The sequence below is a fragment of the Rana temporaria genome, chromosome 4, assembly GCF_905171775.1.
Source record: "Rana temporaria chromosome 4, aRanTem1.1, whole genome shotgun sequence".
NCBI classification, from domain to species: Eukaryota; Metazoa; Chordata; class Amphibia; order Anura; family Ranidae; genus Rana; species Rana temporaria.
In genome coordinates this window covers 148,700,139-148,844,317 of record NC_053492.1, presented here as the reverse complement: position 1 = coordinate 148,844,317, position 144,179 = coordinate 148,700,139, and the positions used below count along the sequence as shown (strand labels likewise).

General features: G+C 41.8%; 1 protein-coding gene across 1 annotated transcript; it reads left to right on the top strand.

Annotated features, from left to right (window-relative positions):
* The first annotated feature begins 55,923 nt into the window (after nt 1-55,923).
* IGSF10 (immunoglobulin superfamily member 10) lies at nt 55,924-120,831 on the top strand. The gene is made up of 7 exons (XM_040349185.1): nt 55,924-56,358; nt 81,710-81,936; nt 92,428-92,557; nt 95,947-96,337; nt 97,146-102,341; nt 105,200-106,100; nt 118,691-120,831. Exons 2-7 carry the CDS (start codon nt 81,737-81,739, stop codon nt 120,597-120,599), a joined length of 8,727 nt encoding a protein of 2,908 aa, XP_040205119.1. The 5' UTR covers nt 55,924-56,358; nt 81,710-81,736; the 3' UTR covers nt 120,600-120,831.
* The last annotated feature ends 23,348 nt before the right edge of the window (nt 120,832-144,179 follow it).

The window sequence follows — 144,179 nt, the reverse complement described above, 5'->3', positions numbered from 1 at the left end:
CAGAGGTGACCAAAGGGAAGCTCAATTTGTGGGAAAAAAGTACAAAAATATTTTATTTGGGTGCAGCGTTGCATGACCGTGCAATTGTCAGTTAAATTATGCAGGGCCGTATCCCCAAAAAATACCTGGTCAAGAAGAGGGTAAATCTTCTGGAGCTGAAGTGGTTAATGTACAATGGTTCCCTTTGAAAAAATATTATCCTCCTATTTGCAGCATAATGCAGTCCAATTTTCTTTTGACTATGCAACCACAAAAACAAATTAGATCTATATCAATATTTCAGACTTTAGCCATGCACTATTAAGAATTAATAAACAACAACAGAAAAGTTACATCTGTCAGTGCTAAGAAACAGTGCTACTTAGCGTCAGCAAGCAGCGCATTGAATGTAAGTAGTTTGATAAAATAGGAAATATTTTTATTGGCTATAAATTAGTGCCAAGTCACACTGTGTGCTTCTTGGCTAGGAGATATAACACCACTTAAGCTTACATTGTAAAATTGCCAGCCTCTGTGTGTTGGGATTCCGGCCAGTTGAGTTTAGTCATTTTTGCAGATCTCCTGGCTGTATATTACCAAAGCTGCTTTTGTCATATCCATGGGGAGAAATTTGCTGGACTGGCAAAAGCAGAAAGGGATATATAAAATAATACATCTGGCTATTTCACTGTATGTTTTCATGTGTATACTTCTGAATATATAACTCATTCATAAAGTGCACAAAGAATGATATGTAATATTTAAACTGTGGCTTACAGCATATCATCAGATTTGTTCTGCCACTGGACTTTTTTCTTGTAATTTCTTTTAGGACCTCTTTACACTTGTCTGCTTTGGTACATACAGTATGTTAAAGCATATATTTTAACATTTAGATTTTCGAATGTGCCTTTATTTTAACATTTAGATTTTCGAATGTTCAGCAGAACATGTCTGCTGAAACTGGTCCGCGGACCAGTTTCAGCAGACATGTTCGGTCGTGTGTAGGCCCGAGCGGACAGGATTCCAGCATACATTTGCCCGCCGGGCCTTTTCCCAGCGGGCAAATATTTCCGGACTTGTTTTAAAACAGCCCGCTGAAATCCTGCCCGCTCGGACATGTTCGGTCGTCTGTACAGACCTACCATACATTTCCGAGCGCCCGCCATCCCTCGCATGCGTCAAATGACTTTGATGCATGCATGGAAGCATTGAACTGGCAGGGCCGCCCACGTCGCCGCGTCATCGTCGCGACGACGCGGCCACGGCCCGCGTATTGTTTACGCGCGGATTTCTGTATGATGGTGGGTACAGCCACCATACAGAAATCCCCGGCCAGACATGTACGGTGAAAACGGTCCGGCGGACCGGTTTCATCGTACATGTATGCTCGTCTGTACGCAGCTTTAGAGGTAAATGGAGGGTCCAATTCGCTAGGACTGACCGTGTGAAAGGGGCCCGTGGCTGATTTCACACTGATGCGCTGAGGTTTACCCACACCGTGGGTGCTACACAATGTACCTTTGGCTTTTCTGCACTTTGCAATAGACTTCTATTATATTCCGCAAGTTGGTGCACTTTCAGAAAGCTCACTAAACTCGCAAGTAATAACAGACGTCTATGGCTCAGTGCAGGTAACCCGCAGGTGCACTGCCCTGCATCTGTGGATTAGTTTGAAAACAGCCCAGTAACCACTGCAGAACAGATATGCCCATATATACAGTATATAGTAATAAACTGACCTTTAATAACAGTATTCTATTCCATTACAGAGCAGGAGGTCGCGGGCCACATCAGAGGGCTCTGCGGGCCACATGTGGCCCCCGGGCCACTGGTTGGGCACCCCTGCTATACATGAACTATATATATATTTTTTTTTCTGAGTTTATTTTCACTATATTCACCGAAGGTTGATGGTTTTTCTCTTATAATATATATATATATATATATATATATATATATATATATATATATATATATATATATATTTATTCTGCAATTATGCTTTTAAAATTAGGTCATTACAAAACATTGACAAGAATTGCAAGAAGACAAAAAGTAAGGCCTCGTACAGACGAGCGGACCTGTCCGATGAAAACGGTCCGCGGACCATTTTCATCGGACATGTCTGCTAGCAGATTTTGGTCTGATGGTTGTACACACCATCAAACCAAAATCCCCGCTGACAGAATACGCGGTGACGTGGTGGCGACGATGACGCTGCGACGTGCGCGAACCCGGAAGTTCAATGCTTCCACGCATGCGTCAAATCACTTTGACGTCATGCGCGGGTTCTCGGGCCAGCAGACATGTCCGATGAGTCGTACTGATCATCGGACATGTCCGGCGGACAGGCTTCCAGCGGACATGTTTCTTAGCATGCTAAGAAACATTTGTCCTCTGGAAACCTGTCCGGTCGGCCGGAAAATTGTCTGGTCGGCCCTACACACGGCCAAACATGTCTGCTGAAACTGGTCTGCGGGGCCTAAGGCTCCATGCACACTGGGCTTAAAAAAAAACGTATGTTCTTATTGGAGTAATACACATCCATATAGAGCATTTTTTTGTACGAAGTTTAGACAAGTTTAGGAGAGTTTTAATTTTTTTCTGCCAGTGAGCTCCAATCAGGAACGTGAATGAGAAGGTTTTTTTTCCTGCCTCTAAACGTTGTTCTCAAAAATATGCCTGTAAACATCCTAATGAGTATGGACACATAGGATAACATTGAGTTGCTTCTACAGGCAAAACACAAAACTCCTGTAGAAGCAACATTTTTTAATGCCAGTGTGCATGGAGCCTAAAAGCATGGTAACAAATGTTTTTTTTAAGGATATTTAATTAGGTAACAATTTTTGGAGTATGGTGTGGATGAAGTGATAATATAACTGACGAGATTGATGAAAAATAAAGTGAGAAAATAAAAAGGGAATAGTAAATAAATGGTTGAGAAGATGATGGGATATGATAGGAAAAGCAACTGTAGAGAGGGGGGGGGCAAAATAGTAGAAATGTTTTAGATGACTGAAAGATGATGCAAGAAAGTGAAGGGCAGCATTTAATGATAGAAATAAATGGGAGCAAGGCACACACACAAAAATAAAATCTGACAGCAATAAAAAAATAAAATATATCAGATATAAGAAAACGATTACTGGGGATTTCAAACATTCAAACATTTATGTTGTTTCATTGAGTCCATCTGGCTGGAGTGTAAATGATAAATTCAATCTCTCTTTGGGAAAACATTTTATATCTATTGTGATGTATGTCTTTTGGCATCTATTCAATGAATTTCACAGATTTTGGCTAATACAGACTGGGAGTATAGCTGGAGAGGATACGCAAGCTTCAACCAAGTTGGCAGTAAAAAATAAACTAAAAATCTTGCAAGCTATCAAAGAGATGACCGAACCACAATAACAACTAGACCCATGTAATGTGGTAAATAAAAGTAAAGATAATAAATATTTACAGCCACTAGCATTGATCACACTCCCATAATTTGTGCTACAAAATTAATAAAGCAAAAAAATGCAGCACTGTGTGAATGCATCCTCAATATCATATATATGATGACCAGGGCTCAAGTCCTGCGGGAACGCGTGGGAACGGAGTTCCTGCACTTTTTTCACAGCAGGAACGCAGTTCCCTTTGCCGGACGAGAGCAGCCGAGCCGCCCGAGCCAATCCTTCACTAAGCCGCGATGCCCAGCTCGAGTCACTGTCAGGGACAGGTGAACCTTAGTAATCCTTTATGTTACTGGCCGCTTCCTGTATATGGATTCATCGGGTAGTGTGCGGGTATTTCGTCACTTCATCGATGCCGCAATGTCTCCTGGGAGCAAGTTCTTTCTAAATCCAGCGATAACTCGCGGCAGACCTCCGCAATGTCTCCTGGGAACAATGACAAAAGCTCCCAGGAGACATTGCGGCATTGAGGAAGTGACGGAATACCCGCACACTACCCGATTAATCCATATACAGGAAGCGGCCAGTAACATAAAGGATTACTAAGGTACAGTGGATCGAAAAACAAAAAACAAATGCGGTTTAGTAATTATGCATACAAGCGTATCATTTTTTTTTCTTTTTTGGTGGGGAAGTGGATCTTGGGTGGGAGTTCCCACACTTTTTTCCCCAGGACTTGACCCCTGATGATGACCAATACAATGGTAAATAACATAAAGTGCTAATGTGCCACAAATAAATCAATATAGATGAGCGATCGAAAATGTAATCAATAGTAATCAATAATTAAACAGTAATCAATAATAAAAAATGGAATAACTTGAAAAAAGAAAATTCTAGACATAAGTGACAAAATGATGCATACCATTTGTTTAATTATACCAGAAAAAAAGAACAAACCCAACAATCACCATGGTGAAAATCTCAATTGTATTCACATTTTCTTTCATTTTTTTTTTTAAACATCTAACATCTAAGGGCCAGATTCACGTAGCCCGGGCGCAGCGTAACGTAACTGATTTAGGTTACACCGCCGCAAATTTTCTGGCTAAGTACCTGATCCACAAAGCACTTACCTGGAAATTTGCGACGTTGTATCCTAAATCCGTCCGGCGCAAGGTGGGCCAATTCAAATGGGGCGGGTACCATTTAAATTAGGCGCGCTCCCGCGCCGGATGTACTGCGCATGCTCCCGACGCAAATTTCCCGACGTGCTTTGCGCGAAATTACGACGCGCCGACATTTTGTGAATCGCGACGTGAAAAAAAGACTTGCGCCGAAAAAAAAAAAAATGAAAAAAAAAATTCAAAAGCGACGCGGAAAAGACGGGTATATTTTTACATGGTGTACTAATTTTACACTTTGTAAAAGGTGCCCTATCTTTGCGACGGCAAACTCACACACTTGCGGTGACGTAACGATGGGAAAAAGTTTCGTGGATCGCTGTAACTGCTAATTTGCATACCCGATGCTGGTTTACGACGCAAACTCCCCCCAGCGGCGGCCGCGGTACTGCATCCTAAGATCCGACAGTGTAAAACTATTACACCTGTCGGATCTTAGGGATATCTATGCGTAACTGATTCTATGAATCAGTCGCATAGATAGAAACAGGGATACAACGGCGTATCAGGAGAAACGCCATCGTATCCCTTTTGTGAATCTGGCCCTAAATATCTAACCAAACTTCAAACGTGTGGATTCCTTCACAGTGCCTAGTTTCCAGCCCCTCTTATTTTTTGCTGGCTGTTAGAGGAAGCCCACTTAAGTCCAGGCATACCTTGACATCCCAAAATGTTATTTATTTTTGTTTCAGGTCTTTTCATCCTCCTTTTTGTGTGTAACATTGTAGCCCGTCAATTGAGTTCTTTAATAAAAATAGTTTTTATGAAAATAATATTTTTTTAATATAATAGTTTTCAGGCTACCAGAGAAGGACTGTCTGTGTTACTTTTTTTATTTGTACTAAAAGTTAAATTTTCAGGGTGTATTATTTTCTTATAAAGTTCAAGCAGTACTAATACACAAAGCATTATCAAAATGTTAAGAAAAGCAATCTCTGGAAAGAAAAAACACAACACATTAATTAAAGAAGGAACCCTAGTCAGACAGTCACAGAGGTGGGAATGGCCATAAAACCATCCCACCATGGTTGGTAGTGATTTAACCCAATCGCTACCATGGACATAAGTACTATGCCCTGTAAACGGACACCTGGTGCTGCATCTCCGCTAAACCCCCCCCCCCTCCCCAGCTGTATATCCTGGGCTCTCTGCTGACTCTAGGTGCCGGGATGGCCATGGCAGGTGTCAGTGGGGAGATCAGAGGATAATCGGCTAACATCCATTATCATTGAATGATTCTGCACTGAATGAAGCTGGAATTGAAAAGTTCTAGTTTCAACTTCTCTCACTCGTTTCAACTTCTCTCACTCTAGTTTCAAAGCTGCCATTCACCAGCAGCTGTAGCCAGAGAGAAAGATAATGAGCTTCAGTGAAGTCCAAAGTGTTGCAGTGCAATACAGTTGGAAGAGGAAACAGAAGAAGAGGAGGAGAGAAGTAAGAGCAGATATTTGGTGCACCCAGTGACTGCCAATAGGGAACAGAGAGGAGAATTCTGGGTTATATACAATGATCTTCAAGTACACAAGGAAACGTTATTCAAGTACACCCAGATGTCGGTAAAAAGGTGAGAACATGACACCTTCTCAATTTCTTACAAAAATTGCTGTTTAGCTACTTGCCTAGGTCACATTGCACGTAATCACTACCCTAACATTTTTTTTATTTCTTCACACGGTTTTGATGAATTGTTGGCTTTACTCAGCAGCAAGCTGGGGCGACAGAACACGTTCTTCAGGAACTGTCTATACCAGTTGAAAGGCTAATTATCACACTGAGGTAAGTGTGTTTCATTTTTTTGATAAGCCGTTCCCACCCTCAACCATATCGGAAATAATCAAGGACACGGGTAAGTTTTTAAACGTTTTTTATTTTCCCAGAAGGAGTTTGTTTTTATGAACTTAATAAAGATAAAAAATAGAGCCGGCGTAGCGTAAAAGAGATACGCTACGCCGGCATAAATATGCGCCGATGTATGTGAATCCAGGCCTAGGACTTTTTTTAAACATGGTTTTAAAAGTTTACCAAACAATTTATTTTTTTTTAAAATCCCATACAATAACTTTTAGAATTCCTCTTGGAGGGACCCCTGTTGATTTGCACTTCCATGTGCACAGAAAAGATGTCATGACATGGGGGATGTGGTGGAGGATGTTGTGCACAAGCTGGGCCTCTAGTTGGTCCCTCTGTTATGGCATACAGAAATCCAGGAGGGCCAAAAGTAAAAGGAATGGGAGGTGGGATGGGTTTCAGTTGGGGGGTTCTGTAGGGGTATTGCTTACTTTGCTGATTGTAGTTGGGTCAGTTTGGGGGTTCGTATTTAGTGAAAGGGGGAGGGTAAAGGGCATACGGTCCCATTGTTGCTGCTTGTTGAGGGGTTGTGGGTGGTTGGGCAGGGGGGATAAATACTTCAAACATTGCATCAAAGCAATGTGCATGTCAGCTTGAAGCTCTGGAGGCACCCGGTCCATGAATGGGACTAAAGTGTTTGCAAATTGTTGCATATAGGTTATGTTTTTTTTTTTTTTCATTTTCATTAATGTCAGTCAATCAGATTAGCATACTTCCCCATCTCAATTTTTTCATTCTTAAGGTGCTTATTGTAGCTATGCTTTGTGCTTCACCACTTCGTCTGAAAATGTTTCACTGCAAAACATAAATGTAAATCTTTTTTTTTTCAGGTGCCTTGCAACAGGACATGTCTCTGTAAAGTCTTAATTTTGAGTTTATGGTGGGCAAATTTATTGCAAGCTATATTGTTTGGGACACCTGTTCAGTCATTTGGGAAGTGCTGAAGAATGCGGTCTTCAAGAAACTGACAGCGGAAGAATGGTCCAAGATTGCTGCTGTGTTCCATGAGTGTCATAGTTTCCCCAAATGTGTGGGATCGATAGATGGGAAACATACAGTATACATGTAATTAAGCTAGTAGCAGCAGTTTTTACAATTATGAATTTTTTCTCTTTTGTGCTGTTTGCCGTGGCAGCAAAACAGTCCAACAACAGCAAGTTGGACTCTAGTATACTGTATGTGCACACTCATCTTTTTGACAGCTGCTGCAAGAAAATAGAATGGCCCAACCAAACAACAGTCTGTTCCCAGGAACAAGTGGTCCTGCTTTGCTGTATGTCTTTGTCGGGAATGAAGCATTCACTCTAGGTGAGCACTTTCTAAGGCCCTTTTCCAGCCGCTCATTAAAGGGGTTGTAAAGGTTAGTCTTTTAATTTCTAAATAGGTTCCTTCAGGCTAGTGCATTGTTGGTTCACTTACCTTTTTCTTCGATTTCCCTTCTAAATGTTTTTTTTCTTTGTTTGAATTTCTCACTTCCTGTTTCGCCTCAGTAAGCTTTCCACCATCATCCGAGCGGTGGAAAGTAATTTAGAACAGCTTACTGAACACCTTACTGAGGAGAAACAGGAAGTGAGAAATTTAGACAAAGAAAACAAAGAAAAAAAACATTTAGAAGGGAAATTGAAGAAAAAGGCAAGTGAACCAACAATGCACTAGCTTATAGTAACCTATTTAGAAAATAAAAAACGAACCTTTACAACCCCTTTAACCACTGAAATAATTGTATTTAATTATTGCCTCACTAGGGCCAGGAGAGTTGTCAAGTGTGCTAGGACCAGGAGAGTGGTCAAGATATGTATGTAAAAAAAAGCATTAAAAACGCATTTTTGACGTGGTTCCATTGATATCTATTGAACGAAAGTCGCAATCTGCTGCGTGTAAAAAAGTCCCTGACCCTCTGCAAAAACTGCACAGGCTCAAAATGCATAGATGTGAATGAAAGTCATAGGAAATCGTGTTAAATCAGCTGTAGTGCATTTTTGCGAACCTGGAAATGCTCTGAAATCCAAATTCAGTCCATTGTCTTTTGTGTCTATCAGAATTATTATTTGTAGGTTAAAGGGTTTTCTTTTCTGGGTATTTTAAAATTCAATTTAAGGACCAAATTATTCATGTCTTCCACAGAATTGTCTGGGTGTAAGAACTGATGTTCCACAGGGGTGCAGTAATCCTCCTCCTTATGATGTAAATAATAAGTCATAAAGCAGGTATGATGACAGCATTATACTGAGCAAGGCATAGCTGCAGTACCTATCTTAAAGCAGTGTTTCACCCTAAAAAACAACTTTCTAGCATTTCATTCAGCATAGTAGCGTGAGCTACAGTATGCCTTTATAATTTTTTTTGCCGCTGTACTCACTGTTTAATCGTATAGTAAAGTTTCAGACTCCCCGCGGGGAATGGGCATTCCTATGCAGAGGGCTCGTGATTGACGGCCGGCTATGGCGCGTCACGCTTCACGAAAATAGCCGGAGTAGGTCTCAGGTCTTCACGGCGCTATACGGCGCCTGCGCACAGAGCATCGGAGCTGACTGCGCAGGTGCCGTGAAGAGCAAACTCCTATTTCGGCTATTTCCGTCAAGCGTGACGCGCCATAGCCGGCCGTCAATCACGAGCCCTCTGCATAGGAATGCCCATTCCCCGCGGGGAGTCTGAAACTTTACTATACGATTAAACAGTGAGTACGGCGGCAAAAAAAATTAATCACGAGCCCTCTGCATAGGAACGCCCATTCCCCTGAAACTTTACTACGCGATTAAACAGTGAGTACGGCACCAAAAAAATATATAAAGGCATACTGTAGCTCACGCTACTATGCTGAATGACATGCTAGAAAAAAAAAATAGTAAAAGTAATATGAAGAAACGAAAACAGTACATACAGAAGATGCAAACAATATTCTGCTTTAGACAATGATTTTGGAAGCTTCTGTGACCCACAACACAGCCTATAGAAACATATTTTTTTTGTTTCCTGGAAAACTAAAAACACATTTAATTATTTACCGTAAAATGACCTATCGTGTCTGGTTTTCATTTAGTAATTGTGGCATAACTATATCCATCAAACAGTTTACAGTTTTGCACAGAGCAAAAATAACAGGCTACTCTATATGTCATCTAGATATGTTTTTATTTCACTTCAAAATGTAATTATCAAATCTACTTATGCAGGTGGTATTTCCCAGATATACATTACTGTTTACAACTGAAATACTATAGATTCATACACGAATGCTCACTTTATTCAGAGATATAACACATCAGGAAGGACATGACATTACATAAGGTGACATATATTAAAATCTGCTTGTCAAAATAGTTGACCATTATTGTTATTGTATTCCATCCTTTTATAAGACTCCTAAAGAGTTTGTATTGTTTATTTTATAACAAAAATAATACATAAAGAACACAAGAGGGAAGAAAATTTGATTTTAATGTATTTTCATGAATAGAGATGAAACATTGGACAACTGTTTTTCAGTAGGAATGGAACTTAGCATAGGTAGCCAAATCTGAGCATTACCCCCTACTGAAGCAATATCCTATCCAACTGCACAGAATTCCCTCAGAACCTGACATGCTCTAAAAAAAAAGATACTTTCTCTGTATCTGCTAAAATATATAAAACCTTTAAAACATATAAATGTGGTACTTACATTTTAAAGTGTCAGTAAACTCTGGTTTAACCACTTGCCGACAGCCGCATACCGATGTACATTGGCAGAATGGCACGGGTGGGAAAATGGGGGTACCCGTATGTCCCTCCTTCAGAGAAGCCTAGCGGGTGTGCGCACGCCACCAGTGTTGCGTGATGAGGGAGCGTGCTCACGGGTCCCACAGACTCAATGTCCACCGGTGGCCCGCAATCGTGGCAAGGAGAGGCAGAATGGGGAAATGCCTATGCCAAGGCATTTCCCTGTTCTTCTGTTCCCTGTCATCGGGAACAGTGATCTTTGTCAGGTCCTAGTGAGCCCATCCCCCTACATAGTTACATAGTTACATAGTTAGTCAGGTTGAAAAAAGACACAAGTCCATCCAGTTCAACCACAAAAAAATAAACAAACAAAATAAAAAACACAATACAATCCCATACACCCAACTCCATACCCACAGTTGATCCAGAGGAAGGCAAAAAACCCCAGCAGAGCATGATCCAATTTGCTACAGCAGGGGAAAAAATTCCCTCCTGATCCCCCGAGAGGCAATCGGATTTACCCTGGATCAACTTTACCTACAAATCTTAGTACTCAGTTATTTTATGTACATTTAGAAAATAATCCAGGCCTTTCTTAAAGCAATCTACTGAGCTGGCCAGAACCACCTCTGGAGGGAGTCTGTTCCACATTTTCACAGCTCTTACTGTGAAAAAACCTTTCCGTATTTGGAGGTGACATCTCTTTTCCTCTAGACGTAAAGAGTGCCCCCTTGTCCTCAGTGTTGACTGTAAAGTGAATAACTCAACACCAAGTACACTGTATGGACCTCTTATATATTTGTACATGTTGATCATATCCCCCCTAATTCTCCTCTTCTCAAGAGTGAATAGATTTAGTTCTTCTAATCTTTCCTCATAGCTGAGCTCCTCCATGCCTCTTATCAGTTTGGTTGCTCTTCTCTGCACTTTCTCCAGTTCTCCGATATCCTTTTTGAGAACTGGTGCCCAAAACTGAACTGCATATTCCAGATGAGGTCTTACTAATGATTTGTACAGGGGCAAAATTATATCTCTGTCTCTGGAGTCCACACCTCTCTTAATACAAGATTAGAACACACTGAGGGAACACACAGTGGGAAAACACATTTAACCCCTTGATCACCCCATAGTGTTAACCCCTTCCCTGACAGTAACATTTACACAGTAATTAGGGCTATTTTTAGCACTGATCATTGTATAAATGTCAGTGATCCCAAAATAGTGTCAAAAGTGTCTGATGTGTCCGCCACAATGTCACAGTTCTGATACAAATCGCAGATCCACACCATTACTAGTAAAAAAAGATTATAATATAAAAATGCCATAAATCAATCCCCTATTTTGTAGACGCTATCAATATACACTTATTGCAATTTCTTACCATAAATATGTAGAATAATATATATTGGCCTAAACTGAGGAAGAAATATTTTTTTTATATATTTTTGGGGATAATTATTATAACAAAAAGTAAAAAATATAGCTTTTTTTAATATATTTTTTTTGTTTATAGTGCAAAAAATAAAAACTGCTGAGGTCATTAAATACCACCAAAAGAAAGCTCTATTTGTGGGGGGAAAAGGACGTCAATTTTGTTAGTGTACCATGTCACACGACTGCGCAATTGTCAGTTAAAACGACTCAGTGCCGAATCCCAAAAAAAGCTCTGGTCATTTAGGGGGCAAATTCTTCCAGTGCTGAAGTGGTTAAAAAGAAAAAAATATATATATTCAAGTATGCATTTTTAACTTAAAGTGTTACTCAGCCCAGGACCCTGCGTTCACTATATCTGAAACAGAACATGGAAATGCAATTATTGTAGTAAATATTAACTGCTAAATACATTTTCTCATTTACAGTTAGAGCCGTCTTGTGACTTCTATCATGTCTGGTTAAAGCTTTTAGGAGGAGTTTTCATTCTCCCCTGATTGTCCTATGAGGATGCAGGACCCATGACCCTCTGTCTGGACAGTGCTGATTGGCCTTGTGCTAATCACATGCATCGTCCCAAGAAAAAAAAAACATTGAATGGTGTTGGGCTTTTTTTTTTGTAAAAATATAGAAAGCAGTGCAGCGCTGTTATTAGTGTTAAGTAGCTTAAATACAATTAAGTAAAAACAGTGTAAGCAAAAAAAGCTCTTTGATATGAAAAAGAGTCCAAATGAATTAAATGAATAAGTGATAGAAGAAACAGCAAAGTCCGTTTAAAAACCCAAAATTAAAAAGTGTCTCAATCCGGTGTGATTTCATCTATAAAAAAATTCCTTAATTAACAAGATGTGATGAGATCTTGATTGCTGTGAAATGGTGTTCACCCATGCAATTCGTGAGGATAGGATTAACTGCTTACCAGAGGTAAAGACTGTTTTCCACCAGTCTTATAGAGCCTATGGGAAGTCTGGTCTCCCAATACCTTTTCAGCAATAATATAACTCAGCATTCGATCCGGGTGTCATAAGTTGGAACAAAAGAAACTTTTCATAGTGCATACCGTTTAAACCAAAGGTTAAATTTAATATAAGTAATGCACTTACAGTTATGTTGCCAAAAACTACATCAAAGTGGACAAGGATAAAAAAGAGAGCGCTTCAGCTGTAGTGTTCCGATGCTCCTCGCTACTCAGTCTGCAACCACGGCCAGCGTTCAGGACGGAACGCAATGACGTCACGGCACCCAACAATTGCCGGCTATTCCCCCGTAGAAGTCCCTTCGTGACGAAACAATTGTTGGGTGCCGTGACGTCATTGCGTTCCGTCCTGAACGCTGGCCGTGGTTGCAGACTGAGTAGCGAGGAGCATCGGAACACTACAGCTGAAGCGCTCTCTTTTTTATCCTTGTCCACTTTGATGCAGTTTTTGGCAACATAACTGTAAGTGCATTACTTATATTAAATTTAACCTTTGGTTTAAACGGTATGCACTATGAAAAGTTTCTTTTGTTCCAACTTATGACACCCGGATCGAATGCTGAGTTATATTATTGCTGAAAAGGTATTGGGAGACCAGACTTCCCATAGGCTCTATAAGACTGGTGGAAAACAGTCTTTACCTCTGGTAAGCAGTTAATCCTATCCTCACGAATTGCATGGGTGAACACCATTTCACAGCAATCAAGATCTCATCACATCTTGTTAATTAAGGAATTTTTTTATAGATGAAATCACACCGGATTGAGACACTTTTTAATTTTGGGTTTTTAAACGGACTTTGCTGTTTCTTCTATCACTTATTCATTTAATTCATTTGGACTCTTTTTCATATCAAAGAGCTTTTTTTGCTTACACTGTTTTTACTTAATTGTATTTAAGCTACTTAACACTAATAACAGCGCTGCACTGCTTTCTATATTTATGCTTGTTAATTTGTTGTACACATTTTAGTGCTAGCTGCTACTTATCTTTCTTTTTGTTTGTTCATAACATCACTCATCACTTTTCTATCACTAATTTTTTAGCGCAGCGCCAACCTTTGGGTTTTTTTTTTTTGTAAAGTGCACTTATCCTGCCTGCATAGATCTCCTAATGAAAAGTATCCAAACCCTTTTCAGCCCCAGATGCATACCTATCTGGAGTGTGACAGCGACCATTGAAGGTTTACATTCAGAGAGATCCCAGTCATCTCCAGGCTCATGGGGGTTAGACAGGCAAGATAGGATAAATGATTAAATTCAGACCTGCAGCTAAATTTTAACGCAACACACTATAAAATGCTTTGATAGGCTCTCCTCCTCTTGGAACTTTTTTTGCTATTTATTGAAATACACGTGGCTTAATTTGCTTTAGAGTATCAAATCCAGGAAATCACTTAACATACAGTATTTGTAAAGCACATTTCTTTGCTTTATAAATGTGATTTTTTTTATATGACCATAGTAAGGCCACCTCATAGTGAAGGTGTTCAGTCGTTTGGATAGTGGTATAAATGTAATTTATTAATGGTGTTTCCTAAATAGAAGTATAACAGCAGACAAAAGGCCAAGTAGTTTATCGCTTAATACAGTTGTAGGAAAGAATAGACAGAAGTAACAACATGGGCATTCCTTCCACAAATAACTAGCCATATGTACGTGTGTAATGTTTGTTTGTCTTTTTCATGCTTGGAATGCTCACAGGTCTGATGGAGTGACATATGGATGAGCACTCAGTTTATGTGAATGGAAATAGAGCTAAATTTGGCTTGAGTCATTGAAAGGGAAATTGTAATCATTGTTTAGGGTTTGCTTATGTTTCTATTTTTATGCTTTCGCGAGGCGGACTCCGTCGCTACGGAGTCCGCCTGATCCTGCCAGCTCAGCGGGAGATCAGTCCGCAGATCTCCGCTGAGCTGACAGATGACAAGCTCTTCTCTGCTCACTGAGCGGGGAGGGGCTTGTGCAGCGCCGCTGATTCCTATGGAGCAATCTGATGAAAACGGACAGTATGTCCGTTTTCATCAGATCTCACCCGATCCGATCCACCATGGATGGATCGGGGGAGATCTGGCGGATCGGATCGGGTCGGATGTCAGCGGACATGTCTCCGCTGACATCCGACGCTCCATAGGACTGCATGGAGCGGCCGTTCAGGTCCGCCGTCAAAACTGAACGGTCCGTCCGTGTGAATGGGGCCTAAAGGTGAATTCACAATATACAATGTTTGTTGTTCAAATTCCTTTAAATTTACCTTCAACTATGTAGTGCAAGGGCCTACCTGATTGCATACAAATTGAAAGTGTTTAGGTTTGACCTCATATTATATGGTTTTGGTAAATCTAATGGATAAAATCTAAAGAAAATTGTATAGTGTGTAGCCAGCTTAAAAAAAGAAAATGATCTTGGTATTCAGAGACCTGGATAAGATTTGAGGATGATAATTACTTTCAGTCCAGGCCTTTGCTGGTACTTTTTGTTCACATGTATCATGAATCCTGAGGGTTTGAGGTTCATGGATCCGGAGAAATAATGTGGGAATTCACTGTAGAAACTATAAAGCTCTGCCTTGCTTTTAAACATAGGTCAACTGGCTAAGAAGGACCAATAAAAGAGCTTACGGGCCACCCCCCCAACTATAAAAGTCAACATCATAGCAGACATATTGACAATGTGCTTCAGCTGTGAGGTGATTTTAGCCATATTAGTGCACTTGCCATAGACACAATTGAGAACTGTCCGTGATACTTTTTTTATTTGCACTAACATACAGTTTTTCAGGACAAGCTTCCGGGGTATATCCGCTTCTTCAAGGTCCCAGGTTGGTGGTTCGGCAGAATGTGAGGCCTTTGGAGAGGACTATTATGCCCCGTACACACCATCACTTTATGTGATGAAAAAAAATGACGTTTTTAAAAACGTCACTTTAATTGACCGTGTGTGGGGGAAAACGTCGTTTTATGTCTTTTAAAAAACGACCAAAAAAAATTGAAGCATGCTTCAATTTTATGTGTCGTTTTTCAAAACGTCAACTTTTACTTCACAGAAATTGACCGTGTGTAGCAAAAACGTCGTTTAAAACGACATTTTTTCACCCACGCATGCCCAGAAGCTACTTATGAAGCAAGCTTCAATGGAAAAACGTGGTGAACGTAACCTCACTTTGCAAGAACATTGTGAGAAAAACGATGGTGTGTAGGCAACTTCGTCTTTGAAAATTGAAGTTTCAAAAACGTAATTTTTTACTTCACAGAAAATGTCGTTTTTTTTCATCACATAAAGTGATGGTGTGTACGCGGCATTATTTTTGGTTTGGAAAGTTTATGATTTGACAAATTGCAAGTTCCTCTGTTATAGCCACATTTTTCAGTCAGGTCAGCAATTACGCAAGGGATACCTTCTGGATTGTATTCCAGGTCACTAATAGCAGGAGGAATAGATGTTGTATTCATTTTATGTTGTTTAGGTTGTATCCAAATGGTCTGCTCTTGGTGTAGCTTCTGGGGGTTTGTTTGCTTCCTATTCATGGCAAGTTTTTTAATTTGTCTAAATAAGGCTTCCATTTCATTCTTAATTTGGTTAATGCTTGTAGGATCCAAGCATGTTAGGGTTTTAAACACAAACTGCTTTTGTTTCCTGATTTATTACCCTTTACTAGCTTGCGAATGATGTGGTTCCATACTATTTTTGCTGGTACATCTGCAAAGTCCTTCTGCATAAGCAGAGTTCACTGTATTTGCACGAAGATTTTTAATACAGAGACCTTGTGGTATGAGATTCCTTTTTTTGCATCTTGAGAGAAAGAACATGTTCCTGATGATCTGTGTTTCCTTTGTGATTAGGTTGAGTAACTGCTTCTTCGTGTGGCTATATGCAGTATCTTCTATCTTGCTTCAGGTGATTGTAGCCCTATTAGTGCACTTGCGACAAACACAAATAAGTACTGGGCAGCTGGAAATCACTGCAATAGTCACCGCTATTATGACGCTATTATGACGACCACTGCAGGCATTCAGGTTCTATGCCAAGTGGCTGCATTGATGCTTAGTGAATAGAGATGGGCCAAACATCTGTTCTGTTTGCAGCAGAACTTCTGAACTTCTGAACAATTTTAAACGAGGAGCGTTACCGTACTTGCCTCAAAACCCAGGGGTTGTCTTATATGCCGGTAATTGTCTCGGGGATCCATTATTCAAAAGGAGCACAGGAAGAGGGAAGATTAACTATTCTGCCTAGCAACAACACTTTGAAGGCATCTAAAAAAAAAAAAAATTCTTAAAAGACTAATGACATTTTTTTAAAACTACTGATGTAATGTTATATTTATGTTATATCCACTTTAATAAAAAAAAATGTACCAGTGAAAATAGTAAAAAAAAAAAAAAAAATGGCGTGGGGGCCTATTAAGAGGTAAAAAAAACGATGTCGATGTAGATCCATCGTAAATCACGCCGCCGCCGATGCACTGCCAACCCAAAAATGGAAAAAAAAACGCTCTGCCCTCATAAGGACAAACCGCTGAATGGCTGGCTTACCATTTGACAGTTCTTATATAGGTGGCACCCCCCTCTGTAAAGTCACCAACCGGCGGTGCCTCCTGGTGATGTTTCCAGGTGGCACCGCCCCTACCTATAAAAGAACTGTCAAACGGCAAGCCAGCCATTTGCCTTCAGGGAGGGTGGAGCATTTTTTTTATTTTTTGGGTCGGTGGTGCAGCGGGCATCGTAATTGACAATGGATTTACATGGGGGGGGGGGGGCATTTTTCATTTTTTAGTAAAGGAATTGTTAAAAACTGTCTTTCTTGGTGAATGGGTAGGGGTTTTACATGCACCCTCCCCATGTTGAGGGCATGTGGCCTGATATGGTTCAGGTGGGGGGGCGCTCTCTCGCCCCCTTTTTCTACGGCTTGTCAGGTTGCATGCTTGGATAAGTCTGGTATGGATTTTGGCACGGGGTTCCCCTTAAAATCCATACCAGACCTAAAGGGCTCCCCTTAAACACTTCAATACACTGTGTTATATAAACTACACTGCCTGCATTGACTAAATATAGAGTCTACACTAAATATATAGTCTACACTGAATGCCGGGGGGCGGGGCCAAGTCCTGCAATTGACGGCTATGGACATCGAATGCAAGACTCTGGAGTACATCCGCAATTTAACCCCCTTGGGAGAGCGCTTCCCAGAGTGAGTTATCTGAAGCGGGATGAGCCGAGAGCCGCCGAGGGACCCAAGAACAGGAGGATCGGGGCCACTGTGCAAAACAAACTGCACAGTGGAGGTAAGTGTTATTTTTTTTAAATAAAAATCAAACCTTTACAACCACTTTAATTTGTGTTTATGTAGTATGTGGTGTATGCTGTGAAAACTAGCGGCAGGGCCTGTACAAGGGGCGGGCAGGAGGGAAACTGCCCTGGGCGGTGACTTAATCGGGGATGAGGGGGGCCGCACTAGGAGGTTCTGTCGCTGCTCCAGCCTCACTGACAGGAGTGACTGTGTATTCACCGCATATCTACAGATTCCCTAACTCCTCCGGTCACCCTTTTTTCTGCTATTTACTGCAACTAACAATCACTCTCTCCTCTAGCAAGCTACACTCCCACCCTCAACTTGCTCTCCTTTCGGGACACTTCACCTTCTTCCTTGTTACTTTCAATATGGTCCGGCTCATCTCCGCTCTGCCTTGTCTACAACTCTCTCTCTACCTTTCCTGCACGATCATCATAGTAAGTCAGCACCAATCCTCCTTGCTCCTCTGTCTTGTTCAATTTTTCCCTTCTTCTTTTTTCTGCTGTCCCCTCCATAAATCTTGACTACACATATTCTGCAGCCTCTGATCTCAGCTCAGCATTCCACAAACAGATCTTACACCCTTTCAATCCCAGTTTGCTTTTAGCTCTTGTAATTGCCCTGTCCCCACCATGTAGCCTAGCACATTCTCTGCACTCCATTACTTCGCTCTTCATTAGCACATACTTTTATTACCCCAACCTCCTCACCAATTCACTTTTTTCTCATCTTCTAGCCCCCAGACCCCCCCCCCCCCCACATTCACATTGAAGTGATTTGTCATGCGATTTGACAAGTCAGATCCTATTACCAGCAATAGCAGTGTTCAAATTGAGTTTGCAGTGCCACATCAATTTGAAAAAGTAGTACATGCACCACTTTTGTGATTTTGGGTGCAATTACAATAGACATCCATGCATGAAGCCACGTGTTCAAAGTAACACCCGAAGTCACACTGAGATGCGGCTTTAAAATCATGCAATTTCAGGTAAAGTAAAGGCAAAGGTATTGAAAAAATGCACCTGCATATGCAAACTACAACCTGCACAAGTGTGAATCAGGTCATACAATCGCACTGTGGTCAAACCACAGCGCATCAGTGTGAACCCGCTATAGACCTAGGTTCACACGCTTGCATGTCAGGATCATGCATAAAATTGTGGTTTTCCTGACAAACACAGAAGTGCACTGTCCTTCGGAAGGCGCGCAGCAGTTCCATTGATAGTTAAAGACACCCCCACACATCTGCTGACGCACACATTTCCACACACACCAAACCACATGGTGCCGCTGAACGATTTATCGGTCATTACATGATGGCACTAACGTTTGCGCTCACAGCCGAACGTTCGTTTTTTGAAAATGGGTTCGGACGATTTTTTTCGTATAGTTTATGGCCAGCATAACACTAAAATAACACTAAAACTAACTACGTTGAAAGGGGTTGTAAAGGTTTGTTTTTTTGTTTCCAACTAGGTTCCTTTAAGCTAGTGCATTGTTGGTTCACTAACTTTTTCCTTTGATTTCCCTTCTAAATGTTTTTTTTCTTTGCCTGAATTTCTCACTTCCTTGTTCAGAAACTTCTGCCAATAGATGATACTGCAACAATCTGGGAAGGTCTTCACAGGTATTGAGCTCACAGAGCGCTTACCTCCAAACAGTAGAAAATGCGCCTCAACAAATTCCTTGGGCCACTGGAATGGGATTTGTAGCGTCCTCTGTAAATGGAAGCAGTCCCGGTCCTCAAAACGATAAGGTCAGCTCACCACGACAACCATGAGTGAATCATAGATGGAGTGAAGAAATACAAACTCTCATCGTGAAACATGTAAAGTTCAAAATGGTTTAATGAAGCTAAAAACTTGCTTACATGAAAAACGGTTTAAAAAACGGTTTAAAAAATAGAGAGAGCTCCTGATCTTCCTTACAGACGATGGCAGAGTGTGTCAGACTGAATACACTGAGGTGCACACACTCTGCCATCGTCTGTAAGGAAGATCAGGAGCTCTCTCTATCAGTGATTAGACACCAGGACATAGCAGGATACAAAGGATTTATATAGCACCAACAGTTTGTGCAACATTTAACAACTTGAGGGCAGACAGTACAATTACATTGAAATTCAAAAAAAGAGGACCCTACTCACTAAAGCTTACAATTCAAAAGGAAGACATGAGTTCCTTTATTTTCTCATGTGAACACTGAGTGATCAGAGTGGTGTATTGGGAATAAGTGGAGACACCTGCTGAAAGATCGTCCTGTAACAATTACATGCCATCAGTTTAAAGCTCTGGGGTCAAGACAGAACAGGAAAACCCAATCTATCGAGCGGCTCATGTGAAGTATCGTTCAGCCACTCAGTAACCTCTGATGAAGTCATGTGACGTGACGCAACGCGTAAGGTTTTAGACGTGACCGGAAGTGACGTGTTACCCCGACCGTCCCACCGGAAGTGCCTATGTTTGGCGTTTTTTAAACCGTTTTTCATGTAAGCAAGTTTTTAGCTTCATTAAACCATTTTGAGCTTTACATGTTTCACGATGAGAGTTTGTATTTCTTCACTCAATCTATGATTCATTCATGGTTGTCGTGGTGAGCTGACCTTATCGTTTTGAGGACCGGGACTGCTTCCATTTACAGAGGACGCTCCAAATCCCATTCCAGTGGCCCAAGGAATTCGTTGAGGCGCATTTTCTACTGTTTGGAGGTAAGCGCTCTGTGAGCTCAATACCTGTGAAGACCTTCCCAGATTGTTGCAGTATCATCTATTGGCAGAAGTTTCTGATTCAGTTGTTATACTAATTTGTGAACTCACCCAATTTTGGACTTTTTTCCTTAATTTTTGTTTTTTTTATTGAAAGGACTATTTTCACCATTTGTTTCTTATGGTTATTTGTGATATTTATCACATATATGACCTCTTATTATAGATTGTGATCACTGTAATATTGCTACATTGTTTTCTTTCACTATTTCAGTTTGTGCTCATCACCCAATTTTTATAACACTGTACACCACTATTAGTCCAATCGCGCGCGCGGGGCAGGCGGGGGTCGCAGTTTGTCATATTTGCCCTGGGCACTGGATGACCTTGTCCCAGAACTGACTGGCACCATTTATTATAATATATTGTTTATGTAGCATGATTTAAGATGCATACTGCTTATTACATGGTGCTCTAATGTGTATAATTTTTCATTTTATTTTAGAGCTGAAGAATTTAATAAAGATATGTTTTGTTTTATTTTTGCAGCAATGTGATATACAGTATTCATTTAATTTCCTGCTTCCCTGAGTGCCATACGTTTTGTTTGTTGTAGTTCTAAATGAAAGAAGCCAGGTTGATTGTGCTTTCGTTATTTTACATGCTTGCTAAACGCTGTATTCAGTATTACATAAACATGCTACAGTATAACGGTAATACAAAGTGTTCAGAATTTCAAAGCCATGAAGTCATCAGAAAGAGTTTTATAGATGGCAGACTGAGATATTGAGGGCATGACCCACAGACTGCACTAAACTAGCTGTTTCATGTTATTGATAAATTACCTTATAATTATAAGGAGAGTAGCTTAGAAAAGAGCCATAAAAAGTGTAAGTCTGTCTTATTCTTTTTCCATACAAACTTACTGGACTTCACTTAGAAAGTTAAAAACTTTTCAATCTGTACCGGGCCAAATGACAACACAATTACATCAGAGAATAAAATTGTACAAGGGGTTGTAACTATGTTCTATGTAAAAGGCCTAAATATGAAATGATCTGCATTATGGAACTTTAGTAAGCTGAATTAAATATAATAACATACCAAATGCAAACGATTGTATATAAAATCTCAGATACTGGACCAGGAGAACACTTGTAGGAGGTCAAGCTGGGAGTTCTCAAACAAATCTCTTTTCATGTTTGATTTTTATCGCAAGATTTCAACTGGCTTACACTGCCAAAACATAAGTCTGCTGCGAGTCTCATTTTGTAAAATGCTAAATAATTTTCGGAGACTTGAACATCCGGAATTCATTCTTTGTCTGCGACCTTTTATGACTTACACGCCAATGTTATATGGGGCAGTAAAGACACCTAAACATAGCTAGACATTGCTATGATCAAACCCACATGGGGAATGTTATTAGACATCTGGGTTTTTTATTTCTGCTTAAGGCCCCCCTATTTACAATACATTGGGTGCACAATATACTAATATTTTTCTTTGTACCGGAGTGCTTTTTCAGTCTGGAAGAAAACCAGAAATGTTTTTCTAAAACATATTATATTCTGACTCAAAAAGGTGGTTTATAGCCAATTTTCAACTTTAGCTTTTAACCACTTCAGCCCCGGAAGATTTGGCTGCTCAATGACCAGGCCATTTTTTGCGATACGGCACTGCGTCGCTATAACTGACAATTGCGCGGTTGTGCAACAATGTACCCAAACAAGATTGACGTCCTTTTTTCCAACAAATAGAGCTTTGTTTTGGTGGTATTTGATCACCTCTAAAAAAACAATATAGGTGTAACAGCACTGTAAAAGTGAAATAAACAATTATGGTGATAAACACTGATATTGCAATAATATGAAAAAAGTCCAAAAACATAAAATGAATGAATCCACTTTGTGCAAAAACAAAACAAAAACACGCTTGTGTGATGTCTTCAGACAACCTCCATGAACAGAGTGCTCCCACCACCTCATGCAATGCTTGCTCACCTACTTTAAATGACCCTGCAAGAGGTCAAACACGCCTTGCACCCTGTGCAAACATTCCCTCCAAGGGATCGTCAGAGAATCTTGGTGGCTCAAAGGATGAAAGTATTCAAAAGCAGGTAGGTACTCTTTCCACTGTGCTGCGTCAAACTTTAAATCCACAATGACTACCGGTAAGTTCAGCAACACATGAAAAGAAACGAGAGAACATACCTCCTGTAGTGCAATATCCGAGGGGTTAAAAACGAACCCACTCCACCCCGGCTAGCATGCATTGAACTCACATTTAATGAAATTTTAAAAGCATTGAAAATGACATGACAGTCTCACTCAGTAGTAGTAGTCCACCGCCAGACTCCACCTCTACTAGTTTCACCACCTCCCACGTGGCTTTATCTGGAGTAAAACTGCAGCAAACCCCTGAGGGAGCTGCTTTTGTTTGTTCAGTCCGTTACTCTGCCTTTCAACCCCAATGAACTGTCCCAGCCCCTCTGGCACACCTAGCAATGTGATTAATGGAATAACTCAGCAGGAATACACAACACAGTTCTGTTTGTAGTTTACTTGAAGAAAAGTAAAATTCAGGTTAACATTAGTCAGCCAGGACCTGAGTAAGTACCCAGGACTTGGTTGAAACAGTTTAAAGAAAACAGTCAGGAACACTATGTAAACAACGAAAGCAATTGGTAACATACCATTGCTTCAGTTTGCTACAGTGCGCATGTGCCGATGACATCGGCACATGCAAATACAGAGGATATCTCCTAAACCGTTCAGGTTTAGGAGATATCCAGGGTATCTACAGGAAAGCTTTATTATAGGCGTACCTGTAGCAAAAAGTGTGTTGTATGGGTTTACAACCACTTTAAAACACACAACTTGATGGGCCCAAAGCAACATGGCTTTACTGGGCCTACTTAACAGATCACAACCCCGGACCAACGTGATCCAAAGCCAGGATTACAGGAACACGCAGCCCCAGCCAGGAGGGCCACACATGGGGTGGTGGGACGACAGACCCAGGATTGACGACCCTCATCCAATGATGTCTGTCCCTTAAGTACCCCTCCCCAGTATGCACAGCAGGGCGACCAACCCCTACTAATTGGCTGCCGAGGGGGAACACCCAAACCACCTTGACCTAGCTGATGCCCCCCCTGGCCTGGAGTAGGAATGACACCCCAGGCGAAAAATAATGGTCACTCACAGCACAGCCATGGCTGGAACAGAGGCCAAATTTACTCAAAATTACACATGTCTGAGTCAACCAACACTCAGACTTTCCCCTAAATTTAAGGCAGCGCCAACCCAACAGGAGCAGGCCGCTATATATATATACTGTATGTACCTTTGGGTTTAATTGGATAACAAATAGCAGTAGTAATAGTGTGAAATACTCAGGGATTCTCAGCCATGCAGGGTGAGGGGTTCTGGGGTGATCCGTCAGAGTGGAAAAACTGATTTACACCGTTCTCAGGATTGTCAGGTCCTGATATGAATCCCAGAATTCACAACATTGGAGAGATTTTGGGTGGAAAAAAGCCTCCAATGTTGATTATGGGTATCTTGGTCTTGTACAGATTAACATATGAGAGAGGGCTGAAATGGGCAGGAAGCAAAAAGAAAATGGAAAATGAGCTTTGAGGGTTGCAGTGCTGAGTGCAGTTTGATCGCGTGGAAGGGGAGACCTAGGAAAAGCCTGCAGCATACTGATGACATAATCCCAGGGCCAGATTTAGCACAATCACTTGCCCGGAGCTGAAGGTTTATGTTTTAATACCAAAAGATACTGTTTTTTAAAGCATATCTAAACCCAAAAAATAAAAATATAATAATATTATAGAAAATACAGAACATTTTGATTTTGCCAGGAATGCAGTGTTTTTGTCACTTCTTTCTGCTGATTCCATCAACTCCAATGAGATGGGTTTGAACACAGACATATGTTTAAGAAATAGCCAGAGCTCCTTTATAATAATATCAAATGGATCTGATTCAGGTTATTATAAAATGGTAGGTTTTCTAGATTTAAATGACAGTGAAAGTATAACAGCTGTGGTGCTAAAGGTCTCCTATGTGTATTGTTCAGTGTCCAATGAGGAAGGGACTGGGTGACAAAGAAGCCTTTTTGGTGAATGTTGCATATATAACACTGTGGGGAACAAACAAGGCTTACTTCCATGATGAAAATAACTTGGCATGCAAGGGAGGAAAAGCCATATGTGGAACCATAAAAAAGCTTTTTGAAACCACATCAAACACAAGGCCGGACTTTATAACATTGTAACTGTCACTCGTGTAAACATATTCAAAGCTAGGTCTCCTTTAATGCAGGATGAAAGTTTAGGGCTCATCCAATATTTTCTCTTCTTAAAAATTTACAGTTTCTACTGAAATGTGCCCGTAAACCCAAGGCATGTCTAGATGAATGTCTTATATGTATATTTAGCATGTGCAGTCACAGTTTCGGCCCAAGACATTGTGCTGCCTGGTACCAAGAATAAAATGCTGCCCCCCCCCCACAGAAAAACAAATCACGCCCACCAAAATGCCCCCACATCCTTTATTTGATATCATTATAATTAAAGAGGACCTGTCATGGCTCTTTACATGTATAGGAGTATAAAGAGGACCTGTCATGGCATTATACGTGTATATAGAAGTATAATGAGGACCTGTCATGGCTCCATACATGTATGTAGGAGCATAAAGAGGACTTGTCATGGCTCTATCCTAGTGATTAGGAACAGAGATCTCTCATCTCCTCCAGTCAGTCCCACCCCCCCAGTTAGAAACACCTCCCAGGGAACACATTTAACCTCTTCCCTGACAGTGACATTTACACATTAATCAGTGCATTTTAATAGCACAGATGGCTGTATAAATGTGAATGGTCCCAAAAATGTGTCAAAAGTGTCTGACCTGTCCACCGCAATGTGGCAGTCTCGAACAAAAAAAAAAAAACAGATCACTGCCATTACTAGTGAAAAAAAATAATAATAAAAATGCTTGAAGTGCATAATTTCTATTAATACATTGTTATATAAAATAGTTCAACTCACCATATTGCAGAATCAGTAAGAGCCCCGAGCGTGTCACTTGCCAACGTCACCTGCCTTCAGATGCGGATTGTCACTTGTTGCGTCACCAGATGCAGGTTGTCACCTGCCACACCTTACAGATTGTTACTTGCCACGATGTCACACATTGAGGATTGTCACTTGCCACCTGCCACACAATGCAGATTGTCACTTGCCACCTGCCACACAATGCAGATTGTCACTTGCCACAACGTCACCTGCCACACGTTGCAGATTGTCACTTGCTGCGCCACCTGCTACACGTAGCAGATTGTCACTTGCCACATCACCTGCCACACATTGCGGATTGCCACTTGCTGTGTCCCAGAGTAAAGGCAGGCATACTGCCTTTAATGTAATGTAATCTCTCTGCTGCCCGCACAGTGGGGGCGGAACTGCAATGATGCAGATGATGTCATCTCTCTGCTCCCTAGCCCGCTGATTGGCCAGCAAGCCCGCTCACCTGCTGACTGTCCCGCCTGCTGACTGTTCCCCTGTTCTACCAGAAACGCTCAGGTGAATGGAGCATGCTGGCAGAACAGGTGGAGCGGGCTGGCTGGCGGGTGGGTGGACGTCAATTTGCCTCACAGTGGAGCGCAGATCGGGCAGAACGGGTTGGCAACAATTTCTCTCACAGTGCAGCGGGGAGTGGAGCTGGCTGGCGGGCGGAAATTTGCCCATCAGTGCAAGCAGGGTCGGTGCTAGGCAATTTGGCACCCTAGGTAAGACCAGCTAAGTGCGTCCCCCCCCAAAAAAAAATGTCCCTGCGTCCATCATATGTGATGTGCACCAGTAAATTTAAGGGGGTGGGGTGGTAGGAAGATGACAGGGGTGGGTGGTAGAAAGCTGACAGGGGTGGGTGGTAGGAAGCTTACAAGGGTGGGTGGTAGGAAGCTGACAAGGGTGGGTGGTAGAAAGCTGACAGGGAGGATGGAGATGACAGGGGTGGGTGGTAGGAAGATGACAGGGGTGGGTGGTAGGAAGCTGACAGGGTAGGGTGGTAGGAAGATGACAGGGGTGGGTGGCAGGAGGCTGACAGGGAGGATGGAGATGACAGGGGTGAGTGGTAGGAAGCTGACAGGGAGGATGGAGATGACAGGGGTGGGTGGTAGAAAGCTGACAGGGAGGATGGAGATGACAGGGGTGGGTGGTAGGAAGCTGACAGGGAGGATGGAGATGACAGGGGGTGATAAAATGTATGACAGGCCTCAGAGGTAGGGTGGAGGGATCATCATGCTCCTCGTCATCTCCCTGTTCCTGGCATGCCACTGGGATGCAAGGAACAGGGGGATGACGAGGAGCATGGTGATGACAGGAGACTGTAGGTGACATCACAGCATTAGGGCTGTGTGTGAGGTCATCACAAGAAGCTGGTAGCAGGGATGTTCGGGCGCCCTTGTGCAGGGAGTGAAATCGGATGCTGTCAGTGTCAGGCAGCGGACCATCATGCACAGTACCTCGCCGATGATCATGCTGCTCTGGCAGGTCTTCTACACTATGGCCGGCGCCCATCCTGGATTCCTGGATGAGGTCAAGGAGCTGCTCAGCATTATCCGCACTCTGCACATGGTACAGTTGGTAGGAGATTCACAGAGCGCGGGAGAAGGGGAGGAGCCAGGGGAGCACACCACCTACTGACCAAACAATTGGATGATCAAGGTTGCGACAACCTCCCAGCGCCGCCTCCTCTTCCTCCACAGGACTGCGCGGTGGCAAGGATTACAATTATGTCACACATTAAATGCAGGGGGAGTGAAGCGGGTGGAACGGCATGGCGGGCGGCAACTTGCCGCTCCCCTGAAAGTGCCGCCTGGTACCCATGGTACCACTCGGTCCCATTATTGGGCCGGCTCTGTGCAGTCACATTATAATTCACATCCCAAAAAAGTGTAAAAGCTACGCAAAGATAAAATGTGATTTATGAATTACCACAACTCAGAAGCCAACCATGAGATTTCATTTTACAGAAATCACAAGATTCATTCTAATTGGTTTGTGATATTGTGCTATTTGCCTCATTGAATATACCTATTTGCAGCGACATTTATGCCCCTTGGCTCCAGTGTCCCTGGATTTGATTGGGATAGCGGGTGACAGCGGATGAATATCCGTTGACACCCGATCTCATCAGTGTCCGCTATGCTCCGATTCTGCAGACGGAAGAAAATCGTATTTTTCCATCCGTCTGCGGATCGGATGAACACGGACAGACGGTCCGTGTTCATCCGATTCCCCCATAGAGGAGAGCAGAGATCTGACAGGGTGGTCCCTGCACAGTGTGCGGGGACCGCTCTGTCATTTGCCGGCTCAGCGGGGATCAACGGAGCGATCCCAGCTGAGCAAGAGGATGAGAAAGGTACGGATCCTCACGGGATCCGTACGTGTGAAAGGGCCCTTAGGTGAAAAACTGTAAGGGGTTTACAACCCCTTTAATTTCTACAGTGTTTACTTAATAGAAATAATGATAACCTGAAAGTAATTTTGTTTAAGTGTAGTCTTTTAAAAAAAAAAAAAATGTTTTTTGTTTTTTTTGCAAAACATGTTCAAATGTCTTGATTTTAATAATTGTATCCATATCTTTTAATATTTATTAAAATCTTGTTCCCACTTTCATGTCAAGAGTGCAGAGTGCCATGTTAAAGTAGTTCTAAAACCTGGACATTTTCTAGATTCCCTGAAATGTTTGCATAAAGGTAAAACATGTCCCAGTGTTTGTATCGCCCCCTCACCCCCTTCATACTTACTCTACCTGAGTCCTATCTTGATCCAAGTACTGTGCCCATTTGCAGCAGCGCTCTCCTCTTTCTCTGCTCACAGAGGCAGCAGTGGGAGTCATTGGTTGATTGACTGCTGCTGTCAATCAAACCTTGTGAGCAGAGAGAAAAAAGCAGAGCTTAGCCACGCTGTGTGAGTCAATGAAGACACACAGATTGGGTCAGGATCAATCCCTCAAGTGTGCCATCATAAGAAACGACTTCCTATTGTGGCACATGCAGAAGAGGAACAGCCAAGAACCAGGGTGACCACGTGTCCTGGATTGCACGGGACAGTCCCGCATTTTGCAGGTATGTCCCGGGCACATTCATTCCAGGACAATACAGTGTCCCGGAATGAAACCGACACAGCCAGCCCCAGCCCCCCCCCCCCCCCAGGCCAATCTGATGAGCCAAAAAAAGGGTGCCACATCACCGCTTTACTCACTGACAGTACTTGTCCTGGTCGGGAATGCCTGGAGGAGCACAATCCCCCGCCCCCTGCTTGTGATTGGAGAAATCATGAATCCCGCCTCTTGTGTCCAATCACTGTGCTGTGATTCGTTACAGCACAAGCTGATTTTTGGGAAGGGAGGGTGTCCCTGAATGGAAGTTTGAAAACGTGGTCACCCTACCAAGAACGCTGGCACGGAACCTGGAAGAAGAGGATTGGAGCCAATCTGCAAAACCATCACACAGAGCAGGTAAGTACTGTATAACTGTTTTCTGAGTTCTAAGTACTGTATAACATGCTTGCTAATTTAATTAAACAAATTACCTTTACCAACTCTTTAAATACTAACTTTCCACAAACTTCCAGTGATCTCAAGTGTGCAGCCCAGCCAATGGTGCACAGCATTTCTCCTGAAAAGTCCCTGTTGGCTCACATGTGTGTCACAGTCCATTTATTGCTTTGGGTGAGCCATATTCTACAGAACAGTTACAGCTCACCAGTAGAAATGAATAGGGTCAGTGGGGGATGTTTTGGGGAGAAAGACTGTGTAGTGCTGGGCCGCACAGTAATGCCGCGTACACACCATCACTTTATGTGATGAAAAAAAATGACGTTTTTAAAAACGTCACTTTAATTGACTGTGTGTGGGGGAAAACGTCGTTTTATGTCTTGTAAAAAACGACCAAAAAAAATTGAAGCATGCTTCAATTTTATGTGTCGTTTTTCAAAAGTGCACTTTTTACTTCACAGAAATTGACCGTGTGTAGCAAAAAACTTCATTTTCTAAGACGTTTTTTCATCCACGCATGCCCAGAAGCTACTTATGAAGCAAGCTTTAATGGTAAAACGTGGTGGAACGTAACCTCACTTTGCAAGAACATTGTGAGAAAACGATGGTGTGTAGGCAACTTCGTCTTTGAAAATTGAAGTTTCAAAAACGTCATTTTTTACTTCACAGAAAGTGTCGTTTTTTTTCATCACATAAAGTGATGGTGTGTATGCGGCATAAAGAATGCTGGAACAGCAAGGAAGGTCAGTTATATAAAATGGCCCTTTCCATTTAAAGTGGTTGTAAACCCAATTACCCAATAAAGCGACTGGCCTCAGGTGATACACAGAGATTAAAAAAATCCTCCTACATAAGTTGTATCTGTCTATCTGCAGTCTTTGCTTCTCTACATCTGTTCAAAGTGCTGAATATTTAAAGCTTGCCTGAGAGTTAAAGGGGTTGGAAAGGTTAGTTTTTTTATTTTCTAAATAGGTTCCTTCAAGCTAGTGCATTGTTGGTTCACTTACCTTTTCCTTTGATTTCCCTTCTAAATGTTTTTTTCTTTGTCTGAATTTCTCACTTCCTGTTTCTCCTCAGTAAGCTTGCCCCCATCATCCGAGCCGTTCTGGCTGGGGGTTAGTCAGCCAGACCAGCTTACTGAGGAGGAACAGGAAGTGAGAAATTCAGACAAAGAAAACAAAGAAAAAAAACATTTAGGGCCAGTTCACACCAGACGCAGTTCTGTTCAGTTCTGTGTGCTTTTTTTTCTGCACAAAATGCATGCACAGTGTTTTCCATGTATTCCAATGGCTCTAGTTGGCTCTAGTTCACACCATGCAGTCAGTTTCCGGTCAGTTTCTACACCAGAAACTGACCAGAAACTGACTGCATGGTGTGAACTAGAGCCAACTAGAGCCATTGAAATACATGGAAAACACTGTGCATGCATTTTTAACCACTTCAATACTGGGCATTTATACACCTTCCTGCCCAGACCAATTTTCAGCTTTCAGCGCTGTTGCACTTTGAATGACAATCAGCGGCCATGCTACACTGTACCCAAACTAATTTTGTATAATTTTGTTCCCACAAATAGAGCTTTCTTTTGGTGGTATTTGATCACCTCTGGGATTTTTTTTTTCTGCAAAAAATAAAAGACTGAAAATTTTGAAAAACAAATGTTTTTTTTTTGTTTCAATAAGTACGTTTTCTCCTTCACTGATGGGCACTAATGGGGCTGCACTGACGGCAACTGATAAGGCGGCACTGATGGGCACCGATGAGGTGGCACTGATGAGGTGGCCAAGATGGGCACTGATGATGGGCACTAATATGCAGCACTGATGGGGCACTGATCGGAGGCACTGATGGACACTGATAGGTGGCACTGATATGAAGCACGGATGGGCACTGATAGGCATCACAGATGGGCACAGATAGGCGGCATGGATAGGCACGGATAGGCCACATGGATGGGCACAGAAAGGCGACGTGGATGGGCACTGATAAGCGGCATGGATCGGCACGGATGGGCACTGATAGGTGGCACAGATGTACTGTAATAAACTGTACTGATGAATGCCAATCAGTGCCAAACAATAATGCCTGCCAATCAGTGATGCCCATTGTGGGCACTGATTGGCATCCATTGTGGGCACTGATTGGCATCCCTGGTGGTCTGGGGTGGCATACCTGGTGGTGGGCATCCCTGGTGGTTTGGTGGCATCCCTGGTGGTCTAGTGTGGGCATCCTCGGGGGGGGGGCTGCGCTGATAATCGATCAGCACAAACCCCCCTGTCAGAGGAGCAGCCGATCGGCTCTCCTCTACTCACGTCTGACAGACGCGAGTGAGGAAAATCCGATCACCGGCTCTTCTTGATTGGACACGGCTGATCACGTGGTAAAGAGTCTCCGTCAGAGACTCTTTACCTAGATTGGTGTTGTGGGGTGTCACCCCGCAACAACGATCGCTGCGATGCGTGCCCCCTGGGGCGCGCAGCAGCTCAATATCCTGAAGACGTCATATGACGTCGGGTCAGGATATTGAAACCACTTTGCATTTTGTAATAGGGCGGGCGGCAAGTGGTTAATGCAGAAAGAATGCACACAAAACTGTACGGAACTGCGTCTGGTGTGAACTGGCCCTTAGAAGGGAAATCGAAGGAAAAGGTTAGTGAACCAACAATGCACTAGCTTAAAGGAACCTATTTAGAAAATAAAAAACAAACCTTTACAACCCCTTTAACAAAATGGGGTCGGAGACCTGAAGTCACATTCTGTAAAGCTCAATGAGGAGAGCTCTGAGAGCTGATTGGAGGGAAGGGATTTCAGTATGGGGAAACATGTGGCTCCACTTAGTGCATTAACCTGGGCTTCAGAGTATGACCCTCAAGAATTTGCTACATATGTCTAGGGTGTTTTAAATGGCTTCAAGCCCTAAACTTCTGCTTTTTAATTGGCTTAGCCATTACTATGTCTAAGAAAATGTTAATAATTTCACATAATGTAAGAGGGATACATGAACCTGCCTAATGGAATTCCATGTTTAATGCACAATCAAAACATCATCTTTCACCAACGCATCATTCAATCACAGAGTTGGCTTGTACTTCTCAATAAATTTCCACGGCTCTGTTGAGTACTCTGGTAACTCATTGATTCTTCCTGTCGGTATGAAACTGCCTGCGCCTACAATGTACGGGCAGACAGCTTACACTTACAGCCTGCATGGCACCAAAGATCTGCTAATCACTGGTCCAATGCTTTCCAGGCTCCTTTTTTTACCTGCATAAAAAGTGAATTTGTATTATAATTTTTTTAAAGGTGAACTTATCCTTTAATTTCACTTTTTAAGCAAGATCTAAATGAAAGGGAAAGTAGAAGATACATTGGAGCCATACTGATCGTACAGTTGGTGCCAACAGAACGCAGGTCTTCATCAGAAGCATTCAGGAAAAATAATGGCTACAGTATATGTCAGCAAAATGTTTGACATTTTCATGAAGACCTTCAAAGCAATTGCAGTATTGCAATATCAAGAGTTATATAGAAGACATGGGGCCAGATTCTCAAAAGAGTTACGCCGGTGTATCTACAGATACACCGGCGTAATTCGAAATTCCCGCCGGCGTATCATTGTTTTGTATTCGCAAAACAAGATACGCCGGAATTAGGCTAGGATCCGACTGGTGTAAGTCACTTACACCGTTGGATCCTAAATGCAATACAACGCTGACCGCTAGGTGGCGTTTACGTTCAGGTCTCTTTTGACTATGCAAATGAGCCTGATACGCCGATTCCCGAACGAATTTGCGTCGCGTAGTCGTCGTGTATGTCGTTTCCATAAGCGTAAGGTTACCCCTGCTATATGAGGGGTAACCTTACGCCAGTCCGCCGTATGCCATGTTAAGCATGGCGTCGGGTCCGCGTCGGCTTTTTCCGTTGGTTACGTCGTTTTACTAAGTCGTTCTTGAATACGACTTTAAGTCAATGACGCTCACGTCGGCGTCATTGGCGTTTTCCGTCGTGAGCTGGAGCATGCGCACTGCGCTATTTTTCAGCCCGGCGCATGCGCAGTTCAATCAGCACGGGGGCGCGCTTAATTTGAATACAAGCCGCCCCCTTTGAATTACGCGGCATTACGCCAGGCCATTTACACTACGCCGCCGCAAATTACGGAACAAGTGCTTGGAGAATACGGCACTTGCTCCAGTAAGTTGCGGTGGCGTAGTGTAAATGGCTTACACTACGCCAACGCGGGATCTTGGAGAATCTGGCCCATTGATCTTTAAATGCTCTGCTGGTGAAATGAGCCTCTGGTCCTTACAGATTTCGTCATACATTTTGAATACGTTTGGTGTTCTTTTGTCATCCGATTTCTAACACGCCAAGAATCAGCCTATCAGACAGTTTCTTTCTAATAACGAAATGTATGCCTGTAATATATCACATTTGTTGTACACTTTTAAGGAGTTCCTCTGCAGTAGTAAGGTCTTCCTTTGGAGCCTGCAACATTTTACACACACAATTGACAGATTCCAAGATTTTACTTTACTAAACTTTTCCATTCTTCCTCTCAAGGACTTTGCCTGTTCCATTTCATCATTTTGTTACTGAGCAAAATAGTTTTACTAAGACTCTTTAATACATCTTAGCCGATTGCTAAAACAGAGTTGTATTTGGAAGACCGTTATGCAGAATAAAACTTTTAAAGTTATTTTCATGCTTGATAGAGCTAATGAAAGTGTTTTCTGGTGTGTAATGCTTCCATTAACCATTTCAGCCCCGGAAGAATTGGCTGCCCAATGACAGGGCCATTTTTGGTGCTTCAGCACTGCGTTGCTTTAGCTGACAATTGCGCGGTCGTACGACATTATACCCAAACAAAATTGGCGCCCTTTTTTTCCCACAAATAGAGCTTTCGTTTGGTAGTATTTGATCACCTCTGTATTTTTTTTTTGCGCTATAAACAAAAGAAGAGCGACAATTTTGAAAAAATATCTTTTACTTTTTGCTATAATAAATATCCCACATTTTTTTCCTCAGTTTAGGTCGATATGTATTCTTCTACATAATTTTGGTAAAAAAAAAAATTTGCAATAAGGCCTCGTACACACGACCGATTTTCTCGGCAAAAACCAGCAAGAAGCTTGCTGGGTGTTTTTTTTTGCAGAGGAAAACGGTCGTGTGTACACTTTTCAACGAGGAAACCGTTGAGGATCTCGTCGGGCCAAAAAGAAAGCATGTCTTCTTTTTCCTCGACGGGAATGGGAAAATTTGGCTCGCCGAGATCCTCGGCGGCTTCACAAGGAACTCGACGATCAAAACGATGTGTTTCGCCCGTCGAGTTCCTCGGACGTGTGTACGAGGCTTAAGCGTATATTGATTGGTTTGTGCAAACGTTATAGCGTCTACAAAAATAGGGGGTAGTTTTATGGCATTTTTATCATTACTTTTTTTTTTACTAGTAATGTTTGCGATCTGCGATTTTTATTGCGACTGCCACATTATGGCGGACAGATCAGACACTTTTGACACATTTTTGGGACCATTGTCATTTATACAGCGATCAGTGCTGATTACTGTGTAAATGACACTGGTAGGGTGCTCTGAAGAGGTTAAGTGTGTCCTAGGGATGTGTTCTAACTGTGGGGGGGATGGGCTACCAGTAACACGACACTGATCACTGCTCCCGATAACAGGGTGCAGTAGATCACTGTCCTGTCACTAGGCAGAACAGGGAAATGCCTTGTTTACATAGGCATCTTCCTGTTCTGCCTTTCCTGACCACAATCCCGGCCCGCTGGGCTGCAAATTTAAAGGTACGTACAGGTACACCCATTTACCTGTCCGTGCCATTCTGCTGATGTATATCGGTGTGCGGTTAAAGTAAGTTTAGATGCTTGGTCATATCTCCTTCACACTGCCTTTGTGTGCTGTGCTGGGAACAGCTGCACATAAGCTAGTCATTCAAAACATGAGCATGCAGGGGCCTAGTGGGACTTCATAGGTCCTTGCAGGCATGGGGGCACCCACATACCTGAAGCTGAGTAGTGTGGCCAGGAGGACATTATAAGGGGTAAGCACAGAGGAGTAAAACTGAAAAAAAACAAACACTTTAACTTCTTTTCACTCAAGTAACTCTCAAGCAACTCTCCCCTCCAATAATGTTCCTGACTATTGAAGTGCCTAAATTTCTATAGGCACTCCACCTCTAGCCACATGCTGGGATGCTCTTAATGTGTTTCTAAGGGGCATTCTCTTTAAAAAAAAAAAAAATGTGGATTGATTTTTTTTTTTAATAAGAATTGGAAGAAAGCATTACTACAGAAAGTAGAGGAAGTGGGGAAAATTACTCAGAGAATCCGAATCTATCAACTCAGAGTAGATGGCTCCAGTCCCAGGTTATTTACAAAACCATTTCCTTATCGAAAGTCAAAAAGAAAAGGTTCTTTGTCAAAATGAAATATTTTAAGAACTGAGAGGAAACCGACTGTATGCTTACTATGCTTACTTACTAGCAAAATCCAAATCTGATTGTATTATTATAGGACAAATATAGCAATTTATCACTACAAATAATGCTAATATGGTGTGTATATACAGGATACCCTCTTCTCTTCTGTGAAAAAAATATATATATGTATATATATATATATACACATACATATATACACACACATCAGGGGTCAAGTCCTGGGGAAAAAAGTGTGGGAACTCCCACCCAAGATCCACTCCCCCACCAAAAAAATAAAAAAGATACGCTCATATGCATAATTGGTAAACCACATGTTTTTTTTTTTTTTTCGATCCACTGTAGCTTAGTAGTCCTTTATGTCACTGCCCACTTCCTGTACATGGACCCATCAGGCAGTGTGCGGGCACCCCGCCACCTCCTCGATGCCGCAATGTCTCCCGGGAGCCCCCCGTCACCACTCCCAGGAGACACCGCGGAGGCCTGCCACGAGCCATCGCAGGATCCAGAAACAACCTTAAGCAAGTTCTTTCCAAATCCCACGACAACCCGCGGCAGACCTCTGCAACGCCCCCTGGGAACAACGACAAAAGCTCCCAGGAGACACCGCGGCACCGAGGAAGCGACGGAACACCCGCACAGCACCCAATGAATCCACACACAGGAAGCCAGCAACACAAAGGATTACTAAGGTTCGCCTGCCCCTGGCTGTGACTCGAGCTGGGCATCGCCGCTTAGTGAAGCATTGGCTCGGGCGGCTCGGCTGCTCTAGTCTTGCAAAGGGAACTGCGTTCCTGCTGTGAAAAAAGTGCAGGGACTCCGTTCCCACGCGTTCCCGCAGGACTTGAGCCCTGATATACATACTGTATAGTGTGTATGTAGTTCTTATATAAATGAAAGAGTAGAGACAGAAAAATGGTCCTTTTTCAAAGCTTATAAAACATATAAGACTTCACCCCTCCTAATTAAAGTGAAATTCTATTTCCAACAGATACCTGTATATTTTTAGAACAATAACAAGTGATAGAGCTTTATCCTATTTCTATTAGTGACCAGAATTAATGTTTTTACTCCAAAAAAAGTAATTTTTGAACTACTGAGTACAAATACCAAAACAACAGAATTGAGAAGATCTGTATCACTAATAAATGTACGAAGGATATAGCTGAAAGCATTTGAAAATATGTAGGAGATTATCGTTTATTATGTTTTTAAAGAATAATGTTTTATTAGCTTTAGCACAAATTATTGCTATTATTGATGATCATAATGATTGGTAATATTATTGTAGCCAGGTGCCTTGCCAGCTGTGTGATCCTCCGCCCCCCCCCCCCCCATAGCTGCCAGGATCTGTGTAAACAGCAGGCTGTGTGTGCAGCAGCTGACTCTCATCCTGAGTTTCCTTGCTGTGTAGCTTCAGAGCAGCTCTCTGGGTGATCCCCCGCTCGCTCCCCCTTCCTCCCAGGCAAGGCTGAAGGTGGATAATGGGACCTTGAGAGCACTGCACACTGTAAGTATTGGGGCTTTAACTACAGCCCCCCACCAGACCCTGCAGAAGATGAAGGAGGGGAAAGAGCTGCATTTTTGAGGCATTACAGGACACAGTTTCCTCTTGCCATGAGGGAGCCCGGAGAGTGCACATCACTGTTCAGTGTGCACCATAACTGCTGTATAATAATGATTGTTTGGGTCCTACTGTTCAGTCACAGGTTGTGGGTAGAAACTGATCTGCAGCAGAGGAAAAGCAGATTCCCTATCCTCCGAGAAAGGACTATGCTATGTGGCAGAGCTGAGTAAATATAAGGACTGGATAGATAGTAAAACAATTATTTGGCACAGAACACAGGGAAATGTGTATTTCATCTGTGTATTCAAACTGTTTGCCTGTAATTTGCTTTTAGGAATAAACAAAAGCAGGTGACAGTGTCCCAATCCAGGTATACCCATCGTACCAGCATTTCCACACTGCTACTTGTGCCCCACAGCCTGCACTGAATTGTCTTGTATCATCAACCAGGGAATATAGTGACATTGCCTCCTTAGTCATATGACAGTGTGATTGACTTCTAGATCCAAGCATTGTCACATGCGCCTCAATACCCAGAAGTACTGGGTACAGTCCCTGACTGCCTGAGAGGAAGAAGCAGTAAGGATGATACTACAGCGTGGATGATACTACTTTTTCAAATTAATCTAATCTAACCCCCCCCCCACTCCTGTATACACACACACACGTAAAATCAAAATTGTCTCTTTGTTAATTGTTTATTGTAGTCAGAGTTTTCGAGTATGAAATGTGATAACCCCAAAAACCAAGGCCTGAGGTGTGCCTTGGCCTAGCTGGTCTGTATGCCTGAAAAGAGGGCATACCCTGAATGTAAGAATAAGAAAATGTACAAAAAGTAAAATTATGAATGAAAGCTGGGGGAAACGGGTGGGTGGGAAACCTGAAATGGTGCCAACACAGGACCCGACAGAGGAGGAGGCTTATGTACTCAGCAGACTCCTCCTACAAACACAGGCTAGCCTTCGGACAGCCTTTATACTTGTTATCACTTAACAAAATGGAAAGTAAATGAACAGGGGAGAAATCCAAATCAAATCAATATTTGCTGTGACCACCTTTTGCTTACAAAACAGCATAGATTCTTCAGCCGCATAGTGGCTACGGTGCCTGGCAGCACTATGGTCATCAGTTCTAATCCCAGCCAAGGTGCCACCTGCCTGGAGTTTGCATGCTCTTTCATTTGCCTGTGTGCATTTCATGTAGGGTACTCCGGTTTCCTCCCACACTCCAGAGACGTGCTAGTGGGTTAATTGGCTCCTGTATAAGTTGGCCCTAGTATGTGTATGTATGAATGTGAGTTAGGAACGTAGAAAAAAGGAGGAGGATTGGGACTGGGAAAGTCCCAATCCTCCTTTTTTCTACATACAACAGGGATGGAGATATATGTTTACATATTTCTCATTCAAAGTCCCAAAAAAAAACTTTTTTTCCTGTGAGTTAGGAACCTAAAGCCTCATACACACGATCCATCAGACTTTTCCATGGATTTTTGTCCGAAGGGACTTTGGCCTTGAACTTGGTATGAATACACATGGCAGAACATTTTCAGCCAACATTCACCAAATCACGTGTTTTTTAAGCTCTTATCGCCACCCTTTGGGCAACTTCTGCTATTGTTGTCTGATGTTTAGCATTGGTTCTGAGCATGCGTGTTTGTACTTTGGATTTTAGTCCGATGAACTTTTGTACACATGATCCGACGTGACACATTTATTGTCGGAAAGTTTGAGAGCATGCACAGTGAACATTTGTCCGTGAAAATTAAACAACATTTGTCAGATGGAGCATACAGACGGTCGGATTGTCCAATAATACACGTCCGTTGGACTGTTGTTGTTGGAAAGTCTGATTGTGTGTATGGGCCTTTAGATTGTAAACTCCTTTAGACTGTAAACTCACAGCGCTATATATGTACCTGTAATAAATAAATAATTCTTCTAGGTACACTTGCACACAGCTTTTAACCTCCCTGGCGGTAAACCCGAGCGTGACTCGGGGTGGATTTTTTATGCTATTATCGGTATCCCCGAGTCACGCTCGGGGTGGATGTGCAGAGTGTGCAGCGGCGTGCAGCGGCTTACCTTCTCGCTGGATCCACAGGCAAGTTACTTACCTTGTCCCTGGATCCAGCGATGCATCCCCGCTGTGTGAGCGAGCGGGTCCTCGCTCGATTCACAGTCTCCCCGTGTGCCGCCGATCTCCGTTCCCTGCGACGTTACGACGCACGGGGGCAGAGAACGGCGCCAAATTCAAAAAGGTAAACAAACACATTACATAAAGTATACTGTAATCTTATAGATTACAGTACTGTATGTAAAAAATACACCCCCCCCCTTGTCCCTAGTGGTCTGCCCAGTGCCCTACATGTACATTTATATAATAAAAACTGTTCTTTCTGCCTGAAAACTGTAGATTGTCCAAAAGTGTCCCTTTATGTCAAAAATGGTTTTAGAGCAGCTAGAAAACAGCGATAATAAATTATAATCACTTGCAGAATTGTGCGATAGCGATTTGTGGGGAAATACGTCATAAAAAAATAAAAGTAATGACAGCGACAACTCTGCAACTGAGCAAATTTCAGTGATTTTGAGTTGATTACATTATTGAATAATTTTTATTATAATTATATTATTATTTGTTATAATTATTTATAAATATTTATTATATTATAATTTATAATTTTGTTTTAAAACAAAAATCATACCCGGGATGCCTACAAGACCCTTGTTTGGTCAGATTTAAGTGAGTTATTCCTAAAAATTACAGGCCAACAGTATAAAACGCCAAATTTCCTTGCAAAATAATTGTAAACGTAATTCCAGACAGAATCATACCGCCAGGGGGGTTAAGAAACTCTGCAAGTAGGTTGTTCCAAACATCTTGTTAAACTAAGCACAGAACTTCTGTACATGTAGGTTACCTCAAGTCCTTCTGTCTCTTTATGTAATCCCAGACAGACATGATGATATTGAGATCAGGGCTCTGTGGGGGCCAAACCATAATTTCCATTATTCCTTGTTCCTCCTTACACTGAAGATAGCTCTTAATGACATTGTAAAAAATCCTAAGGAAAAACCAGAGGAAAACACTGCGCTAATACTTGATGAAAAATAAAAATAGTGGTAAGTGACAAAAGCAGCTGGTACCTATTGCTCTAAATACCCAAAGCAAAAAACGTACAACAAAAAAAGGAAGGTACAGCGCTGTTGTGAATGAAATAAGTTATGAATAAACCAAATAAATGTTGAAAAATACTCAGTGACTTGATGAACAAAACAAATTAATGATGTGATGAAAAAATTCAAATCAATGTCCAAAAGTAAAAGGTGAATATACTGATCCTCCACCAACCAATAATGAAATGTAATTGATAAAAAATAGCAAAAATAAATCAGTGAAAAAGAGAGTCCAATGGTAAAAGCAAACAAAATTCTTAATCTTCCACCAAGAGAAAACACCCGTGTGATGGTATTCCAATCTGCTTACCAGATTGGTAAGCAGATTGGAATACCATCACACGGGTGTTTTCTCTTGGTGGAAGATTAAGAATTTTGTTTGCTTTTACCATTGGACTCTCTTTTTCACTGATTTATTTTTGCTATTTTTTATCAATTACATTTCATTATTGGTTGGTGGAGGATCAGTATATTCACCTTTTACTTTTGGACATTGATTTGAATTTTTTCATCACATCATTAATTTGTTTTGTTCATCAAGTCACTGAGTATTTTTCAACATTTATTTGGTTTATTCATAACTTATTTCATTCACAACAGCGCTGTACCTTCCTTTTTTTCTTAATGACATTGGCTGTATGTTTGGGGCTGTTGTCATGCTGCAGAATACATTTGGGGCCAATCACACATCTCCCTGATGGTATGGCATGATAGGAAAGCATCTGCCTGTATTACTCAGCATCGAGGACAGCATTGTAAAAACTTTATTTGAAGTGAACAAAAATGGCACTTTATTCAGTGACACGTGATCCTGTATGGTGCAGGGAACACGTCTGCATTTTATCACATTTGATGCACATGTTCAATGTAGCCAAATGATGCATTCTGCCCTTCTTTGGGGGACCACTTATATTCCAACCATCCATGACTGGCGTACCCGCTTAAACAAAATAGCAAAAATGGAAGAACTAATCCACATTGTTTGCAATTCCCCTGCTAAATTGACTAGGAGATGGGCATGCTGGCTTCATTTTCAAACCACTGAAGATTCTTAACACCTGATAGGTGTTCCCTCTTGACTCCCAGGATCTTAGGGCATATCCTTGCCCAGGGAGAATGGTCTAGTGCGCTGGGTCAATCCCAATTTCTATGTTGTATTATCCTTTCCCTTTGGTGTTCCTTTTTTTTTTTCCTCTGGAGGGCACCCCCCCCCCCCCCCCCTTCCCACCTTCCCACTCACTTTTTCTTCCTCTCTTTTCTTCCCCTTTTCTCTCCACCCTTCTTTCCCATCTTCTAGCTCACTTCAAATCTGCGCCTGGCAAAATTCCCTTCCAACAACGGGCCACTGATTGCCTGCGAGAGTCACTCCTGGATGCCCTTTCTGCGCTAACACGTGGTATTACCTATACAATACGGAAGTTTGGCTGTTGACATCCTGGTTATGAGAGGCGATATATCTGTATACTGCTGTTTCCTCCTACTACATTCATCAATGAGAAACTTGTTCTCCTTTTTTTTCTTTTTATGCTGCCCCTAACATCGATTTGTGTTATTTTGTAGTCTGTGTTTTCACAGATCTCAGAGGAATGTTCCCCATGGCAAAGATGTAGATTCTTCTGTATGTTTGTGTACCGACTTTACATTTGTATTGAGTATCTTGTACTTTGTCTTTTAACAGCCTGATTTTGTTATGTGTACACGTTCTACTCTTTCATCAATAAAGTTTTTGTGGAATAAAAAAATAAATAATAGGAGCTCTGTAGTTCAGTAGGCAGAATTGACAATGCTGCTCGCCATTTCCGCTCAGTAGGGCACTGAGGCTCATTTACTTAGGCCTGGTTGACACCTATGCAGGTTGCAGTTTGCATATTCCACATGCATTTTTAATTTTTAAATACACATTTTTGATCCATTGAAGTCAATGGAACCAAAAAACAGAAAAAAGTCCCTGGCCCTTTCCATAAAATGCACAGATGTGAACTACATCCATAGGAAACAATGTTAAATGGACTGTAGTGTGTTTCTGAGAGAATTAGATTTAGTTTTCTTTATTAAAAGAGATAATGAAAAACATGTGTTTTCCATTACTAGGCACATGCAGTGAATTAGCTTGCCTTATTCTCTGCAATGGTTGTTGTCTATTTGCTTCCAATTTCCACTGAATTGCACATCATATGTGTGTTATTGGATCTTAATCCCACTATAAACTATGTCCCCAGCTTTTATTTATTTCTTAAACATAAACAATGCAAGATCAAATATAGTGCAACTCAAAATAAATGCATAAATAATCCTGGTAAAACAAATTTAAAGTAATCCGGTGCCAGTCTTTGGCAAATCAAAGAGAGCTTATAATAAAATACCCTCTGTGAGAACCAAATATCACCACTCACTGTAAAAGTCCAACTTGGCCCAACAATTTCTGACTTTTGAGATTCCCTGTTGGCAAACAAGGCTTCTTATCAAGGGGCAAACGAGAAGGATTAAAAAGAATGGATGTATACATGCTATTGGACTGAGCCATGCATGTATGTTTGTGATGGTGGGCATTCTAAACATAGATCGTCAGATGCCTGCCTTCCACTTCCTAAAAGCTAAGTAAAACTGTTCTCTGAATGAAGCCCAGAAAGACGGAAAACCAAGTTCAGGGAACAAACTGATGTAAAAATTATGTTGGCAGGTTCTTTTCATGAGTTTAAATAATATGGGGTTTGATTTACTAAGGCCCCTTTCACATTGGAGCGGGAGCCGCGGTGGCGGTATAGCCCTGCTAAAAATAGCGGCGCTATACCGCCGGGATTGCCGCGGGAATCGGCCGCTAGTAGTGCGGTATTAACCCCCGCTAGCGGCCAATTAAGGGTAGTAAGGGTGTTTATCACCTGATTTGTGGAATGTATCATAAATGTTTTTTTTTTCACTTTAACCACTTGACCTCAGGAAATTTTTAACCCCTTCATGACCAGAGCATGTTTTCCTATTCAGTACCGATACTTTAACTGCCAATTGCACGTTATTGCAACACTGTACCTCACACACGTAGAGCTTTCTTTTGGTGGTAATTGATCTCCACTGTTTTTTTTTTTGCTATATAAAAGACAAAAATACTGAAAATATGGAATAAAAAACAAGTTTCTCTTAGTTTCTGTTATAAAATTTTGCAAATAAATAATCTTTCTTCATTAATTTAGGCCACAATGTATTATTTGGTAAAAATAACCCAAACCAGTGTAAATTATTTAGTCTGTGTGAAAGTTATAGGGTCTACAAAGTATTGTATATATATATTTGAAATGTATGAATTGTGATGCACTGACGAAATATCTTGTTTCTTGAGGTCCTTAACTGCTAGGAGAGTACATATACCCCCCAAATTGACCCCTTTTTGGAAAGTAGGCAGTCCAAGGTATTTAGTAAGAGGCATGGAAAGTTCTTTGAAGTTGTAGTCATTTTTTTGTCACAATGTTTTTTGAAATTAAGAAATAATTTTCTTTCACATTTTGTTTTCCATACTGTCACCAGTGCAGTGTCATCATATGACTAGTGTTGATCAGGCATACTGACTAATGACAATACAAGAAAAATGTAAATCATTTTCTATTCAATTCTTATTTTCTAACAATTAAAAAAAAAAAAGTTTTTTTATATTTTCTCAGCCTGGCCGCTGATTGGCTAGAGCGGATGGATTGAGAGCAGCACAGCCATTGGTTGGCGCTGCTGTCAATCACATCCAGTGACGGGGTGCGCCGAGGGGCGGGGCCGAGTGATACAGTGCGCGGCTATGGCCGCTCGCTGTATCACAGGAGCGCGCCTGCAATTACTCACCACCATGCGAGCGCTCTCGCATGACTGTGGTCAGAACTTGCGGGGAGGACCAGAGACAGCCGCCGAGGGACCCCAGAAGACGTGGATTGGGGCCACTCTGTGCAAAACTAACTGCACAGTGGAGGTAAGTATAACATGTTTGTTATTTTAAATGAAAAAAAAAATTCCTTTACTAACACTTTAAGTTTTATACATTTTTAGAAATTAAAAAAAAATAAAACACACACACAATCTGCCTGAATCCTGCATTGACTAATTAAGGTGTACATTTGAACATTTGAACAACATCATTCCCATTTTAGTCAAGTGCCACTCCACTTAGTGTGATCTGACAACATTTTATCTTTTCATAGAAGTAACTTACTCTCTGTGTGACTGTTTTTTTTTTCAATTAGAGTCATTTGTTTAACTTTTCCAGTAAAACAAGAGAAACAGCATATAACATTATTTCCAGATGCTGATTGTAATTCAAGAATACAATACACTTGGCAATGTAATAACTTTCATAGAAGATTAAAGCATATCTAAACCCTAGAACAAAAACTGATATTATAGCATCTTAAAAATCCTTTGATGGATTAACAGCATTATTTTTTTCACACTTTTTCCTTTATTTTAAAACGTGGAAATTCTGTTATTACCTCACTTCCTGTTTTAGGGTGACAGCCATACTGGGCAGAGTTGTCACCTTAGGGCAGGCAGTGTGTTAGGACTTCACAGCACAATGGGGTTTATTTACTAAAACTGGAGAGTCCAAAATCTGATAGAGCTCTGCATAGAAATCAATAAGCTTCCAGGTTTTTTGGCCAAAGCTTTATTGAACAAGCTGATGTTAGAAGCTGATTGGCTGCCACGCACATCTGTCCATTTTTAGTAAATCAACTAAACACCTCCCTCTCTTCCCTGTAACAGGAAACATTGTTTTGTAGTCCATGAAAATAGCAGGGAACACTGCTAACTGATGGCCATTCACAGAGGAAGAGAGCATACAAAGTTACCAGCGCACAACATTTTTTGGCTGAATGAACAAGACTTTTTTATTTATTTTTTCATTTGTTGTACAGATATGAGTGAAGCCTCGTACACACGCTCGGTTTACTCGGCAAGAACCAGCAAGAAAACTGCTGGCAGAGCTTTCTTGCCGAGTATACCAAGCGTGTGTACGAGGCGCTCAGGTTTCTCGTCAAGAAAACTGCCTAAAATCTCGACTAGAAAAATAGAGAACCTGCTCTCTATTTTCTCGTGATTCTCGGCAGTGTTTTCCTGCTGAGAAACCCGAGATTGTGTATACTTACCTGTCGCCGTGGAAACCCGTTTAGGAGTGTTTTGCATTTCTTTCTGCTGGATAAAATGACATACCGTATTTATCGGGGTATTGCACGCTCCGGCGTATAGCCCGCACCCCTAATGTAGACCCGAAATCCTGTAAAAAAAACATTTTACTACTTACAGTTTTGGTGTCTTGCCCGGCGTCCATCGGCGGCCTCATCCGGTGTCCGTCTGCGGCCTCGGTGGTGTCCACCCGGCGTCTCCCGCGCTCCCGCACTCAGTTTGAACGCCTCCGCCGACATATACCGAGCGCAATACACTCCGGTATATATTTGGCCACGCTTGGCTTCTCACGCATAAACGTCACAGAGCGTGACTACGAGCGAAGCCGAGCCTGGCCGAATGTACCCAAGTGTACTGCGCTGGTTATATGTTGGCGCAGGCATTCAAACTGAGAGCGGGAAGCGGGTATCGGCGTATATATCGCGCACCCGCAAAAAAGTGTGCGGTATACGCCGATAAATACAGTATATTTAAAAAATATTAAAAATATTAAAACTGTGATATAGTGAGCAACTATATATTAATGAATGTGAAAGAGAGTACAGGGGGTACTGGTAGGTGTGAATATATACATGATGCCTAAAAATTCTCATACTACATGGTCTGAAGAGGGAAGAGGGGGAAGAGAAAAAAAAGAAATATGGGGAATTACACGATCAAAAATAAATAAATCCCTTTCCGCCCCAAAAAATGGGATCCATGCATTAAGGCTAAATAACTAATACAGTTAGACAATAAGGGGTGATGGTTCTAGTGCAGTAAGAACGTATGATCACTACTAGAGTTGAGCGGACACCTGGATGTTCGGGTTCGACGGGTTCGGCCGAACTTCGGAAAAAAGTCCGTGTTCGGGACCCGAACTTGACCCGAACTTGATACCGAACCCGAACCCCATTGAAGTCAATGGGGAACCAGACTTTTGACTACTAAAATGTCTCTAAAAAACGAATGGAAAGGGCTAGAGGGCTGCAAAAGGCAGCAAAATGTTGGTAAGAGCATTGCAAGTACTCTGCAAAATTGGATAGGGAAATAACTTAAAATAACATAAAAAAATTAAAAATCTTGACCTCTTGAGACTCTTTATCTCACACGTACAGATATGGAGGAAACACTGCAAAAACTGGAGAAAACACTGCAAAATATATATTTTTGCCCTAAATTGGTGATTTTTGAATAGAACAATAGAAGAACACTGGCTAAAGTGTTTATCTCACACGTACAGATATGGAGGAAACTGCAAACACTGGAAGAAACACTGCAAACATTTATTTTTTCCCCCTAAATGGAAGTTTTTTGAATAGCACAATAGAAGAAAATTATATAAAGGGTGTATCTCACAGTAACATATGCAGTGCTGGTGTAATATGCAGATTATCTCACAGGAAAATATGCAATGCTGCTGCAATTTGATTTGTGAAGCAGGACTGACTCCTATATATTTCTCTCCCTATAAGAACAATCTGGAACCTTTCCCTATGCAGTGCTGGTGCAATATGCAGAGTATCTCAGAGGAACCTATGCAGTGCTGGTGCAATATGCAGAGTATCTCACAGGAACCTATGCAGTGCTGGTGTAATATGCAGAGTATCTCACAGGAACCTAGGCAGTGCTGGTGTAATATGCAGAGTATCTCACAGGAACCTAGGCAGTGCTGGTGTAATATGCAGAGTATCTCACAGGAACCTAGGCAGTGCTGGTGTAATATGCAGAGTATCTCACAGGAAAATATGCAATGCTGCTGCAATTTGATTTGTGAAGCAGGACTGACTCCTATATATTTCTTTCCCTATAAGAACAATCTGGAACCTTTCCCTAAACTATCTAATGCATAGTATCTCACAGGAACATATGCAGTGCTGGTGCAATATGCAGAGTATCTCAGAGGAACATATGCAGTGCTGGTGTAATATGCAGAGTATCTCACAGGAACCTAGGCAGTGCTGGTGTCATATGCAGAGTATCTCACAGGAACCTATGCAGTGCTGGTGTAATATGCAGAGTATCTCACAGGGAAATATGCAATGCTGCTGCAATTTGATTTGTGAAGCAGGACTGACTCCTATATATTTCTCTCCCTATAAGAACAATCTGGAACATTTCCCTAAACTATCTAATGCAGAGTATCTCACAGGAACATATGCATCGCTGGTGTAATATGATTTCTGAAGCAGGACTGACTCCTATATATTTCTGTCCCTATAAGAACAATCTGGAACCTTTCCCTAAAGTATCTAATGCAGAGTATCTCACAGGAACATATGCAGCGCTGGTGTAATATGATTTCTGTAGCAGGACAGTCTGACTCCTATCTAAATCTCTCCCTCAGATCAGATCAGCAGCAGCCTTTCCCTACCCTATCTAAAGCAGAGTGACGAGCTGTGCTATGTACCTCTAGCTTATAGAGAGTCTGGGTCACATGCTGGGTCACATGCTGCACTGGCCAATCACAGCCATGCCATTAGTAGGCATGGCTGTGATGGCTTCTTAGTCACAGTAGCAAAACAAATGGTGATTGGCTGCCCTGCAGCCCACCATTACATTGCCGAACACCGGACCCGAACCCGAACTTTCAGAAAATTGTTCGGGTTCGGGGTCCGGGTCCAAAAAAAAAACAAAGTCCGTGCCGAACCCGAACTTTACAGTTCGGGTTCGCTCAACCCTAATCACTACAACAAAATAAAAGCTTTAAAAAATCATTTAAAAAACTTTTTATAAAAAGTCATCCAAAAATTACAAAATGGTCCACACCTCCAACTCCTCATTCAAACTCCCCAGTGATAAGATGGTGACTCCAGAAAGGATTCCTGCGGCAGAGAGGATAGTACCTCTCCATCGCAGAGTCACAGGTGGTGGTCTGCTTGAGGACCCCAACACGAAGACCCTCAGTGGAGCCATTATGATTGAACTTTAAATATCGGGGGCACAGTGCAGCTGGAGATGCTACCGGTCCTTTCTTTCCATATTACCTGCTGGAGCTTTGGAGCCCCTGCTGCTGCATGCTTGCCTCTGTGTATCTTCAGCTAATCAGCTCTGGTATCTCAACCTGCTGTGTTACTATCCACTGGGGGATTGGTGATTTCTGACATGCAAGTGTGCGGCTTTTAATAAAGGTGTTTTTGTGCTTGGTAATGACCTCAGCGACTTGATTTTAGCTATTTCATACTTTATGAGGAGATCCTGCCCAGATCTTACGGGAGCTGCAGAGGTGAACTACATGCCACCCATCTGGTTTTCATTCAACCATTTACTCTTCATTTATCCATCATCTATCCATCCATCTATTTTTCATCTAATTTATACCACAGACTCCTAATGTGTTTATCCATGGAGCGATTGTCAATACATTGGACAGAGGAATGCAGGATGTTTTGTGTCATTTTTACTTGTTTGTTATATTTTGTTTTAAAAAATGCTAAAAGCCTAAAGTAGTGTGCATGGACACATATACTAATACCAGCTTCTAGGAGCATAGTGTGCATGGAGCTAAATGTGGCATCTCCTAAACTCTGCTAAAAACCTATGGCCCAGATTCTCAAAGGAGATACGACGGTGTATCTCCAGATACGCTGTCGTATCTCTGAGTCTGAGCCGTCGTATCTATGCGCCTGATTCTTAGAATCAGTTACGCATAGATTTGTATTAGATCCGACCGGCGTAAGTCTCTTACGCTGTCGGATCTTAACTGCATATTTACGCTGGCCGCTAGGGTCGTGTACGCTGATTTGCGCCTAGAAATATGTAAATCAGCTAGATACGCAAATTTACGAACGTACGCCCGGCCGACGCAGTACAGATACGCCGTTTACGTTAGGCTTTTCCCGGCGTAAAGTTACCCCTGCTATATGAGGCGTACCAATGTTAAGTATGGACGTCGTTCCCGCGTCAAATTTTGACAATTTTACGTTGTTTGCGTAATGGGGCTGGACGTAATTTACGTTCACGTCGAAACCAATACGTCCTTGCGGCGTACTTTGGAGCAATGTACACTGGGATATGTCCACGGACAGCGCATGTGCCGTTCGTAAAAAGCGTCATTTACGTGGGGTCACATAACATTTACATAACACACGCCCACATCTTCCACATTTGAATTAGGCGGGCTTACGCCGGCCTATTTACGCTACGCTGCCGCAATTTACGAAGCAAGTGCTTTGAGAATACTGCACTTGCCCGTCTAAGTTGCGGAGGCATAACGGAAATAGGATACGTTACGCCCGTTCAAAGATACGCCGCTGTACGTGAATCCGGGCCTATGTGTACAAGGACAAACGCTAAAAAAGCTCCTAACTCAAGTTTAAGAGCTGCCAGTGTACATGAAGCCTAAGGCCCCTTTCACACTGTAATTTGTGGCAATTTCAGGGAATGCCTGTGTAAACTTGAGGTCTATGGACCTCAACTTGCATCAAAGTCGGACCAAAGTAGTTTGATATGCGAGTGCTTTGGATTACAAGCATTCTCCTGGAACAGATTATGCTCAAAATCCAAGGCTCCACTGTTAATAAAGAAATTAATCACTGCCGCTGTGTTGCTTAACCCTCATTGTCCTTCAATTATTAAGCTGAACTCCAAGCAGATATAAAAGGCACAAACTTCCTAAGAAATATCACATAAGTGTAATTTCTATATAACGTAACTGAATGGTGGGGCTTTAAGTGTTTGTTACCTTAAAACCTAAATTATAGTAATATGTCCCTTTAAATATGCCAAATTTATTACTCATATTCTTAGTTGCAATTAGTCTGGTTGATCCTGTCAGTCCCCTTTCTTCCATGCTAAGCAAAAAAAAAAAAAAAGCAATCTGTGCTAGTGTGATCAGTTTGCATACATTGGCCCGGATTCACAAAGCACTTACGCCGATGTATCTCGAGATACGCCGCGTAAGTCTATCTATGCGCCGTCGTATCTGTGCGCCGTGCCCACAATCTGAGATACGCCTAAAAATAGGCTTCCTACGACCGACGTAACTTGCCTACGCCGTCGTATCGTCGCATATTTACGCTGGGTGCACCCAGCGCATAATATACGCGGTTTGTGTAAGTCGTACGCCCGGCGTAAAGTTATTCCCCATATAGGAGGCGCAAGTCATGCAAAGGTATGGACCAGGGAGCACAGCCGTCGTATTTTACGTTGTTTAAGTAATACGTGAATAGGGCTAGGCACAGGTTACGTTCACAAATGTAGAAAATTGGAAAGGGATGAACAGCCGCACTCCAAGGAAAACTTCAAAAAGTTGTCTTTATTGGTAAAAATGGTCATATAGAACAAAACACAGCCACAGGAAGGGACAGCCGACGCGTTTCACACTATATCAGTGCTTAGTCATGGCTAGGTTACGTTCACGTCGTAGGCAGTGATTCAACGTATCTTAGGCAGTTGTTTCGACGTGATTCTGAGCATGCGCACTGGGGTGCGTCTACGGGATGGCGCATTCGCCGTACATTATTCGTAACTTTATGACGCTCAGTCCTTCATTTACATGGGGTCACGCCTCATTAGCATGGCTCACGCCCATTTCCACCTACGCTGGCTTATGCTGAGGAAACCCAGCGTAGATTTGAGAGCGACTGGGGGCGAGTGCTTTGTGAATACTGTGCTTGCATCTGTGCGCTGCGCCGGCGTAGCGTGAAATAGATACGCTACGGCGGCATAAATATGCGCCGATGTATGTGAATCCAGGCTTATGTCTTCCCACTAGGAGCTACAGGACCATATGCAAGTGCAAAGCTGCCTGTATCTTCTATAGTCTTTTTTCAGGCACACCCTTCACCCACCCTTGCATTGGGATAGGGGACTGATGTAATTGGGTCTGATGGCCACTCTGTGATAATCTTCTTAAGAATTGTCATCACATGATTGTACCATCAAATTGCCGACCAGCGCACAATAATTTACGTCGGCACAATGGCATGGCTGGGCAAATGGGCGTGCCTGTACGTCCCCTTTAAATCGCGGCATTGTGTCTAATGACAATGGGTCATTAGACAATCATATGTCAATTATATTCTGTGCCAACATATTTTTCCCAGCCTAAAATCCATCTTATGCATTGAGGTGAAAAAACTTCTGGCAGACCCCCCCCCCTCCCGTTTTACTTACCTGAGCTCTGGAATTCATTCGATGGTGACGCGCTGTCCCTCTCTCCACGGGGTCCTGGCTCTTGATTGGATAGATTGATAGCACTGCAGCCATTGGCTCCCGCTGCTGTCAATCAAATCCAATGACGCAGGCGCTGGGGGGAGTCATACATTCGGCAACTATGGATGCGGAATGCTGGACTCAGGAGCACACCCGCAAGGTAACCCCCCGGGAGAGTGCTTCTCCTAGGGGGTTATCTGATGTGGGGAGGAGCCGCGAGAGCTGCCGGGGGACCCCAGAAGAGGATGATCAAGGTCACTCTGTGCAAAACTAACTGCACAGTGGAGGTAAGTATGACATGTTTGTTATTTAAAAAAAACAAAAAAACAAAGCTTAACAATCACTTTAACTAATTTCTTTGTACTGTAATTCATCTGGTAGTTTTAATGACAAAGTCCAAAATTCTAAGGTCACAAAGGCAATCTATAAGGTGTAATTCATAAGTGCTAGCTTTTCTATAGTGGTATAATGTATGAATATGTCATTTCATCTTAGTTTCTTGCTTTGGCAAGCATTGTCTGAGTTACGTATTTTTGCTGGACTTTGACTATGGTCTATTTTTTGACCAGGTGAATGTTGTAAGACTTTCTGCATTCATTCCTCATATGGACTGTAGGAAATGGATCTTCTTCACTTGTTTCCTGTGTTTGTTCAAGCAAAAGTCTAATTAAACCTTTATGTTTAGGGATGTTTTACTTATGATGTTAAAATGTAGGGTGAAAGGTCAACAAAAGGAAGATACTTTGTGCACAGTATAAAAACTGTATGTTCCTTCTGAAAATATATTTTTCTAATAATCTCTGTAGATAACTATATAATTTTTGCAAAAAATAAGAATGGTAATATAATACACTATATATATATTGCATTTTTCATTATATTGTATTCATTATCTAAATTGACAGATGGTAACTCAAATGTTGACAGAGACAAAAGTCACAGAGGGTTGTTTTCCATATGCATGGCATCTGGACTGGGTCAGCAGCCACACAGCATTGGACAACAAACAAGGGTGCTATTTCTAAAACAGGAACTAGCATTCCCATCAAGGGTCACACTAAAAGAAGGAAATATACAGGTCAGGTCAGGTCTTGTACAGGTCAGCTCTAAAAGTTGAATAGCTTCCTGCATTAGACTAGATAGAAGTTGAGTTCATGGACCAATCTCAAAATGTTCGGAACAGTACAGTGTATATTTAAAGAGTAACTCCACTTTTGTTGAGGGTAATAAATCCCCTCAATGTGCATTGCAGAAATTTTAATACATTTTGTTGCAGATTGCTACCTGTTTATGCTCTGAAGAAATTGCTGTCTGTTTGAACCTGTCCTGTGCAGATGTATTCTGAATGGAAGAGTCTGGTTCATTCTAATCACCTGATGCATTCTCAGTGTCCTGATGAGAAACGTGGTAGTGTTTACATCCCTTTAAAAGTAATTAACCCTTTGGGAGTATAGTGCCAAAATTAAACTTCTGTTGCAGATTATGCCTAAAATCTGACTTGTATCTTAGTGCAGACTTCTGGGAAAATCGGTGAGCCAATTACACAAGCAGATTTATTTTTATTTATTTTTATTAAACCGTATCTCCACTTTTGTAAAAAAAAAAATAATAGCATATACAATTGCTACACAAGCCATATAGTTTCCTTTTCATTCTGCAGTGCTGTAATTTTCTGTAAAATCCAGCCAGCTGGCTGAAAAAAAAAAGCCAGGACCCCCGAGAACAGGAGGATTGGGGCTGCTCTGTGCAAAACTATTGCACGGAGCAGTTAAGTATGACATGTGTAGCACTACCCCAGAAGGAGCTGCTGGTTTGTTTTGGGTGGCATGTTACCTCATGGCTCCTCCGCTGTCTAGGGGTGTATGGTGAAAGTAGTAGTAACGGAATGTCCACGACAGGTGTCTTTTTCTGTGTTCTTTATTACCCAGCTGGGTAAAAACAATAAAAGAGTAGAGATACAGCAGAAGGAGAAATAACAAATTCAGGCGTAGCAATAGGGAAACAGTCCTGCTTCCAACAACACTTTCTTTCGTCACTCCAGCCTGAGTGGGTTTAGTGTACACGGACAGGTCCCTCTCACTGACCTGGCAGCCAGCGTATCACTCGGATCGTATGGAAAAGTCTCTGCCACAGAGCCTCCTAAGAATTGAGATAGTGGAGATAATCCTCCCTAATAGACTTCACACCTGCATCTCCTTCAGGTAGTTAGTAGTTAGGTTACCGACTGATAGGTGACCAACGCCCAGCCTTTCAGTAACCGGTTACCTTGATCCCCGGTGGATGGCCAAGACCCTATTGGTTTGCCAGCCTCTCTTTGCTCTCCTCAGGCAGACTCCCCACCGAACAGCTTCCTCGCAAAGGAACAATGCTTGGGATCTTCTTAGGATTAGGGACCCAGTCGATCACTGGGGCCCAGCCACAGCTCAAATGTTCTGGACCAACGTGGTCCCGGAACCAGGAACACCATGTGGCACGTGCACCCCGGCCTGGAAGGCCATTTCGCCAGGGCGCCGTGATGTGGTCACCCTAAAGGTGGGTGCCACACCGGAAGAAGACCCAGACCAATGGCGTCTGTCCCAAAAATACCCTCCCCCAGCATGCACAGTGAGGAAAACCCCTGCTGATAGGCTGCTGGGGAAAAGCACCCAAACCTCGACTCCACTGCTGCCACCTATCGCCCTGGGGGACATCAGCACCCCAGAAACAACAGAATTAGCCCTCAGCACAGCCAAGCTGAGACAGAGACCCAAATTTGAACAGATTAGCCTGGTCAGAGCTAACTAACTCTCTGACCGCCGGTTCTTGAAATTAGCACCGGTTCTTAGAAGCAACCAGGCGCTACACATGTTTGTTATTTTAAAACCAAAAAAACAAGCCTTTAATATTACTTTAAAGTGGTTGTAAACCCACGAAAAAAAACTGCAAGACAAAGGCTTAATGAGCTAGTATGCATAGCATACTAGCAGATTATGAAATACTTACCTCAGAACGAAGTCCCTGCAGCGGTTCTGGCACATTGCTCTAGCCGGCGAAATGTCTCCTGGGATTATTTCCAGGTACCGCGAGCTCCGGCGTTGTGATTGGCCAGAGCCGCGATGACATCACTCCCGCGCATGAACGCTGGAGCCACCGTTAACGGCACATCAGCTGAAGAAACGGCATGCTCGGTCCGTTTCTTCAGTGCGCTCAGTCCGTTTCATCAGAGCAGGTTTAGGTGATATCCACAGTAGCTACAGGTAAGCCTTAGTATAGGCTTACCTGTAGTAAAAAGTGGTCTGTAAGGGTTTACAACCCCTTTAACTCCCTTTCGCACAATTTTCCTCTCACCTGTATGGCTGGGTTGTTCCCCAAAAGCGTATTCACAAGCCTGTCGATATCGTGGTGTTTTCTAGAGATCTGTCTCTTTCTTGCAGCACACCCAGTTACGTGCCGCCATCTTCTTTTTATGTCAACAGGGGGGGGGGGCGGCTTCCCTTCCAGATTGTGCAGCGGCCCTATGATGACATGCCTTTGCAGTGTGTCACCTCATCAAGGAGGCAGCTGCAAAATACATGAATAGACAGCCAGCCCCAGCTGGCATGGTGCATGAGTTGGAGAGTACCCTGTGGCCTTCTGGGACCTGTGACGGTGGCACCCTAGGAGGCGGTGGGCACAGTAAACGGCATTCTGGTCTGGGCCTGAAATAAGAAGTGCAGGGAGAGATCCTCAAAAAAGCTATCCCCCTTCCTAAAAACAATATCCAATTATGTTAGATAAAGTTGATAGGGAGTGTAACGTTTTGCTTTACCTGGGATACAACTGGGACATATTTTTCTAGCAAACTAATATTGTAGAAAGTGTTCTGTTCTGCGCTGGTAACTGAGCAAATAACCAGACAGCTGCCAGTGCAGCACTTAGTAGCCGTTATCACAGTCAACATAATTTCATAGCTGTTCAGTGATTTACAACAACACAAGGAGGTCTGAGACCACCAGCGGGACAGACAGCGACTCCTGGATTTTCAAACCCTGTTGGGAATGTGGCCATACAGCACAGCTCACAGGCACTAGAATGACATTGTGCCTATACTTCTGAAAACTACATTCATACCGTCTGATTCCTATTGGATCATTTCTTCCTATATACATGTAAATTGCAGAAATAAAAGCGCACAGTGGTAACCTAAATCAGGTCCAGAATAGACGTGAGTTATCTGGAACTAGTGACATTTCAAATGAGCATACATTGTGCTACCAAAAATACAGTGAGGGTATCGGGTGTCAATGACATCAAGTCCTGTGTATGTACTAAGTGTGTTACTCTCCAGAAATACTGCGAGAGGATGCTGTACAGCAGCACAGTGTACACTCCTGATCTCCTTCTCTGCACTGTGCGGGGAGACTGCAGGGGGCAGACAGGAGACACACACACACATGAAGCAAGAAAGGAATTCCAAAAATATAAGAAGAGATAGAAAGCCAGCTACTTCTACTTTTACAGGGAACAGATGGGGAGAGATCTGTGAGGAGTAGAAGTGCAGCTCATGAAAGGACCTTGCACATCACAAGAGAAAGAAGTTATGTGTTTGCTCCATACAATACAGTTATTGATGGACTTCCAAGCACACATGGGCACAATTCACCCTGAAGATGTCTGATCTTTTCAATGCAAAGTAAGACCGCTGACTTCTGGACTGGTGTAATTCAACCTGCTTTATATATGACTGGGACTACCTACAGTACCTGCATGCTGCATTAGTCCCTACCCAGAAGAATCCCGCCACATCCAGGACCACCAGGTACCATGTTTAATGTGTGCATGCATATACAAAAATTCTGTCCACGCAGCCAAGGTGTGCGCAAGTAAATGGATGTCTGATTGGTTATGTGATGAAGATTGAAGATTGTTTGATATGGTTTATTGCACTTTATACTAACTTAAAGGCTAAGCCCACCTTTTACCAATACAGGTGTAACATGGTGAAAACGGTGGAGTTAGCCTTCAAAGCGTTCCTAAAGTAAACTTTAGTTTTTTTAGTTTTGAAAGGTGTTGGGCAAGGTTAGAACCCATGTTGGGTTTCTTTTGCTGTCCGTGAACATTCACCCCTCTCATTTTCTTGTTGACCGTTGTCACCAGTACTGAAAGCGAGGTTAAGATACGAAATTTAGAGTTGTCACTGGAACAGAAGTAGTAGTAAAAATGTCCAATGGGGACACTTGTGGTAATAAGAGAGGATTTCCTCACATTGAAGGGGATTTCCTCTTATTCTTGACGTGTCTGTGGGACGCAAAGTGAAGAAAATTCCCCCAGTCAGGTGGCAAGAATTTTTTATTTTTTTACAGGTTTTAAGCCTTTTTTAATTTTACAATGTATTTTTATTTTTTACTAAAGATATACTTTATTTGTTACGGCATTTATGTAGCGTCAACAATTTACATACTGTGGGGTAGATTCAGAGAGAAGATACGACGGCGTATCTCCAGATACGCCGTCGTATCTCTGAGTCCGGCGGTCGTATCTATGCGACTGATTCATAGAATCAGTTACGCATAGATTTCCCTAAGATCCGACCGCCGTAAGTGTTTTACACTGTCGTATCTTAGGCTGCATATTTACGCTGGCCGCTAGGTGGCGCTTCCATAGATTTACGCTAGGAATATGCAAATGAGCTAGATACGCCGATTCAGAAACGTACGTCCGGCCGGCGCATTTTTTTACGTCGTTTACGTTAGGCTTTTTTCGACGTATAATTACCCTTGCTATATGAGGCGTATCCTATGTTAAGTATGGCCGTCATTCCCGCGTCGAGTTTTGAAAATTTTACGTCGTTTGCGTAAGTCGTTCGCGAATAGGGCTGGACGTTATTTACATTCACGTCGAAAGCAATGACGATTTGCGGCGGAATTTCGAGCATGCGCACTGGGATTTTTTCATGCAAGCACAGGAAGAAAATGCAGATCCATGCAGTGTCCTAGTTGGAATTTAACCCAGGACCCCATTGCTGCAAGGCAGAAGTGCCACCCACTGTGCCACTGTGTTACACTAAAGGGCTTATTTCCCTTTAAAGTGTTTTACAATATGTAATATGCATTCATTGCGCAAACAACAGGCAGTAAACAATGGAGGCTGGGAGATTATTACATGAAATGTAGTTTGGACTGACAAAACACATAGGAGTTGATTTACTAAAGGCAAATAGACTGGGCACTTTGCAAGTGCAGTAGCTCTGGAGCTTAGTAAATGAAAGGGAGCTCTGCTGACTTTATCCAATCAGTTTTTTATTTAGGACAAAATAAAGGACATGTGACAATCATATATAACAAAATTACAAGAGCGATACACTTAGTTAGGCTGTTTAGGAACATAGCCCTCCAAACGTCATACACCAAAAGTAACTTTATCCAATCATGTGCAAATACATTTATTTTTATTTTTTAATTTTCATTACATGTTATTGGTTATTCTTTGTAAAGTGGGTCTTTACTTCATTTACTAACCTCTGGAGCAACTGCATTTGCAGAGAGCACAGTCTATGTGCCTTTAGTAAATCAACCCCACAGGACCTTAATCAGCAGTGTTGTCAAGTAACTTGTGACTACCAATCGGTCACCAGCTGTTGGCAGCCTATTTGAAGCCACTAAAAAGTCAAATTTTTGTTGCTGAGGGTTATTGCCTGTTCACTATGATATTCAGTATTCATCTTCTCCAGAAATAGCTTACAAATAATTTATTTCAGGACTAACATTGTCCGTTTGTTTTGTGGTATGTGCAATGATGTAGAACATTCCTTGATCTGTTTTGTGTTTGGCTTTTGTGTTTTCATCCAGTTTTTATGTTGTTACTAAAATCTCTATCTGCATATGAGATTTGACAAATTGTACAGAGATTTGGAAATGTCCCAAAATATTTTATTGTGAAAATGTCTGCTAAATGCTAATTTAAAGTGAAATTTCTAAAAACAGACTTCCCGTGTTAATTACGTTGTAACGGTAGCATGAAAGTAAAAGTGATTCCTCTATTGCACACAAGTGTTGTACAGCACCACCATCAATCTCCACATGTCAAGGATGGCTCTTGGATGATGATGGATTGGCTGCTTTCAGCTGCTGCACTTTGTAGCTTTAAACTGTGTTACTGAATAAGCAGTTTTCTTTTCTACTTGCAATTATTTGTTACAAATTTCATATTTTACTATGTTACGGCACACAAAAATCAACATTGTAATGCATCATATAATGACTGATCAAAAAAAATGGGTGCCTCTTTTCAATGATTCTCTGTTGACCAGCTTTAAAGTAAATCTTGGAACAGCTGATTAGCAGAAACCCATAGGGAAGTGGGTCACTGCTACTGAACATCATCTGAAGAAGCCTCCACATTCATGTAGATGTAATATATATATATATATATATATATATATATATATATATATATATACACACACACACACACATATATATTATACACACTACATATATCACACACATATACACTACATTAGTCCACATGGTTTAAAAGTGTGTCTATGAGAATATTTGACCATTTTTCCAGAAGTGCATTTGTAAGGTCAGGCACTGATGTTAGACAAAAAGGCCTGGCTTGCAGTCTCCACTCTAGTTCATCCCAAAGGTGTTCTATCGGGTTGAGGTCAGGACTCTGTGCAGGCCAGTCAAGCTCCTTCTCCCAAACTCGCACATCCATGACTTTATAGACCTTGCTTTGTGCACTGGTCCAAATCATTTGGTGGGGGGGAGGGTTATGGTAGGGGGTTGTTTTTCAGGGGTTGGGCTTGGCCCCTTAGTTCCAGTGAAGGGAACTCCCAAGGCATCAACATACCAAGACATTTTGGACAATTTCATGCTCTTTGTGGGAACAGTTTGGGGATGGGCCCTTCCTGTTCCAACACGACTGCGCACCAGTGCACAAACAAGCTTTATAAAGACATAGATTAACGAGTTTGGGGTGGAGGAACTTCACTGGCCTGCACAGAGTCCTGCCCGTAACCCGATAGAACACCTTTGGGATGAATTTTAGTGGAGACTGCGAGCCAAGCCTTCAGATCAGTGCCTGACCACACAAATGTGCTTCTGGAAGAATGGTCAAACATTCCCATACAGACACACCCCTAAACCTTGTGGACAGCCTACCCAGAAAAGTTGAAGCTGTTATAGCTGCAACAGGTGGGCCAACTCAATATTGAACCCTAGGGACTAAGACTGGCAGGCCATTAAAGTTCATGTGTGGAAAAAGGTAGTTGAACTGTAAAAAACAGGAAAGGGATCTAAAAAGATATCCAAGGAATTGAAAAGGCCAATCAGCAGTGTTCAAACTCTAATCAAGAAGTGGAAAATGAGGGGTTCGGTTGAATCCAAACCACGGTCAGGTAGACCAACTAAAAGTTTAGCCACAACTGCCAGGAAAATTGTTCAGGATGCAAAGAAAACCCACAAATAATTTAGTTGGTCTACCTGACCGTGGTTTGGTTTCAACAGAACCCCTCGTTTTCCACTTCTTGATTAAACAGTTTGAACACTAATTATTGTCATTCTCAATTCCTTGGATATCTTTTCATATCCCTTCAACTACCTTTTCCCGCAGATCCTTTGACAATTCTTTTGCTTTCCCCCATGAATCTAGAAATGTCAGTGCAGCTTTGGATGAAAGATGCAAGGGTCTGTCAGGAGTGTACAGCTTGTTTAACAGTGTCAATTTGCTGTCCCCTCAACATAACTCAACACACAGTCATTAATGTCTAAACCACTGTCAACATAAGTGAGTACACCCCTAAGTAAAACTATCCAAATTGGGACAAAAGTGTCAATATTTTGTGTGCCCACTATTATTTTCCAGCACTGCCTTAATCCTCCTGGGCATGGAGTTCACAGGTTGCCACTGTAGTCTTCTTCCACTCCTCATTAATGACATAATGTAGCTGGTGGATGTTAGAGACCTTGCACTCCTCCATCTTCCGTTTGAGAATGACCCTCAGATGCTCAATGGGGTTTAGGTCTGGAGACATGCTTGGCCAGTCCATCACCTTTACCCTCAGCTTCTTTAGCAAGGCAGTGGTCATCTTGAAGATGTGTTTGGGGTTGTTGTCATATTGGAATACTGCCCTGCGGCCCAGTCTCCGAAGGGAGGGGGATCATGCTCTGCTTCAGTATTTCACAGTACATGTTGGCATTCATGGTTCCCTCAATGAAATGTAGCTCCCAGTGCAGGCGGCACTCATGCAGCCCCAGACCATGATGCTCCCACCACCATGCTTGACTGTAGGCAAGACACACTTGTCTTTGTACTCCTCACCTGGTTGCCGCCACACGTGTTTGACAGCATCTGAACCAAATATGTTTATCATCAGACCAAAGGACATGGTTCCAGTAATCCATGTCCTTAGTCTGCTTGTCTTCAGAAAACTGTTTGCAGGCTTTCTTGTGCATCATCTTTAGAGATCCCCTCATAGGCATTTATGATGCCGTATGAAGCACACTTGTGACTCATCGGTCAGTCTATGTCCATGTTCCCAATTATTCTACCTCCTGTTTAATTTGTGACACCATATCCCAGACTTAGTCCTCTCCCCTTCTCCTCTTCATAGTGAATTGGATGGTATAGTGGAGACTCAACAGTAACCTCAATGTGAATGCACCTTTTTCTTTGTCTGAATTTCTCACTTCCTGTTTCTCCTCAGTAATCTTGCCCCCATCATCCATGGGGGTTAGTCAGCCAGAACAGCTTACTGAGGAGGAACAGGAAGTGAGAAATTCAGACAAAGAAAACAAAGAAAAAAAAACATTTAGAAGCATATTTATAACTCCAGAGGCCACCTGTACAGGTTTTCTTGTTCAGCCATATTTGTCATATATGGGAGAATGTACACGCTACAGCATACCTATGCACCTATTCTTGTGACATGTTTTTATGGTGATATTTAATACATGTTGCCATTTTATCTATACCCTTGAGTACCTTTTTTCCCTATTGAGATTACAATCTTAGCCAAGTAAGTCCACCTTCCAACTTTTCCATTTTCTAATACATTTTGGGCCAGATTCAGGTACATTTGTGGCAGCGTAACGTACCGTCTTTACGTTACAACGCCGCAAGTTTTCAGCGTAAGTGCCTGATTCACCAAGCACTTGCGTGTAAACTTACAGCGGTGTAACGTAAAGCCGTCCGGCGCAAGCCCGCCTAATTCAAATGGGACGTGTACCATTTAAATTAGGAACCCTCCCGCGCCGAACGTTCTGCGCATGCTCTGTTTGGAAATTTCCCGCCGTGCTTTGCGCGAAATTACGGCGCCCCGACGTGTTTTTTGAACGGCGACGTGCGTAACGTATTCCCGGACGTCATAGGAAAAAAAAAATTTGGAAATTCGACGCGGGAATGATGGCCATACTTTAACATGGCTGGTCTAAAATTAAGCCATGAAAAAGCAGGCTTAACTTTGCGACGGGAAAAAACTACTTGCGACGACGTAAAGCACGCGAGTACCTTCGTGGATCGCCGTAAAAGCTAATTTGCATACCCGACACTGGAAAACGACGCAAACTTCACCCAGCGGCGGCCGAAGTATTGCAGCCTAAGATCCGAAGGCGTACAAAGCCGTAAGCCTGTCGGATCTTAGCCAAATGCCGTCGTATCTTGTTTGTGAATCACAAATTAAGATACAACGAGGCAAATTTGAAAATACGCATTTCTTCTGTGAATCTGGCCCTTTGGATGTGGTGCCACACATTGCAAATTGTGTCTCCATTTTTTGTAAAGTATATCTAGCATATTCTGCAAGGTCCAGTTTAAATGCTCTGGTTGATGGTTCCCTTGTGATAGGGAGTGATGTTACTCTTTTGAACCCCCAGAAGAGTTACCAGATTCATGGGATCACATCCTTAATATTAATTAATTCTGTTTGGTGGGCTATAGTGTACAAATAACTTCTTGATGAGTATCCTAGCTAGTGTGATGTCCATCTGATCACAGGAAAGAAAACATTGAGAATATCTACATTTATGTTCTGTGACCACCACTGCATAGCTGATTCTTCCTATGGTCTGACTTATTACATACAAAGTATATGTAGACGTGGTTTATAGAGCCAGCACTCTCCATTTGTCCTAGAGGGGTAGCTCTAGTAGGCAGGGTCTAAGTGCAGCAAATGTATGATCAGGAATAATCTTCCACATCTTGCATTATGCAGGGCCAATAGAATCTGCCTTTAATGTAGAGTTCTGTCATAGCGCAAATGGTCATGCTCATGCAGTGCCTGGACTATTACATCTCAGTGCTTCTGAGAAGTTGTAATTGCCACTTCTGTAAGGAAAGGGGTGGCATTTCTTTACTAAATACATGTACATGAGATCTTCTTTATTGGCTATCCATCTGTGCCCTGTAGCATCCACCTTGACAGTGGTCTGGATGTATGTCAGGATGTTATTATAATCATGGACTTAATATTTTAGCTGCAAAAAAATAGTTATGCACCACAATCCATTTCAAAGTAAGGAATTTGCATATTGGGTAATTTTATTTTCTGTTAGAGGTAAGCTTTGACTAATCTGGTCTCAACTTCTTGCCGTGTTCCTGATAGAGAATTCCCCCTAAACATTCTCTTCTAGCATCAACATGAAGAGTGAATGACTTTGCCGGATCAGCATATGCCAAATATATACCGGCATCCCAGGAGTCCAACAGCTTTTGATGCTCTCCTTGAAATCCCTTTGTTTTCTTGGCTTCTTTAAGATGAATATGTTCATCTGCCCCCTCACTGTCAATCATTTTGTCGAGACTAGTTGAGTGTTGCAATTTTGAGAAGTCTTTGAGAAACAGTCTGAAGTAACCGCAGAAGGCAACAAAAGAGTGCAGCTAATAGATGGTCCTTGGTCTGGGTCATTGCTCTGGTCAGTGGCTATTCCTTTGACTGACACCACATGTGTCCCACATATATCATGGATGGCTTCAAGAATTTGCACTTGTCAATTGACAGTTTACATTTTTCTTTCTCAAGGCTGGGGCATGTGGGTGCACAGCCCCAAACACAGACAGTGTGAATTCTGCACCACTCATCCACACCTGTCAATTTAGGACCTGCGGCTTTGTTTGTACAGCCCTGCTGCTTCCCTTTAGAATCAACTCCAGCTCAAGCTGCATGAACAATCCATTCTCTTACACAGCCAAAGTACCTGGGGGTGGAAAAACCCCAAAGTTGAGTTGTGCTTTTACCGACTACCAACTGCTACCTCTTTTAGCAACAGAGACAATTGCCACTGACGCAATGCGATGCTATGCTTATTAGCCATAGTAAAAATGGTACCCCCATTGAACAAGACTCATTCAAGTGAATAGCACTGCTCTGCAAGCTCCCCGTAAACGTGTGCAAAGCATTGTGGTGCACTAGTGTGGAGTTAAAGTAGATGGTGAGAAGGCAATATGTCCCCACTCTCCATCCTGAAATGGCCCCCTAGTGTGCCCTCAGCAGCTGAGGGGGAGAGGAAGAAAGCTACTGTAGCAGTGCTGCGAGAGAAAGGGCACGCAAGGGGGTTAGAAAGCAGGTGAAATAGGAGCCTACAGGGGGTTCCAGACAGCAGGGGGTGGGGAAGCAGATAATAGGACTGATCCCTTTGCAGTGCAGCCTGAAGAAGGGAGAAGAGGAGGGAGCACGGAGCCACAAGAGCATCAAGGTCAGCAATCAGTGTTACCTCCTGCTCGGCAGGTGCCTGTGCCCCCTTTGAACAGATGGAGCCTGGCTCGGTACAGGAGGGCTGGCTGTACTGTCTTATCAGCAGTTCTGGACACCGGAACAAGATACTGCCTTATTGTTCTCTGAGATGGCTCCTCTACTTCTTGATCTCCCTTTGATCTTCTTGACTCCTCTGCAGAATATCCCTCCCTCTGATGTCACATCCACACTCCAGTCTGACTCCTATGCCCCTCTTAGTGTAGCTGTCCCATAGAGGTAAATTATGATGGCCATTTAGGGGTGGTCCAAAGTCTATTTAGCTACATTACTGTCATGCTTTCAAAAACGTGCCCTCTAATGTATGAAAACAGTCTGCAGGAAATAGTAAAGATCTGCTTCCAAATAGCAAGTGAAAAAAAAATCTGTTTTGCAAATTAAACAGTTTTCCAATACAAGTAGACAATAGGCAGCATAGCAATGTCTTGTGAGATCTCTACACAGTTGACCAGTCTTTTATATTTTGTCACCGGGTTTTTGGGCACATCTTCCACAGCTCAGTTTCTTTTAAAGTTTCTCCAAAAGTTTTTTTTTACCTTAATGCATTCTATGCATTAAGGTAAAAAAAAAAAGCTTCTGTGTTCTGCTCCCTTTATGACATTAAAAGGGTACTCAAAAACCTCCCTGAATGCTGGATGTATTATGGTGGCTTTGAGTCTTGCAGTATGAAAATTATTTTCCACTGACATTCACAGCAAAGAAATGATTGTACCCAAATATTAACACAATGATGAACTGAGATTTTCAGAAATTTGTTAACAGGAGGATTAATATGCATAGTGTGTATGGTATAGATGGAATTTAGCATTAGAGTTGACAGCAGATATACAACTGGGAAATGTGTATTACATACTGTAAATCCTTTACACTGTTCTTCATAGCATGTATGGTAAGCCTAAATGTGGCTGTGTGCCATAATTCCATTTCATACACCCCCAGCAGGAAGACCTCGGTACATACAGAGGCTTCATGTTTCGTCTCCAACACAGAAAAAACACCTAGTGTAACCCACGTTCTGCAGAGGAGGAAAGGGACAAGCAATTCAATCATATCAGCAAATTTTCTTCCTGGAATTTCACTTTCCTGGCGCTATCCATCTTGTGTAAACCGTTCATTTTTTTTGGAATAGCTGTTTGGCAACCAAGGAGCTGACGTGTTCTCTGGCAAAGTCCTATTTACAGACAATTTAAGAATGTTTTTAATGGATGAAATGTGTTTTGTAAGACATAACTATCTGGGGGTTGATTGCTCTGGAGTCGTTCAGGTTTCAGGATAAGGACAGACAACAAGCAGTAAGATATAAGGTAAAAAAAAGGCTTTTATGGTGAAAAAAAAGGAAAATTGTTCACAAAACCATACAGATGATTAGATACTATGAGAAATACCTGTAGCTTTGCCTGCACTCATTTACACTGTAGCTAGGACTTACAATGACCACCATGGACTCGTATCAATGTCTCTGTTCTTTTAGACCAGTGGTTCTCAACCTGGGGTCGGGACCCCCTCGGGGGTCAAATGATGATTTGCCAGAGGTCACCAAATCCTGGGCTGTTCTCCCAACCTTATTTGCGGCTGCCTAGCAGGGCTGTCTCTGGAGCTTGTGGCCGTCCGCCTCTTTGCAGCTTCCCATTAAGTTCACGGCATGGCTGGGGGGCAGAGACTAGAGGAATGTGAAGTGGGAGGAGCTGGAGGAGACCCTATCTGCTAATTTCAGCATAGGTGTCACTGCTGCGAGACACCACAAAGTCGGAGACACAGTGAAGCCAGAGAAACAGTGAGTAACACTACCTCTGATTATAGTTGTCATTATCAGAACTACCCCCAGCATTGGCACTCATTCCAACTCCCCGCCAGCACTGCCACTTATCCAATTCCACCCCAGACCCCCACCCCACCAATGAGTAAGAGGAGTATACATGAAAGGGAGAGCAAAAGAGGGGGAGGAACAAAAAAAGGGAGAGAAAGAATAAGAGAAAGACGGCTAGAGAGAGGGATGGGGGGGAAACAAAAAAATAAACTAAGATGGAGAGAGATAAAAGGGAAAGAAAGGAAAACAAAAAAGAAAGAGTGGGACATCCTAAAATGTACCATAAGGGGTTTTAATACGGTACAAGAGGAAGGGACTCAGGGAGCGGTAAATTGTCCTTGGGATAGGGGCGCAAATTGCTTGTCTTGCCTTGGGTGCTGACAACCCACACCATGAAAATAATTTTACTGTTAGGGGTCTCCACAACTTGGGAAAATTAATCAAGGGGTCACCGTACTAGAAAGGTTGAGAGCCACTGTTCTAGACATTTTGTCTTTTCACTTACATGGCTTTAGATAGGTTACAGTATCTGGGATTTTCAAATTGAGATAACAAAAAGGGAGTTAATGGTTTGTTTTTGGGATTGACCTGCTCACTGGCCTGGAAGTAAAGCATTGGTCTATTTATCATGTGGCAGGAGTGAGTACTATTTACATCTGTTGCTTTGGACAATTATCCTTCTTGGGAATTGAATACTACCAGTCATTTAGAATTTAAGTGTAGCATTTGCATGGATTGTATTATGGAGTTTAATGTTGAGTGTAAGTGAACAGCATGGGAAATGAGTGGGATTTCTTAGAGGCTGCAAGCAGTGGGCCTAGAGCTGGTTCAGTCGGCATATTGAATAAAAGCAGAAGTGGTGATTATTTAAAGGGGACAATCAGTAGTGGTGACAGGTAAGGTTCCTCATGTACACTGGCAACAGTGTTGCACTAACCTCAGGGGTGGACATTACTTTTTCTCTTAAACGCTACTAAGCAAGGGGCATCCTGTTGGCCAGACAACTAGCTTAACATCCCTGACTCTCTGGGGCTCATCAAACACGGGATTTTAAAAGTGGATGTAGTCAACCTCATCCTTTAAAAAGTGCAAAGCAAGCTCTGCAAGACAGCTATCATATGAATGGAGATGTAAGCTATCATTGGATAGTTCTTCCTGTTCATAGACACCTCGCCCCAGTTACACCATCAATGTAATACAGCAATTAGATACGGGAGTGGAGAGGATATTTCTATAACATACCTCCCAACATTTTGAGTTGGGAATGAGGGACACCTACTAGCAAACATATGTAGGCACAGGACACACCCCCTGCCACACCCCCTTAAAGGAGAATTAACAAAAAAAAGTTTATTAAATCTACAAGGGCTGTTTTTTTTACCACCACTATTCCTTTATATTGGCTTTTAAAATTTACAAATGCAGCAATTTAGAATTTGGATGAAAGTTTTAGCACTGGGAAACACTTTTTAAAAGATAAAAAGTGCATTTTATATACAACTATATGGATTAGACCAAAATGAGGGACAAGTAAGGAGGAAAGAGGGACATTGCTCTAAGTCAGGGACAGTCCATCGAAATCAGGGACAGTTGGGATCTATGCTATAATGCTTTAACACAATAACTGTACTATTAAATCCAGCCCCTGTAATACACAAGCTTAATGTATTCTAGTAAAGTTAGTCTGTAAACTAAGGTCCGTTTTGTTAGGTTGTTACAGCATTTAGACACTTTATAAAATAGAAATTGACTGGGGCCATCTTAAGTGTGGGCATCATGAAGCCAGACTGTATGACTTCCTGGATTTCAGCCTTGCAGATCTCGCACATGCTCAGTGCTGCACAAGCAGTGTCAGATCAGGTTTCAGCACCTGTGCTGTCCAAGTCACATGATTCTTTGAGACTGGGGAGTGCACAGACTCCTGGAAAGTTACACCCACTACATTCCCAGGAGTCTGTGCGGTGTAGGTTAGGAAGCATTAAGCACCTAGGTGCAGGAAGTGGGAAGATTAACTATTCTGCCTAGCAACAACACTTTGAAGGCATTTAAAAAAAAAAAACAATTCGTAAACGACTAATGACATTTTTTTAAAACTACTGATGTAATGTTATATTTATGGGTGGAACTCAACTTTAATATAATATATCACCATATAATGTCAGAATTTGTTTTGAGAAATGTACAGTTTAAACTGTGCTAATGTGATGTTTATTAACACTAAACCACAAAGGACGGTTTAGGGATGAATGAAAGTAAGGGGCACGAGGACAGCAGAAGATGGCATCAAAGAAACTACTGTTCTTAATGTAAAAACATTCTAAGTTTATAATTTTGGATCTTGTAGGGCTCCATGCACAGTATGTAGCAGGAATCTCACTGTTTGATTGGTAGTGGAAAGCTCATCAGAGGTGCCTCAGGCTGTAGTTGAGGCATAGAGGTACTGTATGTGGGAAAGGGTGTATCGCAGTGAGAGAGTGTTTGTATGATCTGCTGTGGAAGTCATTTGTGATGTTTGCATCTGTTAGGCAGGGAGAAGCTGTCTGTGTGCCCATCTCCCCTCAAAAAGATCCTGTTAGTAAGTTGCAGCTTGGCCAAACTTTTATTAAATTGAAGGACCTGCCTGAGGATTGGTGGCCTGCTCAAGGATGTTTACAAGTTAAGCATTTCTCCCTTATTCAGGGCTATCTGCTTCATCGACTTATTAACCTCCCTGGCGGTAATCCCGAGTGTGGCTCGGGGTGAAATTTCAGTACCAAGAGCGGTAACCCTGAGCCACACTCGGGATCGCATCGCAGGATCCATGTACAGGTTACTTACCTTGTCCCCTGTATCCTGCGATGTCTCCCCACTGTGATGTGCGAGCCACATTGCCGAGCTCCATTCCCTGCGAGCGCTGTGATGCAAGGGGATGGAGTTCGGCGCCAAATTCAAAAAGTAAAAAACACAGTATAGATACAGTATGCTGCAATCTTACAGATTACAGTACTGTATCAAATAATTACACACCCTCTTTGTCCCTAGTGGTCTGTCCAGTGCCCCGCATGCAGTTTTATATTATAAATACTGTTCTTTCTGGCTGAAAACTGGAGCAACCAAAAACTGTCCGTTTATGTCAAAAGTGGTTTTAGAGCAGCTAGAAAACAGTGATAATAAATTAGAATCACTTGCAGAATTGAGCGATAGTGATTTGTGCAAAAATTCATCATGGAACACTGAAAGTAATGACAGCGACAATTCTGCAACTGAGCAAATTTCAGTGTTTTTGTTTTGATTACATTATTGAATAATTGTTATTATTATATTATTATTTGTTATAACTATTTATAGTTATTTATTATATTATAATTAAAGAGGAGTTCCACCCAAATTTGGAACTTCCTCTTAACCCACTCCTCTCCCCCTTACATGCCACATTTGGCATGTAATTTTTTTTGGGGGGGGAGTGGGGGCTTCAGGAAGAGTGGGACTTCCTGTCCCACTTCCTCCTTCCTGTAGGCGACTAAGCTTAATCGCCTTCAGGAAGGGGCTGCTGTAGGCGATCGCCTAGGACATGTCACAGGTCCTAGGCGATCTCCTGGCCAATTACACGGCGCAGCGCCGCGCCGCTCGCGCATGCGCAGTGCCGCTCGCGCATGCGCAGTGGGTGCCCGGCCGTGAAGCCGAAAGCTGTCACGGCCGGGTGCCCACACTGAGAATGAAGACGCCGGCCGGGGAGGGGGGGAGAGGAGCGGAGCCCCGGCCGGCGCGTCGCTGGAGCGCTGGAGCAGGTAAGTGTCTGTTTATTAAAAGCCAGCAGCTACACTTTTTGTTGCTGCTGACTTTTAATAAACATACAAATGGCTGGAACTCCCCTTTAATGATTTTTTTTAAAGTTTATCATACCCGGGATGTCTACTAGATTCTGGTTTGGACAGATTTAAGTGAGTTATTCCTAAAGCCTCGTACACACGATCAGTCCATCCGATAAGAACAGTCTGAAGGACCGTTGTCATCGGTTAACCGATGAAGCTGACTGATAGTCCGTCGCGCCCACACACCATTGGTTAAATAACCGATCGTGTCAGAACACGGTGACGTAAAACACAACGACGTGCTAAAAAAAAAAGAAGTTCAATGCTTCCAAGCATGCGTCGACTTGATTCTGAGCATGCCTGGATTTTTAACCGATGGTCGTGCCTACTAACGATCAGTTTTGACCTATCGGTTAGGAATCCATCAGTTAAATTTAAAGCAAGTTGGCTTTTTTTTAACCGATGGTTAAATAACCTATGGGGCCCACACACGATCGGTTTTGAATGATGAAAACGGTCCATCAGACAGTTGTCCTCTGGTTAACCTATCGTGTGTACGAGGCCTAAGAATTACAGGCCTACAATATAAAATGGCAAATTTCCATGCGAAACAATTGTACTGCTTTGAGCATCAAAAATCTGACATAATCATACCGCCATGGAGGTTAAAGCACAACTCCACTGAGAATTTTGTTTTAGAATTGAAAGGTTTGGGGAGGATAAAAATTGCTATCAGGTTTATATTGCTATCTTTGTCTCCACTGGAAGGATTTTCTCTCACTGTGTGTCTCAGTGATACACCTGTGACTCACTGGCACAAGAATTAAGGAAATCATCTACCCAATGTGGACATAAACTTGAATAAAAACCTGAGAATGATTTTCTATACCAAACACAATTAAACATTTTGATTGGAATTCATCTGTAACCATGGGACCAAATTGTATAGTCCGAATGTACCCTAAGGGATCATCTACCAAAGAGAGACATTACATTTAGAAGAACTTATTATAAATAGTCAAGCCTCATACACATAGAGGTTTAGCAGCTCCTGTATGCTTAGGCCTAAAATCCCCAGTCCTTTCTGGCAATCTGGGAGTCTACGTACAGCAGGCAATACATGTGAATGACTGTACACAGTTGTGCACAGGCGTATGCAAAATTTAACGTTTGGGGAGAAGCAGCTCCTGAAAGCACCAGGGTTTAAATGTCTTAGCACACAGGAGCTGCTAAGCGTCCATGTGCACAAGGCCCTACTGGATATTATATTTCTTTACAAGCTTGCAGAAAATATCTACCATCAAATCTTGAAGCTTACATGGTGTATTTTTTAGCAGCCCCACCAACAGCATGATTCTTTACTTTAGGCATGTACAGTATATTACAGATGCAGTTAACCCTCATGGTTCTCATTTGTGTCCTACTCTTCAATGTGTCTCCTACCATTTACGTGATTTCCAGAAAAACATTGGGAAAAAATATGGGACCTTAAAGGGTCAAGCATACCTCCCAACTTTTTGAGATGGGAACAAAGGACTCCTATTAGCAAACATGGGCCAGATTCACAAAGAGATACGACGGTGTATCTACAGATACACCATCGTATCTCTGATTTTTACTGGTCCTATCTATGCACCTGATTCATAGAACCAGTTACGCATAGATAGGGCTGAGATCCGACAGTGTCACACTGTGTGACACTGTCGGATCTTTTTTTGGATTTAAAAATGCCGGGGGCGTTCCCGCTGATTTACACTGAATAATATGTAAATCAGCGAGATACGCAAAATTTACGAACGTACGCGGACCCGACGCTGTGTTCTTACGTCGTTTTGCGCGGTACCCGTCGTATACTTACCCCTGCTAAAAGCAGGGGTAAGTATTGTTAAGTATGGCCGTCGTTCCCGCGTCGAATTTGAAATTTCCTACGTCGTTTGCGTACGCCGATTCACGAACACGCGCGTCGCAAGTCCCGCTCACGTCGCAACCACTGACGTCCTATTGACGTTAGTGGGAGCAATGCACGCCGGGAAATTCCCCGGACGGCGCATGCGTATTTAAATCGGCGCGGGAGCGCGCCTGATTTAAATAGTACACTCCCCCAGCCGCGGAATTAGAATTCCGCCGGGGGAGTTAGGATCCGCCGTCGCAAGTTTGGAGGTAAGTGTGTTGTGAATTTGACACTTTCCTCACAAACTTGCGAGGGCGGATCTTAAAACACATAGGTTACACGGATCTAAAGATCCGCTAACCTTTGTGAATCTGGCCCCATGTGTTTAGGACACACCTCTGCCAGGCCCCCTTAAAAGAGAGTTAAACAAAGGAGAGTTTTTTTTTGTCACTTCTACCCCTTTGTATTGGCTTTTAAAACTACAAATGCAATAATTTAATTGTTGGATGAAAGGTTTAGTACTGGAAAACACTTTTTGAAAGATAAATAGTGCATTTTTTATACAACTATATAGATCAGACTAAAATGATGGACAAATGAGGATGAAAGAGGGACACAGGGACTTTGTTCCAAATCAGGGAGTGTCCCTTGAAACCAGGGACATATGGGAGCTATGGTCATGTGAATCATTCTAGACTGTGATGGATGTTGAAAAACCTTCTAATTCTTGCTGACAATGCACAACGGTGCACGCCACAAAATAAGTAAACCCCCTGCCAAAAAAAACTTCTGATGTTCAGAGATGTTTGTTGTCTCTTTGTTAAGTTAAAGTATATCTAAAGCCAAAAGTCAGAACTGTATTAGAAGGGAAATCTTTCACTGGGGACACCCATCTAGGAGATTTCCTTTCACTTTTGAGTTACAGAAAGTTTGCCTGTAGATGTAGCTTAAATCAAATCATAAACACCTAAATGTAATGTTGCACATGCTATATCTCTGGCTCAGCTGCATCACTCTTTACTGCAGGGGTGCCCAACCTTTTATAGAGCGAGGGCCACTTAAGCAACTTGGTAACCAATTTGCGGGCCACAATGAGACATGATGACACAGATGACATGTCACAGCTACTCTATAGGCCCTCCGATCCGATCCGCCCAGATGGAAAGGGACAAATTCCCTTCTGTTTTTTTATTTTGCGGATCGTATTGTAGGTTTACATGGGTGTAAAACAGACAAAAGTCTGTTTACATTTTTTGCTCTGTAGAGGTGAATTGAGGGTTCCGTTTGGTAGGGCCGATTGTGTGAAAAGGGCCCAAGACTGCTTTCACACTGATGTGCTGCGTTTTACCCACGCTGCGGGTGCAGCATCATGCACCTGTGTCTATTCTATGGGTGGGTTAGCTGAACATTGCCATAAATTCCGCCTGTGGCAAAAGCCGGTGCTGTAGAGGAAGCATAGGCTCATGGGGCTCTGTTCCACAGCTGCTTTCTTCCTCTACCACTAGCTTCATTCACAACACTGATGCTGTGGTATGGCAGGTCGGCAACCTACGATCTGGGCTTGCCAACTTGCCATTTCAGAGCAGGAGGTCGCGGGCCACATCAGAGGGCTCCGTGGGCCACATGTGGCACCAGGCCACTGGTTGGCCACCCCTGCTTTACTGCATGCTCCCAAGTTGGACTATAGGCAGCCATGCCAATGCATAGGGAAAACTTCTGCACTGGTCACTGTATTTAAACTGGCATTGAGCAGCTGCTGGACGCATCCACAGGAAATTCATACCAAGATTCTACAGCATGTGCACAGAGCTGGAGACAAAACATATACTAATTAAAAGGAAATTTTTTTTTTTTTTACAAATGAAAAAAAAAATGCAATCTTCTTTACAGTGCTCAACAAAACTACAGGGGGTAAGGCAATTAATGTGATATTTAAAAAAAACATTTAAGTATTCCTTAAATTTAGAAACTCACATGGTTGATTAAAACAGGCACATCTTAGTATGCAGGCATCCGGGTAAAGCTGTCCACGTAGGGCAGCACAGTGGTGTAGTGGTTAGCACTTTCACCTAGCAGCAAAAGGGTCGCTGGTTTAAATTCTGACTACGACACAATCTGCCTGGAGTTTGCATGTTCTCCCTGTGCCTATGTGGGTTTCCTCCAGGTACTCCAGGTTTCCTCCCACTCTCCAAAGGCATGCTGGTAAGTTAATTGGCTCCCGTCTAAATTGGTCCTAGTCAAGCACGTCAGGACCCTTTGGAGTAAGACCGTGCTATATCAAGATACCTCTCAACTCAACTCACATAGACCGTCCTCCGTACTACTATCATCCCTTCCACGCTGTGCTCCATGAGCAGTTCAATCGCTCTACTGCAGGGTAGTCTTCCTGGTCACGATTGCAAACTGACAGCGGTGAGAGCCAATGGTGCAAAGGATGGTCTATGTGGACAGCTTTACCCTGGATGCCTGCATACTTAGATGTGCCTCTTGTAATCATCAACCATGTGATTTGCTAAATGTTGTACCTTCATTAAATGTAAGCATATTGCTACACTTAGAGGCCCCTCTCTTCTCTTTTATACTCTGTAGCTCCTGCTGGATTTTGCTTCTAAGCCACTTGTGAAGGCTGCCATTTGGGGATCACATTGCTAGAATCTTTTTATATTGACTATAAACTGAAGGACTTATGAATAAATGGTTGTGGAATGAATCATCTGAGTTTCCATTATTTCTTATGGGGAAATTCGCTTTGATATACAAGTGCTTTGGATTACAAGCATGTTTCTGGAACTAATTATGCTCGCAATCCAAGGTTTTACTGTAGTTTTACTTCAAGTTCTAATTTACTAATTCTAATCACTTCAATTTTCAATTTACTGGAACACTTTTAACTACATTACACATACAGAACTGCTTCAGAAATGTAATGTATTGTGGCAAAAATCTGCTCTTGTGATTGACACTGTTATTCCAAGGAGCTTTAGGTTTATGAGTAGACCGCGAAAGGGACTCTAGTATTCAGATTATTCCACTCCCGTATCTTTACCCGTGACGGACGCACGTACGTTCGTGAATCGGCGTATCTAGTCATTTACATATTCTACACCGAACTCAACGGAAGTGCCACCTAGCGGCCAGCGGAAAAATTGCAGGCCGTCGTATCTTAGCTAGGTTTAAGTGTATCTCAGTTTGAGCATACACTTAAACTTACGACGGCTTAGATTCCGAGTTACGTCGGCGTATCTACTGATACGCGGGCGTAACTATTTGTGAATCTGGCTATATGAGTTTTTTTCCCAGCGGGTTGAATGAAAAAAAAATTGTCAGCTCCGGTCGGTCCAGTGTCAGAGCCGCTGTACTCATTATGCAAAGTTAGTACAGAGATCTCTCCTACTGAGCTGTTGTGTTCTGACAGGGTGACGGCCTCCCTGCCAGAACACTTCTGTCAGCGCTCTCTGCCATTGGCTGAGAGCACTGATCCAGAGCCGGTTGGCTGCTGGTTTTCCAGCATGCGCCACTCCCATACTGGCTCTCATTCACACAGGCCGAATGCTGGCCGGTTTTTATTGAACTGGCCAATGTTGCCCAGTATTTGGCCCATGTGTACATGATTCGATGAGCAGGATCTGGATTTTTAGATAATTGCAAGACTGGGTGACTGTTTATATATGGACTTCAAAAACAGATATTAATTGACAGACTTCCATTCTGGAAATAGTCTAATGTTTGTTGTATACTAGCATATATTTCAGGCAAGTGGTAAAACCCATTTTAGACATGCTGGAAGACCTTGAGTGAGTGAGTGAGTGAAAAACTTATATAGCGCTACACATGCGAACTGAATCGCCTCTGGGCGCTTGTTTGACCATTTCTCCTTTGAGCTCAGAAGAGGTGGGTTTTGATCTTTCTCCTAAAGGCCAAGTGGTTCTCCTCCAACCAAATGGAGGTTGGTAAAGTGTTCCAAAGTCGAGGTCCTTGGACAGCAAATCTTCTTTCTCCTTTGGACTTGTATCTGGTTTTGGGGATTTGGAGTAGATTTTGGTTGGATGATCGCAAGACGCGATTGGAGTTGTAGGCTTTTATTTTTTCGCATAGATATTGGGGGGCATTTCCCCAAATACACTTATGCGCTAGACAGAGTGCTTTGAAAGTGATTCTGTCTTTCACTGGTAGCCAGTGAAGGCTTCTCAGTGATGGGGAGATTGATTCCCATGTTTTTTTCCCAGTCACCAGTCGCGCGGCCGAATTCTGAACGACCTGCAGGCGAGTGATTTGGTACTTTGGGAGTCCGAGGTAGAGGGCATTTGCATAGTCCAGCCTGGAGTTAACAATTGTTCCCACCACGACTGCTATGTCTTCTTTTGGAATAAATGGAATAAGTCTGCGTAGTAGGCGCAGCAGATGGTGGGATCCGCTGACTACTGACCCTAGTTGTGCATCCATTGTCATGTAGGTGTCAAAGATGACTCCGAGACTTTTGACTTTGGTGCTAGGGGTGATGATTTTTCCTAGAATGGGCGGAGGTGTCCAGGTTGTTGCCGGTTGATTCTTTCGATTGGCGTGAAACAGGAGAAATTCTGTTTTCGAACCGTTGAGTTTGAGATAACTCTTTGTCATCCAGTTCTCTATCAAAGAGAGACATTTCTCTAGATTGAGATGATGATTCTTTTTGTTGCAGATGCGGAAATACATAGTTACATAGTTAGTCAGGTTGAAAAAAGACACAAGTCCATCCAGTTCAACCACAAAAAACAAAAAATAAAAAAACACAGTAAAATCCTATACACCCAACTCCATACCCACAGTTGATCCAGAGGAAGGCAAAAAACCCCAGCGGAGCATGATCCAATTTGCTACAGCAGGGGAAAAAATTCCTTCCTGATCCCCCGAGAGGCAATCGGATTTACCCTGGATCAACTTTACCTACAAATCTTAGTACTCAGTTATATTCTGTACATTTAGGAAAGAATCCAGACCTTTCTTAAAGCAATCTACTGAGCTGGCCAGAACCACCTCTGGAGGGAGTCTGTTCCACATTTTCACAGCTCTTACTGTGAAAAAACCTTTCCGTATTTGGAGGTGAAATCTCTTTTCCTCTAGACGTAAAGAGTGCCCCCTTGTCCTCAGTGATGACCGTAAAGTGAATAACTCAACACCAAGTTCACTGTATGGACCTCTTATATATTTGTACATGTTGATCATATCCCCCCTTATTCTCCTCTTCTCAAGAGTGAATAAATTTAGTTCCTCTAATCTTTCCTCATAGCTGAGCTCCTCCATGCCTCTTATCAGTTTGGTTGCTCTTCTCTGCACTTTCTCCAGTTCTCCTATATCCTTTTTGAGAACTGGTGCCCAAAACTGAACTGCATATTCCAGATGAGGTCTTACTAATGATTTGTACAGGGGCAAAATTATATCTCTGTCTCTGGAGTCCATACCTCTCTTAATACAAGAAAGGACTTTGCTCGCTTTGGAAACCGCAGCTTGGCATTGCATGCCATTATTGAGCTTATGATCAACTAAAACCCCCAGATCCTTCTCCACTACAGACCCCCCCAGTTGTACTCCCCCTAGTATGTATGATGCATGCATATTCTTAGCCCCCAAGTGCATAACTTTACATTTATCTACATTAAACCTCATCTGCCACTTAGTCGCCCAATCAGACAGAGCATTGAGGTCGGCTTGTAAATTGGCGACATCCTGCAAGGACGTTATTCCACTGCATAGCTTGGTGTCATCTGCAAAGACAGAAATGTTACTTTTGATCTCAAACCCAATATCATTTATAAATATATTGAAAAGTAAGGGTCCCAGCACTGAACCTTGGGGTACACCACTGATAACATTGGACCATTCAGAGTAAGAATCATTAACCACAACTCTCTGAATTCTGTCTTTCAGCCAGTTTTCTATCCATTTACAAACTGATATATCCAATCCTGTAGACCTTACCTTACACATGACAATTGTGTATCATCCGCATAAGAGTGGTAGAGCAGCTTTTGGCTGCTGATGATTTCAAAAAGAGGGCGAAGATAGATATTAAACAGCACCGGCGACAGGGGGGATCCTTGAGGGACTCCGCATGACACCGTGCGTTTTTCTGAAGTGAACGGACCCAGTTTCACTACTTGCGATCGGTTTCCCAAAAAAGAGGAGAACCAGGATAAGTCACATTCCGTGACTTTGGCTACCTCTGCAAGCCGAGTCGGTAGTAGTTTGTGGTCTACCGTGTCAAAAGCTGCGCTAAGGTCCAACAGTACTAGAAGACAAGGTTCTCCTTCGTCTGCGGCCACAAGAGCATCATCCCATATTTTGAGCAATGCTGTTTCCGTCCCGTGCCCTGGACGGAAACCCGATTGATAAGGATCGAGCAAATTATGGGTGTCTAAATGCTGTTGCAGCTGTTGTACCACCACTTTCTCCATTACCTTGGAGAAAACGTTCAGGCCTGTTATGGGTCGATGGTGTTCAGGGTTTTTGGGGTCAAGGGTGGGTTTCTTTAAGATGGGTTTGATTATACCTTGTTTCAACAGGGTGGGCACAATGCCTTCCCTGAAAGACTGGTTAATCAGCTGCTTGATGGGTGGTGCCAAAATATCGGCACATTCCTTCAGCAGTTTGGTGGGGATAATATCGTTAGGCGCTGTGCTATTTCGCAGAGTGCTGATGATATTTTTAGTGGCCTCGAGGGAGATGGGTTTTAGAGTAAACCTTGTTGATTGGGCCTGATTCCTGTGGGGATTGGGCGTGCGACTGAGGGGGGGATTGAGAGGGGTACTCTTTTGCTGAATGCTTTCACGGATCCTTTCGATTTTGTTAACGAAATGATCCGATAATTCATTGCAAAATTCTTGGGTATCAGAATTGGGGGCTTCAAGAAAAGCTGGGTTCATGGTCTGACTGACCAACTTGAAGAGTTCGCGGGGACGGTTTAGGGCATTGGTGATGGTGTTGGAGAAATGATTTTTTTTGGCTTGGAAAATTTCTTTGTGGTATTTTTTTGTTGTTTCCTTGTAGAAGGCGTGGTTTTCGTCTGTAGTGCTTCTTTTCCAAGAGATGACAGCTGGTCGTTAAACCAACTGGAGTTGTGTTTCCGGATGCAAGTTTTACGTTTGTGCGCTACCAAGTCAGCTGACTGCAGTAGACCTGTGTTAATGGCATCCAGGGTTTCTGTGGCTGATTGATGTGAATGGATTTTTCTTATTTTATTTCCTAGTATTGTTTTGAAGAGCTCCGAATGAAGCTTCTTCTGAGATCTCGTCCAGTGTATTGACACTGGTTTTGGCGTTGTTGTTAAAGGGGTATTTTTGGTAATCATGAATTTGATTACATGGTGGTCTGTCCATGGTAACGGCGCATTGTTCAACTACTACTGCATAGCTCATATAAGAAGACTGCACTGTCTGAAAAACATGTGGTCAGATCATACTTGCTCATCCAATCACCTCTAAATATCTATGGTGGCCTTAAAGTCCATGTGTGTCCAGAGTATAGACATTAAGTACATTCTATTGTTTTAACAAGCAATAAAAAAGCTTTAAAACAAACCAAATCTAACCTCTTTAGCTTCTTCAAATGTAAAGTAATTAATTCTTAGATAATTCAATTAATTCAAAACAAAGCCCATGAAGTCTATTTTGTGTTGTTTTTTAGCAGCTTGGAAACATCTGGTGTTCATATATTAGAGTGCTGGCAGGCTGCACAGAATCCACAGTAATAGAAAGTAACAGAAATTTTTTGAAGATCATTTTTCCGCCACAACTATACATGCAGAGGTGAATTGTCTTACAGTACTTTTACTGCTTGTTAAGCATATGTAAATGCTTGAGTGTGCATAGCTTAGGCACTGGATCACTTTAAGTGTTATCACATACAGAGGGTGGTTGTCTTTTTTAATTTGCAATGTGCTTTAGGTAGAGAAACAGTAGAGATACACACAGTGCTTCCAAATCCTGAAGTTCTTCTTTAACCACTTAAGCTCCAGACCATTATGCAGGTTAAGGAAATTGTCCCTTTTTGCGATTCGGCACTGCATCGCTTTAACTGACAATTGCACGGTCGTGTGACATGGCTTCCAAACAAAATTAGCGTCCTTTATTTCCCACAATTAGAGCTTTCTTTTGGTGGTATTGGTGGTATTTTGAAAAAAAATCCCAAATTTTTACTTTTTGCTATAATAAATATCCCCCAAAAATATATGAAAAAACTTTTTTTTCCCTCAGTTTAGGCCGATACCTATCTACCTATTTTTGGTAAAAAAAATTGCAATAAGTGTTTATCGATTGGTTTGCGCAAAATTTATAGCATTTACAAAATAGGGGATAGTTTTATTTCATTTTTATTAATATTTTTTTTTTACTACTAATGGTGGCAATCAGCAAATTTTTTCGTGACTGCGACATTATTGCGGACACATCGGACAATTTTACACATTTTTGGGATCATTGTCATTTTCACAGCAAAAAGTGCTATAAAAATGCACTAATTACTGTGAAAATGACAATTGCAGTTTAGGAGTTAACCACTAGGGGGCACTGTAGGAGTTAAGTGTGACCCCATATGTGTTTATAACTGTAGGGGGGGCGGGGCTGGATGTGTGATGTCAGTGATCGTCTTTCCCTATATCAGGGAACAGACGATCACTGACACTGCCACAATAAAGTACGGTGAAGGTGTGTTTACACACACGACTCCCCGTTCTTCAGCTCTGGTGACCGATCGCGGGACACCGGCGGTGATCGGTTCCGCGGGTCCTGCGGGCGTGGTCATGGAGCTTCGGACAGGGTCACGGGCATGCCACAGGCGGCGCGTTTGCGACCCCACGGCTGGGCCTTAAAGAGACACGTACAGGTACGTGATTGTGCCCAGCCGTGCCATTCTGCCGACGTATATCGTCGGTAGGGGGTCCTTAACTGGTTAAAGTGATACTAAAGTCTATTTTTTTTTAGTTAAAAATAACAAACATGTTATACGTACCTGCTCTGTGCAGTGGTTTTGCACAGAGCAGCCCAGATCCTCATATTCTTGGGTCCCCCCGGCACTCCTGGCCCCTCTCTACTGTTGAGTGACCTCACAGCATGCAGCTTGCTATGGGGGCACCCGAGCTGAGGCACTCAGACACAGAGCTGCGGCCTGGCCCCAACCCCTTTCTCTTCTCATTTGCTGACTTTTATTGACAGCAGTGGGAGCCAATGGCGCCATGCTGCTGTCTCAGCCACTCCACTAAGACAGCCAAGACACTCCTGCAACATTGTTGGATCTACATGGGCTCAGGTAAGTATTAGGGGGGCTGAGAGAGACTCCTGCACACAGAGGGCTTTTTATTTTAATGCATAGAGTGCATTAAGAAAAAAAACCTTCTGCCTTCACAATCACTTCAAGTACAAAAGCAAAACCAAATGCCTTTATTTAGCAAATTCAAGGGAGTATGCAAAGGGCACTGATCTAAACGAACAATTCAGAGATCCTCTTTTTTAATGTTCTGACTACTGGAAACTTTTGTAAGCTGAAATGTTATTAGCTGTTTCAAGCAACTCCACAACATTACTATTTGCATTTTTATTTTAAAAGCAGACCTCATGTCTGCCAAGTTTTAAATCCCTCACTTAGGAATGGGTTAACCCAGACATCTGGTGATTAGACGGACACATCTAAGTTATGTACAAAAACCACATTCTGATTTCTTGGCAAAACTTTATGGTAACCTGAACTGCCTTACCAGAAATTCCATTAACCTGTTTACAAAGTGTCAGTCACTTGAGCCACAGAATTGAAGTGAAGGCTTAAATGCCATTTTTGTTGCTTCCTTTATGTTCTGTGGATGTCTTTTGGTATTTGGCCATTCCATTTGTGGTTTTACCTCATAGAAAACAGATGCTAATGTGAAATACTTTATGATTTTTTTTTCTCTTGCTTTCTTAGGGTAATGTTGCTGTAAAATAACCAATAATGAAGCAGACGATAGGCAGACGTCATTCATGTCTCCCTGGCTACCTTTTCATCTTCTGGATCCTGGCTCTTCCTGGCAGAGTGAGGGCATGCCCTAAACCGTGTGCTTGTTATGTTAAGACAGAAGTCCATTGCACTTTTAGGTACCTCAATATCATCCCTAAACAAATTCAAGTTGATGTGGAACGCATAAATTTAGGGTAAGTTTAGAATGTAAACTTCTTTAAAATCTGATCTTCATTAACGTTTAAAGACTTTATTTCATATACTCTGTAAATGTATCTAATAAAAAAAAATATGATTGCTTTCTAAAACAGAAACAACCTAATATTTTAGAACCATTGCATTTTATACAATAGTTTCATGCTTGTTGGCTATCTTTAGTACAGTGTGTGGAAGCAATGGCTTATATGAAGTAGAGCATGTGAAGCAACACAAAATTATAACCAGAAAGGTTTAGGTAAGGTGGGCCAAATAGAACTAAAAAGCTTTACACGGGAGCAGCAGTTCTGGACATGCAGATGGCACAGAAATTAGTAATAAACCCCTTATTAGTGGTATTAGTGACTGTGAGATATGTAGATACCTTTTATTTTTAGGAAGACTTTACTGAGTTTCACATTGGTACACTGGCAAGCTTTGTTCCGTTTGACACACCTCATCATAACATCTATAGTTTGCTTTCTGTTAGAGTATAAGTACTGTGCCACTTGATTTTGAGAACTTTAAATGGAGGGAGTGAAAATTATGATTAATCTGTTCCAGTCTAAGGTGGAAAATTAAACTTTTCAGACAAGGCTTAGCATTTATTGGTCAGTATATATTCCTGTCTTTCTAGTGTAACTCGGCTTTAATATGGTAAAGTTAAAAACACTACAATAGTCAAACTCACATTGTGTGAAGATAGATACAGCATAAGGATTCCACTGTGACCTGAGGAGGGAGGCCATGCCTCTGAAACGCGTTGTCATGGCAAATGTGTGACATACTCACTCTCTTCCCCCCCTGTACCCTGCTCGAGTGGGTTTGTGTGTCCTCTAAGAACAGCGCCGGCTGGACCAGATGCATGCGCATTAGGATCTGCACGTCGAGCATGGTGGTGGATAGCCTCGGATGTCGTGGCAGGATCCAGGCAGCTAGGTTGAACGTCCATGCTCCCCCTTCCCCTTGTCTGGATCTTGAGGAGGTTATAGGAGTGCGGCCACAGTAGAATCCTTATGCTGTATCTATCGTCACACAATGTGAGTTTGATCATTGTAGTGTTTTTAAGTTTACCATATTAAAGCCAAGTTACACTAGAGCGGCTATGCGCTCTCTTCTTTTGTGTTTTGTCTAGATGTGTTCCTGCCACCCAGAGGATCCATAGAGAGCAGAAGCACCTTTTGACTTGTCTAATTATCACCAATAGCGGGAGGGCTATATCAAACTGTTGATTAGCGCACCTGCTAGTTTTTTGTTTTGTGTGTATTTTTTATATTCCTGTCTTTACCTATTTTGTGTGTAGCAACCTCCTAGATAAGTGCTTGGATTAAATAGATAGGTTTAATGTTCGCTCACTGTGTTTTGTGGAGCTGTGTCTTTGGTGTGGCTGCAATTACTATGTTAGGTAAATTTAGTTGCTCATTGTTAGGTCTGCTCAGTGTTCTCTACTGCTGCTAGTCTGTTTACTCCCTCTGCATTCTGGAAAAGCTGTGAGATCTTTCTGGATCATAGGTGCTATGCAAATGGCAGCATAAATATTTATACAGCCCTGGCCAATCACAGAAAGCAGGGCCCTAAGGGCATGCTGGGAGACTGTATATATTCTCTGAGCACACTGGGCTCTTGTGCCTTTTCCTGGAGAAGATTAGCCAGCCTGGAGGGCTTGCTGCCCTCCAGGGCAATGCTGTCATGTGCTTGTGTTTATGAGTCCTCAGGTGGGTGACCTGAGGGCCTGGAGACTGAAGCTAAGGACAGCTGACCTAGGGTCTGTCTGCTAAGATCTGGTTTGGTATCACTGGAGAAAGTTGCCGCTTGGAAGTTGGAAAGAGGCAACCAATGGTCCCTGGACATTTTGTGAGTACAGATGGCTGTGTCACCCCTTTTGCGCTAGAGAATCAGCTGTATGTTTGCTAAAGGGGATTTTGGCTGGTGTCCTGAAAAGCTTAGTCTATTTAGTTCTCTGTGAAGGAACTCTGCTCTTGCTATTCTAAATGAAGAAACTTGTGTGCTGTTAAATGCTTTTTTTCCAATGCCAAGTCCACAGTATGCCATATGCAAGCACTTCAGCTTTTAAGAAAAGAGTTTGCTGTCCTCCACTAGTACATTTTTTCTGTTTTTGGAGTATCCCACTCAATTCTCTCAACCCTATCCAAATTCTCTAACAATAAAAACACCACCCATTTATTGATGGAAAAAGTGGATGTGTTTGTATGCCTGGCTGCGGGGCAACCCACTGGGGAGAAACCTGGACAAATGTCCAGTGGCTCCTTCAGGAGTAGTACTACATGTGCATTGAACAAAAGTACTGGATCTCAGCTGGAAGTGGTGGAACAAATTTTTTCCTGCATGAGCATACTTTCTGATAGGATGAAGAGTTTTGAAATTAAGGGGCACCCTTGAGCAGAAGCACTTCTCCACTGCTTGTAGATTTAGAAGTGCCAGTTGATGTGACTTGGACATGTTGTATAGATCTTTCTGGGAGTGTTCCTAGGTGCTTTACCATGCACATCCAAAAAGAGAAGACAGGTTTTGGGAACTTCTAGGTGAGCTGGCCTAAGAGTACCTTGGACCTCTTCATTCTTATAAACGGTATGAAACTGATAAAGATGATAATTTTACCAAGTGATTTTTTTAGTCGAGGAAGAGGTCATATTACATGCAGCATGCACGTTTAGACAACCATGGGGTTGCTTCTAAAGCACCGGAAAGGTGGGAGGTATTGAAAGCAGGCACCTACAGTTTCTTGTATACATTCTTACATACCTTCAAGAACACATAGATAATAAGACCATGGGGCATACTGTTATGGAAATCTCTATAAGATCCTGCACTTGAGACCCAGTCCCAGCCCCCAGTCTTACTTGCCAGCTAAGAGACTAGAAAGCTAGAAAGTCTGGAGAGGCAAGAGTGTTGTGGATTGCCCTATACCATTGATCCTTGACTAAAAACAAACCTATATATATATAATTGAGTCCCTTCTCAAAAGAGTCTCTTGTTTTATTAAAGCTATGGTATTGCAACACATTGGTTTCCTCAGCAGGGAATTTACTTTTCACTTCAAACCACTGTTGTATAAACATTGCTAAGATCCACCGCAGGGCTGCCTAACACCACTGTGTGTTCCAGACTGATCTCACATTCTAATTAACAAATATTGCACATTCCACTGTTCTAGCTGTGCTTTCCGTGAAATGCTTTTCCCCAGCTACAGTAATCAGTTACAAAATCATAGACCAAGAACAATTACCATGTGCAGGTGTGAAAAGTTTCCTGCTAAGGCTTACCTATCAATAATGGGTCTGTGTTCCTAACCTATGCATACCATTCAGTTATTCCACCATTTTGGCACCACACTTAGCTGGTAGCCATGAACCGTAGCAATTACCTAATCTATTTATTTTTCTTAACAACGCATAATAGAATTTGCAAATACATAATAGAGGGAATGTTTCAGAAACAGCCATGGTCTTGCAACTTGAAAGGCACCCTCCACTTGAGAGATAAACAAATAAAGACTTGACTATGAGGCCAATTGAGGAAAAGCTAAGAGTAGATAATGATTTACAGATGTCCATAGTTGCTTTCTTTAGTGTGGTTGTGTGTGACAGATAATATATATTTTATTTTCTACTTGGTAATACAAATAATTTTAATCCCTTGAGGTCTGGTGGAGCGCTTTTCTCCACAGTGACAGATGAAGGTATATTTATTAACGCAGTTCAAAAGAATAATATCGACACGCAAAATGCAGTAACCAGCAGTCTGCCAATCAGACTCCACCTTTCATCTGTTAGTAGTAGTGTAGTTAAGAGTAGTGACAACCACAAGAGGTGATTGCTGCACTTTGCAGAGCTTATCAACTAACCCAAATGTCCTCTAACAACATTATGTTTTAAGGCAGTGTTAAATGTATATACTGTTATAAAAAATCGGAATTATATGGCATATTTTATAAATTTCTAGAACGGTTTTCAATATTGTAGCCCAGGTGATTTTAGGGAATATAATTGTAACGGTCACCACCGTTTACAATATTCCCATTCCATCGCCCCAGGACAGCTTATCCGACAGTCTACAATCCAGCAGACACGATCCATCCCATTTCCCAGAATAACAAGACCGACAAGCTCTGTTACTGGTTTCAAAATGTATGAATGAACTTTTAATGGTATCTTAGCTTTCTTATATACAGTACAAGCATGTTACAGTGACAATGAAACTCTCCGCCCCCAGCATCACACAATGGGGCTTCAATACACCTTCAGATGGGCTAATTACTAAACATTATCCAGACAGCATGGCTCCGCCAAGCTGTTCTCACCTACTTCATAAGACACATTCCTTAAGTCAGACGTCTGACCTTTAGACTGCTAACTCACAACACATATCTATCATCAATAGCATCTTCACACAAACAGTGTCATTAGCATCACACAATGAAAGGTCTTAGGAGCAGACGTAATTAGCACAATGGACAATGAATGTAATCACAGCAAGATACTTTAACATCCCTTAATAGCCAGCCAGGCTGACTCTCAGCTTCAATCCACCTCACCACAGTAGCAGACTTAGTTAGCATCTCAACAGTCATTGAAGGTCTCTTATTGACCAGTTGTGGGTCAGCATGAAAATCACCTGTAATATGTCCAGATCTCCTGCAATACATGAATTATCATTTGTCAGTCACCCTATGCCCAAAAGGGGCACAGGGTGACCCTAGACCCAAGAGTCATTAGTGATGCTGGCACAGGAGTACCCCCCATCCTTCAAAAGTCTCTGGGTGTCACGGGTCATTCCGTTACAATAATCAATTAATAGAGAAAGTAAGATATAAGATTTGCACATCAAAATCCCAACCTATAAAGTGTCACTTCCTTCAGAAGCAGCCTTAGTTACTATCTTGTACTCTCATGCATGTCCCTGCTTATATAAGCTCACAAGGTAAACGATGGACTGGGAATATAACAATGGGAAAATATTAGGGTTTCTTTCTTATCTCTTCACTACTTCTACTTCACTACTTCTCTTGCTCTTATTTCCTGAGCTAAATGCAAGCAGGACCCTGTCTCTAATATCTGAACCATTTTTCTTTCATTTCAAACATGAGTCATAGCAATAATTTCAAATCAAATGTGCCTTTCAACGATAATCCTCAAAAAATCCCCAAAACAAAATATTAGTTTGTGGTTTAATAGTGTGGTCACCGGTGTGCACTTGGCACCTTATAATGTTTATTTCACTTGATGAAGGCAGCTGATGAAGGCTCTTCTAATATTCATTTTCCTGGCACTACATTTTCTGTTCAAAGAGAAGTGCAGTCTAGATTCACTAATCAAAACTTCAATAATAGAGGCAAACTATAAGGTTTTGTTGAGGTGGTACTTAGTGCCGACCAGACTGGCCACTTTTGTTCCTGAGGCTTCTTCACAGTGCTTTCAGAGCTGTGGTCAGGATGGGACGGCTTACCATATCTGGTGGCAATGCCCCAAAGTAAGAAGATTTTGGATCAGAGTCTATAACTTTGCATACTCCCTCACTCAGAATAACCTGACCAAATCCCCAAAAACATGCACTCTTAGGTTGTAAGATCGAAGAGGCCTCCAAAGCCCAAAGACGACTCCTTACGTTTATATTTGTTTCAGCCAAAATTACAATAGCTAAGAACTGGAAGTCAGCAGCCCTGCCATTTGACCAAATTAAACATAAACTTTCTTGGCATATGTTAAACGAAAAACTGACGGCACTTGCACAGGATAAAATGAATCTGTTAAACAAATAATGGGATCCACAAATCAGTTACTTGACCAATAAACCCTGGATACTCTCTGACTAGAGAGTGTCCTGAGGGGTTTAGCGCGGAGCATGGAGTCCTCCTCCCCCTCTCCCCCCTCTTTCCCTCCTTCTCTCCCCCTTCTGTATCTTTTTTCTCTTCTGAGACTCTGGTGTTGTCGGGCTGGGGTTCGCCACTCCGCGGGTTGGGGAGGCGGGTCATCCCCAAATCTCTGCTGGGGTTGCCTGCTTCTCCTGCCATGGGGTGGGTGCCCCTGAGCCCTTTCATGTGTGTGTTTTGGGGATACAGGATATGGTGTGAAGGCCAACACAGATGACCCATTCCATAATAGGTCGAGAGATTTTATAACAATGATATGCATTGAGGACAGGTAGACTACCCAGAAAGTGTCATTCTCTCTCTTCTGAGGGGGAAGTGGTTTCTCCGTGATTGCAATGTATGCCTCTCTGCTTATGGACACTATAAATTGTTAAAGTCAACGCCATGGTCCTTTCATTGTATTGTGAAAAACTTGAATAAAAACCATTGAAAACATGGGAAGTGCAGGATTATAAAAAAAAATCTAACATTTATACTCACCTATGTGGTTGCAGCCTTGGTCCTATACTGCAACTGCCCCCCATTGGCTCTAACACTGAGGACTAAGCGATCACAAGACCTCTGATCGCTCAGTTCTTGGGCTTCAGTGAGCAGAGAGTTGGTGACTGACAGTCATCGGCTGTCTGGTCTACACCTCACTGAAGCAATGGGCTGAGGAGGGAGCGGGAGTGGGTGGCTCAGGCTATCAGTGGCACGCTGAGAGGCTGAGCCAACTGCAAGTCATGCATCTGGGAGGATCTCAACATTATTGTCGGATCTCTCCAGAGCCTGGACAGGCTCTGTGACATCAGTCAACAGTGGGCTTTAGCCTGTTGTCAGCTGAATCTGGGTCACAGGAGTTCAGGAATAAGAACACTCCTGTGACCCACAGGAGAACTATGGCCAAAATAGCTTTGTTGAATCAGAAATCACAAAACAAAAAGCTGCACAAGTGACATTACTTACAGTTAGTAGGATGTGTTCCTTGTGTTGCTGTCTCTTCTATTAATTGAATTTTCCTCCATCAATCCCCCTCTTTCCCCCCTACTCTTGCCACCAGTGGAGTTGGTGGAGCAGTGACATGCAATGCACTCATCAAGAGTGCCTGTCTATGCCTGCCCTTTCTAACAAGCTCTTCCATTCATAGAGACTGTAGACCCTCTATGAATAATCAGGATTATGAATGGAGGAATGATAGATAATTGAAAGGTCCCGCCCCCCTCTATTAATAGATCTTGCTTCATGCACAAAGATAAACACATGTGCATTTCATAGGGTGAACGGAGTATTAATTTCAGCTCATTTTAATGATAGATGTGCACTTGATGCAATCTTATTCATACGTGGTATAGGCATTTAACCTCCCTGGCGGTAATCTCGAGTGTGGCTCGGGGTTAAATTTCAGTACCATTAGCGACACTCGGCATTGCATTGCAGAATCCTGGTCATGGTTGCTTACCTTGTCCCCAGGATCCTGCAATGTCCCCCCGCTGTGTCCGCTGGCTTTGTCCTCTGCTTGAGGTACTGTGTGCCTGGCTCCGTTCCCTGCGAGCGTTGCGATGCATGAGGGCGGAGTCCGGCAGCAAATTCAAAAAGTACCAAAAACATAATACATACCGTACACTGTAATCTTACAGATTACGTTACTGTATCTAATCATTTCACCTCTCTTGTGTCCATAGTGCTTTGTCCCGTGCCCTGCATGCAGTTTCGTACTGTTCTTTCTGCCTGGAAACTTGAGATTGTCCATGGCAACCAAAAAGTGTCCCGTAAAAAGTGGTTTTAGACCAGCTAGAAAACAGTGATAATAAATTAGAACACTTGCAGAATTGAGCGATAGTAATTTGTGGGTAAATTAATTTTATTATTATTATATTATTATTTTTTATAATTATTTATAGTTATTTATTATATTATAATATATGATTTTGTGTTTTGTTTTAAATCAGATCCTTTTTTTATTTTTATATGCAAACAACATTGAGACAATATAGGCCAATTATACAAACAGAATCACATTAAACAAAACACAACACAAAAAAAAAAAAAAAAGGGACCCCAAACCACCCCACCTGAACAAACCCCCCCCCCATTCCTGAACCCCCACTCTGCTATTGGAGTATGTATGGGGGGGGAGATAAAAAAAGGACAGAAAAAAAACCAGCTGATTGATTTTGATGATTTTGTGTTTCAAAATTTATCATACCCGGGATGTCTACTAGACTCTTGTTTGGACAGATTTAAGTGAGTTATTACTAAGAATATAAAGCGCCAAATTTCCATGTGAAACATTGTACCGCATTGAGCTTCAAAGATCTTACATAATCATACCGCCAGGGAGGCTACAGCAGAACTCCAGTCACAAAATGAAATCGTTAAAAATTAAAGTCCATTAAAAGATGAGTTATTTAAAAGCTACTTTTGCTGAAAAATGCTTCTTTAAACCGGAGCAATTTCCTGTAGTGTTCTGCAGTACTTCTTTGTCCTCATTCTTCCAAGTTGAATGATGGATGATGGCCAACCCATTTCCTCTGAGCCTGGGCTTTTAATGACCCATCACAGGCTGTGACTAAAAGGGAACAGCACAGTGATACACTCATCTCTCTGTCACTCTAGGTTTTTTCACCTATCAGCACGCTCCGTGTAAGTACGTGAACTAATTGGCTCACAGATTATTTTATTTCAGACTCTTCTAGACTACATCATTCCCAACTAAGTATGAGCTCCGGCGTGTTCGCATGCCCACGTGCAGAGCCCGCCAGGAAGCCGACACTGCTCTGCGCTAATAACAGGAAGTGAGACATTGTCCTGATGCGGCTGCAGAGATCAGGAAATGTCTCACTGCCTGTGATTAGCGCAGTGCAGTGCCGGCTTCCTGGTGGACTTTGAACGTGGGCTAACACACTGGAGCTCATCCTTATTCCCAACGGTAGTATTCTATAATAATGCTGGAAAAGAAGGAACAAGCAAATATGTGATTGTCATGTGCAACACTACATTTACTACCTACAAATCTTTCATTATTGTCTTTTGAGGGGCGTTCTGTAAAAACAACCAATGGATAAGTTCCAGTCTGTAAAACCAATCAGATTGCATGGTTAATTTCAGTGGCAAACCACGTACACATTCCTGCCCTCCAGCTTAGAAACAGCAGCCCCATAGCTCTTTGATTATTCATATTTAGAAACCTAGTGCATGACTACATGCAGTACAGCGTGGGAGATGTGGGCTCATGATTCCTTAAGGTTGAATTATATAAAGTGATATTAAACCCCACTGTTTTTTTAAGCACTTTCAGCCACTGATTTAACGCAGAATGAAACCCAAATCCAAAAATGTATCATATTGCATCTTACCAATCCTTAGATATGATGGTTGCATCAGTTTTGTTTTTCTTTGGCTTTTTTCCCTCTGTTTTTACCATCACATCTAAGAATTGGTAAGCTGCAATATAATCATTTTTTGAGTTTTATCACTTACTGAGTATGCAGATTATTTATCCTTTAGCCCTTGCCTACATTACTGTTTAAACTGGTGCCATTAACCACTGTCCCAGGTTTCCTACTTCAGAGTAGCTCCTTTCTCTTGCAGCATTCTGTGTAGCTTCCCTTACATGCAGGAAATATAGTTGTGTCTCCCTACACTGTGTGCATCAATAGAAACACATAGCCCATTTGCCTAGGATGGCAAGCCAGCAAGAGCCATCAACTTTGAAAGTTGTGAACAGCGAGTACTAGGGTAAAAACCTTTACTCTTTTTAAAGTTTACTGCAAACATTTTTTTGGGCTCAATGTGTTAAGCTAAAAAATGTTGAGGGTTTAATATTTTTTTATTATCTCAGTGAGGCCACAGTTTGTGCAGTCTTCAAGTAACGTGCAATGCAAATAAGGGGATTTTTAATTTTCAAGAAAACTATTGGATATTCAAAGTAATACAGGCAAACCGAAACATGTACTGTAATCCTTAATAAAACGTACAATTTTGTACAAAATAAAGTTTCGTTGCTCTATCCCTCACCACCCTTTTCTTGTTCCATTATCTCATATTTAAGCCTTTAGTATTAAAAAGGTGAATTTTTATGCAATTTTACTTTTAAAACTGAACCAGTTAAAGGACTTGGCATGAGATAGGTTAGGGCTCAGTTTCAGGTTTGCATTAGGGAAGGGTGTGTTGGATCTCTTGCTGTAACGACTTGAAACAGACATTGACATTGGATGGTTACCATGGGTTACAGCTCATGGTTCTACAATGAGTCATAGCTAACCATGCCTACTTATAGCTTAAAAAAAAACAGATACATCAGTAATCTGGGACAAAATATAAGCCGTGGAGTCATAAAAACTTGAAGGCAGAAGTCCAAAGAATAAAATGAACTGCAGTAAAAATGTAGTGTATGAGATTTCCAAGAAATGCTATGAAGTGATATTCTAGGCAGGAGACCTCTCTAAGGTATCTTTCATAAATGACCTCACTCCACTGGAAAAAAATACATTTATTCCTTATGTACTGTATTCATGTTCTGATGTGTAGAAGCATAATTACCGTGTTCTACATGTTTTCTATATCTGCTGTATAAATCACATTCCTTAGATGTGACTGTTACATATGTTTCTGTCTACAGGTACAACAGCCTAACCAGACTAGAAGAGACTGACTTCTCTGGCTTACAGAAGCTAGAGCTACTAATGTTACATAGCAATGAGATACATACAATCCATGAAAATGCTTTTAGTGACTTATCTTCATTACAGGTAAAAAAAAAAAGTTTATTATTAGCAACTCTTTTTATATTCATTATTTTAGACCTCAGCCATTTCTAAGTACTTCCATGAATCTGGAATAGCAGAAGTATCAACTCTTACATAGCCCCTAGCCTAGGAGCTGGGGAATGGCTCATTAATGACTCTTTACTCCTCATTAACCCAACATGGTCCATTCCTAACTCTAGTGGTCGCATACAGTTTGATTGGCAGGAACCAATCTTTGAACAGTAAAGGTTAAATACTGTATTTATTGGTGTATAACAGTCACTTTTTTTACCCTGAAAATAAAGGGTAAACTGTGCCTGCGTGTTATATGCAGGGGGCCGTGGAAAGTTTTTTTTCCTGAAACTTTCCTCTTAAAGTTGGGGTGCGTGTTATACACTGATAAATACGGTAATTAGCATGGGAATTTAATAATATATAAGACACAGGCTGCAAAATCTGGTTACAGTTCAGTTCTTTTTTTTTTAATGCTATTTATTTTGTTTTAACAAAAATATACAAAATTGCAGTACAGGTCGGAACGATGATGAGGTGAGTCAAGCATGACATGACCACTTACAGAGATTCCTATGCAGCAATAAATACTCTAATTATATAGTTCCGTTTTAAAATAAATCTGCCATGATATAAATTGAGGGCTAGTCACAGACTCAGGCCTCGTACACATGACCAAGTAACTCGTCGGGCGAAACACATCATTTTCCTTGTCGAGTTCCTTGTTAGGCTTGTCGAGGAACTCGACAAGCTTGCTTTGCGTACACACGGTCAAGACAAAATCTCCTCGTTCTCAAACGCGGTGACTACAACACATAGGACGGCAGGGGAAGTTCGATTCCACTGGCACAACTCTTGGGGCTGCTTTTGCTAATCTCATGTTTTTGCGTGTTAAGTAAAAGTTTGGTAAGAGACAATTTGCACTTTACAGTCTGTTACAGCTTTAAAAATGTGTTCTCTCCATTACAAATGCTACTTTTACTCCCGTCTCATACTTTATTATGAGCAAGCGCGGGTTTCTTAGCATACACACGCTGAAGTTTCTCGTCGGAAACCAGCCCGACGAGCCAATTTGACTCCCGTCGAGGAAAAAGACAACTTTCTCTCTTTTTTGCTCGACTTGTTCCTTGACAGTTTCCTCGATGAAAAATGTACACACGACCAGTTTCATCGGCAAAAAAACTCTCCCACCAAGTTTCTTGATGGATTCTTCCGAGGAAACAGGTCGTGTGTACAAGGCCTCAGTATCATCATACAGCAATGGAAGTCAGAATGAAAGAAAACTGTAGACCCTACTTATATGTCATATTATTTGCTAAAACACTGCTAAAATCCCCCAATCCATTTAAGAGATATGACTGATTTAATTTTCAGGAAGTCAGCTTTGTGATTCAAAAAATGCAGCCTGTATTCTGGCAAAAAGGTGTTATGCCCTGTAGACAGGACCGGTTTTCCTGACATGCCAAAGCCCAATGTGTTTCCCGATGTTATTCCTCTCAAGCCTGCCTTGCATACACACGTTCAGTCAAAAAAACGCTCGGCCAAAGCGCGGTGGCATCAAAGAAAAAATCTTCCTTCCACCAAATAGACACCTGAGTGGTATAGAGATGTAGTCTCCTTACCCGTTGGTATGACCACAAGCACATCGGTCAATCAGGGCCCAGGGTGTTTATAGTCTCCCAAAAAGACTTGCAGCTGGATCGGATTCTTACACACTGGATCAGGCGTTCATAAGCATCTCTCCATGTGCTAAAAAATGGCAGTTTTCTCATCTGGAAAACCGGTCGTGTGTACGAGGCATTAGAACAGGGATTGCATCATATCCTCATCTCTCTCTCTAACTGTATTCAGACTACATTTCCCATGAATCCTTGGGATAGGAGTGAATGTGGGAGATACACTAGGCTTGTACATGCAAATGTGAACTCGCCCACTTCAACATAAATCACAACTCATTCTGCAGCCAGCAAGCCATACATCATAAAAGATTGCTATTTTTTATTTTTAGTAAAAAATACTTGTTTTACCTTTTTTCTTCCTGTTGTATATCAGTGCTGCTGATCTCATGCAACCTCTTTGCAGCCAAAGCGGGTTTCCTGATGGTGACAACAGTGGACCATGCCTACACAAAACGCGTTGAAATGGCCACTTGTAGTCTCCATCATAAGCCCTTGCTACAGGGTAACAACAGAGGAGCACAGGGATAGAGCATTCACAACCTATTATTTAAAAGTGTTTGTCACCCCATAAAGTACTACATCCTAGTAACATATCAAAAAAGAAAAAACTACTTTATTAGTACTCAGCATAACACAATTATATAAAAATACAATTCACTTTTATTCCAATATTAAAATGTAACAGAATTAAAAACGTACAAGGGAACGTTTTCCCTTGTATGATTTTAATTCTGTAATATTTCAATTTTGGAATAAAAGTGAATTATATTTTTTATATAATTGTGTCGTCCCGAGTACCAGTAAAGCCCCTTCTCAATAACAGGTATTATAACAGGTATTATTGTAATGAAATCTACCAATGTAAAAATATTGAAAATTACTTTTAAAGTTACATTAATTTGTCCTAGACCCCTTTCACACTGAAGGCACTTTACAGGCTCCTGTAAACTGCCTCCCATGCCTCCCTGGTGTGCTTTCACACTAGGGCAGTGCGCTTACAGGACGGGAAAAAAAAGTCCTGCAGGCAGCGTCTTTGGGGCTCCTAAACTGCCCCTGCCAATGAAATCAATGGGCAGCGCTGGCATATCTTTTTTACAGCTAACATTCACTGCTTATTCTGCACCACACTGTGCGATCTGAACATTACAAAGAATCCCTAAATAGGATCCCTATAGGTTCCTTTAAGCTAGTACATTGTTGGTTTACTTACCTTTGCCTTCGATTTCCCTTCTAAATGTTTTTTTTTCTTTGTCTGAATTTCTCACTTCCTTTTCCTCCTCAGCAAGCTGTTCTAGCTGGGGGTTAGTCAGCGTGTTTGCCCCCTCCCTTGGGACTACATCCCTGCAGAGAGACGCTGTGTTCCCGCAGAGATGAAGTCCCAAGGGAGGGGGCGAGCACACTGACTAACCCCCAGCCAGAACGGCTCGGATGATGGGGGCAAGCTCGCTGAGGAGGAAAAGGAAGTGAGAAATTCAGACAAAGACACAAAAACATTTAGAAGGGAAATCAAAGGAAAAGGTAAGTGAGCCAACAACGCACTAGCTTAAAGGAACCTATTTAGAAATTAAAAAACAAACCTTTACAACCCCTTTAAGTGATTTGAACACATTATCAATATCCTGCTTTTCTATTAGACTTGAGCTCTTTTTAAAAAATAACTCTGCACAAGATTTAATTATGTTCTATTTCCTTGCTTTCTAGGTATTGAAAATGAGTTATAATAAAGTGAAAACACTACACAGGAACACATTCCGTGGTCTAAAGAGTCTGGTCAGATTACATATGGATCATAACAAACTGGAATTTCTGGCCCCAGAATCCTTTTATGGCCTCACTTCTTTGAAACTAGTTCACCTGGAGGGAAATGTGCTACGGCAGCTGCACACAGACACCTTTGTTACTATACGCTACATCCAGATATTTAAAACATCCTCTATAAAGCATATTCATCTGTCTGACAATCAGTTATCTACACTGCCCAAGGAAATGTTCTTGTACTTGAATGAATTAGAAGGACTTTATCTTCATGGTAACCCGTGGTCATGTGATTGCAACCTGCTGTGGCTCGCAGAGTTGGGACAGCAATATAAAGGTATTTCCATTCGCACTCTATTTATGTATTAGACATGTGTTGTTAATACACACGGGGCATTAGTCTCCCTTTATGTGCAAAATATCAATACTACAGTGATAGGGCCCAATACATTATGAAAAACAGCTGCTAACAACATGTGTCAAAATAGCCACTCCTGTACAGTAAATTCAATTTTGAAACTTTGCTGTGCAGTCTACTTCTGGCAGTAGGATTTACAGATTGACTAATTTTTATCTAGTAAATCTCGAAATGTTGAATAAAAATTATTTGATCTAATGTTATATATGTTTTTAGAGACACATTGACTTTTCTTTCTAGTTTTTAGCCAGTGTTTGACTATTTCTTTAATTACATTTGGCAACCCTGGTTTGGCAGCATTGCTAAACTAATATTACTGGACAGGGTGTCAGTTATGTTTTGGAAAATATTGCTCCAAGCTGGATCATTTGAAAAATATTCTTCGTCTATAATCTCTTAAAAATCTTACAAAATCATTCATGAAAGTTATTGTAATGTATGTTTAATGTCTTTTTATTATACCTTGGATAGTTCTGAAATCACATAAATAGACATAGCCACAACTTTCCAATTATTATGCTATACAGTAAATTATTGTATAAAAGAGAGTTTTATTTTATTAAAAAAGTGGACAATTTTCATCTTGTGGGTAATGCAGAGTTCATTCTTCTGGGGGAATTATAACGTCTGGAGTTTAAACAGTCTGGAGGGGACAAAACTGAGTATAAATCAAAATAATGTAACTGAAAAACTTTTAAACCCTTTATTTTCATTTGTGTTTCAACAGAATTGATTAAATGCAAGAGGGATCGTTCAGGTCAGCAGTGCCCACTTTGTTCTACCCCTCAAAAGAATAAGGGTAAATCTTTAAATGAACTAACACCTCAAGATCTAAGTTGTGCAAAACCAGTCATTGAAAACATTTACAAACTGAAAAATGCGACTACTCCAGAGGAGGGAAGTTTTACAGTTATATCAGCCAAAGATTTTGTGGCTCCAATGGGATCTCTTGTTCTAAATATGACAGACCAAAATGGAAATGAGGCAAACCTGGCCTGCAATGTTCAAAGACCAATCAAAATGTCCCAGATAACATTGGACAGAAAGGATGAATATACAATAATGAGGACTACATTTTCTTCCTTTTTGGTGTGCAGCATAGACTACGATCATATACAGAAACTATGGGGGATATTAGCAATGTACAGTGACTCCCCAATGAAACTTAAAAGAGACCTCCTTCTTACAAAGTCTCCTTTCATTAGTTATAAATACAAACAAGTGGGGTCTGGTGATGACGTGTTTACAGAGATTGAGGCAGACTTTCGAGCAGAGCCAACCTGGTTAATGCAAGACATAGTAACATTACAGTTGGACAGGTCAGCAACGACCCTCAACATGCTCCATATTAAGTACTTAACTGATGTCTATGTCACTATTCCAAATTCTGTTCACAATCCTGCGAAAAACAGCTGGGTCATGATTAAAAAAAGCAACCAGACACGAACAGAGTATGCTGCAATCATTGGAGGAACTGTGGAGATGAACTGTCAAGTCGATGGTGAACCGACACCAAACATTGAATGGGTTCTTCCCGATGGAAGCAAGATCAGAGCTCCATATTTAAGCGAAGAGGGTAGGATAACAATAACAAGGGATGGAAAATTTACTTTAAAAGCTGCTGACAGTTTTGACACAGGTGTTTATCATTGTATAGCAACAAACTATGTGGATGCAGATGTACTTAGTTTCAGAGTAACAGTTGTAAGTGCTGATGTGGAAGAAGAAGCTGTCAATGGAGGTGAACTTTCAGTTACTAATGGGGACATGTTGTATCTTCCCTGTGGATCTAACGGTGTTCCTGATGCATCAGTAAACTGGATATTACCTGACCATTCTGTGCTACAGGAGACATCCCGGAACAAACTTATTTTCCCCAATGGGACACTGAAAATTCAAGACACAACTCAGAGAGAGAGAGGACATTTTATATGTATAGCTGCTAATCAGTATGGTCTTGACATTCTGACACACAGAGTTTTTGTGAAAGAGAGGAAACTTGAGTTTACCAATAAAAAAACACAGTTGGACCAGACTGAAAATGAAACTAATGAAGGGTCAGGCACTGAAGAAGTTAAAGAAAATAACTACTTGGCCACAGGGAAAGTTGTAACACACAGAAGATTCCCAACCAGACGCATCAATACCAAGCTGGACAGCCAAGGAAATGTGAACACTGAGGTTCACAGAAGGAATAGAATAAACCATCGCCTTAGAGGACATCGGAGGCAATTTACACAAAACACAAGAAGGATCGATCCGCAGCGCTGGACTGAGATCTTAGAAAAGACCAAAAAGGGTTCATTGAACAGTCCAACACCAACACAAGTTACAGAGAGTACAGAAAAAGAAGAAAATATCACAGAATTTGTATCTGGTGAGCCGGATGAAGCATCTGGTGAAGAATTCCTTCCAGTGGCTGAAAAGTTTTTGATAGTGACAGAAAAACACTCAACACAGTATGGCACAACTACACCTCCAACAAATACACAATCATACGCACCTTCATCAGCAACATCAAAACATGCCAATATTCACCAAGACAATATACACAAAACAGCAGTAAACAGGGAAGTCACAGCCACCACAGGGGATTCTACTATATCAGAATATTCATACAAAAGTACTAAAAGTCCTCAATATATTGATACATTTACACATAATACAGTCAGCTATAACAACGAGCAAATGACCACTCTAAGCATCTTAAACACCACATCAGTGGTAGCAGTGCCTGCACCTGAAGCTACTACAGGTATCCCGCACATGACATCAAGAGAGGTTACAACCAGTCCTTTGCTCCAATCTTTTCCTCTTACTAGTGCAGGGAATCTCAAAGGGCAAAGACAAGACTATACTACTGCATTCTACTCATTAACTGAAATCCCCAAAATAATGATTACTAGGCCACCAACTACCAGCAGTGTTCCTTATACTACAGCACCAGAAACTTTAACTGCATCACCAATTGCGTCCAGTAACTTCCATACTACTCAGCATAATATAATAAAACCAACCACTGAAGATGATGAACTACAAGTTACAACTCATGATGATATCAACAGTTTTATTACTACATCTGGCTATTTGAATAACCTTTTAGATGTTGTTGCCAACCCACCACCAGAAATCAGCTATGTTACAACTACATCTCCAGATACTATTACTGATCCAGCTACATTATCGTATTCCCTCCCAATTCACAATTCTATCAGACATGAAACAACCACATTTCGTTTTTTGCCTACAACTTCCCAAAGTATTCTTGGTACATCACAAAGCATTGATAAGCCCTCCTATCTATCCATGGGTACTACTCAAAGTACACTAAGTACTGATATAGAAGTAGTTACAGAACCACCCCCTATGCACAAATCAACTATCACAAATATACAAACTAATCCTAAACACGATATTTCCGATTCCCATACGTCACATGCCACACCAAACACTAAAAGCAGTGCACAACAAATCATCACTGAAAAAGATAATTCTGCATCAAGGCAGGGGTCTGAATATTTGACCGATTCTCAAGATAGGCATTCAACTCAGCCAAGTGTTCACAGCACAAGGGTTCCATACTACCCTGAAAGAAAAGATGGGTTTGAGGGTAAAAATCTTTTTAGCGTTGATTCTTCAACAAAGTCAAGCACAAAAGTATTTATTTCTGAAACAGATATTGGGCCTATTTATATCCACAGTACTCAGAAAATAATTTCACCAAGTCTGTCAGCTGGCTCCGCTATTATTTCTCATCAACAGATTCAGATAGTTAAAGATGTTACAACATTGGTGCCAACTCTAAGGCGTTATGGTCGCAGGAGAATTCCTGGAAGGAGACGCATTGTAAGACCAGGTCGTTATCCAAACTTTAAAAGCCATCAATTTGGGAAGTTTGGCAAATCTAGTTTAAGAGAGCTGTCCACAGCTACAACACCTCACACCACAGTTTCTGATACAAGTGAACAAAATAAATTGCTATACAGTCATGAATCTTCAAGTACAAACATTTACACACCAACTGAACAGTCTACCATAAGATCTTTAGAGACTGTACATGGCAAAGAAGCCACCACTCAACCAAATGCAGGATTAAAATATAGTGATCCATCAGTTAGCATTGAGATTATGTCTTCACAGCCTGTTACCTATAACAATCCCAAAGATGTTACTTTGGGTATGTTGATTCCTGGCAGTACAAACAGGGCTATAACACAAACACAAGCTGTAACTACAGATATTCCAACAAGATTATCTAGCACAGAAGGTGAAGTCATGCTAAAATCCACTTCCAGGCCTAGAGTTACCTCCAAAGTAATCAGAAGGAAAATTCCGTGGCATAGATTATTTGGTAACAGCCAGATAAATCAAAGGGATATATTAATGAAGATAAGAAAAAATAATAATGCAATATCTGTAAATAATACCCATGCTCCAACATCTGGCATCCTACCTCCCAAAATGTCTACATCTACTGAATCAACTCAGTCTACTGTGAGCAGTTCAAACATTTCACCCATCACCTCTTTGATGACAACAGAGAGCAAGACAGCACTATATCCAAAAACTGTGAAAGCTACACATTTTTTTATTAATCCTGATGATGATCATGACTTAGTAACACCCAGCACAGTTCACTCAACTTCTGTTAATGTAGCTACAAGTGTAATTAATCTTGTTGTAAGTCATACAACACCCCCATCAGTTTTCTCAACCAGATCCCAAACCACAGCCATTTCTGTGCCAACCGACACCACACCAGGAACTCCATTTTATCTTTCTAGTCCTGGGTCAGAACTTGCTATAGTTCATTCAAGCACCAAAAAAACAGCTGCCACTTCTGCTTCTCAAACCAAGTCAGGTGGTGCAAAAATAACGATTCCAACAACCAGTTCAAGTGATGCATGGTCCAAGACTTATTCTACCACTTTGTTTGCAGATACCACTTTTAAAGATGTGAGTTTTACTCCTCCAAAAGATGATCTGTCTGCAACAATAACCCCAGTAACATCTGCCTTTGTTGAAAGTACAACAAGACTTAGATACCTGAGACGAAAAAGACCAAGGAAAAAGCACCCTTATAATAGCTTTGCACAACACAATCATTGGAAGTCAACAACAAATTCAAACAAGCCTACTACTTCTCAAGAAGAAACCACCAAATCTTATAAAATAACTCCACCCTCAGGCTCCTTACCTAGTACTGTTACTATAGCACATAAAACAGCAATGGCAACTACAAACAATGATATTCCTATGACTCCTGTTAAAAGATTTTTCTTGACCAGTACTTCAAAGGCTCCTAGATTATTCCTGCAACTTTCGCCTATGCTAAATGGCACTGATGCATTACCAACTCAACATCTGGAACCATCTGATAATAATTTTGTTGTCACGTCTGACCAAGCGTTAAACAGCAAGAACAATTTTAAAAATACAATTGTTACTACAGCAAAACCAAAGGCAACATCATCAAACCATAAGGTTAGTTCAACCAGCACTGTTTATCCACTGTCAGTGACAGCTAAAATCATTAGCAGCCTGACTGACCCATCACCCATATTAAGTCCATCCATAACCCAATCACCATTCATATCTGGAAAGAAAGTGGCTACATCTAATGTAGAGGTCAGGCCAGATACAAAAACATCAGATAGGAAAGTACACATAATAGCACATATTCCTGGCGTATTGAAAAAAAATGTGCTGTTTAATCCCTCCTCCACCACAGCACAAGAAACAGATAAGAAAGAAACATTCAACAAATTGGAAGAAGGTCCATCAAGTAATGACCGCTCTAAGCCACGCATTAAGGGAGGCAAAGCAGCAAGCTTCACAGTCCTTGCAAACTCTGATGCTTTTATTCCATGTGAAGCTGCTGGAACTCCTACTCCTACTGTTCTATGGACTAAAGTGTCTTCAGGTAAGCCATTTAACTTTTTATTGTATTTTCAGGAATTACTTTTGCTGGTATAATGTATGTTTATACTTATATAGATGCAATTACTCTTAAATGTGATATAATTTTCACAATTCATGTGCTTTGAGTATCTTGAAACTTAATATTTTCTAGTTATATGCCAAAAAATACTATTTAGATACAATGTACTAGCATGGGAAACCTTGTTTAGAAGGTTTCCACAGCAGTTCATAAAACATCAAGCTGATTGTGTGTGTGTGTGTGTATATACAAAATTTTAAAGAACGCAGAAATTAGTTCACTTTTTCTTTTCTTATGATTTATATACATTTCCAGAAAAGTATGTATTTTTGAATAGGTTTCAAAGACCTGAGAATTTACTAGAAAAACAAAAGAAAAAAAAACACAAAACAGAAACAGATTATACTATGGATGGCTGCGGAGAGGCAGAGGTCTTCTAGGAAACATAAGCACACACAAAGACTCGTCACGATCATCTGGTTCTGTTTTTGAGGAGACCAAAACTTTGGCTTAAAAAATCAATCTTTGTAGGATAGATGAGAGAACATTCAAACATGCAGCAATATGTATGTGATCAAATGTGGCCATAGTATATTTAGGCTGTTTGAACCCAGGTATTTGTGAGTTTCATATTGTGTATGTACATATAGGGCCAGATCCTCAAAGAAGCTACGCTGGCGTATCTATTGATACGCCGCGTAACTTCTAGTTTGCTCCGGCGTATCTTTGCTTTGTATCCACAAAACAAGATACGCCTGAAGCTGTGCTAGATCAGACTGGCGTACGTCTTAGTACGGCGTCGGATCTAAGGTGCATTTTTACGCTGGCTGCTAGGTGGCGTTTCTGTCGATTTCCGCGTCGAGTATACAAATTAGCTAGATACGGCGATCCACGAACGTACGTCCGGCCGACGCATTTTTTTACGTTGTTTCCGTAAGGCTTTTTTTAGGGTATAGTTACCCCTGCTATATGAGGCGTATCCTATGTTAAGTATGGCCGTCGTTCCCGTCGCCAAAGTTACACTACGCCGCCGTAACTTACGGCGCAAATTCTTTGAGGATACAGAAAATACGCTCTAAGTTACGGCGGTGTAGTGTATCAGAGATACACTGCGCCGGACGGAAATATGCGCCAGGGTACGTGCATCTGGCCCATAGTATATATACTATGTGTGTATATATATATACATATATATATATACATACTATGGGCCAGATTCTCAAAAGAGATACGCCAGCGTAGCGCCTGATACGCTGTCGTGTCTCAGAGTCGGCCCGTCGTATCTATGCGCCTGATTCATAGAATCAGTTACGCATAGATAACCATTAGATCCGACAGGCGTAAGGCTCTTACGCTGTCGGATCTTAAATGCAATTTTTTTTTTCGCCGCTAGGTGTCGCCGACGTTATTTTCCCGATCGAGTATGCAAATTAGCAAAATACGCAAATTCCCGAACGTACGCCCGACCGACGCAGTGAAGTTACGACGTTTACATAAGATTTGCGACGCGTAAAGTTGCCCCTGCTATATGAGGCGCAGCCAATGTTAAGTATGGCCATCGTTCCCGCGTCGAAATTTAAAAATTGACTTAGTTTGCGTAAGTCATCTGTGAATAGGGCTGGACGCCATTTACGTTCACGTCGAAACCAATGACGTCCTTCCGACGTCATTTAGTGCAATGCACGTCAGGAAATTTTAGGGACGGAGCATGCGCAGTACGTTCGGCGTGGGAACGGCCTAATTTAAATGATCCACGCCCCCTACCCGGATCATTTGAATTAGGGGGGCTTGCGCCGGGGGATTTACGCTACGCTGCCGCAACTTTACAGGCAAGTGCTTTGTGAATCAAGCACTTGCCCGTAAAACTTGCGGCGGCGTAACGTAAATCAGATACATTACGCCCACCGAGTTTTACGCCGTTATACAACAATCTGGCCCTTGATGTACATACACAATCTGAAACTCACAAATACCTATATCATAATAAAATAAACAATTAAAAAGCCTTTTAAAATTGGAATGCAACTGTAGCCTATCCAACTCCAGCCAAAATTATGTTATGTTAGATGAATTGGAAGATTCAGGAAAGGATAAAACCAGGTCAGGTTTGTATTGCTGCTTGTGCCCCCATTAGGAAATGATTTATTATTTCCCACACTGTCACTGTCATTGTCACTAGGAAGTCAGTACGATCTCTGCAATCAGGACACGGACAGCAATAAAACACTTTTTTGTAGTTGAACTTCTGTCATTTTGTATTGCTGCCTTTGTACTTATTGGGTAGCTTCCCCTAACTGAATATGTAGTGAGTGGGATAAAAAAAAAGAAGAGTAAAGACACAGGAGAAATCTCCATAATGGACCCAAACAGCTATAAAACATTATACAAAGAAAAAGAGCCGCTGCTCCAGGTGTATGATGATAATCTGAGGTGGAATGTCTCGTAGAGTGCCAGCCCCGGGCCCGCCTCTGTGGGAAATTTGTAAGAAAAGAAATGGCTGCACATCCAGGAAATCCGACTACCTTTTATTGTTCAAAGTGATAACACCAAAAACACCAACACAGGGTCACCAAGGTCTTTGGTGTTATCACTTTGAACAATAAAAGGCAGTCGGAATTCCTGGATGTGCAGCCATTTCTTTTCTTACAAATTTCCCACAGAGGCGGGCCGGGGCTGGCACTCTACGAGACATTCCACCTCAGATTATCATAAATAATAATAATAATCATAAACATTAAAGAGATTTCAGCCCTGACCCACTTTATTTAAAACTATTAAAATGTTAGTCTAAATTTATTTAACATTTGTATTATAAGTTTTACAAATTTTATTTTGAAAAGGGACTTTTGTGTCAAAGACAAGACGTGGAAACAGGATGGAAGTTTTTCCAAACGGAACGTTGTCTATTTCTAATGTGGGAATCCAGGACCGAGGTCAATATCTTTGTGTGGCTACAAATCAGTATGGTTCAGACCGGCTACTCGTCACACTGTCTGTTATAACATACCCTCCCAGGATTCTACAAGGCAAATCAAGGGAGATCACAGTGCACTCTGGTAGCTCTATTAACTTGAAATGCCAAGCAGAAGCAAGACCTTTCCCCACAATAACTTGGATACTGTCTAATGAAACCATTGCATCTGAGAAGTCTGACCATAATCACAAAGTTTTTGTACAAACTGATGGGACCCTCATCATTAAAGAAGTGTCTATTTATGATCGTGGGATTTACAAGTGCTTAGCTACCAACATAGCTGGGGCAGATACCTTTACAGTAAGGATTCAAGTTATTGCTGCCCCACCTGTTATTCTGGAAGATAAACGTCAGACAGTCCTTGCACTTTCAGGAGAGAATGTGAAACTTCATTGCTCTGCAAAGGGAAATCCTCAGCCTAGTGTTCACTGGGTAGCATTTGATGGCACAAAAGTGAAGCCATTGCAGTATGTTAATGCAAAGCTCTTCCTTTTCTCTAATGGAACACTCTACATAAGAAATGCAGAACCCAGAGATAATGGCAATTATGAATGTATAGCAACAAGCTCTACTGGATCTGAGAGAAGAGTGGTCAGCCTCCATGTGGAGCAAAGTGAGACAATTCCAAGGATTGTCTATGCATCTCCAAAATCCACAGAAATGAACTATGGTGACAAACTGGTGCTAAACTGCACAGCAACTGGAGATCCAACACCAAAAATAATATGGAGACTGCCATCAAAAGCAGTGGTAGATCAGTGGCACAGGTAATATAAATGTGTTGTCCTTTATTGTTAGTATTTCATATTTATTTGTATAGTTTAAGGATGGAATAACTATTAATGTGCAGTTAGTAGCCAGAGGCAAAGAGGTGACGTTTCCTTGATTTGTTGTTGGATATACATTTTTCCCATCATTAGCAGCAGAAATACATTCTAATGGCTTTTTTTTACATTGTCCCCATATTTGAAGCCAAGTTAGGACTAGTAAAACGAATATTCTGTGTTAAAGCTGTGATTCTAGCAGAGGGGTGTTGATTTTGTTGCCAAAAGCTGTGTGCCCACAGACTTCAGTGATAAAAATGCACCCCTGCCATCTTTTAATTTATTAAAAAGTAATGAAATGATATTTTCTAGAAGAATTATTTTACATTAACAATGGTTAAACAATGCTGGTGTTCTTAAAATATAGTAAGTAATTCCTTCCCCACCCTATTTTTTTATTTTGCCTTCCCTCTATCTTTCCTCTTCTTATCAGATTTTGTGTCCTGGGTTTCCCCATGCACCCTCATTGCTGATCATAGAGCCTATTTTCTGTACCGTCAGGTTGACCGTGGGCCTTGCTAGGCCTCTTTTATATTTGACAAGTATAGTGTTGATCTGATTGAGACAAAAAACTTGCGTACTACCTCTGTTTTTTGCCTGAAAAATTGCTTGAAATATAGGATGTAAGGGGAACCTTGTCTCAGACACTGTTTACTGGAAAGTAAAGAGACAAGGCTCCAACTTTAACTTTTTTGCTGTACTTGCAAAAAAGAATGGGCCAAATCTTCAAAGGAGATACGCAGGCGGAACTGCTGTTCAGCCTGCGTATCCCTGTGGCTATCTTTGGAAACGATCCTCAGAAGGATTTTTCCAAAGATAGTCAGAAGATCCGACATCTGTAAGAGACTTACACTGTCGGATCTTAGGATGCAGTACCGCATCCGCCGCTGGGGGCATTTTGAGTCGAAATGCCGCTTTGCGTATGCAAATGAGTACTTAAGCAGATCCACAAAGCTTTTTAGCTTTGTGTTTTCTGCGTAAGTTACGTTTTGCATACGTAAAATTAGGGATGCTTTTACAAGGCCTAAACTGTTTAGACCTTGTAAAAACAAACCTTTTTTTCGATCGCCGCGTTTTTTTTAAAATTTTGAATTTTTTTTCCCGGCGCGTATTTTTTTTTTTCCCGACGCAACTTTATTGTCCCGTCGCGATCCAAAAAGCCCGGCGTAAAGTACGTTGGGAAAAATGACGTCACACGCATGCGCCGAACGTCCGGCGCGGGAGCGAGCCTCATTTGAATAGGAATCGCCCCCTCGAGCAGACGACCGCCTTGCGACGGAGGCACTTAGGTTACACGGCGTGTAATTTCTAGGTAAGTGCTTTGTGGATCGGGCACTTAGGTAGAAATTTAACGCCTGTGTAACTTAACTGCTGAAAGTTAAGTTAGGCAGCTTTTTTGAGAATTTGGCCCAATGAGTTCAGCAATAGCATACCAAGGGTAAGGGTAGTCTACTTTGAGGCAACCAATAAGTAAGTACATTATTTGCTTGCAGTTTGGGTAGATTGATATTCCACTTCACAGCGCTTGCAAAGTTAATCCCCAATGTCACTCATGACCAGTGGAACATCTTCTCACAGGTAAGTAACTACTGACTCCAATGATCTTTTTTAGCTATCTGTGAGGAAGAATTCTTCCCACTGACCAGCAATATAAAGGGGAATTCTTCCCACTGACTACAAAAGTAAGGGGACATTCATTCTCCTACTGACAAACGATGCCTTTTCCCACTGACCATTGTGGTAAGGGGTCCCATCAATGTAAAATAGTAATTTTCCAACTGGCTACAAATGTAAATGGGCCCTTCTCCCATTGACCTCTAATGTGAAGGGGCCCTTCTTCCACTGATAGCCAATGTATAGAGGCCCTTCTCCCACTGATGACCAATGAAAAGGGCCCTTCTCCTACCGACCACCAATGTAAGGGGTCTTTTCCCCATTAACCACCAATTTAATGGACTCTTTCTCTTTCTGACATTGATATAAGGTAGCCCTTCTTCCAGTGTCCTACAATGTTAAGGGTCTTTCTCACAATAACTACCAGTTTAAGGGGTCCCTTCTCCCACGCACTACCAATTAAGGAGATACTAAAGGTACTATTTTTTTTTTAAATAACAAACATGTTATACTTACCTGCTCTGTGCAATGGTTTTGCACAGAGTAGCCCTGATCCTCCTCTTCTCAGGTCCCCCACTGTTGCTCTGGGCTCCCCCCCCCCACGACTTCCCCCATAGCAAGTTGCTTGCTATGGGGAGAATCATGTGTGCTTCTTCCTGAGCCCTGATCTGTGTAACCATTGACAAACTAAACAGGGCTCAGCCCTGCCCCCTGCTCCCTCCCCACTGGCTGTGATGGACAACAATGAGAGCCAATGGCTTCCACTGCTGTGTCTGAGTCAATGAGGAGGGAGCCAGGAGAGCAGCTGCTCTTGTGAACATCACTGGATCGAGATCAGGCTCAGGTAATTATTAAGGGGGTCTGTGGGGGAGGACGTTTTTTACCTTCATGCATTATAGAATTAAGGTAAAAAACCTTCAGCCTTTAGAACCACTTAAGGGAGCCCTTTTGACACCAGCTAACATTCCTCACACTTACCACCACTGTAAGGTCCCCCTCTCCTATTAAACATCAATGTAAGGATGTATTTCTCTCACATTTACCAATACCAGTGTAAGAGAGCCTTCTCCCACTAACACCAATGTAGGGGGGAGGGTCCTTTTCACACTGACCCTCAATGTAAGGTGGCCCCTCTATAACTGACCACTTTTGTAAAGGGTCCATCTCTCACTGACTGCTAATATCTCACACTGACCACCAATGTGAGGGGGCCTTTTTGCATTTTACATGTAAAACACACACACAGACCCACACCTAACCACCAGTAAGTTCTGTTGCATACAAGTGGAATGTATCATACACCCAGTTTGGCTGAATTGATCACTTACTCTGAAAATAAAACAATCCCCTGCGGGATAATCATATACGTTGCAAGGATTTTTGAAAACATTTTTACAGACTCATACCTTTCTCTGTTGTCTGTTTCAACATGTCCTTTCTAAAACTGATTTTCAAATGTCAGCCTGCATTATCATTACTTGGTACAATATTAGTGTTAGAGTGAGAAAATCTGCAGAGTTTGCATTCCACTGGGCAATGGATAATCTTAGAAAGTGTTTTAAATTAATACTTCTTTTGCAGGGGATCTTTGTAACTGTCTTCTAGGAAAAGCAGTGAATGGTACACACATGTAGGAAATAAGATTTTCTGGGGTTGTACTGTACACAATCGCTGTAAAGACTGCCCTTAGGTTCCCATATTGCAAGAAAATTTCATTTTAATTTCTTGTTATTTATCCCCCAAAAAAGTTATCGCGTCTACAAACTATGGAATATTTGTATTTATTTATTTTTACTAGTAATGGCGGGGATCATCGACTTATAGCGTGACTGTGATATTGCGGGGGACAAATCAGACACTAACTGACACTTTTTGGGGACCAGTAACACTAATGCAGTAAAAATACACATAAAAATACACATAAAAATATGCACTGTCACTGTACGAATGACATTGGCTGAGAAGGGGTTAACATCAGGGGCAATCAAACAGTTAAATGTGTTCCAAGCCAGTGCTTGTGTACTGTGGGAGGTGCTTTTACTAAGGGAAGGCATAGATCCGTGTCCCTGCTTTGCAAGAACACAGGATCAATGCCTTATCTACTGACAGAGCGGCAATCTGCCCTGTTTACATAGGCTGATCGCTGTTCTGCCTGTCTACTCAACAATCAGTGGGTGTAAGTCCAAGGTACCTGGTGCTGGGCACAGCGGAAGCGAGCCGTCACGTGTACGCACTCTAGACCCGAAAGTGTCAGAGCACATACTAGGTACAGGATCTGGTGCAGAGCCGCCGCCCTGCCGCAGTATTTCTTCGATGGGAGGTCGTAAAGTGCTTAAATGAAACCTTGTAGCAATAGCAGATAATGAGCAGTAGCATAAATAGAAAGAAACATGTTTTTTCCATGTTGTGACCCTGCAAAATGTTGTATGAATCAGACCCCTGCTTCTGCCCTCTTCCCCTTGCTGCAAGATAGGCAGACAGCAGGAGTCTTCACAGCTACTTCTTAGCAAACATTAGGATTTCAGGCAAGATCGTCAATTTGTTATCTGTACTTCCATAAATGAAGTACTAGTCGGAGCACAAAAATATAAACTAAGCAGGAGCTGACTGTAATATGTGCAGAGTGCAATATGTGTCCCTACTGGCATTATTCAGTGTTCTGCTATGTGCAAGCTATCATTTTCTTGGATTGGGATTTGTAAAAAAAAAAAAAAAAAAAACTTTTGAGTATATAGCTGCAGATTTTCCTCCTCTAAAAGTACTGCAAACATTTTCAAATCCAATTACTTTAAACTAGAAATCTGAAATTCCTGTGATTCTAAATGAAATGTTATTCAGCACAGCTGTCATGTTTGGTTTTATTGCTAGTCTAATGTGGGCTAAATCAAATTGTCAAGCACTCTCGGGTGTAGTCAGCATAATGAAACCCACAAGAACATGTAAAAAAATAGACCACATGTGGTACATTACTATCCATACAAAAGGGCTTTTCTTCTACATGATAGGTTTTAGCAATGTGTACTTTAGAAACATTCCCAATTCTGAAAACCTTTACCTGTCAGTATTTTTCTTCAGGGCCCTCATCTGTTGCACACTGTGGATAGCAAATATTTAACCTAAACAGTAAAATTTTAAATGGACTTTCTGCTTTTAAAGAAATCCTATTCTTTTTATGGTTTATGAAAGTGATCTAAATTTGGAGTTTCCTTAATCAATTTAGTTGGTCTGTTTAGGATTCAGTCTAATGTGTCATAGTGTAATAGTAACAACTGTGGCCAAACCGTGATATAAAGGATTCCAATGGTCCACCACAAACTGCATGTATATACATTTCATCTACTGTGTTAGTTACATAGTTAGGTTGAAAAAAGACACTAGACCATCGAGTTCAAGCAACCACAAATAAAAAACCTCCATATACACTACCCATAATTTATCCAGAGAAAGGCTGAAATAAAAAACCCAATAAAGCATGATACAATTTGCTTCAGTAAGAGAAAACATTCCTTCCTGATCCCCCTGGATGCAATCGGATATTGTATCAACTACTCCTGGCATTATTACCTCTAAAAATTAGCATCTAGATATATTTTGTGCATTTAGGAATGCATCTAGCTCTTTTTTAAAACCATCTACCGAGCTGGCCAAAATTAGTTCTTGAGGGAGCCTAGCCCACATTTTCACAGCTTTTATTGTGAAAAAGCTTTTCCATATATATGTAGGGCAAAAAGAGCGTCCCCTTGTCCTCTGGGATGAGCGGTAAGTACCTAACTCTACACCAAGTTCACAACATGGACCCAGGCCTGGACTGTCCATAGGGCATATCAGGCATTTGTTCTAAATTCGATCCGATGTTGAAACCATGCCCACTCCTCTCCCTTCTGTCATCTTCTTCCAACTCCTGGGGGGCAAGGCAATTCCCAAGCAAGTGCCATCCAGCGCCAGCTGTGGTTGCTTCGTGACAGCTGACAGCTCAGTGACATCTGAGTGCCTGAGGGCCAGGGACAATAAGGGGGGCCTATGAGAGGCTCCTGGGTGGATGGGGCAGGATGGATTTAGCCGCAGGATGGTTGGTGTCAACGGGCTCCTGGTGCTGAGAGGAGAGAGAAGGACTGAGAGAGCTTGGGGAGGAGGAGGACACTTTCTGGACTTGGTAAGTGTTACTGGCTGTGACAGTGGGAGGAGGGGAGGGAAAGGGACCAGCGAACAGCTGAGAACCAGAGTGTGACAGTCTGCCTTCTACATGGACAGGGGAGAGACCACTTTGAGAGGAGACCTGTGTATGTGGGTGGGGGATGTACTGTACTTCATATAGTATAATGGTGGGACATAGCAGACATACTGATCAACCCACCCTCTTTCTCTCACCACCCCTATCCCTACCTCCCCACTTTCACTACCCCCTCTCTTCCTACACTCCTCTTCCCCTCTCCTTCTCCCTCCCCCTCTCTGACTACCCCTTCTGTCCCTCCCCATATCTACATCCCCTTCTCTCACACTCTCTCTCCCCCTCTTTCCCCTCTCTCTCTCCCCTTCCCCCTCTCTCCCTCTAACTCCCCTTCTCCCTCACCCGCTCTCTCTCACCCTCTCTCTCTCTCTCTCCCTCTAACTCCCCTTCTCTCTCACCCCCCTCTCTCTCACCCTCCTATTTCCCCCTCCCTTTATCTCTCTCCTACTTTTCCATATCCCATGTCTCTCTCCCTCCTAGACATAGATATAAGGCTGCAAGATGGATCAGCTTCTCCAGATCATGTACCTAGTACGTGATCTGACACATTTTTAGGTAGGGAGTACACACTGCCGGCGACCCGGCCACGCTATGAGTAAACACAGCAAATGTCGATCACCGGGTGCAGGTGCACACCTGCCAATCGTCATGGATTTACACAAGGTAGAGCTCTGTCCTGTCAGTGGGGAAGTAATAGATGTTCTTTACCTGCAAATCAGGGAATAAAATCCATGAATTCCCTTAGTAAAATCACCAATCACAGTACACAAAAACACTAGCTAGGCATACATTTAACCCTTCAATTGCCCCTGATGTTGAACCTCTTCTCAGCCAATGTCATTAGAACAGTGACAGTGCATATTTTTAGCACTGATCACTGTATTACTGTCACTGGTTCCCACAAAGTGTCAGCTAGTGTCCAAATGTCTGTCACAATATCACAGTCACTGATTGCCGTCATTACTAGTGAAAATAAATAAATACAAATTATAGTATATACATATATATATATATATATATATATATATATATATATATATATATATATATATATATATATATATATATATATATATATATATATATATATATAGTTTGTAGGCACTATAACTTTTATGCAAACAATCAATATACACTTATTGGTATTTTTTTTACTAAAAACATGTAGTAGAATACATATTTTTGATTTTTTAACATATGTTTTATAGTAGAAAGTAAAAAATATTAATTATCATTTTTTTCAAAATTGTCGGTCTTTGTTTATAGATTTGTGAAAATAGTGCAGCGTTGCATATCTATAAATCTTGTATAAACAAATAAATGATTATACATTCCATAAAACAATTTCTGAATACAAAAAAAAAAACAGTTCATGTGTAAGCTTTCACCGCTGTGTAAAATTGTACTGAATTAGATCCAATATTCAGTGCACACCACTACCTGCTAAAATGCCTGCTCACCTCAAGGATGAGTATAAAACTCATAGACAGATCACTCCTCGTGTCCACCACGATCAATCCACTTTACCAATGGTAGTAATTCCTACAGTCCCCAGGCTGCACCCCTGTGTGGGTAATCAACGTTTGAATTGTCTCCAAACAACACCTTCCTACACTCGCTTTTCAATGATCAATTCTGCTTATTTTTCCAGGGGTTAAGGACATGAAACAAAAAACACCATAAAGTACCATAGTGTTCTCTGTTTTTTTTTTTTTTTAAAAAGCCCCCATATAAAGTCACACTTACAACAAGTAATAATAAAAACAGCATGTATTAAACCACCAGTTCATTCACCGCAGATCTAGACTCACGGTGCTTTGCCTGACATCACAGATTCGACTACTCCCCTCTAGACGCGTGTCGGCCTCTCACTGGCCTTAATCAGTAGATCTAGATCCCTTATGCATTTCTACATGTTGATCATATTCCCCCCTTAATCTCCTCTTCTCAAGAGAGAGCAAGTTCAGTTCAGCTAATCTATCCTTATAGCTGAGCTCCTCCATGCCTCTTATCAGTTTTGTTTCCCTTCTGTACACTTTCTCCAGTTTTCGGATATCCTTTTTGTGAACTGGTGCCCAAAACTGAACTGCATTTGCCAGATGAGGTCTTATTAATGATTTGTACAGGGGCAAAGTGATGTCTCTCATTCTGGAGTCTATACCTTTTTTAAGTATTTTGCTAGCTTTGGAAACTGCAGCTTGTCATTAGGTCTATGATCTACCAGAACATCCAGATCCTCTTCCACCATTGACTCCCCAGCTGTTCTCCTCCTAGTATGTATGATGCATGCATGTTTTTAGCCCCTGAGTGCATAACTTTACATTCATCAACATCCTCATTTGCCACATAGTTGCCCAATTATGAAAAGAAAACCCTAATTTAGTGTGCATCTAGCGTAAGGTGATAATACGGATGCACCGGTATTAGGTGTGCCACCGCCCCGATAATGTAGAATTGAACTAAGGACTAGTGAGTTGGGCTTTGAAGGCACACGATACAAAAATTATAGAAAACTAGAAAAATTTATTATAGGTACAGAAATATCATAGAAACCGTTATGAATAAAAAAAATCCTCCTAGTCCTCCTAGTCCTCTGGACAACCATCTGGTCACTTGTGATATAACGTTTTTATAATTATGCTTCTTATCTTAAGCTTTTTATGTTAGAACTATACAATGAATGTGAACCGTGTGTGGTAAACCAGTTGTTAATTGAACTTCACTTTGTAGTTGCCCAATTAGATGTGTGTTAAGGTCGGCTTGTAAGTTGGAGACTTCATGTAAGGACATAATTCCATTGCATAGCTTGGTGTCATCTGCAAACACTGAAATGTTAAAAAGTAAGAGTCCCAACACTAAAACACTGAACCTTGGGGTCTTTCGTAAATTCATACTGATTATTCCTTAAAATATTATTTTCTGGCAAAAATGTCCCTATGTGTTCTTTTATTAAACTCTCCAGTATCTTCCTGACTATAGACGTTAAACTAATCAGTTTGTAGTTGCTCAGTAAAGACTTTGCCCCCTTTTTAAAAATAGGCACCACATTGGTCTTATGACAATCCATTGGTACCTTGCCAGTAATTCAAAAGTCTAAAAAAAAAAAAAAAACAAGGGCTTAGATATAATAGAGCTCAGCTCTTTGAGGACACCTGGATGTAAGACATCTGGTCCAGGTGCATTATTCAACTTTATTTTGTCTAAATGAACCTAGTGCTGAATTCAGACACCCTGAAAATCAAATTGAAAGGGGAATGCAGCAAACTAGTCAATTTTGCTGAAAAATCATTGCAGCAACTCAAAATGGTACTCAGTAGTTGGTATGGGCCCCATGTGCTTGTATGCTTGCCTGACAATACCGAGGCTTGCTCCTAATGAGACGACGGATGGTGTTACATAGTTACATAGTTAGTCAGGTTCAAAAAAGACACAAGTCCATCCAGTTCAACCACAAAAAACAAAAAAAACAAAATAAAAAACACAGTACAATCCTATACACCCAACTCCATACCCACAGTTGATCCAGAGGAAGGCAAAAAACCCCAGCAGAGCATGATGGTGTCCTGGGGAATTTCCTCCCAGATCTGGACCAGAGCATCACTGAGCTCCTGAACAGACTAAGGTGGCCGTTCCTTCAGAGAGCAACCAGTGATGTCACTGGCTGCATGTACTGGCTGCATGTACAGTAAATATCTCCTAAGGGGTGCACGTTTAGGAGATATTTACACTACCTATACATCTGTTCTTCTACGGTACCTGTGCTAGGAGCAGTGAAATCCAGATGTAAGAGGGTGTAAGATGTAATATATAAAAGTCTTTACCTGTTTAAGTCTAGCCAAACATCTTAATTCTACTGTAATATACCCTACATCTAAAATCTCTTTGTTTTGGTTTGTAAACTTTCTTTATGTTTGACTTTCAGTTATAATAATCCAATTCATATTTTTTCTTTTACATTTATCATTCAAGTTAGCCCTTGTGTTTCCTTTTTTAAGAATACTGGCATAGAGCATATTGCTGTTACATTCTATCACAGCTATATTTACTCGTCTTTTCAATGCTTCCATTTCCTTCTCCTGGCTTCAAACTAAAGTAAAATAAATTTAACATGCAATGAGTTACTGTGTGAAAAGAGTTCTTTGTGATATACACAAACATGTGCTCAGAAGTTTCCACAAATCCACAGGACTTAAAAGATTTGAAATGAAAATTGTTTTGCGGGGGAGGCAATTTTCCTTTGCACCTCTCAGCATGAAGTAATGGAGTCAAAGTTATCTCTGCAAACCTCTTTGTGCCTGAAATTTGGAAAATCAGAGTATTTACCTGCTGGTAAGATACTTAATTAAAGGTGCCAATACATGTAAGCGTGATCATAGATAAAAATGTCATATGATTACAGAGATTTCCTAGGCCCATAGGAGAGAGATTTCTTAGATCCACCTGATGCTCTCCTGGGTACCATGCGGGCTGAAAAGTTGTCTCTCTCTCTCATTACTAGTCTTCCTTGACCCTGTCCCCCTATCTCCTCTCCTATATTTCCCTGTGCTATGTCTGTATTTCCACATTTCCTTTTTATTTTGTGGCTGTAACAGCAGAAAAAAAAGCTAAATTCCTTTTGGGTGATCATTTATGTGCTTTTGTGGTCACTAAGGGCATGAAAAAGGTTTCTAATACAAGTCTTGCCTAACACTAGAGAGCCACATCTAGACTATTACTAGTCCTAAGATTTAGAGAACTAGGCAAGAGCCTTGGTTTCCTGTCCCTGGCCATTAGATGGCCAGGATATTTGCTGTACTTTTTCTGGCACATTTTAGTTACACCAGTACCAAATGTGGACTCAGATAGCATTATATTTAGCATACAGGTAATAAAAGGATATTTTCCCTTTTTATGTGAAAAAAGGTGTGAGCAAAGATGGGTTGCAAACATAGCACTAACGTAAAAACTACAGATTCAAACATAGAGTTAATAATTCTTTATCCAGTATATGACACTTTACCAGCCATGCTTGAATCAGTCACATCACATCACTTTTAAATTCAGTTATAATGAATCCCTTTTCTCCAGCATATTTTGTTCAAAATATAGATCACACTACTTATGCTGTACCTGTAAAACAGCTCAGAGTTAAATTGGTCCCACACCTAAATGTACTGTACGCTTAGGAGAAGTATGGCCAAAGGATATACTTCTGCTATAGATCACAGGAGTGCAGTTTGTTCTGCATTCCTGTGAACTGTTTTCAACTGACAGCGGGCCAAAGTCTGCTGTTAGCTGACATCACAGAGCCAGTCCAGGCTCTGAAAAGATCCTGATCATAGGGTCGGTACTTATCCAGAAGCCTGGATTGGCATCTGGCTATCCTCTCAGCGACCGGCTGAGAGCCGTTGCCAGCCACTCCCCGCCCCCTCCAAAGCCCAGTGCTCCAGTGCTGGAGGGGAAAGCAGAGAGCCGCTGAATGACAGTGACAGCTCTCTGCTCAGAGCAGAGGGGGAGAACTGAGCGATCAGTGGTGTTTGATTGCTCAGTTCTCACAGCAGAGCGGACAGGGGACAGATGCAGCAACGCTCCAGCCACATTCCAGCCAATCTTCTCCCTTCTAAAGTGGTTGTAAACCCTTACATATGCCCACTGAAGTGACTAGTCTCAAATGATACACAGAGATGATTTAAATCCTCCTACATACTGTACATTGTACTTGTTTAAAGTTTATTTATCAGCAGTAAAAGACAGGTGGGGGAGATCTGTTGTCACAAGGACTGCACAGCTACAGCACAGAGCTCAGTGAAACTTGAATGGAGGAAAGGGACACACTCTCCTCTACGCAGAATCATGGGAAAATATACACAGCTGAGGCTGTCAATCAGCTGCTGTGTTCTTAAAGCGGGGTTCACCCCAAAAAAATGTTTTAACATTACATTCAGCCGAGTTGTCAGAATGACAATCGGCTGTTTTTTTTATTTTATCCCCGTACATACCGTATTTTCACCGCCGCTTCCGGGTATGTCTTCTGCAGGACTGGGCGTTCCTAAATGATTGACAGGCTTCCGACCGTCGCATACAGCGTGTCACAAGTTGCCGAAAGAAGCCGGACTGCGAGTCGGCTCTATACGGCGCCTGCGCACCAACGTTTGGCTTCTTTCGGCAACTCGTGACGCGCAGTATGCGACGGTCGGAAGCCTGTCAATCAATTAGGAACGCCCAGTCCCGAAGAAGACATACCTGGAAGCGGCTGTGAAAATACGGTATGTACGGGGATAAAATAAAAAAAACAGCTGAATGTAATGTTAAAAAATTTTTTTTGGGGTGAACCCCTGCTTTAAGGGGAGTGGGCCAATGCTGAGGAGTTGGCTTGGACTATTATCTGTGATAATGCGGATAAGAGAGGTAGGAGACAGCAGTGCGAAATTACACATTCGTGTTAAGATGGGTAAATATAGAGTAACAGAGGGACTTGCTCTTCCATGAGAAAATGCTGCTACACTATTTCTAAGAATAGGACCAAAAATAATAATTTGGTTAGGTGATTTGTGTTGAAGCACAAGACTGCTTTACTCACCCCTTATATGTATATATTATGTATAAACTGTAATGATTTGATTATAGGACAGTTTTAACAATGATAAGAAATTACATAAAAAAAAAAAAAAACGATTGTTGCTGATTCAATACTTTTTCTTATTATCTACAGGATGGGAAGTCGGATTCAAGTGTACCCCGATGGCTCACTCATCATCCAGTCTGTAAATGAAAAGGATGCCGGTGATTATTTGTGTGTAGCAAGAAATAAAATGGGAGATGATGTAATTCTTATGAAAGTCAGTATGACGATGAAACCTGCAAAGATAATACAAAAACAGCAGCTCATGAAGGAAGTTCCATACGGAAAAGACTTCAAAGTAGACTGCAAGGCTTTAGGTTCTCCATCTCCAGAAATATCTTGGACTTTACCCGATGGCACAGTGATAAATAATGTTCTACAAGCTGATGACAGTGGCAGGAGAGTACGGAGATATGTTCTCTTCGACAATGGTACTTTGTATCTCAACAAAGTAGGGATGGCTGAAGAGGGAGATTACACATGTTATGCTGAAAACACATTAGGAAGAGATGAAATGAAAGTCCATATTACTGTGGTCACTGCTGCTCCACGCATTAAAATAAACACCAGAACAAAATTTGAGGCAAGAGCTGGTGGTCGTGTGGTTCTGGATTGTGAGGCTACTGGAGAACCAAAACCTAAAATATTTTGGTTGCTTCCATCAAGTGACATGATAGCCACATCCCATGACAGATATTTATTGCATGAAAATGGATCTTTGACTATCAACCTTGTGAAATTGTTGGATGCAGGCGAGTACATGTGTGTGGCACGTAATCCGGCAGGAGATGACACAAAGCTCCTCAAATTAGATGTTCATTCAACACCACCTGTTATTAATGGTTTATATACAAATAAGACAATAATTAAAGATTCAGCCTTAAAACACTCTAGAAAATTAATAAACTGCAAAGCTGAAGGGACACCACCACTTCAAATCATGTGGATTATGCCTGATAATATTTATCTTACAGCACCATATCATGGCAGCAGAATTATAGTACATCAGAATGGAACACTGGAAATTCGGAATGTAAGGCCCTCTGATACAGCAGAATTCACTTGTGTTGCTCGCAATGATGGTGGTGAAAGTATGTTGGTGGTCCAGCTCGAAGTTCTGGAAGTGCTTAGGAGGCCAGTGTTTAAAAATCCATTCAATGAGAAGATAATTGCCAAACCAGGAAAAATGGCTATTCTTAACTGCTTTGCAGATGGAAACCCAACTCCAGAAATAATGTGGCTTCTGCCAAATGGCTCTAGATTTGTAAGTGGACTGATGCTTTCAAAATATTATGCAGGAACCAATGGAACTTTACTTATTTACAGTCCAAACAAAAATGATGCAGGCAAGTATCGATGTGCAGCCCGAAATAAAGTAGGCTACATTGAAAAACTCATCATTCTTGAGGTGGGTCAAAAACCTAATATTCTGACACATCCAAGAGGACCAATAAAGGGTATCATTGGGGAGATGTTGTCTTTACACTGTTTGTCTGATGGAATACCAAAGCCTAGTGTTATCTGGACGCTTCCAAGTGGATATGTGATAGACAGACCTCAGTTTAGTGGGAAATATATGCTACTAGAAAATGGCACGCTGGTCATTCAAGAAGCAACTATACATGATCGTGGAAACTATTTGTGTAAGGTAACAAATAATGCTGGTGAATCATCCATAAGTGTTCCTGTTATGATTGTAGCATATCCTCCAAGGATTACAAATAAAGCCCCACAAAACATTCATACAAGAGCCGGTTCACCTATACATCTAAACTGTATGGCCATTGGAATACCAAAGCCAGAGATAACTTGGGAGCTACCAGACTCATCGGTGTTAACAACAGCTGGTAAAGGACGGTCTACCGGGACTGAGCTTCTCCACCCCCAAGGAACATTAGTTGTACAAAATCCTAGACCTTCGGACTCTGGGGTGTACAAATGTATTGTTAGAAATGCCCTTGGCATGGACAGCAGCTCAACATATTTAAAAGTTATCTAAAGCTACATAGAAGTAAATTCTACAGAACATGAATGCATTTGAAGGGAAGTCAAAAAAGGAGGGAGGTAGAGACAACTGACTCTAATGTTTGGCTTACAAATGTAGGATCTTATCAATGCCTACATGAAATAAATGACTTACTTAAGGCACTTTTCTAAAAACCTCCTTTATAAGGAAACTGTGAAAATAAAGAATGAAATATTATATATAAAACATTTTTATTCAAAAACTATACCATGGACATTTATTATTTTCCATTATACTTCTTTGCAAATAAAACAAGAAAACATTTTTTTTTTTTTTCAAAAAAAATCTCAAGGTCAATATAATTAATAAACAAAATAAAAAAATTGGTTGGCTGTTGCATTTTTAAACAAAGTATTTTTAATGGGGACAAATTCAAGCATATGTATTTTTGTTTTAATGAATAGGAAATATATTTGACAGTTTTAAATAATGGATTTTGGTTTATTTATAGCCAGATGCAAATCTTTTGATATGGCAATCAAAAGAACCACACATGTACACATCATAAACCACTGCTAAAACATAACGCTATTGCAAGCACAACTTTTTACATTTTCTTTCAACGAATACAAATTATTTTCATAAAGTGAGAAAAACACACCTCTACTACAAAAGACAAGTCGCAGAATTTCTAATAAAAACTGGATAATTTTATCTGAAATTTTAGACATAAGCTGACAATTATGTTTGTTCTGGGTACAACAGGTCTGGAACAATAGATGCTTTTGTCAGTATATCTGGGAATTGAACTGTATATCTGTTTTAGTTCATCAAAAAGTTTGTTAAACCCTCCTAACATTTGCGACTTTTGAGATATTGTGCATATTTATGCAAATGAGGGAGATACGGCGATTCGCGAACGTACGCGCGCCCGGCGCAGGCTACGCGATGTGCGCGTAAGTTGTACGTCCGGCGTAAAGTTATTTCTCATAAAGCAGGTGTAACTCAGCAACAGACGTGCACAGGTCAGCTGGAGAGCAGCTGCAGCAGCACAGTTACGGACGAGCTGAGCAACCACACTTGCAGGACAACACATCTGTATGCCAACATGCCAGGGGCAGCCATGGTCATAGCACTACTACTGTGTCCATAGGCACGTAGGAGGGCACGGGAGAGGATATACCGAACGCACATGAACGTCTTTGGCATGGGGGAATCGGAGGTGTATCGCATCTTCAGATTCAGCCCTGATACCATCCTGGAATTAGCCACAGCCCTGCATGATGACATCACCAGCCAGACACAACGCTCACATGCAGTGCAGCCACTGGTCAAGGTACTGGCAACACTGCATTTCCTTGCCAGTGGATCATTCCAACGTACAAGTGGAGTCGTGTCTGGGATGTCACAATCCACCATGAGCAGATGCGTGTACCAGGTTGTCCCCGCAATCCTCACATGCATGTCCCACCACATCATCAAACCCACCCATGAGCATCTGCGGCAGAAGGCAATGCAGGATTTCTACAGAATTGCCGGATTCCCACGCACCGTGGGGGCCATTGATTGCACACATGTGGCACTACGCCCCCCCCTCCTGCCACAGAGCACATATACCGTAATCGGAAGCAGTGGCATTCCATCAACGTACAGGTGATAGCCGATGCCCAATGCCTCATATGGCACATCCATGCCAAACACCCCGGGGCCAGCCATGACAGCTACATATACCGTCAAAGCACCATCCCAACAGAATTCGAACAGAACGTGTACAGGGACAGCTGGCTGGTTGGTGAGTGACATGGGTGTCAGGTATGACTGTCCGACCCCATGATGCAGACATCACGAGGGGCACATGCACGGCTAACATCCTCCTGTCTTTTCCCTTCCAGGTGACTCGGCATATGCACTTGGGCCCCATCTCCTGACTCCATGCCGGAATCCCCAAACCAGAGGAGAGAGAAGATACAATGCTGCACGCATACGCACCCGTGCAGTGGTGGAGCGCACATTTGGCATCCTGAAGTCCCGTTTCCGATGCCTGGATAAGTCCGGGGGGACCCTGTTGTATTCCCCAAACTTTGTGTGCCAGATCATCGGTGCATGTTGCATGCTGCACAACTATGCCATGAGAAAGGGCCTGGAGATTGACATATGTGATGACCTGACCCCCCAACCACACAGTCCCCCCCTGAATGAGGCTAACCCATCTGCTGAGGGAACATCAGTCAGGAGTTGCCTCGTGGAACGCATCTTTGCACGTTAAACACACACATTCATCATGTGACACAGACAATGCACGCATGCACACCACTGTGGTCCCTAGCTCACACACACCACATCCACCCACCATGCAGGACTTGGGAGCAGCAACGCCATGCCAAGGCCCCAATGGTGTTACTGTCCATTCATACCACATTCACACGGTCGTGGGGATAACCTCTCCCCGACGACCCAGGGTGACACGCCTTGCTGGCAGGAATATCACCCACACATTCACACACCAGTCACACTCTAGCCTGCACTCCTCACCGTGTGCATTCACTACAAAATAAAAAAAGCTCATACTCTGAACATAAACCAAAATAAAAAAAGCTCATACTCTGAGCATAAACCAAAATAAAAAAAGCTCATACTCTGAGCATAAACCAAAAAAAAGGCAATCAATTGCCCTGTCGTGGGCCAGACCTGGTGCCACGGCTCCGGCTCCTCAGCTGTCTGGAGGGAGCCTCGGGTGGGGGGGGGGGCATCAGGGGGAGGATCATCCCCTGGTCTCTCCCTGGCTGGCTGCCTGCCCTCCAACGCCAGGGCAATGCGGGTGAGGACCGCATTAGTCTGGTGACAATCGCAGCGCAGTTACCACTGACATCCTGCAGGCTGTCAGATATCTGGGCCGAGGAGGCCAGGCTGTCTGCCACATGTCGCAGGTCCCCGGCTACAGCACCCATATGGCGGGTCTGGCGGGTCTGGCGGGCCTGATCCCTTGCAAGATTTTCCTGGAGGCATTCAGGAACACCCCTTGTCTTCATCATAGCCTTCCTGGGGGCAGGAGAGGCTTGGGGCCGTCTGTATGGGGAGGCCCTTGAGGCGCTTTCCCTGATGTGGGAGGAGGGTGAGGAGCTTTCCCTGATGTGGGAGGAGGGTGAGGGGCTTCTCCTGATGGGGGAGGAGGGTGAGGGGCTTCCCCTGATGGGGGAGGAGGTTTGGGAGGGTCCAGGGATGGTGGTAGACACCGTCCTCATGATCCACTTGCTCCTCCTCAACTTCCTCTAGAGGAGAGGTGGGGGCACACTCCTCCGAGGATGGCATAGGTCGTCCACCAGATGACGACGGGCCCGCTCCCTCCAGCACATCTGTGGATGACACAAAGCATTCACAAGTTGGTGGACCCACACACTTGTCACATGTTCCCTTCCACCCCCTCACATGCTACACACCGGATAGGGGATAAAACACACTTACCTGTCCTCAAGGCCTGGTCACCGAAATCAAATCCCTCCATGCCATCCACCTGCTCCCGCTGCAGACAGCTGGCGATGACCTCCTCCTCATCGGTCAACCGCAGAGCAGAAGCTGGTCCTCCTCCCGTGACCCTGGTGTGCCTCCTCATAAGGGCCAGCTTGTCCTGGACCCGACGTCTCATGTCATTTATTTTTTTGTTTACATTGTTGGGGGTCCTGGTCTCATTCCCCACGGCATTGACCTCCAGGGTGATCTCCCTCTTATGTGCCTTGCTGGTCCTGGCACTGTGGGCACCATGAAGGTACTGATCAAATTTGGCTATTGCCGAAATAAGGATAGAACTCTCCTCCTTAGAAAAGTTCTTCTTCCTCCTCTCCTTGCCAACATTTGTAGCTGCCATCGCTCAGCAAAAGTACTTTGCTTCAGGGGGGGAAACAAGCAGGATGTACTTTTGCGCCGGACAAGCGTATGGCTGGGCGTATTTATGCGCTCGGCGTAAGCCGGTGGGCCGGCGTATCCCAGGAAGTTGCGCCGGCGTAGTTGTAAGCATGCGCACAGGGGTGCCCTCATACTTTCGCGTCACTGCGCATGCTTCGTTCATTATACACCGGGCGTAAAACACTGCTCCACGCTTGGACCATCATTTGCATAAGGTCACACCCACTTACACTTACGCTGGCTTACGCCGGCGAAATTACGTTACGCCGGCGCAAGGTTGGGAGCATTTGCTTTGTGAATTCCATGCTTGCCTCTCCGCGCTGCGCCGGCGTAGTGTAAAAGAGATATGCTACGGCCGCATAAATATGTGCCAATGTATGTGAATCTGGGCCACAATGTGTACATAAAGCACTATCTGACACACTGATGCTAATAACATATGAAAAAGCACCAGCAAGTCTGAACCAATAAATGTCAGCATTGATTCAGTATACAAATGGAGCTTGTGATACTCTTTTTAGAACAAAAAAAAGCTTTAACAAATTCTTATGATTTTGGGGAACCTATAAAAAATATCCTTTACCAAAATCTTATCTAAACACAAGTTTATGAATATGAACTTTTAATACCTTTTTTTTTTGTTTCGATTAGAGTAGAAAAATAATAAAACCCCCGTAAGGTTTTTTTTGGTGTCTTTGTCCACACTTGGTAGTTTCACCTGCTATATTCGTCCTGGTGACCTATCCATTCCTATACGAATGTTACAGTTGTCACCAAATGAGAAGTGAGAGTAAATCTTCTATTGGGGACCCTTGCTACCATAATAGCTAGCCAAGAGGTGAATTTCCCTTACTTTGTGGAAATGCCATCTCACTTTCTGCTGTGCCTGTTTTTCAACAGGAAGTGAAAGAGAATCTCCCAGCTTTATTCAGTACCACCATATGTCACAGAAAATAAATTCCATCTTAAAGTCATCAGCATCATCCTCATTCAATAAAGCTAAAGAGCAGTGTGTTTCCGACAGCCTTTTTGGAACATGTGAGCAGTCACTGTCATTCTCTTGCAACATCTGAATGGTAACGATGATGGCAGGAAAGGGTTGGCTATTCGCAAAATAATTATTAAAACGTTTGTGATAACAAAAAAAAAACATTTCCTCAATGTAGTTCTTCTCTTGCATGCGGACTAAGAATAAATCATTGTTCTGAAACCAAACCTATCTAACCATGCCCACACACAGTAAGCCAACCCCCCTGTCCACCTTTGTGGATAGTGCATGGTTGTCTCTTCTCTTTGCAGAATCAAACAGAAAGTCGCCCTTAATTTAAGTAATACTAATGTTTTTTTGTTTTTTGTTTTTAATATGGCTACATATGTTATTTTTATAGTTTAGCTGCTAAAAATGTTATGCTAGGGGGACAAATACAGCCAGAAGACAACAGTTGCTTAGTGGTTTTGTCACCAGCTGTGAAAGGTCAAACCACAGATTTGTTTTTATTTTTGGAAACAATTTTGTTTTGTGGGATCTTAGAATTTAAACAGGGCTATATATACAGTTGCAAGAAAAAGTATGTGAACCCTTTTGGAATGCTATTGATTTCCGCACAAATTGGTCATAAAATGTGATCTGATCTTCATCTAAGTCACAACAATAGACAATCACAGTCTGCTTAAACTAATAACACACAACGAATTAAATGTTACCATGTTTTTATTGAACACACCATGTAAACATTCACAGTGCAGGTAGAAAAAGTATGTGAACCCTTGGATTTAATAACTGGTTGAACCTCCTTTGGCAGCAATAACTTCAACCAAACGTTTCCTGTAGTTGCAGATCAGACGTGCACAACGGTCAGGAGTAATTCTAGACCATTCCTCTTTACAGAACTGTTTCAGTTTAGCAATATTCTTGGGATGTCTGGTGTGAATCGCTTTCTTGAGGTCATGCCACAGCATCTCAATCGGGTTGAGGTCAGGACTCTGACTGGGCCACTCCAGATGGCATATTTTCTTCTGTTTAAGCCATTCAGTTGTTGATTTACTTATATGCTTTGGGTCGTTGTCCTGTTGTAACACCCATCTTCTGTTGAGCTTCAGCTGGTGGACAGATGGCCTTAAGTTCTCCTAAAAAAATGTCTTGTTAAACTTAGGGATTAATTTTTCCTTCTATGATAGCAATCCGTCCAGGCCCTGATGCAGCAAAGCAGCCTCAAACCATGATGTTAACACCACCATACTTCACAGTTGGGATGAGGTTTTGATGTTGGTGTGCTGTGCCTCTTTTTCTCCACACATAGTGTTGTGTGTTTCTTCCAAACAACTAAACTTTGGTTTCATCTGTCCACAGAATATTTTTCCAGTACTGCTGTGGAACATCCAGGTGCTCTTGTACAAACTGTAAACGTGCAGCAATGTTTTTTTTGGACAGCAGTGGCTTTCTCTGTGGTATCCTCCCATGAAATCCATTCTTGTTTAGTGTTTTACGTATCGTAGATTCGCTAACAGGGATGTTAGCATATGCCAGAGACTTTTGTAAGTCTTTAGCTGACACTCTAGGATTCTTCTTCACCTCATTGAGCAGTCTGCGCTGTGCTCTTGCAGTCATCTTTACAGGATGGCCACTCCTAGGGAGAGTAGCAGCAGTGCTAAACTTTCTCCATTTATAGACAATTTTTTTTCCCCGTGGACTGGTGAACAGCAAGGCTTTTGGAGATACTTTTATAACCCTTTCCAGCTTTATGCAAGTCAACAATTCTTATTTGTAGGTCTTCTGAGAGCTCTTGTGTGTGAGGCATCATTCACATCAGGCAATGCTTCTTGTGAAAAGCAAACCCAGAACTGGTGTGTGTTTTTTATAGGGCAGCTGTAACCAACACCTCCAATCTCATCTCATTAATTGGACTCCAGTTGGCTGACACCTCATTCCAATTAGCTCTTGAAGATGTCATTAGTATAGGGGTTCACATACTTTTTCCACCTGCACTGTGAATGTTTACATGGTGTGTTCAATAAACACATGGTAACATTTAATTCTTTGTGTATTATTAGTTTAAGCAGACTGTGATTGTCTATAGTTGTGACTTATATGAAGATCAGATCACATTTTATGACCAATTTGTGCAGAAATCCATATCATTCCAAAAAGGGTTCACATACTTTTTCTTGCAACTGTTGGTAAGTGTATAGTGAGCAGAAAGTGGTTGTAAATCTTTTCAAATAACCACTGAAGTGACTAGACACTGATATGAAATGAACCCTCCTATGTTATACATACAGTAGGTTGTAAGTATTTATCTGCAGCCTTCTCACCTCCTAAATTTTACACAGCATTTCTGAGCTTCAGAATGCAGAGGGTGGGGACCTGATATCACATTGCACAACATAAAGCAGGGAGCTTAGTGTAAGCTGAGACCTGAATGGAGGGAACAAACACAACCTCTTCTACACAGTATCATAGGGAAACAAGCAAACTTGAGGCTATCAATCACCTGCTTTGTACGTGAGGGAAGCATGGCCGTCTCCCAGGATTGTCTGGTGTCAGCATAGGCTGTCAGAAGTGTGTTGCTAATTTTTCTTTTCAGAGGTTTACAACCACTTTATTACCACATATTATATTTAGGTCAGATAATGATGTGGAAAAGGCAAGGTATATGAATCACGATGATGTGATATCTTGATATGTTGTTGTTATCTCCAGTATGAAAACTGTATTTTCACATGCTGGATGTCAATAACCCACGATTACTGTGCATAGGCAAATTCTGAATCATAGCTAGGATTAAATAACACTATGCTGAGAGGGGTTAGAACTCAGGTCATTTTATTATAGCAAGCCCATTTTCATTCCCCTTATTATTACTTCTAATTTTTCATATAACCACACTATGATATTTGTTGGTGGCTGCCTGCAGATCCAAAGGTCCTCACTCATTTATTAACCCTCGGATATCTTCTATTTCATCATCAATGGTTGGATCTATTACAGAGCAATCATATTAAAAAGGTTTAAGACGCTTTAGATTATTTTTTTTTTTTTTGTGGCTGTGTGGAATCACTCCTATAGTCATATCACTGCTACTTGTTGCAGGCATGCTTAGACAAATTATATGTAGTAGTGTATTCAATTACTCTGGTTTGTCATTAAACCAACACTACCACCACTGCCATTCCATTTTACCCCAGCCTGTCCACCACTCTGTCTAAATACTATATACTGTATAACAAAGTGTTTCAAAATAAATATTTTTTGGCAGTATGACCATTAGCCCCCTTGCTGGGTCCAAAATGCTTATGGTGCAGAAGCTGCTGTATTTTTTATAGAACATGATATAAAATTATTCAATTTGGACTTATTCTTTTTTTTACTAGCCCCAAAACATGGTCTTAGATGCCAATGGTATGTTGTAATGCTGAAATACAGAGAATCATTTTACTTTTGTCTACTTGTTCTTCATCATCACTAGTCTCCCTTCCTAGTAAGTCCACTGTGTTATTATTGAAGTCTATGATGGTGCTGTAGTGTTGAGGACAAAAGCTGTGAAATGATCGTCTAACTTTGTCTCATTTATCATCATCATCAGCTACATTTCTTGATTCAATCATGTGGCCCTGATGCTGCTGGGGTGCTATTGCATCTAAAACAGCAAAAAAAATAAAAAATCTTCCTCAGGCATAATTATCAGCATCATCACAGCCCAGTTTATGTATGATTTATAAAAAAAAAAAAATTGAACATTAGCACACCTATAGATGATGCTACACCAAAGTTGCAACAATGAATAAAAAAAATGAAAAATGAAAATAAAACATATGTTACTTGTAATGCCAAATGTCCACAGTACAGGATCCCCCAAAAAAGTTAATCTGTAAAAGGAAAAAAAGTGTTGTGGACCCCAATACACTTTAGGTTTAAAATCTTTATTCAACAGCAAAATGGTAACACAAATGTGCTTTTCATAGAGCGAGGCACAAATGCAGCTATTCTTTCAGAAAAGAAAGTGACATGAAGGTGTGTAAAATACACCACAACTTTGCAAATAGATGTGAACTGCCTAAACTAACATTGTGACAAGCTGTAAATGTATTAGCATGAAGAGATACTTATTAACATTGTTTTTCTTAGTTATCACTAATACGGTGAATTTACTGCAACAAGTAAAGAATTCAGTAATCATTTACTGAACTACCTTGTCAAATACTAATGGAATGATCTATTAGGGAGTGTATATAGGAGGGCAGCTCCTCCATTTACAGTCCTGCATTTGCATTATCAAATTGGTGCATGTAAAAAAAAAAAATATTCGGTATTATATGTGCTGTTTGCAGCATTAAAATACAAATTTACTTTTCAACTTTTTTTCTGGTCACCACTGGCCCCTTGTAGGTAGATCTAGCAGAAATATTGGGGTTGATTTACTAAAACTGGAGCGAGTGCAAAATCTTGTTCAAATAAGCTTTGACAAAAAGCCTGGAACCTGATTGGTTTATATGCAGAAATGCATCAGATTTTTCACTCTCCAGTTTTAGAAAATCAACCCCATTGCATGCTTGATGTTAGCTGGTGCTGCTGCAAGGCTAGTAGTCCTGCTCACTGCCAGAAGATTGTGTTCACTAAATAAATCCTCCAATGACTCACAAACACATTACTAAATAGTAAACTTGTTAAGTTGTAAGACTCAGGTTTACAAACTTTTGTTGCTTAAGACTGCTATTGTCTACAGCAGTAATTAGTAGGTAGTCAGTTAAAGCGGGGGTTCACCCTTAGAGGGCACTTTTTCCCCTTAGATTCCTGCTCGTTTTCTCTAGGGGAATCGGCTATTTGTTTTAAAATATGTGCAGTACTTACCCGTTTACGAGATGCATCCTCTCCGTCGCTTCCGGGTATGGGCTTCGGGAATGGGCGTTCCTTCTTGATTGACAGTCTTCCGAGAGGCTTCCGACGGTCGCATCCATGACGATTTTCCGAAAGAAGCCGAACGTCGGTGCGCAGGCGCAGTATAGAGCCGCACCAACGTTCGGCTTCTTTCGGCTACGAGTGACGCGATGGATGCGACCGTCGGAAGCCTCTCGGAAGAATGTCAATCAAGAAGGAACGCCCGCTCCCGAAGACCCATACCCGGAAGCGACGGAAGAAGATGCAGCTCGAAAACAGGTAAGTACTGCTCATATTTTAATACAAATAGCCGATTCCCCTAGACCGAACGAGCAGGAATCTAAGGGGAGAAAAAAAAAATTTAACAAATGGGTGAACTCCCGCTTTAAGTAAAAGGCAGTTAAAGTGGTTGTAAACCCTCATGTTTTCTTTTCTTTAAATAACAAACATGTCATACTTACATCCACTGTGCAGTTCATTTTGCACAGGGTGGCCCCAATCCTCCTCTTCTGGGGTCCCCCAGCGGTGCTAGTAGCTCCTCCCTGCATCGGGAAACCACCTAGGAGAAGCTCTCTTCTTTGAGGCTCCTGAATCCAGCTTTTGCGTTCATAGACACAGAATGCCGTACTGGACCCCGGTGCCCGCGTCATTTCATTGACAGCAGCGGGAGCCAATGTCTGCACTGCTATCAATCTATCCAATCAAGAGCCGAGACCCCAGCCAGAGAGAGTGTGCACGTCGCTGGCGTGGGAATGAATGGGTGAGTAAACCGGGGGGCTGGGGGGCTGCTCAGTGACAGAAGTTTTTTCACCTTAATGCATAGGATGCATTTAAGAAGCCACAGGGACTTCTCATCTTCAGGTATCTATAGCACAGTGCTTAACCTGATACATGATAGAAACAACCATCATCTGCAGAAAGTAGTCACAAGACTTTCTGCAGCTCAGAATACACATGGTCTGTACTTCTTATGGCTCCTACAACACGACTACTGTACAGTTAGAGATCTGTATGTAAATGCTGTTGCAGCTTTAGCTACTTTTAGTTTTAATGTGCAATGTTTTATTACATGATGAGGGACAAAGCTGGTGAAGCCTGTACAAAAGGACGTCTAATCCACTTCTGCCTAGAACAGCATAAGCACTTAAGCCTCGTACACATGACCGAGAAACTCGACGGGCGAAACACATCGTTTTGCACGTCGAGTTCTTTGTTAGGCTGTCGAGGATCTCTGCGAGCCAAATTTCCCCATTCCCGTCGAGGAAAAAGAAGACAGGCCTCGTACACACGACCGAGAAACTCAACGGGCAAAACACATAGTTTTCCTCGTTGAGTTCCTTGTTAGGCTTGTCGAGGAACTCGACAAGCTTGCTTTGCGTACACACTGTCAAGCCAAAATCTCCTCGTTCTCAAACGCAGTGACATACAACACATACAATGGCAGGGGAAGTTCGATTCCACTGGCTAAACTCTTGGGGCTGCTTTTGCTAATTTCCTGTATTTGCGTGTTAAATAAAAGTTTGGTAAGAGACGATTTGCACTTTTCAGTCTGTTACAGCTTTAAAAATGTGTTATCTCCATTACAAATGCTACTTTTACTCCCGTCTCATACTTTAATCTGAGCAAGCGCGGGTTTCTTAGCATACAGACGTTCGAGTTTCTCGTCGAAAACCAGCCCGACCAGAAACTCGACGGGCCAAATCAGACTCCCGTCGAGGAAATAGAGAACTTGCTCTCTTTTTGGCTCGTCAAGGTTCTCGACAGTTTCCTCGACGAAAATATACACACGACCGGTTTCCTCGGCAAAAAAATATTTCCCAGCAAGGTTCTTGCTGGTTTTTGCCGAGAAACTCGTCGTGTGTATGAGGCCACATGCTCTCTTTTTGGCTCGACGAGATCCTCGACAGTTTCCTCGTCGAAAAGTGTACACACGACCGGTTTCCTCGGCAAAAAAAAAATACCAGCAAGTTTCTTGCTGTTTTTTTACGAGAAACTCGGTCGTGTGTACGAGGCCACAGCCTGCCCTAAATCTAATGAGTTGTTTGAAGCAGACACAGTTTTATTACTTTTTATAAGATACAGTTATCCAACATAAAATGTAGCATATATTAAATGATGTCAATCGAAGGGATTGTGAACATCCAGAAACGTCCCTAATCACAAATTCGCATAGCCAGATGTTTGACCATCTAGGATCACAGACACCAATTACTTTCAAAGAGATTTGTTCTTAAGAAGCATATAGTCTGCATATATCAGAATTGGAACAGTACAAGCAAATGCATTTATTAAAAGACTCTCAATTACTGAAAACAGAAAGCCAAGTAAGTACAAAATGAAGAACATATTTTACATTACAACCTTGGCGTGACAAGATAGCACTTGTCATTTGAATACACTAACAATTTTATAAACTGCACAAGACAAATATTGTCATATTGATTTCCAACAGAACACCGTTTAGACCACAGCAAAACATATTCTTTCACACTTGGATCTCTAGATCTTTGTGTTCTCAAGTGTCCAGAATGATATAATCTCACCTTAGAATTCTTCTTCTAAGTTTTGCAAGATTCTTTTCCACGATATATACTCCTCCATGAAATACTTCACCTACTAAAAAAATGGGTGATATATGGAACAGCAAGTCACCCATACTGGTATTGAATCACACTGTGTCCGTGGCAATAGACTTCAGTTTTTCTTTGCATTAAAACAGCGGGAGACACAGAAATTAAATAAAAGGTGCGTGCAAACAGTTATTATAGTGCGGATACCTTTGGGTGGATGCATACACATGTAACCAGTCTCTCCTGGGAGTGTACGCTTAAGATACCTATGTAATGTGATTGATGCTGATCACAATTATGGATGCTAAGCATGTGGTCAGATGATTGATTAGGTGAAGTCACTGTGTGTTTGTCTATTAATAAAGGATGTGGGTAACCCCCATTTAAGCTTTTTTTGTCAGCTAATTTTATGGCCAATCCAAAACAAAATCTATTCCATGTGCAAAACAGAAAAAAAAGATTGGAGTAGGTAAATATAAGGGATTTGATAGCTATGTAAGGTAAATGTTTGTCTTTCATGGCTTTCAATTATGTCCTATTTATAAAAGCTTTTTTTTAAAGTTTTGTTCACCAGGGGAAAGCAGCCTTTGAATTTGATCACAATTGTAGTAGGCAAGATTGAAATGGAAATGTTGTTTTATTAACATTAAAATGCAACAATTGTTATGTTTTATAAAGGTGAATGTTTCCTTGAATTTAAACCCCAACTTCAACCAAAACTTTTTATTTCATTTTGGATTGAATGGAGAAGGGTTAGAGCCTCTACTAAACTAAACTGTCATTTGTGTTCTTATTGGGGAGATTTCTCTCCAATTAACACAAGAATAAAAGCATATTTTTACTAGATTGGCATAGGGTCTCTGAAAATGTTTTATCTATCAATGTTTAAAAAAAATGTCTGGAGTTACAGTTTTAAGCATAATGCCAGATAGATTGTTTTCTTGTCATTTCTGTAAAAAATGAGGCTTATGCTAAACCTGAGTGTCTGCTTTCTAGTGTCAAATTTATAATTTCATAAATGCAGAATAGTGGTGTAATTTCCGTACTTCCGGTGCTGCAACTATGAGAGCTGTGATTCTCATACAAGGAAGCACTATTGTTAATGATTTGCTTCCACCTCTCTTCTTGGCTATCAACAGGCACAGAATAAAAGGAGTTTGGTGTATGGACAAAAGGAAGGACAAAAGGAAAGAAGGCACAGATAAATGGAACGTTTCCGTGTATGGCAATGGCAAAGTGTGAAAGGGGCCTAAACATTTGAAGATAGTTCCTCATTCCATTTTAGGGATTATGTGATACAGTGGTCTCCAAAAGTAATTTGGGTGCCACACAACACTGTATCTTGGCCTAGGCAAACAAGGCCCAGGCCTAGGGCAGCACTTTGCAGGGGGGCAGCATGGAAAGAGTCCCCCCCGTCTTGTGCTACACTGTTAGTTTAACACAAGCTGCTTCTAATTTTGACTGTCTTATCAGTCTGGACCACAAACCTTCCTCACTGTGCTATATATTTTCTGCTGCACCATTGGCATGGTTATAGCTTCTTAGTCCTCTCCATAAAATTATCAGAAATTTGTGCTTAAAGTAGAACACTTTTTCTTTTCATTTTGGATAGAGTAAGGGAGAGTTATAGCCCCAGTCAGTTTATTTTTTTTACTATCCCTGACCCATTGCAGAGATTTTCCTTCACTTCCTGACCCATAGCCAAACAGGAAGTGAGAGGAAATCTATGCAAATTAAGGGAATCCATTGTCCCCCCAGGCCCTAAGCACTAGTGTCCCCACTCGAAAATTTCAGGATGGGTCTTACACAGAAAAGGGTGTGGCCTTGACAGGAAGGGGTGGGTCATATTTAAATAAGGGGGTGCACAAGTTTAATCAGGCCTAGTCAGGCCTAGGGCAGCACAAAACCTAAATACACTACTGGTGCCACATGTGGTTCTTAGCTGGTGCTGCTGCAAAGCTTTTATCAGCCTCTCAGCAGTGTTTAGGTCTCCCTGAGGACTAGGAAATGGTTAAAACCCCTGCAAATGTATTTTTCCTATCTGTACCATTGGGGAAATTTAAATAGTGTCCTAGAGACACAACATGAAGTTAGAGGAAATATCCCAAAGTGAGGGGATCTCCCCTCTTAAACAGTCGTCAACGAAACGGAATTTGCCATTTTTGTTATGGGGGCAGGTCTTTAGTTTCGGTTTTCCTCTCATTGTGTTCCAGGTGACAATGATCACCAGTACAATAGAGGCTAAATCTCCCCAATAAAGACACAGACAACATTACACACTTTTGGGTCTAACCCTCCCCCACTTTTTTTAAAAACAAAAAAAAGTTTTGCCTGGAGATTCATGTTAAACCAGTTTTGGTGTTTATTGCTGTTATTTTATATACTCAAAAATCAATGATCATCTAAAGTTTGGGACTTCTAGTGTAATAAATTGGAGTGTAATCTAAAAGTAACAGTAGTTGTCAGTATTGTACTGGCCACATATTTATCACTTACAAATCATTTTCTTCATTTAGAATTTTCGGTTGTATTTGGGAATGTTTTTAACATACCACACATGTGCTTACAATCATACTTATAATCTAAATTGCATACGTTTTCAACAAATGTTAATTTGACCAATTTTCTAAAAGATAAAATAAAATTGAAACCAGTGTTCACTTATATTACACATGTTGCAACCCTATTTAAAATAAGCAAACAATTTCCAGCCTGTCCAATTGGTTCAATTCATCCATAGAAACGTCAGTTAAAAAATGCCAAAACACTATTCAAATTTTAATAGATGTGAAATAATGAAATTAACAGATTATGAAAAGTTGGAATAAAATGTGTGTGTGGGCATCTACAGGTAGACATGCAATCATTAGAGAGTCCGTCTACCATTCATTAAAATTTGAATAACAAATACAAAATTCTATTGAGATTTTCTAAATTGTTCAGCAAGGGGATCTCTTTTAAAAGAGAATTAGGGTTGCTCAGACTATTGACGCTGTTCTCAATAAGCTAACAATTTAAATTATACACATAAAAATAACAAAAATTATTAGTTTCTACAGGTAAAGCTTCTGTTATTTAAGGCAAACACTCTGAAATTGCAAGATACAAATAATGCATGCATGCACATAATACAAAACTTTGTGTCTTGTGACTTAACCAGAAAGCTCCCCATCCGCTGTGCAGAAACAGTGCAGGACCTGGAATTAACTATAACCTGTTGGCTTTAGCTCCTCTGGCCACAGTTCAGACGGATTTTTATGAGGGAATTCCGTTCAAGCTGTCTTGCATACACACTGTCACACCAAATTCCAACCGTCCAAAGCGCTGTGACGTACAACACTACAATGAGCCAAGAAAAATGAAGTTCAATGCTTCCGAGCATACGTCGACTTGATTCTGAGCATGCATGTTTTTTTTCCCGTCGGAGTTCCATACAGACGATCGGACTTTCCGATATAATTTGTTTTTCTCTTTTTGTTCTCTTTCTAAGCCAGTCGGAAATTCCCGATGGAAAAACTCAGATGGGGCACACACACGGTTGGAATATCCGATGAAAAAATTCCGTCTGACTTTTTCCATCGGAAATTCTGATCGTGTGTACAAGGCATTAGACATATATTTTCACCATATGACAGAGAATATCACTGCACAAAACAGTGTAACTGTATGAAAAGCCCAGTACATATCAAAATCAAGCAGAATTTTGCCTGCTTGGGACTGGCATTAAATGGCCTATTAATGCTGAATTGTGACATGAACAGATTGCAGAGTGGTTTTCAGCTAGTTTTTGCTCTACCCGTGCCCTGACCTGCTAAATTTCCCTTCCTGTGCACTACCCACCTGCCTCTGACCTATCCTCCCTGCCCTACTGATGTTCCCTCAGTTCATACTCTAATTCCGCTTCTGCCTTACGCTCTTGTACCTCGTGGCTATTTTCTAGGCTAATAGGCAAGGTATTGCCAAAAAACATTGATGGAGGCTGGGCAATGCCATGGGGTACATGTACAGAATAAAAATAAATGGTTAAAGTGAAACATTAATAATTCAAAATTTCTGTAAATAACATGACAAGGGGATGAACTTAACCTGTCTGTAAAGTGGCATATTTGTACAATGTATACAACCTACTGCAGCAAAACGGATATTTACAAAGATAAGAAATGTTTAAATTGCTGGTAAATTACAGCTCCAGGCTGCTTAAATCTCCTTGTAAACAAAGCCACTGGGGATTTCCTTTGTCTACACCAAGCCTTTATACTAGATGACAGTCTGATTTAAATGTTAATGAGGGGACCCCACACAAATAAACTGCATGAGGTTCCCCCTAAAAATACATACCAGCCCCTTATCCTTGATAAGAGCTGATATGGATGCCAAGACGGACCCCACGCAAAAAAAAAAGATAGCATGGAGCGCAACCCAAATGCAGATCTTCATCAGTTATGATGAATGATGCACACTGACTTGGCGAAACAAATACTGCTGACCAACAGGCACTTGAATTCCTATCACTACAATCACTGTGAATGACTTCTCCCAGTGTCGGCTGTTAAATATAGAAATGAAGGAGGCATAACCAGTGCTGTCAATGACCAAGTTTGGACACAGCGATATTTTGTCAATATCACTGCCCAGTTAAAGGGATGGGCAATATTTGGACAATGAAGTCAGCACTATCCCTGTCCTTTTGTTTACATGACCAGGATTTTCTGGCCAGTAAATTAACAGGGTCAGGTGATGTCACGGGTTACCAAGAATGTGGCATGTACGAGCACCTGCTGCTTCCTTAGTAACCCTTGAGAGGAAACTGTCATATAAAATAGTGGAAGAAAAACTGCAACTATATATGGTGTTTGCCCCCTGCAGAACAATCAAGAATTCCAGAGTTTGTAAGAACAGCTAAACAGGCAAAGTTCTGTCTAAACTTAAATTCAGACCAAACTAAAAGCTCTTCCTTAAAGTGGTTATAAACCCTTTACAACCACTTTAAAATACAGGCAATGCACACTTAACCCCTTAACCCCCTAAACGGTATTCCTGAGTCTGGCTCAGGGTGGAATTTCAGCACCAAAAGCAGTAACCCCGAGCCAGACTCGGGATCGCTCTCAGTATCCACAGGCAGAGGTTACTTACCTTGTCCCTAGATCCTGCGATGCCTCTCCGCTGTGAGATCGAGCTGTGTCCTCCTCGCGCTATTCACAGTGCCCGTGTGCCGCCGAGCTCTGTTCGTGCGACGTTACGACGCACAGGGGCGGAGATCGGCGCCAAATTCAAAAAAGTAAATACACACAATACATACAGTATACTGTAATCTTATAGATTACAGTACTGTATGAAATACTTACACACCCCTTTGTCCCTAGTGGTCTGTCCAGTGTCCTGCATCCACTGCCTGGAAACTGGAGATTGTCCATAGCAACCAAAAAGTGTCCCTTTTCAAAAATGGTTTTAGACCAGCTAGAAAACAGTGATAATAAATTATGATCACTTGCAGAATTGAGCGATAGCGATTTGTGGGGAAATTCGTCATCAACCAACAAAAGTAATGACAGCGACATTTCTGCAATTGAGCAAATTTCAGTGTTTTTGATTTGATTACATTATTGAATAATTTTTATTATAATTACATTATTATTTGCTATAATTATTTATAGTTAATTATTATATTATAATGTATGATTTTGTTTTTCAAACGTTATCATACCAGGAAAGGTCTACCAGACTCTTGTTTGGACAGATTTAAGTTATTTCTAAGAATGACAAGCCTACAATATAAAACGCCAAATTTCCATGCAAAATAATTGTACTGTGCCGTTCCCGGCGGCTCCCGCACGGGATAGATGTCTCCGGCCGGAGGGGGAGACGAGGACGGCTGCGGGGGCTTAATTCTTGGGTAAGTAATTCATAAAGAGCTAGTATGATATGAATACTAGCACATTATGCCTTTATCTTGCAGGGTGTTTTTTTTTTTTTTTTTCCAAGAGGGTTTATAACCACTTGGAAAACAAGTAAAATGTTGGTAAAAGAGCAGAAGATAGGAAAGTTGTTGGAGGGATAGCAATAACCAAAGAGTGGTTTAAATGATTAAGTTGTTTCAATTATTATATATCTTCCCTCAGATGGTAGCGCCACCTCCATAACCTCCCACTAATGCTGTAGAACATACTTTGGGGCACGGCATATAAATAATGTAAAATATGGATAACGCAAAATGCAACACAGATCAAATACATGCATGAACACTTTTTAACTTGCAATTTCAGTGTTTGTAAAAAAAAATACTTCTACTTTGATAAAAATGAATAAATGAAAACATATTTCTGACTAGCTACTAAAAGACATTGCCCTCTGCACTTTTATTACACAAAAACCTATGTTAACATACAGGTTCAATTTATGTCTGACATAAGTGCAATTTAGGTAGTAATTAAGTTATTTATCACTTTATTTATTTATCACATTAGGCTGTTTATCACTTATGGGAAGTACACACGCTATACACAGTGCCCAAACATAGCACTGGATTTAAGATGCATAAATATTCAGCTTCTTAATGATCCTGGCACACCTTTTTTCAGTTCAGAACTACAAATTGGCCTTTCAAGTTTGTTTTAGTGTTGTTAAATGTAACACAGAACCCAAGTGGACACTACTGACACTGCACTGCAAACTGATCTTTTACACTTGAAGACCCCTTTCACACTGAGGAGTTTTTCAGGCGGTACAGCGCTAAAAATACCGCCTGAAAAACTGCTGCACTGCATACTCAATGTGAAAGCCAGAGGGCTTTCACACTGAGGCGATGCGCTGGTGGGAGAGAAAAAAATCTCCTGCCAGCAGCATCTTTGGAGCGGTGAGAGGAGCGGCGTGTATACCGCTCCTTCACCACTCCTTCCCATTTAAAACAATGGGAAACCGCGGCAATACCGCCCGCAATGCGCCTCTGCAGAGGTGCATTGCGGGTGGTATTAAGCCTTTATCGGCCGGGTTAATACCGCACTGCTAGCGGCCGAATCCTGCGGCAAATCCGACGGTATAGCGCCGCTATTTTTAGCGGCGCTGTACTGCCACCACGCCTCCCGCCCCAGTGTGAAAGGGGCCTCAGTTATTCATTAACTGGCCCCAGTTTCACCCCTTCTAGTCAAGTACCTGCTATATTACATTTTATTTCCTTTTGCTATGACAGACAGCTATGACTGTTGCAAAAGTCATGCTCTTGATTTTGTTTTCATTACATAGCTTTTTTTTTATCTGTTTTGCTTCATTTTTTATTTGTATTTACTTGCCCGATTCATAATTAACCTTAAAATGAAACTCCACACTCCAGCCAAAACTATTTACTAGTTTTGGATAAAATAGGTAGTGTTAGCATTTAGAGTGAGGAATAATTACATTTTATCAACTTTTATAGTTAGGACTTACTTTCCAATTATTTATGTGCTTTTCCCTCACATTTGCACTCTTTCTGTTGTGTCTCAGGGACAATAAGTGAAGGAAAATCTCCCCAATAGGGAAAAGGACAATAATCAAAAGTGTGAGAGAAGTTCAGACCTTTCCACGCTCTAGATCTAAAGCCTTGTACACACGATCAGACTTCCATCTGACTTTTACGTGGATTTTTGTGCGAAGGTGCGTTGGCTGTGAACTTGGTATGCATACACACGGCAGAACATTTTCAGCCAACATACACCAAACCACATGGTTTTTCAGCTCTTTACCGCCACCCTTTGGGCAACTTCTGCGATTGTTGTCTGATGTTTAGCATTGGTTTGGAGCATGCGTGTTTGTTCTTTGGATTTTAGTTCGACGGATTTGTGTACACACGATTGGACGATCCGACGGAACACATGTTTTGTCGTACAATTTGAGAGCATGCACAGTCAACATTTGTTGTCGGAAATTCCAACAACAATTGTCCGATGGAGCATATACACGGTCGGATTGTCGACAAAACCCGTCTGTCGGTCAACTGTTGTTGGAATATCCGATCATGTGTACGGGCCTTCAATCCATATATGGCCATTTCCATTCATGAGAGGTCGATCTATCAATCGACTTCTCATGAACCAGCTTGTTGGAAAATTTTGCTTCAATCAGCGCATGCAACCAATCGTCTGCAGCGCTGATCACTGTATACTGATAACAGGGGAGTCCCACTGTAGGAATACAAGGACACAGCAGGACTGAACAAAAAACTGAACTATGTATGGCCAGCTTTAGTATGGCAACTGAGATACCCTTGGAAAGCAGCATTGTCCGAAAAGGGTAGCATTAGACAGACCAATAAGTTTAGATGGACTTTACATAAGTGACTAACAAATTATAGCCTAACTTCAACTAACATTTTCAAGAAGCTGCAGAAATAGTTATTTTTTTTCCTTTTGACATAAAAGTTTTACATAAATAAATACATTTTACACAATAAATAAAAAATTCTAAGCACCCCTGTAAGTGTTAAATAGTTTGTCTCCAAAAAAAAACAACAAAAAAACAAAAACAAAAAAAAAAAATAGTTTGTCTCAATCCTCTAGCATTCATTTTTTTCTGCACAGCTTGGTCTGGTAAAGGAAGTACTAAAAAAATAACAGACTTACTGCAGGATAAACAGGTAATAATAATAATGTTACAGGGGGGACTCCGAAAAGCAGCATATATGTCATTTTTAATCTTGTCTTTATTACTCCCTTAAAAAAATAAGCAGTTTAGTGGAAATTGACTGCAAAAATCCTCTGTGCCAAGAGACAGTATGGGATTATTTTTATTAATGTGTAAGTGTATGACCAAGGTGTTACCTTGACAAAGAGTCTTAGGCCCAATTCACACGAGGCGGACTCCGTCACTACGCAGTCCGCTTGCTCTCTCCAGCTCAGCGGGAGATCAGTCCGCAGATCTCCGCTGAGCTGGCAGATGACAAGCTCTTCTCTGCTCACTGAGCGGGGAGGGGCTTGTGCAGCGCCGCTGATTCCTATGGAGCGATCTGATGAAAACGGACAGCATGTCCATTTTCATCAGATCTCACCCGATCCGGTGCGCCATGGACGGATGGGGACGTATCACCATACGTCTGATTTTGGCGGATCGGATCGGATGTCAGCGGACATGTCTCCGCTGACATCCGACGCTCCATAGGACTGCATGAAGCGCTTCAGGTCCGCCGTTAAAACTGACAGGCGGACCAGAACGGTCCGTCCGTGTGAATGGGGCCTTACAGGGAAAGTCATTTAAAAAAATAAAATAACAGTCAGCAGATACAAATACTGTAGCTGCTGACTTAACAGACAGACGCTCACAAGCCCAGGAATCCAGACGGTCTGAATCTTCACCAATCTTCAGATCCCTGGTGCCTCCTTCTCTGACCGTGGGACCTAGGCTGTGACTTCCTGCTGTTTCACATCTGGATCTCCACTGCGCATGCGCAAGATTGTGCTGCTCTGTCAGATTGGTCCCGCAGTCTCCTGGGATGTGTTTCCAGGAGGTTGTGGGTTGGAGAACCTAGGCCAAGAATTGCAGAAGTGGGAGTGGGTACCTGTCAGAAAAAGGTACCTACTCCCCCCCCCCAAAAAAAAAAGCTTTCAAATATGTTGGAGGAGGGGGAGGAGAGGCAGATTACCATTACTTTCACTTTTAAGTGGAGGTCCACTTTAAAGTGCAGGTTCACCCTAAAACAATTATCTAACATTACATCCAGCATACTAATGACATATACAGTATGCAGGTATTTTTTTTTTTCGCCGTACATACCGATATATTGTTATTTTCCCCCCGGCTTCCGCGTTCTGATTCCGGCGGGACTGGGCGTTCCTATCCCTGGGTTAGATGATTGACGTCTGGTGAAAAACTTCCCATGGCGCACAAGGCGCGTCACCAGTTTTCCGTAAATAGCCGACCTGCGAGTTGGCTCTATATGGTGCCTGTGCAGTCAGCTCTACATGGCGGGTGCAGGCGTCGTATAGCGCCGACTCGCAGGTCGGCTATTTACGGAAAACTGTTGACGCGCCTTATGCGCCATGGGAAGTTTTTCACCAGACGTCAATCATCTAACCCGGGGATAGGAACGCCCAGTCCCGCGGAAATCAGAACCCGGAAGCCGGGGGGAAAATAGCAATATAATGGTATGAAAAAAAAAAAAATACCTGCATACTGTACATGTCGTTAGTATGCTGGATGTAATGTTAGATAATTGTTTTAGGGTGAACCTCCACTTTAAGTATTTTTCTGCCATGTCCTTTATTGTCCTTTATTGGCAATGAATCTGCAGGAACAAAGACTGCAGAGGCGGTGCATGTGCTCTTTTGAGTGGTACTGTTTCTGGTATAAGATCTATTCAGTTCCTGAACAAAGCTCACACCCTGTGCCACAAGCAGCATTAACAGCAGTGTGTACAAAGCAATTGTAATTACACCACAAGAAAACACACTACTGTTTAGATCAGTAAATCTCAAATATCAAGTACTGAATCTAGTAAACATTTTAACCAAAAACAATAGAAGTAGCCTATAAACACTTACTAAATTAAAAACAGAAATTAAGTTTGAGCAGCACAGAGACTAAGGGCCAGATTCACAAAGGAGATACGACAGCGTATCTCCTGATACGCCGTCGTATCTCTGTGATCCGCCCGTCCTAACTATGCGGCTGATTCATAGAATCAGTTACGCATAGATAGCCCTAAGATCCGACAGGTGTAATTGAATTACACTGTCGGATCTTAAGGATGCAATTCTAGGCCGGCCGCTAGGTGGCGAGGCCATTGCGGTTGGCGTAGAATATGCAAATGACTAGTTACGGCAATTCCCGAACGTCTGCGCTGCCCGTCGATCTAACTTTACGTCGTTTCTGTCGAGATACGCCGCGTAAAATTAGGGCTGAGCCCTAGGTGTTCTAAGCCATATTAAGTATGGCCGTCGTTCCCGTCACGTCGTTTGCGGAAGTCGTCCATGAATGGCGCTGGACGCCATTTACGTTAACGTCTAAACAAATGACGTCCGTGCGACGTCATTTAGCGCAATGCACGTCGGGTAATTTTCCCGACGGAGCATGTGCAGTACGTTCGGTGCGGGAATGCGCCTAATTTAAATGGTGCCCGCCCCATTTGAATTGGGCGGGCTTGCGTCAAGCGCATTTACGTTACACCGCCGCAAGTTTACAGGTAAGAGTTTTGAGAATCAGGCACTTACGCTGTAAACCTGCGGCGGTGTAGCGTAAATGGGATACGTTACACCGCTGTGGAGTAACGTAAATCTATGTGAATCTGGCCCTAAGTGTTTA

Excerpts from the sequence above, each read along its gene's own strand:
- IGSF10 (XM_040349185.1), top strand. The coding sequence starts at position 81,737 with ATGAAGCAGACGATAGGCAGACGTCATTCATGTCTCCCTGGCTACCTT. Across the intron at positions 96,338-97,145 it reads GTTGGGACAGCAATATAAAG|AATTGATTAAATGCAAGAGG; the intron begins GTATTTCCATTC and ends GTGTTTCAACAG. Across the intron at positions 102,342-105,199 it reads ATGGACTAAAGTGTCTTCAG|GGACTTTTGTGTCAAAGACA; the intron begins GTAAGCCATTTA and ends TATTTTGAAAAG.